The 144,179-nt window shown below is 44.3% G+C and overlaps 2 protein-coding genes across 2 annotated transcripts in view; one reads left to right on the forward strand and one right to left on the reverse strand.

The window, feature by feature from the left end:
- Positions 1–22,865: 22,865 nt before the first annotated feature.
- Positions 22,866–92,277, forward strand: capn7 (calpain 7). The gene is made up of 21 exons (XM_078415440.1): positions 22,866–22,993; positions 32,834–32,942; positions 34,641–34,804; positions 34,938–35,005; positions 46,089–46,292; positions 58,268–58,354; positions 60,896–61,022; positions 61,711–61,796; positions 63,556–63,649; positions 66,282–66,428; positions 68,196–68,302; positions 68,398–68,518; positions 69,082–69,226; positions 69,880–69,979; positions 72,292–72,427; positions 76,636–76,711; positions 79,612–79,757; positions 82,050–82,112; positions 86,629–86,759; positions 89,316–89,399; positions 91,348–92,277. The coding sequence occupies exons 1-21, from the start codon at positions 22,892–22,894 to the stop codon at positions 91,490–91,492; spliced, it is 2,442 nt and encodes an 813-aa protein (XP_078271566.1). The 5' UTR covers positions 22,866–22,891; the 3' UTR covers positions 91,493–92,277.
- A 1,794-nt stretch (positions 92,278–94,071) lies between these two features.
- sh3bp5b (SH3-domain binding protein 5b (BTK-associated)) overlaps positions 94,072–144,179 on the reverse strand; it is a 52,560-nt gene continuing 2,452 nt past the window's right edge. Inside the window, exons 2-9 of the mRNA XM_078415452.1 lie at positions 128,335–128,397; positions 121,795–121,923; positions 110,014–110,178; positions 106,604–106,734; positions 106,031–106,073; positions 104,388–104,607; positions 98,062–98,313; positions 94,072–97,170 (exon numbers count right to left, since the gene is read on the reverse strand). Of these exons, the coding sequence (XP_078271578.1) occupies positions 97,001–97,170; positions 98,062–98,313; positions 104,388–104,607; positions 106,031–106,073; positions 106,604–106,734; positions 110,014–110,178; positions 121,795–121,923; positions 128,335–128,397 (1,173 nt within the window). The 3' untranslated portion in view covers positions 94,072–97,000. The remainder of the gene's footprint in view (positions 97,171–98,061; positions 98,314–104,387; positions 104,608–106,030; positions 106,074–106,603; positions 106,735–110,013; positions 110,179–121,794; positions 121,924–128,334; positions 128,398–144,179) is intronic.

The raw sequence follows: 144,179 nt of genomic DNA on the forward strand, positions 1-144,179 counted from the left end.
CAGCTACGTATGCTAGCAGCGCCTCCTTCCAATTTTTCCCTTCAGCATGGGCGATTCGTATCCTCTTCTCAATGGACTGATTTATTCTCTCGACTTCTCCATTAGCTTGTGGCCATTTAGGAGTCACTCTATGATGATGAATACCGGTGGTTCTCATGTACTCAGCAAACGTCTCTGACACAAACTGTGGTCCATTGTCGGAGTACAATGTAACAGGCAACCCATGTCTGACAAAAATCTCTGCTAATGCCTGTACAGTCTTTTCTGCCGTAGTTGACTTCATCACCGCATATTCATAGTATCTGCTGTAGTAATCTACCACTACCATAATTGATTCACCTGTTGGAAGTGGTCCTAGAAAGTCAACAGCTACATCGACCCATGGTCCTGTTGGCAACTTCGTACTTCTAATTGGTTCTGGTGGGTTGCTCCTGCTTGTGATTTGGCATCCGTGGCAAGTCCTGACAAATTTTTCGGCATCTCTGTCACAACCTGGCGACCACACTTTGCTCCGCAAATTTTGTTTGGTACCAACGATGCCTAAATGTCCTTCATGAGCTAATGACACGATCCTTGCTCGTAGTGCCTGCGGGATCACTAATCTGTTACCTCTAAGCACACACTGACCAATCACACAAAATTCATCTTTTATGGGAACATATGCTTTGCAAGGGCATTGGTCCCATTGCCCACTATAAATATGCTTTCTGATATCTTTAAGTTCAGGGTCATGTTCTGATTCCCTTTCGACTTCCCTCGTTGTCACGGCTCTTGGCGTTGACTGAATTGCAACGAAGCGCACAAAGTTTTCTGCTTCCATCCCTAGAGTGGATGTTACTCTCAGCTGTTCATCCTTCAACAATCTCGACAGCGGGTCCGCAATATTTGCTTTTCCAGCAATGTGGACTACTTTGTACTTGTACTGTTGGAGTCTCAGCACCCAGCGTTCTATTCTGGCACAGGGCTTGGACCTTGTTGAATAGATCACTTCCAGCGGCTTGTGATCTGTAACAAGTTCAAATTCAATGCCGTACAAGTAAGCATGGAACCTTTCACAGGCCCACACAAGTCCCAGTGCTTCTTTCTCCGTTTGAGAATACCTTCTTTCCACGCTGGTTAAAGATCGACTGGCATATGCTATGATTCTGGGTCCATCAGCATGTGTCTGTACCAGCACAGCTCCCAAACCAACTGGACTAGCATCTGCTATGACTTTTATTGGTGCAGCTAGATCATAATATCCAAGGGTTTCTGCACTCATCAGGCACTGTTTCAAGGCATTGAAAGCCTGTCTCTGTTCATTTCCAAAATGGAACTGTATGTCTTTCCTGGTCAACTTTCTCAGCGGATCTGCCAGTGTAGCAAAATTTGGGATAAACTTTGCACAGTAATTGACCAGTCCTAGAAAGCTACTCATCTCGGTTGCATTCTGAGGTTCACGTGTATCTGCAACATCTATCACTTTAGCCTTTGCCGGGTTCAGCCCTTCACTTGTGAGTCTGTGTCCCATGAAATCCATCTCAGAGACACCAAACTTGCGCTTGTCCTCATTCACAGTGAGACCTGCTTTTTGAAGTCTAGTCAACACTAGCTTCAATCTCCTGTCATGCTCTTCACGAATTGATGCATGGACGATGATGTCATCTGATATGTTTGCTGCTCCAGGTACCCCTTGAATCACTCTGTGGATTTCATACTGATAGATCTCAGGGGCAGCATTGATTCCAAACATCAGTCTTTTGTACCGGTACAATCCGCAGTGAGTGACAAATGTTGTCACCTCTCTTGATTCTGGATGTAATTCCAATTGATGATATCCCCACTTGAGATCAATTTTGGAGAACATTTTACTAGTTGATACCTCTTGTAGAACTTCCTCGATCGTCGGAATTGGGTGTCTTTCTCTGATTATTGCTTCATTGGCTCTCCTCATGTCCTCGCACAGCCTGATATCATTATTGGGTTTTGGCACTATCACTACTGGACTCACCCATGGTGTTGAATGTTCAACTGGCTCAATAATGTCCTGATCAATCAACTCCTTGATTTTAGCTTCTACTTTTCCACAAAGTCCAAATGGCGTTCTCCGCACTGGTTGTGCTATTGGCTTAACAGTTCCATCAACAGCTAACTTCACTTGCCGGCCTTTCAATTTTCCAACTCCTTGGAATCCTGAATGAAATTCCTGCTTCATGTCCTCATATGACTGCACTGAATTGACATGCACTCCGATGTGAAGCACTCCCAGCTCTCGAGCTGTATTTCTGCTGAGCAGGGGTTCTCCTTTCTCCTCTATCACCACGAATTCTGCAACAGCTTTTCTATCTCCGACTTCTACGTCAGCCGTGAAACATCCAATGGTCTGCAACGGTTCAGTTGCGGTGTATGGATATAACTTCCTACTACACCTCCTTGACATGCACTTGATTTTCTGCTGTTTCAAGCATTCCCACAGTGATCTGTCAATTACGTTGCAGTCGCTACCAGAATCTACAATCACTGGCACTGTAATACCTCCAATGGTCACTGCCACTTTTTCCAGATGGCTATCATTCAATGCAAACTGATAATCCCTTTTAATAGCATGCTCACCGTCCTCATCACTTCCGAAATCATCTTCTACGTGACGGACGTGACTCTTCTTTTTCTGCCACAGTCTGTCTAATTTGTCACTGGACTTCGCTTTCTCCCTTGCCTTGGAAGATTCACTTTTGTAATCCCTTGTATTGTCCCTGGCCTTACTTTTACATTTCTTTGCAAAATGATCTTTGCCTCCACATTTCCTACACGTTCTACCTTTTGCTGGACAACATGCATCTTTCCCTACGTGACCCATGTTGCCACACCTGTAACACTCAATCTCACGTTCAGGCTTACTTCTTTGTCTCCCGTGGGACAACCAATTAACTTGCCCAGTCTTGGAATCTTTTAATTTCATGCTGTGAAATTGTCCCTCAACAGCTTCCAGTGCTGCCGCAATCGACAAAGCATCATTTAAGTTTAACTCACCACCTTTTTCTAGCAGCCTTCTCCTGAGCTTGTCTGACCTGCAATGCTGGACAACCTGATCCAATATCTAGTATTCCACATCAGCAGCCACATATTTGCATCCTACAGACACCTGTCTGAGTCTCGTGACAAATTGAGCAACAGTTTCGCCCTCTTCCTGGGTTGTTTTGCGGAATAAATGGCGTTGAAATGTAGCATTCGGTACCACCACATAATGACTGTTTAATGCATCAACGGCTTTCTTATAGTCATCCTTCATACCGGTGTCAGGGAGTGTTTTAAACATTTCTCGAACTGCAGGCCCCGCGGTGAAGAGAAGCAACGCTCTCCGCTGCACCTTCTGCGCCGGCGTACTCTCATCAAGAAAGAGCCCACGACTGTCGGCGTAGGCCTCGAATTCCTCCAGCCAAGCTTTCCATTTCAAGCTGACAGTACTCGCATCACCCGTCGGATCAAAGTGTGGAACTCCGCGAAGTGCTAAGAAATCAGCTCCAGCGACAGCCATAACAACCTTTATCTAACCTTTTTTTTCCAGCAGGTAGTCTCGGATTCAGAATCCAAAATATCCAGAATATCCAGAATATCCTCGTCGCCAATGTCACATCTGTGTCTCAGATGTGTAATAATGAAGCAGACACAATCCTTGGTGATTACATTACTTCGTTTGACTGTTTATTGTTTCCAGGCCTTGCAGCCTTCAGCACACACAGCAAGCACACTCTCCTGCTCTCCGGTCACCTGATACACACATCACCATATTTGCATATCATCATCATGATTGGCTGGGTAAATGTAAAAATTGTCCCTAGTGGGTGTAGGATAGTGTTAATGTATGGGGATCACTGGGCAGCACGGACTTGGTGGGCCGAAAAAGGCCTGTTTCCGGCTGTATATATATGATATGATATGATATGATATGACAGGCCGTATAACGGAAAACTGACTTAATTCCAATATTGATTGGTTGTGATTCTTTGTAAATAACTGTGAATTCTGCGGTTTTGGGGAATAAAGGGGGCTTAATTCTAGGGGCTGGTGAGACATGTTTCCACTGGCCCCGGAACTCTGTGTGTGTTTTTAGAAACCTGTCTACAAGATCTCTAATAAACTACGGATAAGTGAGGTCTGTACCGACTCTGATTATTATCAACCAACTGACCGGGAACGCGAACTCGACATTTTGGTGGCAGCGGTGGGATTCCACAACAAAGATCGATACATAGCGGCTGAGACTTGAGGGCACGAGGATCGAAGAACGGTGGAATTGGCCAGTAGAGTGAGTATCTTATTTGGCCACTATATTTTCCCCGTCTTTGGGACTCCTCTATGACCCGCCGATCACCGCTGATGTGTTAATCTGCGTGACAGAATCTCGGGGGTCGAATTAAAGATACAAGACACATGGCACCCTTTCCTCGTTGATACAGGAGCTGCGGTCTCCTCCGTCCAAAGCCACCTCAACTTACCCAAATCTACATACGTCCAGCGTCTCATCGGGTTTGAGGGACGACCTCAAGATTACCCAGTTTCTGAACCAGTACCTGTTACTCATCGTCAGCTTTCCATCTGCCATCGATTCGTTATTACTAACGGCATTGACTGTAACTTGATGGGCAGGGACTTAATGTGTGCCCTTGCACTAATGATCTCTTGTGAACCGGAGGGAATTGAGGTCTCCATACCAACCCGCCAACTGTATATTTCTACGGTGCCTCAGTGGTGGACTCTGGACTTGAATGACTCTCCAGGGCATCTTACTCTGGCCTATGATAGAAGCGGGTGCAACCAGGACTTGAAAGGTTTCTACGCCCCTCAAGATGGCACGCAGTGGACCATCCAATTAACGGCTCTCGTCACAGGTCCACCTTGGGAGGTCGAGTTTGCCACTGTGCCCCTCAGCTTATGGAAGCAGACGGCCTCCACCGCTCCCCATGTCACTCGAAAGGTGAACATGCCGTACCACGCCAAGGTTCTCGGACCTATGGTATGGGATGCGGTTCGTCAGGGCAATGTAAACTGCCTCACCGTTCAACATCTCCTCGGAGAACTCACTATACAAGAGACAACATTGCACCACCATCAGGGCTGGAGCATGCTTGAGTACGCACACCCACAAGTCTGGGCAGAAGAGGAATCTGCGTGACAGAATTTCGGGGGTCAGTTGGACGGACAGATGTGTAAGGGTTTTTAGGAAGGATCGTTGTCTAAATGGTAAACCAGGGTTAAAGGCCCTGAGGTTTCAATCCTCTAAAGATTTAAAAGGTCTAACGCGTTAGCAGCTAATAAGGTGAACCGTGTCTCACTAGGGGACATAGAACAAAGGTATAATAAGGCTCAACCAATAATGATCCTCGGGTAAATTATAGAGCATAAGTGTGTTGCATGTAAAGAGTTAAAGTTAAAGAGTTGTATATCGGACAAGGGAGTACTTCTCTGCCTAACACCCAGCCTTAGACCGGTTGTTAAGAGGGGAAATCCCCCACGCGAAGGTCAGGACCCTGAAGTGGGCTGCCAAGGCACGAGAGGAAACTCAGGGAATATACAACTTTTTTGTTGATAAGAAAAACACAAACATATTTTAAAATACAAATCGGGAACGTAATAGACACCACCTCGAATGACAGGTCCCCTCTTAACCTTTTATGTGATAAGCTCCCGGAATATGCTAAACAATTCCGACTATTATCGGGGGCCCTCAATAAGAAACTAGGACCTACTGTGTGGCCATTGGGGGGGGGGGGGGGGGGGGTCGTGTGACTTGGAGACTGTTAAGAAGGCACAGGAGCTTATCCGGACCCGAAACCGCAGGAAGGAAGCAAAACTTATGATCCAGATGTGGCGGGAGTTTTGCCAAGAAAAGAGGGATAAGGAGATTTTATCTAGTTGGCAAGACAACGCCGTAAAATTGGGCATCAAGTTGACAGATGGAGGAAGCCCTAAAACTGTTGACATTTTAAAAAAGGAGGTGGGAGAATAAAAACAGAAGCTGGCGACTGTAACTAAACAAACCAAAAATGTAAAATCAAAAGAATTGCGCAATTCAATGGTTGGCATAGGTTTGGGGGGATGACGACTCCATATGGGAAGAGGATCTGTTGTATCCCGCCCTTAATATCCAACCGCCTCACCCACCTAGTATCGGACCACCCGATCCCAACCCGAATAGCGGCTCCCAACCAGGGATTCAGGACCTGGCCCAGAGCCCCAGTGCACCCCCTGATCCCGCCATCAATTGCCCCCCTCCCCCTAAATACACAGACACAATGACATTTCACCGAGGACCATCTGAAAGAACAAAGAGTAAAACTCGTCTACAAAATGCCCTTGATTTGGCCACTGTACTCCCGCATGACCGTCGGGTTAAACATTCAGTATACCTCGGGTCAGGCAGCCACTCTAACATGGGGAAAACGGATATAGACTCGTCTGATGAAGAAAACCTTAATCGACAATTCCCTGTACGTCATGTGCCCAACCCAAGAGCCGGGGTAGTTCCGCCCGCTGACGGTCCGGCAGCACCCGATACCCTTGCGGTTTACATTCCTTGGAAACCGCATGAAATTGTTTCCCTCCTTAATGGTGCTCCGGACAGAAAAAAATCCCCCCAGGCATTGTGCGACTGGCTACGTACTACAATATCGGTGTATCAGGCTGATAGCAGAGATTTATGGTCCACTAGCACAAGTGTGCCCGTTGGGCCCGTCCTCGTAGGGTTTCCATTGTAACCGGGAGGGGAGTGGGGGGGAGGGAAGGAGGAGGGAGGGAGGAGGGGGAGGGAGTGGGGGAGGGGAGGGGAGGGGGGAGGGGAGGGGGAGGGAGGGGGGTAGGGGGGAGGGAGGGGGGTAGGGGGGAGGGGGAGGCAGGGGGAGGGAGGGGGAGGGGGGAGGGAGAGGGGAGGGAGGGAGAGGGGAGGGAGGGGGAGGGAGGGGGGAGGGGAAGGGGGAGGGAGGGGGACCTCCCCTTTTCCCAGTACCCCTCTTTCCCTGTTGGGCCCGTCCTCATAGGGTTTCCATTGTAACCGGGAGGAGGGGAGGGAGGGAAGGGGGAGGCAGGGAGGAGGGAGGTGTGGAGGGAGGAGGGGAGGGGGAGGGAGGGGGGGAAGGGGGGGAGGGGGGAGGGGGGGAGGGGGAGGGAGGAGGGGGGAGGGGGGGAGGGAGGAGGGGGGAGGGGGGAGGGGGAGGGGGGAAGGGGGGAGGGGGAAGGGGGGAGGGAGGGGGACCTCCCCTTTCCCCAGTACCCCTCTTTCCCCGTTGGGCCCGTCCTCGTAAGGTTTCCATTGTTACCGGGAGGAGGGGAGGGAGGGAAGGGAGAGGGAGGGAGGAGGGAGGTGTGGAGGGAGGAGGGGAGGGGGAGGGATGGGGGAGGGGAGGGGGGAAGGGGGGGAGGGGGAGGGAGAAGGGTAGGGGGGGAGGGGGAGGGAGGGGAGGGGAGAGGGATGGAAGGGTGGAGGGAGGAGGGAGGGAGTGGGGGAGGGAGGGATGGAGGGAAGGAGGGAGGGGGGAGTTAGGGGGGGAGGGGTGAGGGAGGTGGGAGGGAGTTGGGGAGGGAGGGGGAGGAGGGGGGCAGGGAGTGGGGATGGAGGTGAAAAGGAGGGGGGAGGAAGGGGTTGAGGGGGGAAGGGGGACCTCCCCTTTTCCCAGTACCGCTCTTTCCCCCACCACCAAGCCCCCTCCGCAACGACCCCTGTTGTCCCCCTCCCCAGTCCCCATTCTCAGACCCCCCCATTCTCTCTCTCCCCCAGACACACTCTAAGTGCTGTTTTCGCAACACTTGCCCCGGTGGCCCCATGCTGATCTGTGTATGTTAAGTGACTTGCAATAAAAAAGACTACTTTAAAACAATCAGTGCTTTTTTTTAAACATTCGTGGTTACTTAGTGCTTCTCACGGCGATCTGTAAGTGCTTTTCGAAACAATGTAGCACCCATCTCACACAAGCATTGTGACGTCACAAGCTGAAGACCTTGAAAAAAAAGGTTAGAAATAAAAAAATGTAAATTTAAAACCTCTGTAAAGAGTAGACACCCAATAGCAGCTGCTTGTCCATTGTGACGTCACAAGCTGAAGACTAAATCCGCACCGCAGCGCCCCCTATAGAACCTTCAATAAATCAGGGGGGGGGCAGCTCTTTAAAACCTCTGTAACTTAAAAAATATACGACCAAATTAAATAAAAATATCATTTTCCAGCAGCTGTCAGCGTGGTGATTAAGGCGGCGCAAGAATCGTGGCGCTACGGTTCACCGTTTTGCCGTAATCAGCGAAATCACAGATATATACATACATTTAACACAAGATCAGACTTTTAATAAGATAGACTAGGGCCCATTCCCACACCCCCCATTCTCTCCTCCCCCAACCCCAATCTTAATCTCCCCACACCCCCCCTTTCCCCACGACCTCCCCTTTTCCCAGTACCCCTATTTCCCCCACCACCAAGCCCCCTCCGGACGACCCCTGTTGTCCCCCTCCCCAGTCCCCATTCTCGTCCAGCCTTTGCATGCACTCGTCCCCAACCCGGCCCACATATTGGCCTCCGTTCCTCCCCTAGCAAAAGTCTTCGCCACTGTTCACAAAAGTCTTCGCCACATGCTTTGCCTGGTTGCACATATTTATTAGCATTTTTTTCAAATTATCTGGTGTTAAATTATGCTGTCTGTCAGACAGAATATGCTTCAGTTGTGAAAAACCTCTTTCTACTCCAGCTGAGGTCACTGGTGCATACCCGAAACAAGCTACAGACTCAATATTCATGTCGATATATTGTGCAGAACAACTACCTTTGAGAACTTTAGCTATGTTTTGTACTTCCTCAAGATCTGTTACCTAAAATCACTCTCTCACATTTTCCTTGACTGTCTTTACCTACATCGCCAGCAACTTTACGAATATCGTCAGTTACTTTGTTGAAAACCTGCAAGTTATTCACTAATATTTCACCACATTTCTCAAGGGAAGTGATAGCTTGTGGGAAGTTTGCAAAATTGGAAGCAATAAGCACAAGATCGCGGTGGAGGGACTTTTTCTGCATGATTTCACTGACGATCCTGACTGCAGCAGGTTCTTCTTCTTCAAAACAGTTGACAATTTATTTTATCTTTACAAAATCTGCACCATAGTAGAGTACAGCAGAGAGCCATGTACCCCACCTAGTCAAAACGGACTGAAGAGGTAGCAGAACCTCCGGTGCCATTTCCTTGAACAACTGCACACGTAACAGTGCTTTGAGGAAGATTTTCTTGACATTGGAAACTAGGCGATCGATATTTGGAAATAAACTACGTATGTGCTCGGCAATTCTATGGAGTCCGTGAGCTAAGCATGTCAAATGCAACATTTTGGGGAATAAAACTTTAAGAGCACAAGCAGCTTTTTTCATATACGTAGTGTGATGTCTTGAGAGGTCGGGAGCTTTTCTCTTGAAGGTTGGGAGGTGTGGGTGCCGGAAATGAAGACAGAAACGTTCTTGTTTTCAAACTTAAATTCTATATATTTAGTCTTTTCCAAAAACAGGTAAACTTAATTGTTTGCAGACAGGTACACAAAACCAAAACAGGTAGTTCAATCAAAACTGTGGCTTGCTGCCTTCTTACAAAATATAACTCAAACACTGCTTCTCTCCCTCTCTGTTCCGGTCGTTGTCTCTCTCCTTAAATATACTGCTTCCCTTCCCTTTTAGCTCTCTCACTGAGGCAATCAGCTCATCTGGTTCAGCTGGGCAGCAATCAGTGTCAGCAGCAATCAGCAGCAATCAGTGTCAGCAGCAATCAGTGTCAGCAGGGCAGGCAGCCTTGCTGACTATGGGTTTTGTAGTCTTTTGCTGGCAGCCATGATGGTTTGTAGTCCTTGTTGCATCCACCGGGAGGAAATGTATCTCCCCTCTATGACTCTACCTCTCATGATATCACAGTAGCTGCATCAGTCACAAACAGAAGAACATTCTTGTGTTTTATACCTTCTGACCAAAGTACAACAAGTGAAGATGTAAACAGCTGAGCAATAGTTGAGCTGTTTGATTTCTCCAATACGTCCGATGTCCACAAATACTCCTTTGATGGTTGACCTGCCTCCAGTGTACCGATGATCACATTGGCAACATATCTCCTCATGGCATTGGTTGTCTCGTCTATTGAGATCCATATTTTGTTGCATGCCACTTCATCTTTAATTTTCTGCACAACAATGTTGAAGTTGCTGTCAACATAATTTTTCCATAATGATGACTCGCTCGGTATATGTTCCTCTGTGTATTTCTCTAAAAAACCTCTGAGAGATTTGTTTTCCAATTTCCACAGTGGAATTCCAGCATCAATGAATGCCTTGCACAGATCACACAAAAACTCAGATTTGCAACTGGAGCCAGCAGTAAATGTAGTGAGGAGGCAAGCTTGCTTATTTCCCGCCTTCAGTTTCTCTGCTGCCGGCTTGTGTTTAGCTGTCTGTACATGCTGGGAGACGAAATATTTCTTCTCATGATTCACTGCTTTCTCACATGCTTTGCAAAACAGCACACAGTTGTCTGTATAGAATATATCACTCCCGTACTCCCACCAAATTGTTCAGTTTTTTACAAGGCATTGACTTTACTTTAGGCATTTTGACGCTTGCAGGGGTAGATCCTACAGGAGCGGGGATGCAGACCTCTACAGGCAGGCCAAGTACAAGCTGAGAACAGGAATCAGAGCTGCCAAGGAAAGGTACTCTAAGAAGTTGAGGAGCAAGTTCTCAGCTAATGACTCCTTAGGAAGGGCTTGCAAGAAATCACAAGCTACAAGAAGAAAACCCCGCTCCTTGGACAATCGTCAGCTGACCAATGACCTGAACGAGTTCTACAGCAGGTTCGATAAACAGAAACTTAACCCTGGTACCCCCTCCCCAACCAACACCACACCTACTCACAGCCTGACTCCAGTTTGAAAAAAACTGGACCCTTCCCCATCCACTCCTCTCCAATCACCACTTAACACCCACTTACAGCCTGACTGCAAAAGACCGGGGCCTCGTCCACTACTCACGAATGAACGGCCGACGGTGGCTCCCCCAGCTTCGCCCCGGTGGTGGAAATTTTCTTGTAAGTTACGTTAACACAGCAAAAAAAAACGCTGATTTAGGCACTTGATCATGAAAAGGGCTTTATATCATATCATATCATATCATATATCTACAGCCGGAAACAGGCCTTTTCGGCCCTCCAAGTCCGTGCCGCCCAGTGATCCCCGTACATTAACACTATCCTACACCCACTAGGGACAATTTTTACATTTACCCAGCCAATTAACCTACATACCTGTACGTCTTTGGAGTGTGGGAGGAAACCGAAGATCTCGGAGAAAACCCACGCAGGTCACGGGGAGAACGTACAAACTCCTTACAGTGCAGCACCCGTAGTCAGGATCGAACCTGTGTCTCCGGCGCTGCATTCGCTGTAAAGCAGCAACTCTACCGCTGCGCTACCGTGCCGCCCATATTGCTCCAAAAACAGAAGGAACAATATCTTCATTAAGAAAAGACCCACCAACCAAAGGCAGTAACTTTATGTCTATCATCTATCATCTATCATCTATATTGGGACTCATTTCAATGTTACTGTATTCATTACCTCTCAATTTTTTTGGTTATACAGTTGCAAAGTTTTTATTTGCCAACTATTATAAATATGCTTTTTATTAGTTTTCGGTTATGTCCCCTGGGTCTTTTCTAGTTTGCTTTGGAACAATACACAGTATTTCGTGACTGCTTCTCCTTATTCTTTGCACATGACATTCCTCGGTTAGAAATCCTGTAATTCCCTTAAAGTATGTAATTTCTCTGTTATATCTGTAACCACACCAACAAACTTCCTTGCATCTTTCCCACATGTGCCTATCACAGACATGAACCTGGTGAACATGTAACATTATTCATTATTCTAGCTCTTAATTATAAAGATTGTCCTTTCTCAATATCTTTAGAACAGGTTACTGATTGTGGATGATCAGCCATGATCACAATGAATGGCAGTGCTGGCTCAAAGGGCCGAATGGCCTCCTCCTGCACCTATTTTCTATGTTTCTATGTAACATAGAACAGTACAACACATGAACAGGAATTTTGGCCCACAATGTCTGCCGAACATGAAGCCAAAACCATCACATATTTACCTTCATGTAACCCACATCTCTCCATTCCCTGTATATCCATATACCTATCCTAAATCTTTTAAAAGCCACTAAGTATCTGCTTCAACCACCACTCCAGGCAGCCCATTCCAGGCACTCACCAAACTGTGTAAAAATCCTGCCCTGCACATCCTCTTTCACCTATGCCCCTCTCATCTTAAACCTATGCTCTTTCATATCTAATTTTTTATCCTGTGAAAAAGATTCTGACTGTCAACCCTACTGTCAGCTCTGATAATTTGATATACTTCTATCAGGTCACTCCACAACCTCTGGCATTCCAGAGGAAATAATCCAAGCCTGCCCAACCTTTCCCTATAGCTAATACCCCTAGTCCAGGCATCATTCCAGTAAACCTCCTCTCCTTCCTGGAACGGGGTGATCAGAACTACACACAAAATTCCAAATGCGGTCTAACCAGAGTCCTTTCAAGCTGCCTCATGACTTCCTGACTCTTATACTCAATGCCCCAACCAGGTATACAATATACCTTCTTTTACCACGCTATTTTCTTGTGCTGTAAATAGAGGGAGCTGTGGACAAGGACCCCAAGACCCCTCCAAACATCAATACTGTTAAGGGTCATGCCATTAATTGCACGTTTTCCCCCTTACATTTGAACTCCCAAAGTGCAACACGTCACACTTGCTCCTATTAAACTCCATCTGCCATTTCTCAAGCAGATCTATATTCCACTGTAGGCTTTGACAGCCTTCCTCACAGTCCGCAACTCGAGCAATCTTAGTGTCATCTGCAAACATACTGGCCACCAGCCTACATTTACGTCCAAGTCATTTGTACATAACACAAACAGCAGAAGCGCCAGAGCAGATCCCTGTGGAACTCCATTGGTCACAGACCTCCAGCCTGAACATTACCTCCCACCACAACCCTTTGTCTTCTATCAGTAAGCCAGTTCTGAATTTATACAACCAAGTCACTATTATTCTTGCGCATCTTAATCTTCTGGATCGGCCTACCATGAGGAAAGCTATCAAATCCCTTACTAAAAGTCATGTAGACAATATCCACTACCCAACCCTCATCAAACACCTTCATCATCTCCTCAAAACATCTGATCAAGTTAGTAACTTGCCCTGTACAATGTCATGCCGACTGTCCTTAATTTATCCATTCCCTTCCAAATGAAAATAAATCCTCCAGGCCCATGAAGCCATCAACACCATACTTTGGCCTCACCCTAGTTGCTGCAGGGAAGTTGCAGTGTTACTTGCAAGTGGGTTGTAGATTGCCTCCCAGAGACACGTACGGTGATCACAGTGGCAGCAGCTCACAGGTTTCTGAAATCCATCTGTTCTTTATTGTCACGTATGCACAGCACAGTGAAATTCTTTTGCACAACCACAAATGCACAGTTGCCACATTTATGGTGCCGTTTAAAGCAAAAACAAAAAGAAAATACCAACATTCCAAAACAAATCCACATGTTGAAAGTCCTGGATCCCCCCCCCCCCAATCTGAAATTGTTGACTTAAAGCTACCAACTAACCTAACACATGTATAATATGTGGTAACGATTCATTCAATTGAATCTGGACAATTGGTGTCTGAACAGCAACATATCTTTAATTTTGCAGTATTAACATAATGGTCTATTAGGCTTGTATTGTTGGGGATTGGGGACGATGTTTCCACTTATGGGAGAGCCTAGGACCAGAGGTCATTGCCTGAGAATAAAAGGATGTTCCTTCAGGAAGGAGATGAAGATGGAATTTCTTTCGTCAGAGGATGGTGAATCTGTGGAATTCATTGCCACAGAAGGCTGTGGAGGCCAAGTCAATGAACATTTTTAAGGCAGAGATAGATAGATTCTTGATTGGTATGGGTGTCAGGGGTTTTGGGGAAAAGGCACGAGAATGGGGTTGAGAGAGGAAGATAGATTAGCCATGATTGAATAGAAACATAGAAAATAGGTGCAGGAGTAGGCCATTCGGCCCTTCGAGCCTGCACCGCCATTCAATATGATCATGGCTGATCATCCAACTCAGTATCCTGTACCTGCCTTCTCTCCATACCCCTTGATCCCTTTAGCCACAAGGGCCACATCTAACTCCCTCTTAAATGTAGCCAATGAACTGGCCTCAACTACCCTCTGTGGCAGAGAATTCCGCAGATTCACCACTCTCTGTGTGAAAAAAACGTTCTCATCTCGGTCCTAAAAGACTTCCCCCTTATCCTTAAACTGTGACCCCCCTTGTTCTGGACTTCCCCAACATCAGGAACAATCTTCCTGCATCTAGCCTGTCCAACCCCTTAAGAATTTTGTAAGTTTCTATAAGATCCCCCCTCAATCTTCTAAATTCCAGCGAGTACAAGCCGAGTCTATCCAGTCTTTCTTCATATGAAAGTCCTGCCATCCCAGGAATCAATCTGGTGAACCTTCTCTATACTCCCTCTATGGCAAGAATGCCTTTCCTCAGATTAGGAGACCAAAACTGTACGCAATACTCCAGGTGTGGTCTCACCAATGCCCTGTACAACTGCAGCAGAACCTCCCTGCTCCTATACTCAAATCCCTTCATGGTGGAGTAGACTTTATAGGCCAAATGGCCTAATTCTGCACCTATCACTTATGAGCTTATGTTCTACTGCTGCACAAAAGTAGCACATTGAATGAGGTTTGGAATTGGAACATCGTTGTCTACCACCAGATATTCATGTTAAATTGTTAAAACTTGTAAGCTCCATTCAGTTTTATTCAGCACTACCTCTGGAAAAAGTATCTTTGCAATATATTGCTTTGTTTTTACTTAAACTGTGTGACTTGTTTAAAGTCCTCTTGACATTCACCACTCGTGAAAGCAGGTATTGAACCCATGGTATTGTTCTGTTTGACTTGTGATACTCATTTAGTACCTCACCTACATCCCCAGACTGCAATTACAAATTCCATCCTTTATCTTTGAGCAATCCCATCTTCCACCTGGTTATCCTTTATCCTGGTTATGCAGCACATAATTAATGACGCAGAGTGTCTGATAGTATTTTTGCCATGGTTGGCATTTGCAAGAATTCCACCTGTTGAGATGCAGGACAGACCGATGGACAGTTGGCTTTGAGCCTCTGGCTTCATAAAGATGCAGGACATCATCAATCATGCAGAAGAGGCAGCCAGGGCTCTCAGAAGAATTTGTAAAGCTCCAGGGCATCCCATCCATGAACATATTTCTGGATTTCCTATTGATGTGGGTGTGCACAGGATTCCCTGGAAGTCGCCAGGATACTAATGTTCTGGAGCAGTTCAAGCTTCTTGTCGTCTTTATGTTTGCATTGTTTGCAACACCTTGCCACAACCGTTCACTTGCTTGATGATGATTAGGAGGAACTGAATCGATAATGGCCAAATAAGAAATGTGCGGGTGGTGGTTACAACACAACTGGAACAAGAAAAGGCCATTCAGTCCCTCTAGACTAGGTTTAGGTTTATTATTGTCTCAGGTAGTGAGGTACAGTTAAAAGCTTTGTTTTGCATGCTATCGATTAGATCAATTCCTTACTATTCTGTATGAGAATGGCAGATCTGTCCAGGGCTTATTTTATCTTCAGCACCAGTTCTCCATCATCTTCAATTGCCAGAGTTTTCAATAAGGTTGTCTGCGTCCTCTTTACAGATCTCCAAAGATCTAGTCGCCACAATTTCCGAAGTAGATTATTCTAGAGATTCACCCATCTATTCTGGTAGGTAAAATAAAGAACTGTAGGAGTCTGGGCATTTGTACAGATGTGGAACCTTGCAAATAAAAGCTCAAATTAACATTGGGAGCTTTGACATACCCTTTGAAATGACCAAAGTCTAGCAATGAAGGAAGTCCTTATTAGAAAGTTGGAAATATTGTAATCAGTTTGTGCACAGCAAGCTCCCACAAATTTCAAAACGATAAATAAATAAATATTCTGTTTTTTTTATTTTTGCAATGATCCCAGGACACCGCTGATCTTTAGAAATGTGTTATTAAATCTTTCAAATTCAATTAAGGCAGGCAGAACTCGTTCTGACACCTGATACAAAATCCCAGATAGAGTGGTGCTCCCTCAGTACAGCTCTTCTGGATCTCTGTAAGGGGTTAAATGGTGGTCCATTGACATGCCATCATCGGTCCTTTGCGAAGACATCCCGGACCCCCATGTTACCCTTGCCTACGATGCCACTGGCATAGACGCTTCCGTTGCTGATTTCTACACGCCATTCTTAGGGGAAGAACACTGGGTAATTGTTTACGGACATGTTGAAGGACCCGCTGGAACGGCTCTTCTAGTAGAAATCCCCTGTATCCTATGGAAACAACCGCCCGGAATATCACCCCACATCACCCTCAGTGTTAATGAAGGATACACAGCAAAGGAGCTTGGTGGACAGGCATTTAAAGCGCAGGTACAAACGGATCAGGCGCTCTACGATGTCTACCAGGAGGTCCCGGACATAGCAGGGATAGTGATGTACTGGAGTCACACCTGCCTTCTCACTGGATGGGTAGCCCATCACCAGGCCCAGGACTGTGAAGTGCCAAAAGGTGATTTTTGGGCGCTCAATGATATTGAAGTTGGCAAGACTATCTGCGATCCTGTGCGGATCCAAATCCTACCAGATGTACGGCTACCCCAGCTACCACAATATCCACTTAAAAAGATAGCGGTGGATGGAATACGGACCCTGGTGACAGCTTTGCTTCAGCAAGGTGTCTTAGTGCCCTGCAGCTCACCATGTAATACCCCTATTTTTCCCGTCCCTAAACCGGGACGGAATACGTGGAGATTAGTTCAAGATCGACGGGCCATTAATGAAATTGTGGTCCCTATGACACCGATGGTATCTAACCCCGCTACTATACTGAGCCTAATTCCGGCCATCTTCACCATCGTGGATCTCCAGCACGCTTTCTTTGCCATACCATTACATTCGGAATCTCAGTACCTATTTGCTTTTACCTATGAGGGACAACAATACACCTGGACTCGATTGCCACAAGGATTTGTCCACTCACCCACCATTTTCTCTCAGGTCTTAGCAAAACAGCTAGCCACGTTACAGTTAACCCAGGGTTCTACTGTGGTACAGTATGTCGATGATTTACTTTTGGCAAGTCCATCCTTGACAGCAAATCAAAAGGACACTAACGCTTTGCTGCAGGCATTACATTCCTGGGGGTATGTAATTCCCAAACGGAAGGTGTCTGAGGGCTGTTAAGTTCCTAGGGATTATGCTTACTGCCCAGGAGCGTGCCCTCACCATAGATCGTACGGCGCCTATTCGTAGCTACGCGACGCCGACTACTCCTAAGCAGATGCGGGCTTTCCTCGGACTTATTAATTTCTGTCGACAATGGATCCCGGATGTCGCTGCCTACACTAAACTCCTGTCCCCACTTTCTTCTGTCAAGGCACCCCAACATTTTGCGCTCATTAAGGAGCAGCTGCAAGCCTTTACATCACTCCGTGAAGCCGTGATAAGTGCCCCAGCACTCGGGAGACCTCTCTACGACCGACCATTTCACCTGTATGTTACTATTATTGACGGGTGTGCCTCTGGGGTTCTCACCCAACACCACGGGACGAGCCATCGCCCCGTTGCCTATTTCTCCTCACCTTTGGACTCGGTGGCTCTCACCTTCCCGCCGTGTTTACAATTATTCCCCGCCATTCATGTCTTGCTGGGAGCATCAGCCAATTTGACATGACACCATCTGGTTGTGGTATAGACCACCCATTCCATTTTACAGCTGCTCAACCAACTGCCGCATAGTCATCTCTCCAGTGCTCGCCAGCAGAAGTATGAACTCGCTCTTCTAGGTAATCCAGCTCTAACTTTCCGCACCTGCACCACCATTAATCCTTCAGCCTTCATCCTTCCGGAGGAGGCACCTCCTCATGATTGTATTGCTCTTACAGATTTGGCCCTACGGCTGACGACCACCATATCGGACATGGCACTATTAAATGCCCGGAACATTTATGTGGATGGCTCCTCTCTGGTAACAGATTATGGACAACGACGTGCTGCTTATGCAGTTGTGGAAGATGGGGCAGCCCTTGAATGTGCTTCTTTTAGTACATCTCATTCTGCCCAGCAAGCCGAATTATTTGCTCTCACGCGGGCCTGCCACCTTTGCGCTGGCCAACGTGCCAATGTTTACACCGACTCACGATATGCTTTTGGGGTTACACATGATTTCGGTGCCCTGTGGCAGCACAGGGGCTTTTTAACTGCAGCAGGCACTCCTATTAAAAATGCCCTGTTTATCCAAAATCTATTAGCGGCTTTAACACTCCCGAAAACCTTGGCTGTCATTAAATGTAATTCGCATACATCTGCCAAGGATCCTATTTCTTTCGGGAATGCATTGGCTGACACATTGGCATGCACAGAGGCCCTGACCCCTACCATTTTAGTTCCTTTAGGTGAACAACAGCAGTTTTCTGCAACTATCGCTATGCCCAGTGTTTCGGAACTCTGCCAACTTCAGGGGGATGCCCCCGAGGCTGAGAGACACCAGTGGAGCCAGGATGGGTGTTTCCCTCACGAATCTGACTCGCTTTGGGTTACTGCATCTGGCAAAGTTTGTGTCCCTAACGCGCTTTTACCTGTTTTGTTGCATTATGTGCACTCTCTTACCCATGCTGGTAAGAGGGGAATGTTGGATGTAATAAATGCTACGTGGTATCACCCCAAAATAAATAAAGGGGTGACGAAAATTACTTCTGAATGTGTGATTTGTGCAAAGAACAACCCCAGCCGTACTGTGCCGACGGAGCCACGAACCACGCCACTATCCTGGCGACCGTTTGAATGTTTACAAATTGATTTTATTGAATTGCCACGTGTACATAGTTATAAGTATTGTTTAGTTATTGTTGATGTGTTTAGCCGATGGATTGAAGTGGTGCCAACGACTAATAATACAGCTACCACCACGGCAGCTGTTTTATTAAGGGAGATAGTACCACGGTTTGGATTACCATGTACATTAAGCTCGGACAATGGACCCCATTTCACAGCTAAAGTTAATGAGGAAATGTCCAAACAGTTGAATATTCGCCAGCAGTTCCACTGCGTATACCATCCACAGGCTGCAGGTATAGTGGAACGTGCAAATGGCACACTAAAAAATAAATTGGCCAAACTCCAAGAGGAGACTAAATTAAATTGGGTCCAAGTCCTGCCGATGGCATTATTCTCTATGCGTATAACCCCCCACTCTACTACAGGTTTAACCCCAGCTGAGGTATTATACGGGAAACCACTCCAAACCCCTTGGGGGGCAGAGGAAAAGGGGTGCATCAACCTCCATGAACTGCACGCCCTGGATGAGCGTTTAATTCAATACATGAAATTATTAACTCAATCTTTATCAACCTTGCATTCTCAGGTTCGAGACGCTCAGAAACCAGGGGACGATTGGCCACCGCATGATTTACAGCCTGGAGACTATGTATGGATCCGTAACTGGAATCGTGAGAAACTAGGAAAAAGGTGGAACGGACCAGTCCAGGTGTTACTAACTACCCCGACGGCTGTGAAGGTGGAAGGAAATCCTCGCTGGATACACTGCTCAGACTGCAAGAGAAATTTGTCCCAGGGAGGAAACCACAGAACAACATGAGGCTGACATGGGGATTGTGTATTATATTAACCCTTGGTAGTCGGGTAGAAGGTCGAACCTCGGGTCTCCGACGAACTAATCATTTTCTTTCTTTATGTCAGACATATGCTTCACAGGCGGAAAGGTCTGCCTGTTGGGTATGTGCTCAGGTTCCAACACATGGTAGAACCATGATGCCTCTTTACCCGGTTTTCTGGGTCGGGTCTCCGTTCCTGCTGCGGCCTACCATCGGCCCAACTAATGGAGCTGGCGGCCTCCAGGGCTCTGGTTCGCAGAGCCCGCCGATCGGACTCACCATCGGCGGAGCCAGCCGTCTTCGGAGGCTGCGGGAGCGGCTGCAACTCACCTTAGGCTCGGGCCGCGTGGATGCCGACATCGGGAGCTCCGGCAGCGGCAGCGTGTTCGCCCGCCCCGGATCGCGGGGCTTGGGTCGCGGACATATCACCGTCCGGCGCGGCCTAAGATAGGCCGCGGGATTTTTCTCTGCTGGGCGGGGGCTTCAATGTCGGGAGCCATGACCGCCCCGACGTGCAGCAACAGCGGCAGCGTGTTCGCCCGCCCCGGATCGGACTTATCATCAGCGGAGCCGGCCGTCTTCGGAGGCTGCGGGAGCGGCTGCGACTCGCCTTAGGCTTGGGCCGCTGCGGACCGTCCGGCGCGGCCTGCAACCACAACAACCTGACCGCGGGAGAGGACGGCAGGAGAAGGGAAAAGACATTGTGGCCTTCCATCACAGTGAGGAGAGGACTGGAGGAGACTCACTGTGATGGATGTTTCTTTGATGGATGTTTCTTTTTTTGTGTGTTTTTGGGGTTGTGTAATTTTAATGCCTATTTTAATGGTTTTGTTGTTGGACTGTGGATGACGGAATTTCGTCCAATTTGGATGACAAATAAAGCTATCTTGAATCTTGAATCTTGAATCTTAACCATCCTTTGATGGTTAAGGGGAACATTTGGCCATATGGACTGCTCTTTGGTCCTGGGAATACCGGGGACATGTAGGTCACACAGGACACGGAGGACATGGGGGTCCTAAAGGGGACATAAACATTTATAGGACATTGTAAAACTTGCCATATAAGGTAGCAACGGAAATGTACTGGCACATGTATTAAGGGTATAAAATGTGTGTAATTGTGAGCATTCGGGGAGAGAGACTACACTAGCTTCCTAAGCGTTTCTGAACGCTTCGGTTTCTAGACTCTCTCCCACCTGGGTGAGTAGAATAAAGAGGTTAAACGGTTTATTCACAAAATGCTGGAGTAACTCAGCAGGTCAGGCAGCATCTCGGGAGAGAAGGAATGGGTGACGTTTCGGGTCGAGACCCTTCTTCAGACTGAAGAAGTCTGAAGAAGGGTCTCGACCCGAAACGTCACCCATTCCTTCTCTCCCGAGATGCTGCCTGACCTGCTGAGTTACTCCAGCATTTTGTGAATAAATCGATTTGTACCAGCATCTGCAGTTATTTTCTTATAATAAAAGAGGTTAAACGGATTCGGTTGTCTGACTATTCTGTTCATAGGGCATGTATTACAACACTCACCGCCTAGATTTTCATTGTACCTGTACCTCATGTACTTGTGCACATGACAATAAACTTGACAACCTGATTTACTGCTCAGTTTTCTGCCATAAGACTTTAAAACCACAGCACGCCGAGCCCACTCGTCTGGCTTCCCGCTACTCTTTGCTATCTTATACATCTTTTCTTTTAGTTTTATTCCATCTTTAACTTCCCTTGTCAGCCACGGTTACCTCTTACTCCCCTTAGAATCTTTCTTCCTCTTTGGAATGAAATGATCCTGTATCTTCTGGATTATGCCCAGAAATTCCTGCTGTTCCACCGTCATTCCTGCTAGGATCCATTTCCAGTCAACCTTGGCCAGCTCCTCTCTCATGCATTCATAGTCCCATTAGTTCAACTGCAACACTGACATTCCTGGTTTAACCTGCTCCCTCTCAAATTGCGGATTAAAGCTAATCATATTATGGTCACTACTTCCAAGAGGTTCCTTTACCTTGAGTTCCCTCAGTGAGAGAGGATGTTGCTGAACTCTCGTCGGAGAGAGGAGAACTTCTTGAAAGTAGACATACCTTGAGGAGATTTTGCAGTGGAACGGACAAAATGTGCAGGAAAGAAGTGCAGATGCTGGTTTAAATCAAAGGCAGACAAAATGCTGGAGTAACTCAGCGGGACGTACGTGTTGCATGTGTGATAAGTGTATGCAGGAAGCTTGCTTGTCTTCCAGAACGCTTGAGTGACTCCGTGCCTTACGCCCTTTGACCTTATGACCTACCGTGCAAGGGCTCCATACAACATTTGGCAATGGTGGTTGTGCCATGCAATCAGTTTATGCACATTTACTGACATCCAAAGCATCTAACCAAGGATAGACACAAAATGCTGTAGTAACTCAGTGGGACAGGCAGCATCTTTTGGGGAAAAAAGGAAAGGGTGATGTTTAGATAGAGTTCTGGGGGCTAGCAGAATCAAGTTAGATAGAGCTCTAGGGGCTAGCGGAATTGTTAGATAGAGTGAGCTAGAGTTCTCGGGGCTAGCGGAATCAAGTTAGATAGAGCGAATTAGATAGAGTTCTCGGGGCTAACGGAATCTAGTTAGATAGAGCTCTGCGGGCTAGTGGAATCAAATTAGATAGTGAGTTAGATAGAGCTGACATGGGGCTAGCGGAATCAAGTTAGATAGAGTGAGTTAGATAGAGCTCTAGGGACTAGCGGAATCAAATTAGACAGAGTGAGTTAGATAGAGCTGACTAGGGGCTAGCGGAATCAAGTTAGATAGAGCTCTTGGAGCTAGCGGAATCAAGGGACATTGGGGAGAAGGCAGGCCCAGGTTACAATGTAGATGGTCAGCCATGATAACAATGAATGGGGGGTGTTGGCTGGAAGGGCCAATTGGCCTCCTCCTGCATCTGTTTTCTATGTTTCTAAATGAATGGCACATGTGCAAAGTTGTCCACTGGAGATTGGTCCCACCGGAAGCGGAATTGGATGGTGCAGGCCGGATGCGGAAGTGTTGCGGCTGTCAGTGGAGAGAGGGGGGGGGCGTCCACTGACGTCGCGTCGCGTCTCTGGGTTCCTCTGCACCATGGACGCAAGCGCCTTGGAGCAGGACGCCGTCAAGTTCGCCCAGATGGCGGTGAGGAACGACCAGAACGGCCGCTTCACCGAGGCCGTCTTCTACTACAAGGTGAAGCTGGGGTCCACCCACCCTGACCTCCTCTTGCTGTGGGTGTAGTGGGGGGTGGGGGCATTGGGCCCCTACACCACCAGCGCCGCACTCACTGTCAGGCACCGTGTCTTTTCCCACCTCGGCTCGGGGATGTCTCCGAGCAGTCTCTTGCCGCTGGCCGGTTTGCTGCTACCTGCTGCAGTGGCAGTGCACAGGCAGCAGCAACAGTGCTGCAGCTTGAATTGATGATGTATAATGTTAGTGCAGCACCGTCCTGACCAAAGCTCAACCATTTATTTCCCTCTGCACAAAAATCGCCTTCATCTCCACCTGGGCGTTCTCAGCCTTCATTATTTATTATTTAAGAGTAAATTGGATAGGTATATGGATGGGAGGGGATTGGAGGGTTATGGTCTGAGAGCAGGTAGATGAGACTAGGGCAGAGAAAGTGGTCGGCGTGGACTGGTAGGGCCGAACGGGCCTGTTTCCGTGCTGTAATTGTTATATGGTTTTATTTCGCATTTTCAGTTTCTGCATCCTTTGGTTTATTTCCTGGCCTTTACGGCTCCGTCAGGTTAAAGACAGGATTGACAGTCAGCCTTTGATCTGCGACGCAGTTCCGTCGAAGGAGGTGTGTGATGTAAATCTTCAGAATCGATAAATAACTATACGTCTATTTTGGACATGGTAAATGCCAACATACTTTACTGTTGGCTGAATTCCTCCATCTGCTGAAAGATCTGCTAGTGGGTTAGTTTTCAATTGATTATTAACATTCAAAGATCTTATTTGCCTCTGCCACACCTCACGTTTTTGAATATATGTAACAATAGAATTACTGATTGCACCTGTCAGCTTCTATCTTGAAAAAGAAATGAGCAGTGAAATGAGCACCACCAATGTAGATGATATCAATGATATTTCTATTCCCACATTTTGACTGAAGCAGCCTTTGATCCTCTGTTCAATGGTCCCTCTCAGAAAGATTGTTCAGTTCCATTTTTAAGCATTTTCAGTTCATAGAGGCATTGATGCCAATTGTCCTATGATGCTTTGCAGTAGTGTTATTGAATTGAATAAATTTTATTAGCCAAGTATGTATACATACAAGGAATTTGCCTTGGTGCTTTGCTTGCAAGGATAACAACATGATATACAGTAGACAATTCAAAACAAAACATAATTTAAACATGTGAAGAATAAAATAATATATCAGAGCAAAAGGTGGCTACAGACATTTGGCTGTTGAGTAGAGCTACTGCTCGTGGAAAAAATATTTTTTATGTCTGGCTGTGGCAGCTTTGACAGTGTGGTGTCGCCTCCCAGAGGGAAGTACTTCAAAGAGTTTGTGACCAGGGTGAGAGGGGTCAGAGATGATCTTCCCCGCTCGCTTCCTGCCCCTTGCAGTGTACATCTTGTCAATGGGGGGAAGGTTGCAGCCAACAACCTTCTTGGCTGATTGAACAATGCGCTGCAGCCTCCAGATGTCATGCTTCGTAGCTGAGCCAAACCAGACCATGATGGAGAAGGTGAGGACAGACGCCATGATGGCAGCATAAAACTGGACCATCATTGCCTGTGGCAGATTGTGTTTTCTCAGCTGCTGCAGGAAGTTCATCCTCTGTTAGGCCTTTTTGGCTGTGGAGTCGATGGTGGCCTCCCTTTTAAGGTCACTGCAGATGATGGTTCCAAGGAACTTAAATGACTTTACAGATTTGACTGTGATGTTGTTGATTGTGAGTGGGGGGGAGGGGAGGGCAAGTGCTCCTGAAGTCTACAATCAATTCCACTGTCTTAAGAGCATTGAGCTCCAGATTGTTGCGATGGCACCAGGACGCCAACTGTGTCACTTCCTGTCTGTAGGCAGATTCCTCCCCATCCTGGATCAGTCTAATCAGGGTTGTGTTATCTGCAAACTTTAGAAACCTGACAGAGGAGTCTGTGGAAGTGCAGTCGTCGGTGTAGAGAGAGTAAAGGAGAGGGGAGAGTACGCAGCCTTGCGGTGCTCCTATGCTGAGGGTCAGCGGGTCTGAGATGTGCTTTCCTAGCCTCACATGCTGCTTCCTGTCTGACAGGAAGTTGGTGATCCACTGACAGAGAGGTTCAGGCACAGTCAACTGGGAGAGTTTGGAGTGTAGTAGCTCTGGCACAATGGTGTTGAATGCAGAGCTAAAATCCGCAAACAAAATCCTTGCAAAGGTCCCCTGGCGGTCTCGGTGCTGGAGGATGAAGTGCAGGCCCATGTTGACTGCATCATCCACTGATCCCCAAATAAATATTTAACAATAACCTACTTTAAAATATTAGGGTGGATAGCAAAGAAGTTTTAGCAAAGATGGAATTTAAATGTTCTAAAGAATGTTAAGAATGAGAGAAGTTGAATTATGTATTCTAGAGCCTAAGGCAATGCAGATAAAAGTTCATCTGCCCCAATCAAATTAAAATTTTGATTCTCTGGTACTGTCTTTGAAGTTTGCATGCTCTCCCTGTGACCTGAAAGGGTTTCCTCCCATGTCCCAAAAAGTGTGAGGTGGTAAATTAACTGACCGCTGTAAATTGTCCACAGTGAACACATTTGTAGAAGAATTTTGAGGGGGGGGGGGGAGGGAAGAGAATTGCCGGGAATGTGGAAAGGGGAGGCACAGTGTTGCAGCGGTAGAGTTGCTGCTTTACAGCGCCAGAGACCCAGGTTTGATCCTGACTATGTGCTGTCTGTACGGAATTTGTACGTTCCCCCTGTGATCGCGTGGGTTTTCTCCGGGTGCTCTGGTTTTCTCCCACATTCCAAAGACGTGCAGGTTTGTAGGTTAGTTGGATTCTGTAAATTGTCCGTTATATGTAAGATAGAACTAGTGTATAGCTGATTCCTGGTTTGTGTGGACTCAGTGAGCCAAAGGGTCTGTTTCCACGCTGCATCTCTAAACTAAATGAAGTAAAATGGATAGATACTAGCAGCTGGAGTAACACAGCGGGTCAGGCTGAAGAAGTGTCCCGACCCGAAACGTCACCTATTCATGTTCTCCAGAGATGTTGCCTGACACACTGAGTTACTCCAGCATTCTGAGTCTATCTTTGGTATAAACCAGTATCTGCAGTTCTTTTTTATTGCATTAAAGAGTAAAATGGGTTAGTCTGGAACTAAGTTAAAATTTGTGCTGGATGGTTGGTACTGACTTAGGCCTGAAAAAGATCTTGTACCTATCTATGACCCAATGAGGTAGAAGTGAGAACGCCAAGAGATTTGAAACCTAGGTTTGCTCTTTTTTAATTAAATCTTGGAGTACAGAAAGGCAATGGTACACATCATGAAACTTTGGGATGATAGGCTTTGTAAATAGAGCCATAGATTAAAAAAGCAAAGAATTTATAAAACAGACACAAACAACTGCAGATGATGGAATCTTGCATTGAACACAAAGCACAAGAGTAACTCAGCGGAGCAGTTTGCATCTCTGGAGGACTTAGATAAGTGTTGTTTTGAGTTGGGACCCTTTAGACTTGTTCTACCATATTGGGTTTTGCTTTTTGTCACTCTTATTCATGAAGCATATAAAGCCTGGGTGCAGAAAATATTTACTAGTATGGTTGCCAGGATTACATAATATATGAAAGATTGGATAAGGTTTGGGATTGTTCAGTTTAAGACGAGAGCATTTGAAAATAAATGTTTCGGTGATAGAGTAATACAGCACAGAAATAGGCCTATTGGCTCTTCCATGTCAACCGTGTAAGCTTGTCTTCATTTGGCCCATACCCAACTAAATCTTTCCTGTCCGCGTACCTGTTCATGTGCCTTTTAAATGCTGATGTTTTACCTGCCACAACTACTTCACCTTTCCACTCTCGCCTTAAACCTAAGCCTTCTAGTTATTGATTCCTTTGCCCATGGTAAAAGACTGAATTCACCTTATCAATTCCCCTTGTGATTTTATATACCTCTGTAAGATCACCCGTCAGCCTAAAGAATAAAGTCCTAGCCTGTCCAATGTCTCTTTCTGGATCAGGCCCTTGGATCCTGACTACTCGTGCAGATGGATCTTGGGATCCAAGTCCATAACTCTCTGAAAGTGGCAACGCAAGTAGATGATGTTAATGAAGACGTATGGGATACTTGTCTTCATTGGGTGGGGCATTTAGGATAAGTGTCACAAAGTCCTGACACTTTATTGGACTTTGGTTAGACTGTATTTGGGCCATCGTGTGCAAATCAAATCACCCCATTACAGGAAGGAGACGGAGGCTTTGGAGAGGGCGTAGAAGAGATTTGCCAGGATGATGCTTGGATTGGGGGGGATTATCTATAAGGACGGACTTTGTATTGTTTTCTCTTGAACACCAGAGGTTAAGAGGAGACTTGGTAGAATTATATAAAATTATGAGTTCATAGATAGGGTAGAAAGGCAGAACCTTTTTCCCAGGGTGGAAATGGCAAAACCGGGGACATAGCTTTTAAGGTGATGGGGCCAAAGTTTAATGGAGATATGTGGGACATTTGTTTTTTCATACAGAAGGTGGTGTATGCCTGAAATGCACTGCCAGAAGTGGTAGTGGAGGCAGGTATGACAGTGGCATTTCAGAAGATTTTGGATGGGTACATGGACATGCAAGGAATAGAGGGATTAGGATCATCTGGAGGCAGATGAGATTAGTTTATCTTGGCATCATGTTTATGTTTATTATTGTCACGTGCACTGAGGTTCAGTGAGAAGTTTTGTTTTTCATGCTATCCAAACAGATCAAATTTACCACAAAATTACCACAATCAAGTCAAACTCAAGTCCAGTAGATAGACGAAGATACAGAGTGCATAATATAGTTCTCAGCATTGCAGTGCATTGTGGTGGGTCAGTTCCATAGACAAAGTCTAATGTCCACAGTGAGGAAGAGGTGAATCGGACAATACCCTAGCTTATGAAAGGTCCTTTCAGAAGCCAGATAGAGGCGAAGAAGCTGTCCCCGAGTCTGGTGGTGTGTGCTTTCAAGCTCCTGTATCTTTTGCAGATGGGAATGACGGGTGGAACAGGTCTTTGATTATGAGAATAGACACAAAATGCCGGAGTAACTCAGGGGGACAGGCAGCATCTCTGGATAGAAGGAATTTAGAAAGTCTTTGACTATGTTGGCTGCTTTTCTGAAGCAGCTTGCAGTGTGGATGAAGTCAATGGTGGGAAGTCTGGTCAGTATGATGGACTGGGCTACATCTACCACTGTGCAATGTCTTGCGGTCTTGGGCAGAGCTGTTCCCAAACCAAGCTAAGATGCAACCCAACAAACTGCTTTCTTTGGCACATCAGTAGAGGTTTGACAATAGACAATAGGTGCAGGAGGAGGCCATTTGGCCCTTCAGCACCACCATTCAATGTGATCATGGCTGATCATTCTCAATCAGTACCCCGTTCCTGCCTTCTCCCCATACCCCCTCACTCCGCTATCCTTAAGAGCTCTATCCAGCTCTCTCTTGAATACATTCAGCGAATTGGCCTTCTGAGGCAGAGAATTCCACAGATTCACAACTCTCTGACTGAAAAAGTTTTTCCTCATCTCAGTTCTAAATGGCCTACACCTTATTCTTAAACTGTGGCCCCTTGTTCTGGACTCCCCCAACATTGGGAACATGTTTCCTGCCTCTAATGTGTCCAACCCCTTAATAATCTTAAATGTTTCGATAAGATCTCCTCTCATCCTTCTAAATTCCAGTGTATACAAGCCTAGTCGCTCCAGTCTTTCTACATATGATAGTCCCGCCATTCCGGGAATTAACCTAGTAAACCTATGCTGCACGCCCTCAATAGCAAGAATATCCTTCCTCAAATTTGGAGACCAAAACTGCTCACAGTACTCCAGGTGCGGTCTCACTAGGGCCCTGTACAACTGCAGAAGGACCTCTTTGCTCCAATACTCAACTCCTCTTGTTATGAAGGCCAACATTCCATTGGCTTTCTTCACTGCCTGCTGTACCTGCATGCTTCCTTTCAGTGACTGATGCACTGGGACACCCAGATCTCGTTGTACGTCCCCTGTTCCTAACTTGACACCATTCAGATAATACTCTACCTTCCTATTCTTACCACCAAAGTGGATAACCTCACACTTATCCACATTAAACTGCATCTGCCATGCATCCGCCCTCTCACACAACCTGTCCAGCTCATCCTGCAACCTCATAGCATCTCCCTCACAGTTCACACTACCACCCAGCTTTGTATCATCTGCAAATTTGCTAATGGAACTTTTAATCCCTTCATCCAAGTCATTAATGTATATTGTAAATAGCTGCATTTGTATGAGACATTGGAGACATGTCAAATTTCCTCAGTCTCCTGAAGAAGTGGAGGTATGTGCCTTCTGGGATATTGCATCAATGAATATGTTCCATGACAGATCATCGGTAATATTAATGCAAAGGAATTTGAAGCTCTCAACCATTTTCACTCTATTCAATGTCAAAGGTGGGGGGGAGGGGTGCTAATTTCGAAATCCAGGAGTTTGGAGATGAGTTTGGATGGGATTATAGTATGGAAGGTGGAGCTATAGTTGATAAATAGGAGTCTAATATCGGAGTGCATGCTGTCTAGGTGTTCCAGAGATGAGTTTAGGACCAGGGAGATGATGTCTGATGAAAACTGCAGTGGTTCAAGACTGGCTGGGAGGCTGGAATTAATATGTGCCAACACCAGTCTCTCAAAACAGTTCATGATGTTGGGGGAGTGGGAAAGAACTGCAGATGCTGGTTTAAATCGAAGGTAGACACAAAATGCTGGAGTAACTCAGCGGGACAGGCAGCATCTCTAGAGAGATGGAATGGGTGACGTTTCGGGTCGAGGTAGGCACACTACCTTACTTTTCTTTGGCACCTGACAGCACGGACATTGTGGCTCAAAGGCTTGTTCCTGAGCTACACTGCTCTATATATATCGTCTCTGCATTTTTTGCAGCTTAATTGCATCTTTCCATTAGTAGAGTGACCGAAACTGAACACGATACTCCAAGTGTGGACTCTACAGCATCTTGTACAATTTTAACGTAGTATCCCAACTTCTAGATTCTGTTCCCTGACTGTTAAAGGCTAGTGTGCCAAAACCCGCCTTCACCACCCTATCTGCAATGCCATTTTCAGGGAACTATGTACTTGTACTCCTTGATCAAAAAAAGTGCAGGAGTAGGCCATTCGGCCCTTCGAGCCAGCACCGCCATTCAATATGATCATGGCTGATCATCCAGAATCAGTACCCTATTCCTGCTTTCTCTCCATATCCCTTGATTCCGTTAGCATCCAGTGAATTGGCCTCCACTGCTATCTGTGGCAGAGAATTTCGCAGATTCACAACTCTCTGGGTGACAGTTTTTCCTCATCTCTGTCCTAAATGGCCTACCCCTTATTCTTAACTGTGACCCCTGGTTCTGGACTCCCCCAACATGGGGAACATTTTTTCCTGCATCTAGCCTGTCCAATCCCATAAGAAATTTATATGCTTCTATAAAATCCCCTCTCATCCTTCTAAATTCCAGTGAATATAAATAAGCCCAGTTGATCCTTCTGCACTATAGACAATAGGTGCAGGAGGAGGCCATACGGCCCTTCGAGCCAGCACCGCCATTCAATGTGATCATGGCTGATCATTCTCAATCAGTACCCCGTTCCTGCCTTCTCCCCATACCCCCTGACTCCGCTATCCTACAAACTGTCCAAAGTTTTACCATCTACTGTGATGGTCCACTCCTGTTTTGACTTCCCAAAATGCACCACATCACGTTTCTCTGCATTAAACTCTATTTCTGAGCCCACTTGCACAGATGATCAAGATCACACTGTAATTCTTGATAATCATATTCAGTGTCTGCAATACCACTTAGTTTTGTGTTGTCTGTAATCTTGCTATTCATGCCTTGAACATTTTCATCCAAATGACAAACAGCAATGGGTGCAGCACCGATCCCTGAGGCACTCCACTAGTCCGAGAAACAATTGTCCACCACTGCCCTCTGCTTCATGTCATAAAGCCAATTCTGTATTTGTTAGCTAGCTCTCCTTGGATCACATGCGATCTAACCATCCAGAGCAGCCTGCCATGCAGATCATTATCAAAGGCTTTGCTGCGGTTCATATACACTACGACGAAGGCCCTGCCCTCATCAACAGTTTTGGTTACTTCTTCCAAAAACTCGTATCAAAGTCATGAGATGTGATCTCCTGCGCACCAAACCATGCTGATTATCCCTAATCAACCCTAGTCTTTCCAAATCAATGTCTGCCTGCATGCTCTGTATCCTCTCCGGTAACTTGCCTACCACAGATGTTGGGCTCATTGGTCTACAGTTCCCAGGTTTTCTTTCAGCCCTTCTTAAATAGAGGCACATATTAGTTACCCTCAGCCTTTCGGCACCTCGCCAAGTCTAATGATAATTTGTACATCTCAGCAATTATTTTTCTAACTTTCCACAGAAACCTTGGATACATCTGATCAGGCCGGGAGATGTATCTGACTTCTAATGTCTTAGGACCGGCACCCATTGATTGTAATACATGCCACCCTCTACACTCTCCCAAGTTCCCTTATCTTCATGTTTCTCCACAGTACAGACAGAAGAGAAATATTTATTCAGGACAGATGGTAGCGTATGACCATTGATAACCTCTACACATAGATTTCGTTTAGATTATTATTGCACATGTTCCGAGATACAGAGAAAAGCTTTTTTGTGCATGCTATCCAGTCAGCAAAAACACTATACATGGTTACAATCAGCCGTCCATAGTGTACAGATACAGGATGATGGGAATAACATTTCGTGCAAGATAAAGCCCATAGATGATATTCAGAATGATATGTTTTAGACAAATATTCTACTTGGTTTAGTTTATTGTCACGTGCACCGAGGTACAGTGAAAAGCTTTTGTTGCATGCTATCCAGTCAGCGGAAAGATAATACATGATTACAATTAAGCCATTTACAATGTATAAATACATGATGTACAGGTGTAGTTGTCAAGATTTAAAGGACAAAGATTTAAGGTGACTGGGGGGAAATAGCCAAAGATGATAGAATTGTAATAAAAATAAAATGTAATAAAAGGGAATTCCAAATGCTGTTTGAAACCAGAGAGAAGATGGGTCCTGACCCAAAATGTCACCTATCCATTTTCTCCAGAGAAGCTGTCTGACCCACTGAGCTATTCCAGCATTTCGTCTATGTTTGTGATAGAATTATATTTGTACACTGAATAATTAACATATGGGATGTGTGTTTGATGGGGTGTTGAAGGCACATTTTATTGTGATTATTAAAAGGGAATTGGATTAATACAGGAAAGCTAAGCCTGCCGACTGTCCGAGGCCCTCGCATCGGGATGATCGAAACTTCGGCGTCGAGGCGGATCGAAACTCTCCGCGGCATGGAGCTCCCGAGTCGACCTCTTCTTACCAGAGACCGCGGGTTTCATGACGTTAAAGTCCACAGGCCCTCACGGTTGGAGCTCTCAACAGTCGATCCTCGGCAAACGATCGCAACTCCACGATGTTAAAGTCGGCGCCGTGCCCGCGGCTTGAAGCGCCAGGCCGGGAAAGGCCGCCAACTCCTCGATGTTAGGCCGGCCTTGTAGAGAAGATTAGAACCCTTCACCTTGGGTCTAGCCCTCATCCGGCATCACTGAAAACAGACTATTTGGTTCCTACCTCATTGTTGATGATAGAGTGTTGCCATGCAGAATTTGTCTACTACATTTCTACGCATTTCAACCATTCTTCATTGCAAAGCATTTGAGGCAACCTGAGGTTGTGCAAGGCACTACAAACGTAACAGCCATTTCCGTCCCTTTGAAAATTTGTCCACCACTAAAACTGGTTATTTATTTTTTAGGAAGCTGCTCAAGCATTGATATGTGCTACAGTCGCAGGATCAAAGTTAGATGCTATACAGGAGAAAATAAGTGAATACCTGGACCGAGTACAGGCTCTTTACTCTGCAGGTTTGTGTGGTTTATGTTGGCAGTAGCTATAATTGTCAACCATCTGGTCAACCAATTGTTGACCAGATGTCAACTTATTTACATCGGCGAAACCAAGCGCAGGTTTGGCGATCGCTTCTCTCAACACCTGCGCTCGGTCTGCGTTGGCCAAACTGGTCTCCCGGTGGCCGAGCTCTTCAACTCCCCTTCCCATTCCCAGTCTGACCTTTCTGTCATGGGCCTCCTCCAGTGCCATAGTGAGGCCCACGGGAAATTGGAGGAACAGCACCTCATATTTCGCCTGGGCAGCTTGCAGCCCAGTGGTATGAACATCGACTTCTCCAACTTTAGATAGTTCCTCTGTCCCTCTCTTCCCCTCCCTCTTTCCCAGATCTCCCTCTATCTTCCTGTCTCCACCTATATCCTTCCTTTGTCCCGCCCCCCCCTGACATCAGTCTGAAGAAGGGTCTCGACCCGAAACGTCACCCATTCCTTCTCTCCTGAGATGCTGCCTGACCTGCTGAGTTACTCCAGCATTTTGTGAATAAATACCTTAGATTTGTACCAGCATCTGCAGTTATTGTCTTATAATTGTAGAGGTCACCAAAATAAATCATCTGAAGAAATGTAGAAACAAGGAACTGCAGATTCTGCCTTACCAAAGAAAATGACACAAAGTGCTGGAGTAACTTAATGTTTTTGGAAAGGATGGATAGGCAACGTTTCGGATCGGCACCCTTCTTCAGAATATAGGGTTTTGGGGGGTGGGAGAAAGCTGGAAAGCCACCTGTTGGAGTTGTTAGGGTTGCAGTAGACTTCAATCAATGGTCTGTCCCCTGTGATGGAGACAGAGAGATCAAGAAAGGGGAGAGGGGTCAGAGATAGTCCAAGTGAATTTGAGTGCAGGGTTGAAGTTAGTGGTAACGTTAATGTAATCAGCCTATGGAATTCCACGGTTATCTGGACTACACTTCCCCTCGCCCTGCCTCTTGCAAAGATGCACCTTCCCATCCTCACTATTTCCTGCCTTCTGCAGGGACCGCTCCCTTTTTCCAGGTGAGACTGGTTCACGAGCACCTTGTCTACCCTCGCCTATTGCATCCTGACGTGGTCTCCTGTACATTGGCGAGATCAAGCATAGACTTAGTGATTGTTTCACCGAACACTTGCACTTGCACCAAACACTTGCACGACCCAACGGCATGAATATTGAATTCTCCAATTTTAGTCAACTACAAAACCCTCCCCCTCTCTCTTCTTCCCTATATACCACCTTCTTCCCCTCCCTTTCCACTTACATTCTTTCCTCTAGCTTCATAATCAGCAGCTCTTCGATCCTTTTGCCTCATACCTTCTGTCTTTTCATTTCTGGAGATTGTCCAACCATCTGCCTGTCAAAAACCCTCCATTAACGTATCATCCTATTACTTGCCCGACTTTGTCCTGCCCCATACCCCTTCAGCTTCTTCTGCCTGCCTGGCCTTCCGCCCCCCACCTACAATCAGTCTGAGGAAGGGTTAAATGTCTGAGGACCTTAAATGTCTCCTGTCAATGTTCACCAGAGATACTGCCTGACATGCAGCGTTATTTGAGCACTTGTTTTTTAAAGTCAGGTGCATATTTCTAATCTACATTTATTTCTTATTTTTTTAATGTACAGATTTTAAAAGTTGGAAATAACTCAGTTCTAACAGGTAATTAATTGATGTGTATGTTCAGTTCAAACACAGAGCAGCAAAGGAGTCCCACTGAAGACAAAGCAGCAGATGGATCTGGAACGTGCTAACTTCCTGGTCACACAAGCGTTTGAAGAAGACGAGAAGGACAATGCTGATGAGGCTGTAGAACTGTACACTGAAGCTGTTGAATTATGTTTGCAAACGGTGAGTAAACCATCGAATCATAAAATAAATTAGTATGGAATGAATTCCAGCCTATAAACATGTTTGTGATTGACCAGATTAATGGATTCAATAAATGTGCAGAAACGAGATTAAGCACTATTTTTCACCCTAGGCAAATGAAACTTCTGATCAAACACTGCAGGCTAATTTAAAACAGTTAGCACGACAAGCACTTAACAGGTGAGTCACTTACTGCCACCTGGCACAGCCATATTTGAAATTTTGTTTGCAGAGGTTTTTTTACCCAGAGGGTGTTGAGTGCCTTGAACGTGCTGCTGGGGGTGGCAGTTGAAGCAGATACATTAGTGGCAATGAAAGAACTTGGATAGGCATATGGATATGGAGGGATATGGGTTATGTGTTGGTAGATAAGTGATGATCTTGGCATCATATTCAGCACAGACATTGTGGGCCAAAAGGCCTGTTCTTGTGTTGGGGAAAAAAAACTGCATGTGCTGGTTTAAATCGAAGGTAGACACAAAATGCTGGAGTAACTCAATGGGTCAGGCAGCATCTCGGGAGAGAAGGAATGGGTGACGTTTTGGGTCGAGACCCGAAAAGTCACCCATTCCAACCCTCCCAAGATGCTGCCTGACCCGCTGAGTTGGCCTGTTCTTGTGCTGTAGTGTTCTATGTTATGACATCTCTTTTCCTGAAAGAATGTGTGAGAAACTTTGCGAAAATTGCACAAAGTCTCGAGTGAGATATAGCTGAAGATCTGCTCCAATGCTGTCACATAGTTAAAGATAAACTACAGTTTCTATCCCAATTGCATCTGAGTGAGGTGTTATTTGATTCTGAATTGGCTGTATTCTGGAACAGAAAACAAGCTGCTGGAGAAACTCCGCCAATTCGAAAGCCTCTAGAGGAATTTGATTCCTACGCAGATGAGTCACCTGTGGCGGCGCCTAACGGCTGTGGCTCGCTGGCAGTCTGTTTGTCCTTTGTCCTTTTTTTGTTTGTGTGTTGGTGTTGGGGTGTTTTGTTCTTGGTTGTGTATGTGTGGGGGGGGGGGGGGTTGGGGAAATCTTTCTTTTTTTAGGTCTCTTCCTCGGGGCGAGGCTTGGCCGCGGGGCTTTCCATCGCCCGATGCGGCTCGGCCACGGGACTGAACAGTGCCCGGTGCGGCTCGGCCGCGGGACTGAACAGTGCCCGGTGCGGCGCGGCCGCAGGACTGAACAGTGCCTGGTGCGGCTCGGCCGCAGGGCCTTCCATCACCCGGTGCAGCGCGGCCGCGGGACTGAACAGTGCCCAGTGCGGTTCGGCCGCGGGGCCTTCCATCGCCCGGTGCGACGCGGCCACGGGACTGAACAGCGCCCGGTGCGGTTCGGCCGCGGGGCCTTCCATCGCTGAGGGCTGCAATTATGGAGTAAATTGGAGAATCAAATCAGGGATCAGGTTGTACAAAGTTGCCGATCAAATGACTTATGACGCAAGTTGTTGGAGAAAGGTGGCACGCTAGCATTTGGAGAAACACTGAAAATTGCCTGTTCATTTGAAGCTGTGGAAACCCAGTTTCAGACCAAAAGATTGGAGAGAGGAAGCCAAGTTATCAAGATGATATTTACTTGCACTCGTAAAGGACATAGACATGGTACGGGTCAGTCCAAAGCTGAAGATGACTGTGTTTTAGATGTGGGAATCTTGGGGCATCTTGCCAAGGATTCATGCTTCCCTGCCAGGGGTCAAATTTGCAGAATGTGTGGGGGAAAAAAGACCATTTTGCAAAGAAGATGTGGAAGTAGACATTATAGGAGACTCGGGAAGTGATAGCAATGTTATTGTTAGAGACTGTAGGGGATCAGACTCGAGACTATCAAATCGAGGAGCCAAGAATGCACGAGTCTGAGGAGGAGACTATGTGAAACCAGAATCAAGATGATGAACTGGTGGAACAGCACACGACACATCAGAAGCCAGTATCAGCACAGAAAGGCAGTGGTCAGACCAAAACGTCAGAGAAGACCACCCAAACGATATGAGGACTATGAGATGTATTGACATGTGAAAATGATGTGTTATCAATAAAACGAACGCTATTTCATAAATAGTGTTGGAATGTTCAGTTTACTGTATGATGATGTGGATATCCTATTGGTTTGATAAGGGAGGGATGTCATGGTAACTAACGCCATATTTAAATGTATCACGTGTTACTATGAGTCAGAAAGGTCAGAGGACATATGTTATTGAGGGCGTGCAGCGTAGGTTCACTAGGTTGATTCCCGGAATTGCGGGACTGTCGTATGTTGAAAGGCTGGAGCAATTAGGCTTGTATACACTGGAATTTAGAAGGATGAGGGGGGATCTTATTGAAACATATAAGATAATTAGGGGATTGGACACATTAGAGGCAGGAAACATGTTCCCAATGTTGGGGGAGTCCAGAACAAGGGGCCACTGTTTAAGAATAAGGGGTAGGCCATTTAGAACGGAGATGAGGAAGTACTTTTTCAGTTAGAGAGTGGTGAAGGTGTGGAATTCTCTGCCTCAGAAGGCAGTAGAGGCCAGTTCGTTGGATGCTTTCAAAAGAGAGCTGGATAGAGCTCTTAAGGATAGCGGAGTGAGGGGGTATGGGGAGAAGGCAGGAACGGGGTACTGATTGAGAGTGATCAGCCATGATCGCATTGAATGGCGGTGCTGGCTCGAAGGGCTGAATGGCCTACTCCTGCACCTATTGTCTATTATTTATTGTTACCAGGATGTAAAGGAATGGCGGACGAATAAACCAAAGCGTTTATGTTCAGTATCCTTGAAGTGTGTTTATTACATTTGGATCTTGGCGAGGATCTGACACTGACCAGGACTGGGATCGGATGCGAGGAGAGATGGCGGCGAGCGGCCCTGGTGAGCCTCCTGGCGAGCCACGGCTTGCTGTCGCGGCAATGAGAACAAGCAAGGAAAAGTTGCAGCCAAGCTCAGCCACAGCTTGCACTGGAGATGAGACCGAGGGCCGATCATCGGATCGGCGGCGTGAAGCAGGGCTGGGCCTTGATGGAGGACGGGGTCACTGGAGGCCCTGCAGCCTGGGACTCGGCCCGATGAGCCAAACACAGGCTCGGTGAGGGTAGGCCACCGAGCCCGGCCCCTGCTCACCCAGAATCAGAGATGGGTGGAAGGTGATGGTGGCAAACGCTGGCCAAAGGTCCCTGTGAGATGAACTCGGGGGTCTTGCCCTCCGCGCCCTCTAGGTCGGCTGAGGGAGGTGCCCTTCCTCCCCGGAGAACGAAGGTTAAAGAGGGCCAGGCATGAAGAGGGATGACGGTTCATGGGACAACCAAAATGGAAGAGGAGACAGCTACAACGGGCCATTGTGGCCAACTGCAGCTGGAACTGTCAGATGGCACCTCTTGCATATGGACCCGTTGGGCTGCTCTGTGCAATAGTCTACCAGCTGAAGCGATTATGCTTATGTACGGAGATAGTCTTGCGGATCTGTAAGAAAAAAATATATTTCACTGTATCTGGCATGTGCTGGTTTAAATCGAAGGTAGACACAAAATGCTGGAGTAACTCAATGGGTCAGGCAGCATCTCGGGAGAGAAGGAATGGGTGACGTTTCGGGTTGAGACCCATCAAAAGTCACCCATTCCTTCCCTCCCAAGATGCTGCCTGACCCGCTGAGTTGGCCTGTTCTTGTGCTGTAGTGTTCTATGTTATTTATGACAGCTCTTTTCCTGAAAGAATGTGTGAGAAACTTTGCGAAAATTGCACAAAGCGTCAAGTGAGATATAGCTGAAGATCTGCTCCAATGCTGTCACATAGTTAAAGATAAACTACAGTTTCTATCCCAATTGCATCTGAGTGAGGTGTTATTTGATTCTGAATCGGCTGTATTCTGGAAAAGAAAACAAGCTGCTGGAGAAACTCCGCCAATTCGAAAGCCTCTAGAGGAATTTGACTCCTACGCAGATGAGTCACGTGGCGACGCCTAACGGCTGTGGCTCGCTGGCAGTCTGTTTGTCCTTTGTTCTTTTTTTGTTTGTGTGTTGGTGTTGGGGTGTTTTGTTTTTGGTTGTGTATGTGTGGGGGGGGGGGTGTATGTGGGGGGGGGGGGTTGGGGAAATCTTTCTTTTTTTAGGTCTCTTCCTCGGGGCGAGGCTTGGCCGCGGGGCTTTCCATCGCCCGATGCGGCTCGGCCACGGGACTGAACAGTGCCCGGTGCGGCTCGGCCATGGGACTGAACAGTGCCCGGTGCGGTGCGGCCGCGGGACCGAACAGTGCCCGGTGCGGCTCAGCCGCAGGGCCTTCCATCGCCCAGTGCGGCGCGGCCGCGGGACTGAACAGTGCCAGGTGCGGCTCGGCCGCGGGGCCTTCCATCGCCCGGTGCGGCTCGGTCGCAGGGCCTTCCATCGCCCGGTGCAGCGCGGCCGCGGGACTGAACGGTGCCCGGTGCGGTTCGGCCGCGGGACCTTCCATCGCCCGGTGCGGCGCGGCCACGGGACTGAACAGCGCCCGGTGCGGCCGCAGGGCCTTCCATCGCCCGGTGCGGTACGGCCACGGGACTGAACAGCGCCCGGCGCGGCTCGGCTGATGGACTTTCCAGCGCGGCACGACCGCGGGACTTTCCATCGCCCGGTGCGGCTCGGCCACGTGCACTTTCCATCTCCTTGCGGGGGCTGTGCGGGTCGGTCGCCTCGGTAGGGGTCGAGTTGTCTGTACGTGGGAGGGGCATGGGGGAAGAGAGAAGGGAAGTTTTGTTGCCTCCATCACAGTGAGGGGGTGTTTGGAGTCACTGTGATGGATGTTTGTGTTGGGGTTGTGTCTTGTGTTTTTTGTACTGCTGGCTAAGTAATCTCGTTCGGAACGAATGACAAATAAAGCTATTTTGGATTTTGGAGATAGCTAGGTCTGCTTGTTGAAGGATAACGCAGTTCACATAACGAAGAGCATTTTTATTGTACAGTGCTGGAGTTTCCGTTTGGAAGACTTTCAAAACACTTCCAGAGGCGGGAGGAAAAGCAGATCATGCAATGGTCATTGCTGCTTTGAAGAAGCATTATATGGTGCAAATAAATGCTGCATTTCAACGACATGTATTCCAGCAATCGACACAGAGAGGGGCATTGCTCGGTTTGTCACAAGATTGCGTCAAATTTCTGAGGGCTGCAATTATGGAGTAAATTGGAGAATCAAATCAGGGATCAGGTTGTACAAAGTTGCCAATCAAATGACTTAAGATGCAAGTTGTTGGAGAAAGGTGGCACGCTAGCATTTGGAGAAACACTGAAAATTGCCTGTTAATTTGAAGCTGTGGAAACCCAGTTTCAGACCAAGAGATTGGAGAGAGGAAGCCAAGTTAACAAGATGATATTTACTTGCACCCGTAAAGGACATAGACATAGTACGGGTCAGTCCAAAGCTGAAGATGACTGAGTGTTTTAGATGTGGGAATTTGGGGCATCTTGCCAAGGATTCATGCTTCCCTGCCAGGGGTCAAATTTGCAGAATGTGTGGGGGAAAAAAGACCATTTTGCAAAGAAGATGTGGAAGTAGACATTATAGGAGACTCGGGAAGTGATAGCAATGTTATTGTTAGAGATTGTAGGGGATCAGACTCGAGACTATCAAATCGAGGAGCCAAGAATGCACGAGTCTGAGGAGGACACTATGTGAAACCAGAATCAAGATGATGAACTGGTGGAACAGGACACGACACATCAGAAGCCAGTATCAGCACAGACAGGCAGTGGTCAGACCAAAACGTCAGAGAAGACCACCCAAACGATATGAGGACTATGAGATGTATTGACATGTGAAAATGATGTATTATCAATAAAACGAACGCTATTTCATAAATAGTGTTGGAATGTTCAGTTTACAGTATGATGATGTGGATATCCTATTGGTTTGATAAGGGAGGGATGTCATTGGTAACTAACGCCATATTTAAATGTATCACGTGTTACTATGAGTCAGAAAGGTCAGAGGACATGTGTTACCAGGATGTAAAGGAATGGCGGACGAATAAACCAAAGCGTTTATGTTCAGTATCCTTGAAGTGTGTTTATTACATTTGGATCTTGGCGAGGATCTGACATTGACCAGGACTGGGATTGGATGCGAGGAGAGATGGCGGCGAGCGGCCCTGGTGAGCCTCCTGTCGAGCCACGGCTTGCAGCCGAGGCAATGAGAACAAGCAAGGAGAAATTGCAGCCAAGCTCAGCCACTGCTTGCACTGGAGATGAGGATGACAGACCGAGGGCCGATCATCGGATCGGCGGCGGGAAGCAGGGCTGGGCCTCGATGGAGGACAGGGTCACTGGAGGCCCTGCAGCCTGGGACTCGGCCCGATGAGCCAAACACAGGCTTGGTGAGGGTAGGCCACCGAGCCCGGCCCCTGCTCACCCAGAATCAGAGATGGGTGGAAGGTGATGGTGGCAAACGCTGGCCAAAGGTCCCTGTGAGATGAACTCGGGGGTCTTGCCCTCCGCGCTCTTTAGGTCGGCTGAGGGAGGTGCCCTTCCTCCCCGGAGAATGAAGGTTAAAGAGGGCCAGTCATGAAGAGGGATGACGGTTCATGGGACGACCAAAATGGAGGAGGAGACAGCTACAACGGGCCATTGTGGCCAACTGCAGCTGGAACTGTAAGATGGCACCTCTTGCATATGGACCCGTTGGGCTGCTCTGTGCAATACTCTACCAGCTGAAGCGATTATGCTTATGTACGGGGATAGTCTTGCAGATCTGTATCTGGTACACGTGACAATAAAGAAACCAGTATATAAAAGTGAGGTGGCAAATATAAAGGGGTGAGGGGGTGGAATGAGGCAATGATTGGTGGATCCATGCGAGGATGGGTCGATTTGCAGATGGAATCGGAGGGGGGAGGTGGAGATAGCAACAGAAGCCAAAACATAATCAGTGGAAACAAGGAAGGGTTACAGATGATGGAATCTGATAAAACAGGAAGGTGATAAGTAGAAACAGATAAGTGATGGATGCTGGGGATGTGACTGCAAGTGGATTATGTGTGTGTGATAGGCAGGTGGAAGCAGATTCGGGAGGGGAATAAACCTGGGTAATGGGACTGTGATGGGGTGGAAAGAAGGGGCTGTGCGGTAGGACCTTGATCAGAAGGAGAAAAAAAGGGACATGTAGATTGAAACGTCAGCCAAGAATGCAAACTCCCCCCCTCTACTTCCTCGGGAGAAATTTGGTATATCTCCCATTTTACAAACTTCTACAAACGTACTGACAGGTTGCTTAACAATTTGGTTTGGGAACATTTCCAAGATTGTAAGAAATTTACAGAGTTGTGGATGTAGTCCAGCACATTATACAGACCAGACTCCCCATCATTGACTCCATCTGCACCTGGCGCTGCCTCGGGAAAGTAGCCAACATTATCAGACCTTTCTCTCCACCCTCATTCCTCCTTCCTCTCGTTAATGAAGAATATAGGTCACCTATCTTTCCCTTTCTGAATGATCTGATGTCATTAATTGAGTGTGTCAGGGCTGTGAAGGGAATTGAGTGATATTAGATGATATGAAGCTGTGGATTTGCATATACCTAAAGAAGTGTGACCTAGACATATTGAATTTCTGAACAATCTGCGCAAAAGATGCAAACAAACCATTTATAAACATGTCTTTAAATGAACAGACCCCATGATTGAGCCAAGCACTGAATGAAGCATCTGTCGAAGGTGGCAGAAATGCGTGGTTCCTTACAATAGGAACGAGTATTGAGAATTTACAGATATCAAAGGATTGCATTGCTTCCATATTTTTAAAGAATTAATAACAACTGGGTTAGAAGTGAATTTGGTAATAGGCTCTGGATATGGCAGACCAGAACATAATAAGGCAAATAATGAGGTGTTCTTACAAGAGTCTCTCTCTCTCTCTCGAATTAGCCAGTCAGGTACAGTGGTTGATTGGATAGCACACAATTAAAAGCTTTTCACTGTACCTTGGTACCCGTAACAATAATAAACGTAAACCTAAGGGGTGCAAATTACTTGAAATTGAATGTTCATGCCATTGGGTTGTAGACTATCCAGGCAGAATATGAGATGCTGTTCCTTGTGTTTGTGTTTGGCCTCGCCTTCACAGTGGAAGAGGCTACGTAGGTTGGTCGTTGTGGTAATGGCAAGGGGAGTTAAAATGACTTGCAATCAGGATCTCAACATGGCCATTGCAGACTGAGCTCAGGTGCTCAACAAAGCTATTGCCCAATCTGTGCTAGGTCTCGCCAGTGGAGAGAAGGCCATATTGAGAACTCCAAGTAGAATAGACAAGGTTGGAGCTGGAGAATTAATCTCTGCCAACTAGAAGGGCTATTTCGGTCCCTGGCTGGCAGTGAGGGAGAAGATGCAGGGATTTTGTTTTAGGTAAAACTGCTAGTGTCAATAGTACTTAAAGGATATTGACCTGTAACAACAGCTCTATTATGTGATACCTGCCGTGTCCCTCCAGCATATTTTGTTTTTTATTAACAATGGTACCTTATTTTGCTTTCATATAGACAAAACGTGAAAGTTTGACCTCCTGAGCTCATTCATCATCTCCCTTTTTCCATCCCTCTTATTTCCTCACTCAGGAAAAGATCTTTAGTTCTTTATAGAACATGGAACAGAGAAAATATAGCCCAGGAAAAGGCCCTTAGGCCCAAAATGTCTGTACCAACGATCATGCCAAGCTATACAAATTTCATCTACCTGGAGCTGATCCACACCCCTCCATCCCCTATGTTTCCACAAGCCTATCTAGAAGTCTCGTAAATGCACTGTCATATGTGCCTCCACACCACCAGTGACATCATGTTCCAGGCACCCATCACCGTTATATATTAAAAGAAAATAACTTGCGAGCACATCTCTTTTAAACTTTGCCCCCTTTACCTTAAAGCCATGCCTTCCAGTCTTTGGCATTTCCACCCTGGGGAAAAAGGTTCCAACTCCCCTATCCACGCCTCGCATAAATTTATACACTTCTGTCAGGTCTCCTCAGCCTCTGTCGCTTGAGAGCAAACAATCCGAGTTTGTCCAACCACTCCTTGTAGCTAATACCCATTAATCGAGACAGCATTCAGCTAAACATCTTTTACAACTCTCCAAAATCTACACGTCTTTCTTGTAATGGGGAGACCAGAACTGTATCATTACACCAAATGCGGCCTAACCAAAGTCCTATAAAACTGCATCATGACATCCTGACTTTTATACTCAATGCCCTGACTAATAAAGGCAAGCATATCATACAATAGACAATAGGTGCAGGAGGAGGCCATTCAGCCCTTCGAGCCAGCACCACCATTCAATGTGATCATGGCAGATCATTCTCAATCAGTACTCCGTTCCGGCCTTCTCCCCATACCCCCTGACTCCGCTATCCTTAAGAGCTCTATCTAGCTCTCTCTTGAATGCATTCAGAGAATTGGCCTCCACTGCCTTCTGAGGCAGAGAATTCCACAGATTCACAACTCTCTAACCTAGTAAACCTACGCTGCACGCCCTCAATAGCAAGAATATCCTTCCTCAAATTTGGAGACCAAAACTGTACACCGAGCCTTGCAGTACCCCACTAGTCACGGCCTGCCGTTCTGAAAGGGACCCATTTATCCACACTCTTTGCTTTCTGTCTGTCAACCAATTTTCTATCCATGTCAGTACCCTACCCCCAATACCATGTGCTCTAATTTTGCCCACTAATCTCCTAGGTGGGACCTTGTCGAAGGCTTTCTGAAAGTCGAGGTACACCACATCCACCGGCTCTCCCCTGTCAATTTTCCTAATTACATCCTCAAAAAATTCCAGATGATTAGTCAAGCATGATTTCCCCTTCGTAAATCCATTCTGACTACAATTTCGTCTTTTATAATTGACTCCAGCATCTTCCAGACTTCCAGACAGATGTCAGACTAACTGGTCTATAATTTCCTGTTTTCTCTCTTCCCCCCTTTCTTAAAAAGTGGGATAACATTAGCTACCCTCCAATCCACATGAACTGATCCTTAATCTATAGAACATTGGAAAATGATCACCAATGCGTCCACGATTTCTAGAGCCACCTCCTTAAGTACCCTGGGATGCAGACCATCAGGCCCTGGGGATTTATCAGCCTTCAGTCCCATCAGTCTACCCAACACCATTTCCTGCCTAACGTGAATCTCCTTCAGTTCCTCGGTCACCCTAGGATCTCTGGCCACTAGATTACTACACTTACTACACCACACTTTCTTACCACTCTATCTACTTGTGTTCCCACTTTCAGGGAGCTATGATCTTGGATCCCAAGATCTCTGTATATTAATATTGTTTAGGGTTTCCCATTTACTGTATACTTTCCCCTTGCATTCAACCTCCCAAAGTGCAACACCTCACACTTGCTCGGAGTAAACTCCGTCTTCCATTTCTCCGCCTATTTCTCAGGCTGATCTATATCCCATTGTATGCTTTGTCAACCTTACAGGCCACAACTTCAGCAAACGTAATGCTGTCTGCAAACTTACTAAGCAACACATCTACATTTCTGTCCAAGTAATTTATATAAATGATAAACAGCAGAGGTTGCAGCACAGTTTCTTGTGGAATACCACTCCATCATAGGATCTGCCGAGGGCAGTGGAATTAGTGGGCACAAGTTTAAAGTGGGTTGAGAGAAATTTAAAAATCTGAGAGTTACGTTTATTTACGCAGAGTATGGTGACTGTATGGAATGAACTGCCAGTGGAGGTAATGGAGGCAGTTATCTGCAATTACCTGCCTTATCTAAAATGTTGAACGTTCAAAGGGCATTTGGATAGGTACTTGTATAGGAAAATTGTACAGGGAACAGTGCCTAATGTGAGCAAATAGGATCAATTTACATCAGCATCGCAGTCAGCGAAAGCTAATGGACTAAAGGATGATTGCTGTGTTGTACACTTCTTTGATTCCATGAAAATTTTAGGGATGAATACATATTGCATCTGATGGTTTTCACTAATAAAGCAGTGGGATGGTGTGACAAAATATTCATGCACATCACCTGAGGAAAGCTACATAGTTTGGACATGGTGACTTTTCACTCAACCAGTGTTGCCCTGCAGGGGAAATCTGTCACTGGCAAGTCAAGAATTTACTACCAGTCCTTAATTGCCCTTTAGCCAGCAGTTGACCTCATATTTTGAATTGCTGATACACATGAGTTCCAGATTTTGATTTGATGCCAAAGAACTAACACAACATATGTCTAAGATTGAACTTTCACACGCCCTTCCAGGGAATGAATGCCATGAGTATGAATAACTAACTCTGCTTTCTGTTCTCCATTAGAGCTGAAGCACTGAAGGATTCAATGTCCAAAATTTCTCAAGAGAAGAAGCACGTTGCTGGGAGACCAAATCAGCCCGTTCGAACCTTCCATCCTCTGGGGTCGGATTTTTCTCTGAATGATAAACCACAGTTGTCCAGAGTTCAAGGCACTGATTTGTCAAGCCAGGGCCAGTTTTATTCTGGCGAAGAAATTGAGGTTTTACGGTAAGAATGGCTCCAGTTCCAGACAATATTGAGAAATGCTTCACAAAGATTAAATAGAACAAAAGACCTTTCAGCTTTGGCAACATAAGAACATCCTAAAATGCATTTTCAGCGAAGATAAATGTTGTTAATGTTTAGGCTCTGATGTCTTGTTGGAAATATGACAAATACTATATTTGAGACTGAGGGCCCGACCCAAAACGTTACTGTTGTGTATTCATGCCAATACACAAGCGTTGCAACTCATCGTTTATTTGTACTCAAGCGGAGGTACCAATAGGTGCTATCGTCTTCACAGTCTGATCGCGGTCTGCCTGGAAGGCAGCGACCGGCTGCGTATATAGTCAAGGTGGGGGTGAAGATCCGGACTGGATCGTGTGTGGAATGTGCAGCATGCATAGTGAATGTGACGCTATATATATATTTATATATAGTGAAGGTGAACTAGCATGCACAATCTACATCCTTCCTCTCAAGGAAAGAATACATAATAAAATAAAGATACAGTAGTCGCCGTGGATCTTATAATATATATCACCGCTTATGTGCGACTAACATAAGTACAGGTAAACTGATATCGACAAAGGCAGTCCAAATGTAGCCTGTTGAATGTCACTCAAAGTTCAAGTGTTAGGCCTGGTACTTCACGGTGGGCCGGCAGGCACGACCTGCACGTGTACGGTACAGTCCCGCTGGAGACGAGACCGGTGGAACCGGCCCCAGAGAGTGCGGTGACATTGCTGGCGATGGGACGGGAGACAATGGCGGGAGGTGAGGTGGCGAGGCCACAGGCGAGGCCGGAGGGGCTGACAGACCGGGCAGCGGAGGCACAGACAGGCCGGTGTCTCCAGAGGGGTGCGGGTGGGTTAAACTTGAGTGGTCGGGCAGGAACAGAGGTGGTGCCGGTTCGCACACTGGCAGGATGTGCTGTCGGTTGCGCCTGTAAATTCCGCCGTCGGCTTCGACTAAATACGAGGCTCGGGCGCTGGCCGAGATATCACCCCCAGGCGGTCGTGACCCTTTTCGGTTCATAGGCGGACCATCTGACCGTTAGCCAGTGGTGGCAAAGGCCTGCTCGTCTTGTCGTACCAGCGTTTTTTGATGTCACATTTCCGTTGCAGCTGGGACTGAACATCAGATGGAAAGCGAACTCGTGGCTCCAGTGTATGTTTAGCAATGGGTAAAGTGGTTCTTGTCTGCCTGGACATTAGGCGTTGTGCGGGTGAACCAAGGATCGGATCGCGGGAGATGTTCCACAGGTTTAGTAAGTCGAGGAAAACGTCGGATCCCGCTCTGCGGGAACGTTCCATTACCTGCTTGGCACTCTGGACGGCACGCTCCACTAGCCCGTTCGACTGAGGGTACTCGGGGCTACTAGTGATGTGGCAAAAGTCCCAGCGTGCAGCAAATTCTTTGAGTTGGAGGCTGGAGAATTGGCTGCCGTTGTCGTAGAGTAGGCGATGAGGAGCCCCGTGGACGGAGAAATGGCGTGCAAGCTTCTGGATCACTGCCGCGGAGGTGAGGCTCGGGAGCAGATCGATCTCGAACCAGTACGAGTCGACTATGACTAAGTACCGCTTCCCGTTCCACTCAAAAATGTCAGTTGCCACGATGGACCACGGGAGGTCAGGAACCTGGTGTGCGAGGAGTGGCTGTTTCTGCTGGTGCGGCGCCAGGCTGTTGCACACCGCACAGGACTCTACTTTTTGACGAATATAGTCAGACATTCCAGGCCATAAGAACATGCTCTTAGCTCTCGAGATCGTCGCTTCTGTGCCTGGGTGTCCCCCATGGATGTTGTCGAAGTATTTGCCATGTAAGGAGGCAGGAATCACAGGTTTGTGGCCCTTTGCGACAATACCACCCTGCAGGACGAGCTCGTCGCGGACGGAGAAGAAGGGCCGTAAGGCAGCTGGCAGTCTGTTCTGCTTGATCGGCCACCCGTGTCTTATGACAGAGGATAGTGCTAGGAGGGTGTCGTCGGCGGCAGTCTGGGCTGCCAGGTCCTCCAGGCAGGACGAGGGGACGTAGGAGACCATCATGACGGCAAACCCGTCCTCTGTCGAAGGAGAGCCGCAGGTTGCCCGCGGAGCTCGAGAAAGGGTGTCCGCCAGGTGCATGTCCTTGCCCCGCTTGTAGACTAGAAAGATGTCGTGCCTCTGAAGCTGCAGCATCATCCGCTGGAGCCGCGCAGGGGCGTGTCCAATGTCTGGCTGAGTAGACATAACTTTTCAGCACTCCCGAGAACAAAGCCCTAAACTACCAAAAAAAGACGCACTAAAAGAATTCAAGTACTTTAATTTAAAGTTAAAAGTATAAAGAACGTACTGATGACCCCCAAGAAAGAAAGGAAGGGAGCACTGCTGCCACTGAAGCCAAGAAATCCACCGAGGGAATCAAGAAAGAAAATCGAAGGTAGGCCTACAGCCACGACGGAGCAGGGGCCTGGATTTGAGGAGCTCTCAGCAGGCGCAGAGGCATGGCCCTCTGGTGGCCGAGAGGCTCAAGTTTCGGAATCGAGTGAAGATGAGGGAACAAGCAGTGAAAGTGGAAACAAGCAAGAACGGGATCAAGAAGATTCAGAGATTAAAATTAAAGCGATGTTTGAAGAAATTATTAAAAGCCTCATGAAAATTGAAGGAGCTCACAAAGTGATGGAAAAGGAAGTGAAAGCATTGAGGATAGATAATAAGGAACTGCATAACGATAACAAGGAGCTTCATAAGGACAATATCGAAATATATAAGACTTTGAAAAAAATGGAGGGGGACTTTCAAACAGTGATAAACAGAGGGGATAATATAGAAATGGAGAACGAATTGTTAAAATCCAGAGTGGAAAGAAATGAAGATAGTATTACTGCTGCAACAATTGAAAGCAAAAAGATCGTGGAAAAGTTGGATGCCTTGGAAAACTACAGCAGGAGAAATAATGTTAAAATTGTTGGCTTGCCAGAGGGAGTTGAGGGGGAAGACCCAATCAATTTTTTTCAAGATTGGATAGTGACTAGTCTTGGAATAGATAAACAAGGACCGATGGAAATGTCTTGTTGAGCAGGAAAAAAGAATTTAATAAGGCAAAAAATATTTTATGGAAGAAAGGATATAAGTTCATTTTACTGCATCCTGCTACTTTGAAGATCATGATCAACATTGGAGAAAATAAATTTTTCAAAGACTTTGTCGGAGCACAAGAATTTGCTGAAGAATTGCCATCGAGAATTGGTGAAGAAGATCCGTGAATGAATGATTATTAACAAGATTTGTATACTATAGAGGGGATCAATTGTATTAAGGATAGTTAATTTTTAGAAGTACTTGAAATATCGGGGGGACTGGAGAATATGCATGCTCTACCATAATCATGGGCACAAGTGTGGTGTGGACCACACCTCGTATAATAGAGGGGGGTAATGTTGTTAATTTATTTATTAACAACATTAGAGGGAGGGTTTACTTTTCTTTCTCTTTTTTCTTTTCTGTTTTTGTACCTGGACGATGGAAGGGAGTACACTGAAATACGGCACAACGTAAATATTCGAAGAGGTAACAAGGTAAGGAGGAAGGGGAAAAAAAAAAGATTGAATGGAGAATAAATTAAATTTTTAAAGTTATAATGTGAATGGGTTAAATGGACCGATAAAAAGGAAGAGAATTTTAACACAGATGAAAAAATTGGAAGTGGATATAGCTTTCTTACAAGAAACACATCTAACGGAAAAAGAACATCAAAAGTTAAAGAGAGATTGGGTAGGAAGTTTGGTAGCATCTTCTTTTAATTCAAAAGCAAGAGGGGTTGCGATCCTATTTAAGAAAACGCTACCAATTAAGATACAAAATATTGTAAGTGACCCAGTAGGTAGATTTATAATCGTACATTGTCAAATTTTCTCAGAATTGTGGACTTTAATGAATATATATGCACCAAATACAGATGATGAGAAGTTTGTGCAGGATACTTTTCTAAATCTAGCGGAAGCACATGAAAATATATTGATAGGGGGAGATTTCAATTTTTGTTTAGATCCAGTAATGGATAGATCATCAAGGACAAGGACAAGAGCAGCGAAGACAACCTTGAATTTAATGGAAAGTTTAAATTTAATAGATGTTTGGAGGAAAAGCCATCCCAAGGAAAGAGATTACTCTTTTTATTCCAATAGACATGATACATATTCTAGAATAGATCTATTTTTGATTTCAGCTCAATTAAGCGGTAGAATAATACAAATAGATTACAAGGCTAGATTGTTATCGGATCACTCACCATTATTAATGAAAATTACGATGTCAGATAAAGAACAGGCAGTGTATAGATGGAGACTCAACTCTTTACTATTGAAAAGGCAAGACTTTTGTGATTTTATTCGAGGACAAATTGAATTATATTTGGAGACAAATTTAAATTCAGTGGATGATAAATTTATTGTATGGGATGCAATGAAGGCTTATTTGAGAGGCCAAATTATAAGCTACTCATCTAAGATAAAGAAAGACTATAGGAAGGAATCTGAAAGATTAGAAAAAGAAATCACTGTATTAGAAAAAGACTTACAGAAAACTTCTTCAGATACAAAAAAAACACAACTTGCAAATAAAAAATTTCAATACAATACATTACACACTCACAGAACTGAAAAACTAATATTATGAACTAACCAAAGATATTATGAATTAGGAGAAAGAGCCCACAAGGTATTGGCATGGCAACTGAAAGAAGAACAAATATCAAGAACAATAAATTCAATTAGAACAGATCAGAACATTATTACTTATAAACCTAGAGAAATCAATGAGGTATTTAAGCAATTCTACACTAATCTCTACCATTCTGAATCTGGAAAGGATGAAATTAAGATAAATAATTTTTTATCCAAGATACGATTACCAACAATCTCTAATGAGGAGCAGATGGGACTAAATGCCTCCTTTACTTTGAGAGAGGTGGAGGAAGTACTATATTCTTTACCAAGTAATAAATCTCCAGGGGAAGATGGTTTTCCGCCTGAGTTCTATAAAAAATTTAAAGAGTTGTTGTTACCACTATTTATGGAAGTGATACATCAAGCGGAGAAAACATCTACATTACCAGACTCCTTCTCATTGGCAATTATAACTGTAATTAAAAAAAAAGGGAAAGACCCTTTAAATGCATCTTCTTATAGACCAATATCATTGTTGAATGTAGATTATAAAATAGTTGCTAAACTTTTAGCAAGGAGATTGGCAGAATATTTACCGAAGCTGGTTAAAGAGGACCAAACTGGATTTGTCAAAAAAAGGAAAATATCTGATAATGTAGCAAGATTTATAAGTAATTTACATTTAGCACAGAAAAGAAAGGAATTGAGCGTAGCTGTTGCTTTAGATGCTGAAAAGGCGTTTGACAGGTTAGAATGGGATTTTTTATTTAAAGTATTAGAGAAGTACCGATTAGGAAACAGTTTTATTAACTGGGTAAAAGCTCTTTATAAACAACCTAAAGCCAAAGTGGTGACAAATGGCCAATCTTCTCAATCATTTAATTTGGAAAGATCTAGTAGACAGGGATTTCCCTTGTCACCGGCTTTATTTGTATTGGCCATTGAACCTCTGGCAGAGCTAATAAGATCAGATTTAGATATTAAAGGATTTAAAGTTAACCAGGAAGATTACAAGATTACTTTATTTGCAGATGATGTCTTAATTTGTCTTACTAGACCATTGGAATCCTTAAGAAAACTATATTCTAGACTGGAAGAATATGGGAAAGTATCAGGATATAAAATTAATAAAGATAAAACTGAAATAATGCCTCTTGTTGAAGGCAATTATGATCAATGTAAAAGAGAAAGTCAGTTTAAATGGCAAAAAGAAGGCATTAAGTTTTTAGGAGTTAAAGTAGATAATAAGTTAAATAATTTGTATAAATTAAATTATAAACCACTAATAAAAAAAATAGATGAGGACCTGAAGAAATGGATGAATCTTCCAATTACATTGATAGGGAGAGTTAACTGTATTAAGATGAATATTTTTCCGAGGATACAGTATTTATTTTCAACACTGCCTATACCTTTGCCAAATAAATTTTTCCAAGAATTGAACAAAACTGTGAGGAATTTTCTTTGGAAAGGTAAAATGCCAAGAGTGTCTCTGGAAAAATTAACATGGAAATTTGAATTAGGGGGATTGCAATTACCAAATTTTAAAAATTACTACCTGGCAGCGCAAATGAGTTTTATTTCATCCTTTTATCAAGAGGGTGGAAAAACAGCATGGGTTAAAATGGATAAAATAAAAGAGTCTTGTCCAGAAGAATTTATATATAAATGGGAAGCGAAGATATTAGTTAAGGATAAAGAGTCACCCTTGCTAAAACATTTAATTAATACATGGTTGAAAACAGTTAAAGTTAAGGATAAAAGATTTTTTTTAACAGCTAAAACTCCATTAGTAAAAAATGGATTATTGCCGTTTGCTTGGAATAATCAAATACTACAACTGGGAACAGAAGGGTATTAAAAATATAGGAGATTGCTATGAAGGAATATCTTTTTGACATTTTCTCAATTGAGAAATAAATATCAAATTCCAGGGAATAGTATTTTCTTCTATTATCAATTACAATCTTTTTTAAGGGAAAAGTTAGGAAATTCAATGTCTCTATTTCAGATTAAAGGAATCGAATCCTTGATTCAGGGTAAGGGAATTAAAAAAATTATATCATCAATGTATAAACTACTACAGATAGCTAGTCCAAAGATAGGAATTAATAAAGCAAGACAAAGATGGGAAACAGATCTTAATATTATTATTGATGAACCAAGTTGGGAAAGACTGTGTCTAGATATTATGAAAAATACTATTAATGTGAGGTATAACTTAGTGCAGTATAATTTTTTGCAGCAACTATATTTAACCCCGGAAAAATTAAATAAATTTAAACTAAATTCAACTGAAAGGTGTTTTAGATGCAACCAAGACGTGGGCACTTTTATGCACTCTACTTGGGCATGTCAGAAGGTAACTCCTTTTTGGCAAGACCTATAAAAGTTTTTAGAGCAATTGATGAATAAGATTATACCAATGGATCCAAGGTTGTTTTTGCTAGGAGATACAAAAGGAATAACACCAAAGCTAAGTCTCGATAAACATCAGGAAAGATTTCTCAAAATATCATTAGCAGTAGCCAAAAAATGTGTTGCGGTTACATGGAAAGAACAAAATGAAATAAGATTCGAAAGATGGCATGCAGAAATGCGGAGTTGTATCCCATTAGAAAAAGCAACGTATAATCTGAGAAATGGATACGACTTCTTTTTGAAGGTGTGGAACCCATTCATGGCAAAGTTAGGATTAAGAATAGGAAGTACTTAAATTCAGGATTGCCTTGTTACCTAGCAAGAATTTAAAAAGAAATTACTCGGAAGTGACCCCCTCGGGACTCCAGGTTTCTTTCTTTCTTTCTTTCTTTCTTTCTTTCTTCTTCTTTTTCTTTTTCTTTCTTTTCAACTGAGGGGTGGGGGGGCGGGGGGGTGGGGGGAGGGGAGAAAATACAGAACAATACGTGTATAATCGAAGTTATAGGTTAGTGACTATTGTTTACTATGAAATGTATAATGTATAACGTATGGATGTTGTCGAAGTATTTGCCATGTAAGGAGGCAGGAATCACAGGTTTGTGGCCCTTTGCGACAATACCACCCTGCAGGACGAGCTCGTCGCGGACGGAGAAGAAGGGCCGTAAGGCAGCTGGCAGTCTGTTCTGCTTGATCGGCCACCCGTGTCTTATGACAGAGGATAGTGCTAGGAGGGTGTCGTCGTCGGCAGTCTGGGCTGCCAGGTCCTCCAGGCAGGACGAGGGGACGTAGGAGACCATCATGATGGCAAACCCGTCCTCTGTCGAAGGAGAGCCGCAGGTTGCCCGCGGAGCTCGAGAAAGGGTGTCCGCCAGGTGCATGTCCTTGCCCCGCTTGTAGACTAGAAAGATGTCGTGCCTCTGAAGCTGCAGCATCATCCGCTGGAGCCGCGCAGGGGCGGCGTGTATTGGCTTGCTTACAATGCTAATGAGTGGCTGGTGGTCTGTTTCGATCGAGACCTTCTTGCCGAAGATGAAATCATTGAATTTTCTGCAAGCGAAGACGACCGCTAGCAGCTCTTTTTCGATTTGCGCATATCGTTGTTCGGTGTCTGTCATAGTACGAGAGGCGTAGGCAACCGGTCTGTGGCCGTCACCGCTGTTTTGAAGGCAGACGGCACCCAGTCCATACAGCGAGGCATCGCAGGACAGCGTGAAGGGCAGCTTGACATCGTAGTACGCGAGAGTGGGGGCACAAGACATCTGTTGTTTCAGAGTGTCGAACGCTCTCTGTTGCTGTTCATGCCAGCCCCAAACAGTGTCTTTGTGAGTTAGTAGGCGTAAAGGGGCAGATATTTCACTAAACTTCGGGATGAATTTTCCCAGGTAGTTGACCATTCCGAGAAAGCGTTGCAGACCGGTCACATCGGAGGGTGCTGGCAGTTCGTTGATCGCGATCATTTTAGATGGATCGGGTTTGAGACCGGCGCTCGTGAATATGTGGCCCACGTAGTTGACTTCGCTCACCCGGAATGTGCACTTAAGCGGGTTGAGCTTGAGATTGATCTCTTTGGCGCGGTCGAGGACTTTCTTCAGATTCGCGTCGTGGTCCTCGACATTCTGACTGGCGACGAGGATGTCGTCAACCACAATCGAGCAGGGGTATCCGGCAAATAGCTGTTCCACAGTGCGCTGAAACACCTCGCTAGCTGAGTTTATGCCGAAGGGCATACGTAAAAATTTGAAACGTCCAAACTGTGTACAAAAAGTGGTCAGGTTGGAGGAGTTGTGATCTAGCGGAATCTGCCAGAAGGAGCTTTTTACATCGAGGACGGAGAAAACTGTCGCCTTGCCCAGTTGCGCTGCGACATCTTCCACCGTGTGCATGGGATAGTGTGGCCGTTTAATGGCGGTGTTCAAATCCCTGGGATTAATGCAAATTCGTATCTCCTCCGTTTTTTTTTTTAAGAGGCAACCACCATGGTGAAGACCCAGTCTGACGGGTCCGTGACAGGGGCAATCACTAACAGATCCACCATCCTGTTGAGTTCACTCAGCACGCGGTCCCGCATAGTATGGGGAATCCGGTGGGCGGGACGGACTACCGGTAAGACCTCTGGGTCGGTCGTGATCTTGTACGTGACCGGAAGCTTGCCGAGCTTGTCGTTAAAGAGCTCACCGTACTGCGAGAGGAATCGCTGGGCGGGGGCATGTGCGGAAGCCAGTTGAAGGCAACCAAGCCTAAGTCGATGCAGGCAGCAATGCCTAGCAGGGAAGGAGCGTTTTCCCAGACAACCAAAAAAGACAGTTTGTGAACACGGGACGCTAGCTGGCACTGCAGCTCAACAGTTCCGACGGGCTTGATTGAGCCCCCTCCAAAGGGAAGCAGTGAGGCCATGGTTGGCTTGATGCCCTTGGCATTACGAATCCTGTGGAGCTCTGATAAGGTGATAACGTTGCAGCGAGCCCCTGTGTCGAGCTTTGCAGTAACAGGCACTCCGTTAATGAGGAGGGTGACCATGGGATCGAGATGTTTAGCAGATGGGTCTGATAAGGAATGTATATTGATATTCAGTCCGTTGATAGCAGCTAGGTCATGCTCGTTAAACACAGGAAGTGATGCAGGTGCTGCGTGAGACGGCTCTGGCTGTAGCAGATGTACCGACTGTTTTGTCCCGACTCTGTTCCCACGCGAACGACAGCAGCGGTCAAAATGGTTTCTACGTTTGCAGTAATTACAGACTTTCCCAAATGCAGGGCACTGCTCCCGAATCCCAGCGTGTGAGCCCCCACAGTTACTACAGTTGTTGATGTGACTGGCACAGGATCTGCCGGGCACTTCAGAAAGTGGGCGTTGAGCACGGTAAAATGTGCCGGCAACATTCACATCAAACGCAGAGTGGGGTCCCGGCCCCAAGGATTTAGTGTGTGAGGCAGTTAGCTCAGCAACTCGACAACGATACTCAGCCACCTCTAGGGTGAGGTCAGCATCACGTAGTAGTTCATCACGCACCTTGTCATCAAGGATGCCACAGACTAGTCTGTCCCGAACGAGACTTGTCACACAAATTGTCGAATGCGCACCGGCTGGCAATATATCTCAGGGAGCTAATGTAAGCTTCAACAGGCTCACCTTGCTTCTGGTTGCGAGTAAAAAATCTGTGGCGCTCCATAACGAGATTCGAGCGCAGCTCGCAAAGCTGTCGGAACTTTGTCAGGAGGCAGTCCGGGTCCTCCATAGATTCCGCCGGGACCTGAACGCCCGCGGGAGTTATCCGGGCCGGTGCGTAGTGGAACCGGTGAGCACGGCGAATGGCCTCACTGCCCGCCAGGTTGAGGAGAATTGCAGCACGAGTAGCTGGAGGTGTAGCATGATGTGCTGCCTGAATATAGATCCTGAAATCCTCCTCGAAGATGCGCCAGCGTTCAGCGAGGTCGCCATCAAATACGAGTGGGTCAGGCTTGCGAAACGCTCCAGCCATAGTGAGACAGTAAATCAAAACAAACTAAGCACAAAAAAAAACTGAAGCAGTGGTAGTGGGTCTAGAACTCCTGACACCATGTTGTGTATTCATGCCAATACACAAGAGTTGCAACTCATAGTTTATTTGTACTCAAGCGGAGGTAACAATACGTGCTATCATCTTCACAGTCTGGTCGCGGTCTGCCTGGAAGGCAGCGACCGGCAGCGTATATAGTCAAGGTGGGGGTGAAGATCCGGACTGGATCGTGTGTGAAATGTGCAGCATGCATAGTGAATGTGACGCTATATATATATATATATATATATGTAATGAAGGTGAACTAGCATGCACAATCTACAGTTACCAATCCATTAGAGACGCTGCCTGACCCACTGAGTTACTCCAGCATTTTGTATCCTTTTGTGTAAACCGACATCTGCATGCGATTCCTTGTTTATGCTGAATTTTAACTTGCATTTAAGCTGAAATAAAAATTGAAAATGCCAGAAATTCTCATTACATCAACATCCTAGCAGCAGGAAATAAAATCATTGGGCCCAATCATGCTGGTGATAGCTGGCAGTTCTAAAGAAAACCCTGCAACTGTTTTTGATTTCATTATTCTGTGCAATTTGCCCCTGTGATCTTGTATCATTTAGAGCTTGCTTTGGATCAGAGTCTCTAATTGTTTTAATGTGGATTCATGACGTGGCGATTGGGAAGAAGAGTTCCTCTTTGAGTTCCTCTTTGCTTATTTTTTTTAAAGTTTTTAGTCTTTTACTGTTTCTTTTAAATATTTTCAATTATGCACAATACTTTTAAAATAAACACATAGAAAATGCTGGGATTACTCAGCACTCAGGCTGCATCTGACAGCAGGGAGACAGAGCTAATGTTTCATGTCGAAGACTCTGATGAATGGCCCTGGTCCCTTTTATCCTGTCTGTTTAAAATCTATCGGGGCATTCAAGAGGCATGGCCAAATGTTTCAGCACTTGCTGCTCGAGCCTTTCCACACTTCACCGTCTTATTCTCAAAGCGGAGTGGCAGCTCATTGATCCTTTGATCTGGCCACTTTTAGTGGATCTGGAGGGCTCTTGGGCAACAGGCCGAACGTTGAACTGAATAAACCTTGGTTCAACTCTTTGCTTCAGATGAATGATCTTTCATCAAAACGGCCCTATATAATCTATTAGTATTAAAGACATCCTAGTTTGAATGGGCTACAGACACTCAAACTTAAAACCTAGATATGCACTATTCTGTATTGAATTCTCCTGCTTTTCATACCAAACAGCTTGAGCTCATTTACTGATGCAAAAGTATTTAATTTTGGAAGGTAAGAAGATTTTTTGGATATTGTTGCTCTCTATTTAGTTTTTGGTAATGTGAAATTGGAAAACTTTTAAACATTATCTTTTTATTTCATGACCTTTTCTGCGTTTTTTTCAGCAAAACTTCCAAGATAAATGGAATTGAATATGTACCTTTCATGAGTGTGGATCTCAAGGAACGGTTTGCGTTTCCAATATCATTCTCGTAAGTTGTTTGCGTAAGTGATCTCAAACCAGTGCTAGATACCTGAAATTGTTTAACAGACCAGTCTTTGAACTATTATAGTGTTTTCAATGTGCAAGAGGGCTTTGATGTTAACTGTGGCTGGAATTACGAATTAGCAGGTTAAAGGAAAAATTAGATTATCGAAATATAAGCCTTACATTTTTTGTGATAATTCGCATGCATGGTGCTATAACTACTGCTTGGTGGAGTTGAAATCATTGGCCCATTTACTTTCAAAATGGAGATTAAATATTGAATTTTTGGAATCGATCGCCTTGTGTGGAAGGAATTAAAATCAATTTCGGGAGCACAGTTGCACTGCAGGTAATGACGGTGCCTCACTGATCCAGTGATCTGAGTTTAATTTGACCTTTCTCTGTGTGGAGCTTACATGTTCTCCCGTGACCATGTTGGTTTCCGCCAGAGGCTCTGGTATATTCACAAAGACAATTTATCAATTAATTGGTTACTCCAAATCACCCCAGTTTGTGAGTGGTAGAAGAGTTGAGGTTGACTTAAAAGGCATGCGAGAGAGAAGGGTTATTGGGAAATTAAGTGGGGTAATAGGGTTGAGGCAATTATTCTGACACCAGCCGTAGATTTCAGTGGGCTAAATGGCCTATTTTATATTGGAATATATGTTCCTATATTACATATAGAAAGGTTTCCTAACCCTATATGGAATATAGGAGCATATATTCCAATATATCATGGGCTATTTAGCATATTGTGGTGTCAGAATAATTGCCTCAATCCTATTACCCCACTTATTACCCAATACTGCTTCTCTCTCACTGCCAGTGCAGTTCAATGGCAGTTTCTCGGAGCCCTTTGACATCCACTGTGGCGTCAAACAAGGCTGCGTCCTCGCTCCCACACTCTTTGGGATTTTCTTCGCTCTGCTCCTGAAACATGCCTTTGGCACCGCAACAGAGGGGATCTATCTGCGTATTAGATCAGACGGCAGGCTCTTCAACCTCATCCGCTTCAGAGCCAAGACAAAAATATGTAAAGCTCTCATCAGAGACATGTTGTTTGCTGATGACGTAGCAATTGTGTCCCACACCCAGCAGAACTACAGTCACTGATGGACAGCTTCTATCAGGCTTGCAAGGACTTCGGGCTGACCATCAGCCTGAAGAAGACGAACGTCCTGGGACAGGATACAGATGCACCGCCTGTCATCACAATCGACGACTACGAACTCGATGCCGTCCATCAGTTCACGTACCTCGGCTCCACCATCACCGACAACCTCTCCTTGGACACAGAGATTGGCAAGAGGATCGGGAAGGCAGCTACAACTCTCGCTCGCCTCACAACTCGAGTGTGGACCAATCCAAAGCTGACAGTGAAGACAAAGATAGCAGTCTACAACGCCTGTGTCAACAGCACGCTGCTGTACGGCAGTGAGACGTCGACTACATATGCCAGACTGGAGAGAAGACTCAACACCTTCCACCTGCGAAGCATCCGGCGTATCCTGGGTATATCCTGGCAAGACAGAGTGTCCAACGCCGAGATTCTGTCTCGCGCTGGCCTTCCCAGTATGTACACTCTACTCAGGCAGCGCAGGCTGCGGTGGCTGGGCCATGTCCACCGCATGGAGGATGGTCTGTATTCCAAAAGATATCCTCTATGGAGAGCTGACATCTGGGAGGGGAACCATCGGCCGCCCCCAGCTACGTTTCAAGGATGTCTGCAAGAGAGATTTGCAGGCGCTCGACATCGATGTGGAGTCCTGGGAGAGCCTTGCAGCTGACCGTACAAGGTGGAGAGGTACCCTGAACCAACATCTCAAAACGGGGGAAGAGAAACTGATGAACGCAGTAGCAGAAAAGCGGGCACGCAGAAAGGAGCGCAGCAACTTCAACAGACCAGTGACCACACACAAATGTGACCTTTGCGACAGAGACTGTCACTCCCGCATTGGTCTCTTCAGCCACAAGCGACGCTGCTCTAGCCGAGGTGTGGAGCAAGCAGCCAACTAGGAGGCACCACCCATGGTCAGCCATGACCGAGGGGGCCTAAGAATTTGTGGAAAAGGAAATTTGATTCAAATAGTCACATTTTATTTAAAGCAAGTCCTGTGCTTAATGTTACAGTCCATTCCCTCCAGAGCCCTTGAACATCACATGTTCCTTCTCCAGGGATACTTGTCAATGAGCACATCTGCACAAGATGGTCAGGACAAATGAATTCTTTAAACCCGATGCAACAATATGCGATAACGCTGTTGTAAGGTGGCAAGTGTTTAGTTTATCCTCACTTGAGTTTAGTTTATTGTCACGTGTACTGAGATACAGTGAAAAGCTTTTGTTGGGTGCTAAACAGTCAGTGGAAAGATGTATTTCACTGTATCTCGGCACATGTGACAATAAACTAAACTCAAGCCACCATCTCACAATAGCGTTGGTAAAATCTTGGCTTGATATCAATATGAACCTTTAGTCATGAACCTTTAATACAGTCCACTCAAGAAGATGTGCTGCTTTTAACAGTCCTCTTTTCTTTACCTAGGGACCGTGCTGGCAAATTGGTATTGTCACCAAAACAGGAAGCATTGTTTTCAAGGTGGGTCCGGCCAGATGACCTCTGCAACAACCCTACAATGATCTACACTGTATCTAGTTTAAGTATAAAACAGGTCAGTCTTTTAAGATCAGCTCTGTCTGCTTGTCGTTAAAGCACATCAACTATTAACATTAGGCGTATTTTTCACAGAGCGTATTTTTCAAATTCTCCTTCCAAGTCAATCGGACACCTGAAAGCAGTTTGATAAATTTTTGTTAGACCATGATGTTAAGTAATATGGAACAACAAGCAGATTGTTAATTTAAATATTAATTCAATGGCCAGGCGATGTTAAATGACCGATGGACTTCAGTACAGCAAGTCTGAGAGTTTACCAATATCAGTTTTCAGCTGGTTTTCATGTGCCTGTTGTGCACGGATGATTCCAGTGAAGGTTTATAGTTTTAACGCCAATTCTGGAAGAGCATTTCCCCAAATCCACAAATATAGCATTGACTGCTGCCCCCTACAGCACATGTTTGGGAAAGCATCTAAAAACTGTCTGTGGGAAGGAACTGAGATGCTGGTTTAAACCAAAGATGGACACAAAAAGCTGGAGTAACTCAGTGGGTCAGGTAGCATCTCTGGAGAAAAGGGATAGGTGACTTTTCCCCAGACCCATCTTCAGACCCGACCCGAAACGTCACCTATTCCTGTCTTGTCTGTCTTGATTAAAGTGTTTTGCGCTTCTGCTCGACCACAGCAGCATCTCTTTTATTATTGACCAGTCTAACAAATATTTTAAATGGTCTCTTTTCCAGACCGTGGTATCGGACTGTTCGTTCGTGGCCTCGCTTGCTATTGGTGCTGCATATGAAAGACGTTACAATAAAAAATTAATCACAAGGTTTGGTTAATTTACTTTAAACTTGTATAGATCTCTAGCAAGTGATAGAACAGTACAGCACAGGAGCGGGCCCTTCGGCCCACAATGTTTGTGCCGAACATAATGCCAAGTTAAACTGATCTCGTCTGCTGTAGATGATCCATATTCCTCTATACCCAGCACTTCCATGTGCCTTTCCAAAAGCCTCTTAAATGCCACGATCACATCTGCCTCCACCACTGCCCTGGCAGTGCGTTCCAGGCCCTACCATTCTATATGTGAAAAAAAACAAATGTACGCTGCACACCTCCATTAAGCTCCCTCTCATTAGAGAGCTCTGCTCTGCTCTTTTGTTGGGCATTTCCACCCTGGGGGGAAACAGATCCTGACTGTCTATCCTATCTATGCCTTTCATAATTTTATATATTTCTATCAATTCTTCCCTCAACCTCCGACATTCCAGAGAAAACCGTCCAAGTTTATCTAACCTCTCCCAGTATAGCGGCCAGCTTCTCGTCTATCAAATTAGCTCCCAAGCTGCCATTTGCATAGATCGGGTGAAACAATGCTTTATGACCCAAACAATAACAATAACAGAGACCTTCTCGACGTTTGAGTTAGTTAGACGTTTGTATTTGAAGTTGCAACAAACATATTGGCATATCTCTTGTCATCGACTGGTTATTGATTTGCTAGGTAAAATTCCATATCTTACCACAGTCGATACGATCGATACGAACTGCCAGGTTTAACTTTGCCGGAAATCCGTATTAATCTTCTTGTCAATAAGATCTACAACCGATTACATCTTGGCTAATAAATCTTTTGGCGGAACCTTTGGCTGAACCTCTGTCAGCACCTTCTCGGCTCACACTGCCAGAACGTACCAAACCGCCTTAACTCTAGCTCCGCCCAGCCCATATGTAAGCATCGCATTAACTCTATAGTGTCCAAACTACAGCAGGATATAAGGTAGTAATAATAATAATATGCAAAAATAACTAATAAACGCAAAAATGGCTCCTACACCCGGTAGCTGAAACCCTCTAATCCATGCAGAGTTTTGATAAGCCTCCCCTGCACCCTCTCCAAAGCCTCGACATCTTTCCTGTAATGGGGTGACCAGAACTGCATGCAACACTCCAAATGAGACCTAACCAAAATCTTTTAGAGCTGCACCATGACTTTCAGATGTGTCCCAACATCTACTCTGGCAGCTCGGTGTCATTTTGTATGTTACGGTTACTTTTGAGCATCTTAAGTTTTGTAATGGCTTAAGATCTTTGTATATTTTGTATCATAAATTTTATGTTCATACATTATAGAATGCATATTCCTGAGCACAAAGACGTGATGTCCTTTTTAAGAATTGCCCTTGTGCACAGCAGAGAAAGTTAGAAGGCGTAGAAGTAGCTCTTTTTAATGAACCATTTTTAATGAAGTTTGGTGGCATGATAATATAGTCAATGGTGCTTGACAGACCTATAGTGTACCCTTATACCTGCTGTCCTGCCTTTAGCTGTGGGATTTAATGGATATCAGAAACAGATGTCTTTTAGAGAGACAAATTAACAAGAATTACTCCTGTCGGCTCCCAAATCCCTGATAATTTTAGAGTTGTATTTGCAGAGGTGTTAGTAACAATTAGCCGTGCTCCCCTCGGCTGGGATTTTAAATGGAAAGGAAAAGTGAAAGGAAAAAGGGAAGATTGGGGAGTTGAACATTTGCAAATGTTACATTCCACATTCAGTACATTTTATCTTTATGATTTGATTTGCAGCATTATTTATCCTCAGAATAGAAGAGGAGAACCAGAGTATAATCCTTGTGGGAAATATATGGTAAAACTTCACATCAATGGTGTTCCTAGAAAGGTAAGCCTGTAGCCACATTCTTCATCATTGAAGACATATAGCTTATTCAATAGTCGTTTATTTGTCACATACACATGAATGTGTAGTGAAATGAAACATTACCCAACAATAAGACCAATAAGTTCAACAATAAGACCAATAAGAATAATCAATAAAAATGCAATAACACATACAATCATAAACTAACACCAAATAAAAAGAAACATCCATCACAGTGAGTCTCCTCCAGTCCCTCCTCACTGTGATGGAAGGCCAGAATGTCTTTTTCTCTTCCCTGCCGTCTTCTCCCACGGTCAGGCTGTCGAAGTTGCCACGTCGGGGTGGTCATGGCTCCTGACATTGAAGCCCCCACCGGGTGGTGAAAGGTCCGCGGCCTATTTCAGGCCGCGCCGGACGGTGAAAGGTCCGCGATTCGCGGCGAGCGAAGACGCTGTCGCTGCCGCTGCCTGAGCTTCCGATGTCGGCCCCCACCCAGGGGCCTGCGGGCTTCCGACGTCCAGGCGGCCCGCGCCGAAGCCTCCGGAGACGAGTCGCAGCCGCTCCCGCAGCATCCGAAGGCAGCCACGCCGCAGGTGGTGAGTCCGGGCCGCGGGCTCTTGCAGGCACAACACAGAAACAAAGGTCTCGTCTCCGTTCGGGAGAGAGAATGTTACAGTTCCCGTTCCTCCCACCCCCCCCCCACCCTACACATAACATACAAACACTACACCATATTAAAACTACAATTCATACAAAAACAACAAAAAACACAAAAGACAGACGGACTGTACGGAAGCCGCAGCTGCGAGGGCAGCGCTGGCTCCTAAAACAGAGATGTTTTATCTCTTACGTCTGTCAGTTTTCTTCCACCCCATCCATATTAGTTTAACTTGCCATCATATTTGACATGGTCATTGTGGGTCAAAAAGCCTGTTCCTATGCTGTATTGTTCCATGTCCTTTTCATATTTAGAAGGCCCCACTTGGTGTGCTTAGCATTTTGTCCAATTAGCTGTGTTTTTTTTTACTCAAAGGTAGACTCTGGGTCAAATAACGTACAACACAGGATTTTGGGGTAATGATACAAAATAAGTATAGCTATTCCTACCCCACCCATTCCCAAAACATTCTAAGACATTGATTAAAATCAGCAAACTCGGCCCAGATCGGGTTTATCACCAGTGATGAAAATCAAAATGAATTCTGGAAATCCACATCAGCAGGTTTGGCAGCAAATGTGATTGTATCTCCATCAACTGTCTCCAGTTCGTAACCCCAGTCACTAGGGAGAGGGCGTTCTTCTTATATAGTTGCACATAATGTATCTGTAACAAACACAAGATATATTCTAAATAAAGTTTATAGTTGAGTTTAATTTACAGTTCACGAGAGATTTAAAGCTGTTTATTTTGTGATCAAATTGAACAAATATCAGTTACTCGTAAAGTTAAATAATATTTACATTTGTCTGTTTACGGATTCTTGTGGGAAATACATTTGTTTATAGTTCTGAGTTTAATTTACAGTTCACTAGAGATTTAAAGCCAATTTTATTTTGTGATCAAATTTAACAAATGGCAGTTACACGGAAAATTCAATTATATCTGCATTTGACGAGTTAAGGGTTCTTCTTGAGTTAGAACATGGAAAATAGAACAGCACAGCGCAGGAACAGGCCTTTGGTCAATGATGTCTGTGCTGATCGTGATGCCCATTTAAACTGCACATCTGTCTGCATATGGTCTATATCCTACATTTCCCTACTTGATCATGTGCCTATCTAAATACCTCTTAAAAGTGGCTACCATACTTTTAAGTGGCTACCAAGAGGGGGCTTATCAAAATGCTTTTGCAAATGTCTTGTGTACAACATCCACTGCCTATTTACATCAATCATCTTTGTCACCTTTTCAAAAGAAAACAACCCAATTTGTGAAACATGACATGTACCCAAAACCATGCTGACTCTCCCAAACAAGTGTTTGCTTTTCCAGATGTGAGTAGATCCTATCCCTAAGGATCTTCGATAATTTCCCTACCACTGATGTACCAGCCCACTAATCTTTTATGTCTCGGTTTGTTTATGATTATGTATCAGGAATCGTGTATCTGAATCAATTGTTTGATAATTAAATAACCCAGTTGTAGGCACTTCTATTTAATCATCTAAGTTCAGTGATGAGGGTTATAGTTAGTGCCGAAGATGATGAGTTTAGCTCCTATAGATAATTGTTAACTGGGTGAGACTGTCTGCCATGCATCCACACAAGCAACTGATTTGCATCTCTTCTGTACCTGCTTTCCTTATCAACAGGGCTGTTTTTTATTTATTATTGTTCAGTAGGGGTAGATGAGATGTTATCTTGTGCGCTACTTCCACCTGTGTGTGACCATTGCATGATTTGGTGATTATACTCGCTAGTTTATAACCTTAACACAACAATGTGAATCCAGTCACCTGTTTACAATCGTGGCACATCTTTGTAGTGGTATTGTCCTGTTTACAGTCATTGGGTGACTGCTGTTCATGCTCATCTGTCTGCAACCTTTGCGTCACCTAGTGACGGTTAATGTACGTTTTGAATCCTGGAGCTGCCACAAAGTAGATACTGAAAACCGGTTGTTTCATTATCCCAAATGTGTTTCCACAACAGGTAATCATTGATGACTATTTGCCAGTGGATCATAATGGTGAGCTGCTTTGTTCCTATTCCAACAACAGAAATGAACTTTGGGTCTCTTTGATAGAAAAAGCTTACATGAAAGTTATGGGAGGATACGACTTTCCCGGTTCCAACTCTGTAAGTATTAATCATGACTAATGTCTCATAAGATCATAAGAGATAGGAATAGAATTAGGCCATTTGGACAATCAAGTCTATTCCTCCATTCAATCATGGCTGATCTCCCTCCTAACCCCATTCTCCTGCCTTCTCCCCATAACCTCTGACACCAGTACTAATCAAGAATCTTTCTCTGCCTTAAATATATCCACTGACTGCCTCCACATTCTTCTGTGGCAAAAGTTCCTCCGCGTCACCTTCCTAAAAGAACATTCTTTAATTCTTAGGCTATGACCTCTAGTCCTGGACTCTCCCACTAGTGGAAACATCGTCTTCACATCCACTCCATTTTTATTTCATTCTTCCCAACTACATCTATGGTCCCTGATGATAAACAAAGTTGCTTATTCTTGAACTGATGCAAAATTCCTTGCATACTAATGGAAAATAATTGCATGGTAAATTTTGTACGGTTAGCTTTCTCAACCTTGAGCTGTTTCCTACTGCACACATTTTTTTTCATTTATGTGAAGCACTATTGTTCTGCTTTTTCAGATAAGAGTTTTCATGGCCTTGAGTTATAATTGAGCAGTGTACTAGTTTTGGAGTACAAGTACTATTGTAACGTTGGAAACATGACTTCCTAATTGTGGTGTAAGTTAACAACTGTTTTTAGTTATTTCCATCAGAGATATTTGGATTGAAACTTAATTTTGAAATATTGCCTGTAAATAGTCATGATTGGATTTCTTTTCCGGTTATGGGAGAGTATTTTCATAGTTATCATTACTGCTTTTTATTCCAGAGGCATTTAATTCCTTGGATTTAAATTTAAGACATCCTTTATGTTTCTAGCCATAAAGAAATACTGTAGTTTCGAGTGACCTTAATTTAATCTTAAAGTGAAATAATTCCAGTCATAAATGTGCTTAAACCACATGACTAATCAATCATAATCATAATCATACTTTATTAGCCAAGTATGTTTTGCACCATTCGAGGAATTTAATTTGCCATACAGTCATACCAATAAAATGCAACAGAACCCACAAAATACATTTTAACATGAACATTCACCACAGTGACTCCTCCGCATTCCTCACTGTGATAGAAAGCGGGGAAAAAAGTTCAATCTCTCCCTTCTTTGTCCTCAAACGGTCGGGGGCCTCTAACGGGACGGGACGATCTTGACTCCCGTAGCCGGCGGCAGGCTTTCCACATCGGGGCGATCAAGCTCCTGCATCAGGGGGTAATCTCTGCTCCACCGCGCCGGGCGATCTACCCCGAATCAGGGCTATCAAACCTCGTGCGGCTTTGGAGCTTCCCGACATCGGTCTCAACCGGAGACTGCGAACTTCTTGATGTTAAAGTCTGCAGGCCGGGGTTGGAGCATCGATCCCAGGCAAGGAATCGGCTCCGATGGCAAGTCCATGCCCCGGCGGTGGGGCTCGAAGTCATTCCCGAGCAAGGCCTCCAGCTCCACGTTCTTAGGCTGCAGAGCGACCAGAGATAAGATCCGGAAAACAATCGCATCTCCGGCAAGGTAAGAGATTGAAAAAAAGGTTTCCTCCACCCCCGCCCACCCCCCCACATAAAACAAACACATACCTTCTAAACACACCAAAAATAAGCTTAAACAAACGACGAAAAGGACAGACAGACTGTAGGCGAGGCTGCCATCGCGGTGCCACCTGGTGGAACAAGCTTGAAAGCTTTGAAGGTCACAGGTTGTGTTACCATTGACCACGTGACCTAGTATACAAAATTGTGTTTTTGACACTACAGAACATTGATCTTCATGCCTTGACTGGCTGGATACCAGAGAGAATAGCGATGCACTCAGACAATCAGAAGTTTGATTACGAGGGCACTTTCAAAATGCTTTGTCAAAGGTAAAGAAAACTACTCTTGTCGCACAGTAAACTTCTTTAAATGGTTTAATTCAGCAATTTATACATTGCTTTTGTTCAATATCCGAATCTAATAGGTTTCACAAGGGAGATGTTCTAATTACCACAGCTACTGGTATAATGAGTGAGGAAGAAGGAGAACATTGGGGGCTCGTACCAACACATGCTTATGCTGTTCTAGACATCCGGGACTACAAGGTAACAGCCTATTTTCAGGAGAAGGGTTGTACTATTAGATCCCCAGTGGAAGTTCTAATTGTCTGCCAGTATCAACTGCTCATGTCAATGACTCTTTTTAATGAGACAGATTAACATTTTTAACTAGAACATATCATGGTTCCAGGGATGATTCCACGAGGTTACCCGATGGTTTCAACTATCCATAGGTTTAAGGTGAGAGGGGAAAGATTTAATAAGAACATGAGGGGCAACTTTTTCACACAGTGGGTGGTGAGTATATGGAACGAGTTGCACTAAAACATCATTTAAAAGACATTTGGGTAGGTATATGATTAGGAAAGCCTTGGAGGAATATGAGCCAAACGCGAGCAGATGGAACGCGTGTAGATGGGGCATCTTGGTCAGCATGGACAAGTTGAGCCAGAGGGCCTTTTTTAATGCTGTGATTCGATCTCTCTCTCTGTTTATAATATAAAATGCTGTGAAATGATCATGTATTTCCAAATTAACCGTCCCAACACTACAGGAGGTATTGAACTCGTACTAAATATTGCATGGTGCTCTTTCGTACTCTCTTGTAGGGTCTTAAGTTCCTTCAGCTTAAAAATCCATGGAGCCATTTGCGATGGAAAGGACGGTACAGTGATAAAGATGAGAAGAGCTGGACTCCAGCTCTTCAGAAGTACTTGAGTTTCAATCCCAAAACAGCACAGAAAATTGATAATGGTAAGTTTCATTGATAGACGGAGATGGATACCCTTCATAGATTAGGTTACCCTTCTACTTTCAGACATAGGCTTTATCACGAGAGCTCATCATGTCTTAAAAATATGTTGACTTCTTCTTGCAGTTTCTGACAGTTAAATGTTTCCAAGATGGGGAACGAAAGGGAAGATTGAGAATGGTGGGGGCTGGGAATGCATATTCTAAAGATGCAAATCAAATTTGTTGCCAATTAGCTTCAATAGATTTGAAATCAAAGTAGTGTAGGAAAATAACTGCAGATGCGGGTACAAATCGAAGGTATCACAAAATGCTGGAGTAACTCAGCAGGTCAGGCAGCATCTAGGAGAGAGAGAATGGGTGACGTTTCGGGTCGAGACCCTTCTTCAGTCTGAAGAAGTAGTATTAGTTACAGGCACCCAATCCTTTTCACTCTGTTTTACCAGGTCAGCCTTTCTATCCTTGCACTGGGTCGACATTTTTACCTGTTGACTTTTCTATGTTAAAGGAAGTGAAGCACTGCAAGGTTTCAATAATGCAGTCAAAGTTGATGTTGATTAATGTGTACATTTAAATTGGGGACATTAAAAGTAATGACCAATTGCTGGGCATTCTTTGTTACTCATGCTGGTATTGTGAACTTTTCCTTACTGCAGGAGTTTTCTGGATTAACTGGGAAGACCTATGTCGGCATTATGATGTGATTTATTTGAGCTGGAACCCTAGTCTATTCAAAGAGTCGACTTACATTCACAGGTTAGTCACACGCTTCAGTGCTTGAAATTTTTTGTTTCCTAGAATAATGTGGCGCTTTCAAAGGGTGATGCATTTCCAGAAGATTCAAGAGTATATGAATTATGAGTAGCATTAGGCCACTCGGTCCTTCAAATCAGTTCTGCCACTCAATAAGATCATAGCTGATCTGTTTGTAACCTTGACTTCACATTCCTGTCTATTCATAACCTTTCAACCTCGTGCTTGTCAAGAATCTATCTACCTCTGCCATAAAAATACCCTTTATGGGTATTTTGCTGCCCCTTGATGAAGAGAGTTTCAAATACTAATGACCCACTCTGTAAGAAAGTATTTAAGCTCAGAATATTAGGATGGGATTATGACTCATGGTGGCTTGTTCATTTAGATTCAGAACTGGCTTGCTCATTGAAGACAGGTTGTTTTGGAAGGGTGTTGTATCTGGAGGTCTATGACCAGTGGAGTTTAACACGGCTCTGTGCGGGAAATTCTGTTGTTTGTCATTTATATAAATAACTTTGACATAAATGTAGATGGGTTGGCCTGTTCCCACGTTACACTTTTCTCTGGATGATATCTTATTTTTAGACAGAGTTATACATTGTTCCTCAGGAGGAAACGGCTCTTTTGCATGAATATTTCCATCGTGACCTCTTGATCTTCAAACCTCCAGGAAATACTGTGCCAAAAGGAAAATACATCTGTTTCTTGCATCTCCAGTGGACATTGGAGATCCTATGGCTCTTTCTAAATCAGAGCTAGTTTTCTTCCAGCAACCTAGCCTACATTTATTTCCACTCCACCAAATGGTCATTTATCTGCAGTTGCTGTGCGTGGGAGTTTTTGCCCATTTTTATGGACACTTCTTCAAAATTAATTTAAATGCTTTGAGATATCATATCATATATACACAGCCGGAAACAGGCCTTTTCGGCCCACCAAGTCCGCGCCGCCCAGCGATCCCCGTACATTAACACTATCCTACACCCACTAGGGACAATTTTTACATTTACCCAGCCAATTAACCTACATACCTGTACGTCTTTGGAGTGTGGGAGGAAACCGAAGATCTCGGAGAAAACCCACGCAGGTCACGGGGAGAACGTACAAACTCCTTACAGTGCAGCACCCTTAGTCAGGATCGAACCTGAGTCTCCGGCGCTGCATTCGCTGTAAAGCAGCAACTCTACCGCCGCGCTACCGTGCCGCCCATATATCTTCAGTCTGAAGAAGGGTCTCGACCCGAAACGTCACCCATTCCTTCTCTCCAGAGATGCTGCCTGACCCGCTGAGTTACACCAGCATTTTGTGATACCTCGAGATATGTCTTGATATTTTAATCACTAGAGTCAAATATAGGACAGAACTGAACTTTAAACTCTTAGTTGCACTGGGAACTTTGTGCTTTTATTTTGCTTTGCACTAATATTGGGTTTTTCTTTATTGAACTTTTTTTGTTTTGTTTATCATGTCACTTATTGAGTACTGCTTACAGACCTGTTACACTGCTGCAAATAAGAATCTGATTGTTCCAATTTGGTACACATGATGATTAAACTCTCTTGACCCTTAATGCGTGGAGGTGATGGTTATTGTCTACTACATTATGTAAATATTACAGCAGTAATTCTACTGAGACTCTAACAAGCAATCTTTTTTAGCCAGATCCTTTTTTTGGTATATTTGTCAAGATGTTGCGTTTTCGCTAATTTCGCTATTGAATTGATTTGTTTCCTTTGTTTTAATTTTGTTTTATTGCATCATGAGATTTGGACATTCCTGGCAATTCTGACATCCACTGTCTGTCCCTAATTTGAGTAGTTTGTCGGTCTCTCAGGTTTGGCAGGTTTCTTACACTAAAGAACATTAGAGAATAAGGTGAATGCTTAAAAATATTTTCATGGTTACCATTGCTGCTACACACCAATCGATCGTGGAACAATTATTTCTTGCTGATTTTTAAAATGATATTGACTATTTTTTAGTTTGTCTTGAGCTAGTGTTCTTTGTCTCCCCTCAATTGGAACTTGGCGTCCAAACTCAATATATTTCATCCTCCACCACCAATTCCCTTTCGCTGTACATCTCACTACTATCCCCAACACAGGAAGCCACAATCGCCTGTTGAAACCAGTCAACAGCTGAGCCTCAAGCAACCAAGTTCCCACTGCATTCTGCTCTCACACAAGAGATCCATTACAAAGAAACTTGTACAGGATGTAGTAGTTGTTCAGATTGATTTAAATGTTTTAATTTGTAAGTTTTTCTTTGCGTTGCTAATAGGCTTAAATATAAATGTTTCTTCTTGGTTCCAGTACCTGGGATGCAAAGCAAGGCCCTGTGAAAGATGCATACAGCCTGGCTAACAACCCTCAGTACAAGCTGGATGTACAGTGCCCACAAGGTGGCGCAGTTGTCTGGGTTCTATTGACCAGGCACATTACTGACAAGGTAAGCTATTAGTAAAAACCTCAAGGCATTGGGTTATTTGTCCTGAGGTAGAATTATTGTTGCCACCTTAATTCAAGTGTTATTTTGAATCCTCCCCCCCCCCTCCAAATATACTTTTGTGGGGTCAATCTGACCATAAAAGCAGTTCCATACACATTTCAATCTGTTTTCTTTATAACTGTAATGTGATGACTGATGTGACAACATTTAAAAGATATTTGGACAGGTGGCGCTGCAACCTTTTCCAATTCTAAATTGAGTGTAACAAACTTCTGCAATAATGTGTGTAAATTGCTTTCAAACTACTTATCCGATGCACAAGAGTGGATAGGGTAGATTTGAGCTTATTTCCTCTCATTGAGGAGATGGAAAAGCTATTCAGGAGACAGAAAAGCCGGAAATCTCCAGGACCGGACAATGTTTCCCCCTCTGCCCTCAAGCTCTGTGCCGAGCAACTGGCACCAGTTTGTGGATTTAAGCTCTGCATTCAACATCATTGTGCCAGAGCTACTACACTCCAAACTCTACCAGTTGACTGTGCCTGAACCCCTCTGTCAGTGCATCACCAACTTCCTGACAGACAGGAAGCAGCATGTGAAGCTGGGAAAGCACATCTCAGACCTGCTGACCCTCAGCAAAGGAGCACTGCAAGGCTGCGTACTCTCCCCTCTCCTTTACTCTCCCTACACCGACGACTGTACTTCCACAGACTCCTCCGTCAAGCTTCTCAAGATTGCGGATGACACAACCCTGATTGGCAGTGGCATAGCCAGGTTCTAAAGTTATGGGGAGCGAGCACATAAAAAAGGCGCCATGACACATACCAAACAATTTTAAACTCATAATATGGCACGTAATGCCACTTTTCAGTGGTCTTCAACAGCAAATCACAACAGTCCATGTCGCCCCCCACTTTCCTCCCCCCCCCACTCCTGACTCCCCCCTATTCGCCTCCACCCTTTCCCCCGAGTCCCGCCCTCCTCCCGACTGCCGCCCCCCCATTCCCGCCTACCCCCTACTTCCCTCTCCCCTTTCATAGAAACATAGAAAATAGGTGCAGGAGTAGGCCATTCAGCCCTTCGAGCCTGCACCGCCATTCAATATGATCATGGCTGATCATCCAACTCAGTATCCCGTACCTGCCTTCTCTCCATACCCCCTGATCCCTTTAGCCACAAGGGCCACATCTATCTCCCTCTTAAATATAGCCAATGAATTGGCCTCAACGGCCTTCTGTGGCAGAGAATTCCACAGATTCACCACTCTCTGTGTGAAAAAAAACTTTCTCATCTCGGTCCTAAAAGACTTCCCCCTTATCCTTAAACTGTGACCCCCTTGTTCTGGACTTCCCCAATATCGGGAACAATCTTCCTACATCTAGCCTGTCCAACCCCTTAAGAATTTTGTAAGTTTCTATAAGATCCCCCCTCAATCTAAATTCCAACGAGTACAAGCCGAGTCTATCCAATCTTTCTTCATATGAAAGTCCTGCCATCCCAGGAATCAATCTGGTGAACGTTCTCTGTACTCCCTCTATGGCAAGAATGTATTTCCTCAGATTAGGAGACCAAAACTGTACGCAATACTCCAGGTGTGGTCTCACCAATGCCCTGTACAACTGCAGCAGAACCTCCCTGCTCCTATACTCAAATCCCCTCGCTATGAATGCCAACATACCATTCACTTTCTTCACTGCCTGCTGCACCTCCATGCCTACTTTCAATGACTGGTGCACCACGACACCCAGGTCTCGTTGCATCTCCCCTTCTCCTAATCGGCCACCATTGAGGTAATAGTCTGCTTTCCTGTTCTTGCCACCAAAGTGGATAACCTCACATTTATCCACATTATACTGCATCTGCCATGCATTTGCCCACTCACCTAACCTATCCAAGTCACGTTGCAGCCTCCTAGCCTCCTCCTCACAGCTAACACTGCCCCCCAGCTTCGTGTCATCCGCAAACTTGGAGATGTTGCGTTCAATTCCCTTGTCCAAATCATTAATATATATTGTAAATAGCTGGGGTCCCAGCACTGAGCCTTGCGGTACCCCACTAGTCACTGCCTGCCATTCTGAAAAGGACCGGTTTATTCCTACTCTTTGCTTCCTGTCTACCAGCCAGTTCTCTATCCACATTAATACTGAACCCACAATACCATGTGCTCTACGTTTGCATACTAATCTCTTATGTGGGACCTTGTCGAAAGCCTTCTGGAAGTCCAGATATAACACATCCACTGGTTCTCCCTTATCCACTCTACTAGTTACATCCTCGAAATTTTTTATAAGATTCATCAGACATGATTTACCTTTCATAAATCCATGCTGACTTTGTCCAATGATTTCACCACTTTCCAAATGTGCTGCTATCCCATCTTTAATAACTGACTCTAGCATTTTCCCCACTACCGATGTTAGACTAACTGGTCTGTAATTCCCCATTTTCTCTCTCCCTCCCTTTTTGAAAAGTGGGGTTACATTAACTACCCTCCAATCCTCAGGAACTACTCCAGAATCTAAAGAGTTTTGAAAAATTATCACTAATGCATCCACTATTTCTGGGGCTACCTCCTTAAGCACTCTGGGATGCAGCCTATCTGGCCCTGGGGATTTATCAGCCTTTAATCCATTCAATTTATCTAACACCACTTCCCGACTAACCTGGATTTCACTCAGTTCCTCCATCTCATTTGACCCCCGGTCTCCTGCTATTTCCGGCAGATTATTTATGTCTTCCTTAGTGAAGACAGAACCAAAGTAGTTATTCAAAAAAAAATTCCCCCCCATTCCCGCCCTCCCCTCCTCACCTTTCCCCCCCACCTCCACTCCCCCTCCCCTCCCCTCCCCTCCTTCCCCTCCCATCCCATTTATTGTCCTGTAGTTGAGTATAATGTAGAAGGTGTTAAACATTTCAAAAGATTTCTGAGATGCCTGTGCACTTTCTTCCCCAGTCAATTTACATTGTTGTGTTTCCGTAGGGAACAGGCTAGATATATTGTGGATTAAATATTGTGAATTGGTTATTTGGGAATGCTGCATCTCAAAAAGATCTATACAGACTTGTTTTGTGACTGAAGAAACATTGATATCAGGATCTATTTATATTGAAGGGTAATCTGGCGAAGGTGAAAGATCCTTTCAATTGGCCATCGATCTAACGCAATCTGATCCATGTTCAGCCTGGGTTGGCAACCAGTGAACAAGATGTGATCATTTTCTCAAATCTTTGCCATTACACTCTCTCAATGGCTGTGATGTTGCTTTATTAGCAGCAATTAAAATGCTAAACAGGAAGTGCAAATTGATAGTAGGATTAGGCAATTCAGTTTCAAAGGGGAGCCCCGTGTTCTTGACACTCTAAGGTACTGTGACGTAAGATGCTAAAAACTGCCTGTGAAATTCTGCTTTCAACAGTAATGTTTGCTGAGGACCTGTGAGTAACAGCGAGAGGCAATAAGGCCGAATCCACCCTTGCCACTCTTGCGTATCTGATAAGTGTTTTGTAGCAATTTATACACATTATTGTAAGTTCTGTTGCACTCAATTTAGAATTGGTGTTAAGGCCATTGGAAAAAGCTGCAGAGCTCTGATAGGGTTATTCAAAATGGAGGGAGCATTTGGTAAACTTAATGGGAGAAAATGTTACTACTTGTCCACAGCTCAATAAGTGGATATTTGGCTTTAAGATCATCAAAAGAATGATGATCATCAAAAGAACCGTTCTGTTGTGAGGGTTTGGAAACCAGTCATAATCATATAGCATGAAAACAGGCAGTTCGGCCCAACTCACCTAGACCAGCCTACATGTCCCACCTACACTAGTCCCACCTGCCGGTGTTTGGCGCATATCCCTCTCCATGTACCTGTCTAAATGCTTCTTAAACGTTGCGATAGTGCCTGCCACAACTACCTCCTCAGGCAGCTCGATCCATACACTCACCACCCTTTGTGTGAAAAAGTTACCCCTCGGGTTCCAATTGAATCTTTTTCCCCCCACCTCACCTTAAACCTATGTCCTCTGGTTCTCGATTTCCCCTACTCTGGACACCTGATTTATTCCTCTGATGGTAATGGAAGCTTTATTCTTCAAAGCTTGGAAAGGGAAATTAAACTAGACTAGACCTCGTCTAGTTCCAGTAGATCTACCATGATTCCACATTGTGCTTTGCACCCTAACCCAAATGTTAAATTTGCATTCTAATTACAGGATGATTTTGCCCACAATCGTGAATTTATTACATTGGTAGTTTACCAGACTGGAGGAAAGAAGGTTTACTACCCGAGTAAGTATGTTGCTTAGAAATTAACATGGAGCTGGAAGAATTTGGAAGTTGAGTTATTGGTTTTTAAATGTCTATGTTTTGCAGGAGACAACGCAATATGTTTATCAATGCAGTGGTTTAAAAAAAAAGAGAAGGGCCCAAGTGGGACCAAAGGACGGCACAGTGGCGCAGCTGGTAGATCTGCTGCACACAGGCCAGAGACCCGGGTTCAATCCTCACCTTGGGTAGTATCTATGTGAAGTTTGTAGTATCTCCCTTCTGACGGCATAGGTTTTCTCTGGGCGCTCCGGTTTCCTCCCATATCCCAAAGACGTGTGGGTTTGTAGGTTAAATGGCCTCTGCAAATTGCCCATAATATGTCGGGAGTGGATGTGAAAGGGGATAACATGGAACTAGCATGAACAGATGATTGATGGTCAGCATGGACTCAGTTAGCTGAAGGGCCTGTATCCATGCTGTATTTTTCAATCACTCAAGGACTCACAATCACAATCATACTTTATTAGCCAAGTATGTTTTTCAACATACGAGGAATTTCATTTGTCATACAGTCATAACAATAAAAAGCAACAAGACACACAAAATACATTTTAACATGAACATCCACCTCAGTGACTCCTCTGCATTCCTCACTGTGGTGAAAGGCGAAAAAGAGTTCAAAGTTAACGGGACGATCTTGACTCCCGTAGTCGTCGGGGCGATCAAGCTCCTGCATCGGGGAGGGGGGGATCTCAGCTCCCCCATGCCGGGCAATCCACCCCGGGTAGGGGCTAGTCAAACCTCGTGCAGCTTCGAGCTCCCGACTTCAGTCTCAACCCGAGACTGCAAGCTCCTTGATGTTAAAATCTGCAGGCTGCGGTTGGAGCTTTGATCCAGGCAAGGAATCGCATGCTCAGATGGTAAATCCATGCCTCGCGGGGGCTCAATGTCTGTCCCAGGCAAGGCCTCCAGCTCCACAATGTTAGGCCGCCGAGCGACCGGAGATACGATCCGGAAACAATCGCATCTCGGCAAGGTAAGAGATTGATAAAAAGTTTCCCCTGACCCCCCACCCCCCACATAAAACAAACCAGAGAACATTAACACATACTTTAAAGCTCACCAAAAATAACTTGAAAAGGGCAGACAGACTGTAGGCGAGGCTGACATTGCGGCGCCACCCGGTGGAGTACTGTTCCATGTATTCACAAAGAGCCAGTTGTAGCTTGGCCCATGCAAGTTCCCATTGCCGGCATCTTTTATTTAGAAAAAGTGAGTGGAGTTGAAGGCAAGGTAGTTTGATGTGAGAATAAGTTCAGCCAGATGAGCAAAGGGTCTTGGTAGAGGGCCATTGTACAGGTGTATGTTCATTAAAGTAGTGAAGTACCCTCAGTTTATCCTACGGTGGGATGGAAGTATGGGAGGATTGGAGCTCATTAGTAAAAAAAAATAACAGTCCAAGGTTCAGTGAGATCCCAGAATGTTTTTATTTGGTAATTTCTTGCCACACGGCACCTGAAGAGCAAAGACCAAGTTTAATCTTCAGGTCAAGTGGGATTTAAAATGATAACGAAAATATCATTGGGCTTGTTTAACTTGAACAGTGAATGTGGAATTAAAGGACATGAATACTAAATTTTAAAAAGCCACAAGCAATGAGATCAAAAATAAATGTAATGAAGTGTGTAATATATTTGCAAAATAGACATTCTGGTAAACCCAGTTTAATGATAAATCACCCACGTATTGAACCATTATTTTTTTCTTCTGTAGAAACAGCCGTGTTGTATTAGGATTTTGCTGCATGATAAGAGTAGGAATGTTGGAGCCGATTATAGTTTTGCAGGAAAATGCAGTAAGCATTTCCCACGCAGTAAGGTAACCCAAAGAGCAATGAGATGATCCATAGTAAATGGTGCTTACAATGTGCTTGGATTCATAAAATGTCCCTCAATTTTGCTGCCAAACAAAAATACTAGGACAAATTTTGCAGAGCTTGCTTGAAGATGCAAGTTTTAATTGAATATCATAAAGGAGGAGAGAGACATGGAAATATTTAAGGAAACAATTTCAAGAATTCAGAGCCGACTTGGCTGAAGATATGTGACTACCAATGGAGCAGGGAAGAAATCTGAGAATGATCAAGGCCAGAATTCAATGAGCACAGAAATGTTGGCGAGTAGAAGGTGAGAAAAGATTAGGGTTGGGATGTGCTTGTTTAAAGGCAGATTCAAATGATGCAGGTTAAAATAGGTACTTAATTCTAAGGGAAGTGCATTTCAAGCCTGCATTGGTGGCTAGTGAAGAGGATGAAGTCAGTGACAGAATGCTTAGGCCTCTACCTCAAACATTATCTCTTGAACCAACGATGGTCAGATGTTTGTGATATCATTTAGTTCATTGCAATTTCCTGAGTGCAATATGTTTTTGCTACTGGTCAGTTTAGTTTATTGTCACATGTACCGAGGTTGTTGCGTGCTATCCAGACAGCAGAAAGACAACACATGATTACAATTGAGCCATTTACAGTGTATAGGTACATGATGAGGGAATAACGTTCAGAGTTCCAAGTTTGGCAATTTCAGATTTTTTTATGGTATTAAAATTTAAGTGTTACATTTTCTGGGCTCACTAAGTAAACTAATAAATTTAGAATTGGGGTTACCTCTTTCCCATTGGTTTTTTCTGATGTTCATTTATCCTTGTTTTCAGGATGACTACCAGAGGCATGTAGGCTTGCATGAGTATTGATGTAATATTAGGGGCAGAGTTTCATTAATGTATGCTTGGCACATATAGCGTGCTATTGATTGAAGATTAAATCTATAAATGCAGTGAGCTACCAGATAGTATAATTCTTAGCTTGCAGTGTGCTGCACTCCAAAGCTAGTCTGATAAATCTATTATAAAATCTCTTGTAGATGAACCGCCTCCATTCATCGATGGTATTCGAATAAACAGCCCTCATTATCTGACCAAGATTAAGCTGAATACTCCGGGGCCAAAGACGTTTACTTTAGTGGTGTCTCAGTACGAGAAGCAGAACACCATCCATTACACACTCAGGGTATGCATATTATGGCTTTGGTACTGTTTACTCTCTGTTATTAGCTGAAATGTAAAAAATTGATTTCTGTAAATTTGAGACTGTTTGATATGTTTAAACATGTTTCTGTGATCTTCACAGCATAACACTTGAAAGACAACACCCTTAACACTGCAGTACCTCTTCAGTGTTGTGGTGTCCGAATTGGCATTTAGATAGTGGCAGTAGTGGCATTTAAAAGTTTTTTTTAGTTAATGCAGCGAATGGAGGAAAATGGATCGCATGCAGGGAGAGATTAGTTTAACGGTATCATTTTCGGCACGAATATTGAGAGGCAAAGGGACTGTTCTTGTGCCATAGTCTTCTATGCTCTATGTTCAGTATAACTTTCATACTCGAGTCACAGGAAAAGGGGACGTACAACGTGATCTGGGTGTCTTAGTGCATCAGCCACTGAAAGGAAGCATGCAGGTACAGCAGGCAGTGAAGAAAGCCAATGGAATGTTGGCATTCATAACAAGAGGAGTTGAGTATAGGAGCAAAGTCCTTCTGCAGTTGTACAGGGCCCTAGTGAGACCGCACCTGGAGTATTGTGTGCAGTTTTGGTCTCCAAATTTGAGGAAGGATATTCTTGCTATTGAGGACGTGCAGCGTAGGTTTACTAGGTTAATTCCCGGAATGGCGGGACTGTCATATGTTGAAAGACTGGAGCGACTAGGTTTGTAGGTCTGCCTCAGAAGGCAGTGGAGGCCAGTTCGTTGGATGCTTTCAAGAGAGAGCTGGATAGAGCTCTTAAGGATAGCGGAGTGAGGGGGTATGGGGAGAAGGCAGGAACGGGGTACTGATTGAGAGTGATCAGCCATGATCGCATTGAATGGCGGTGCTGGCTCGAAGGGCTGAATGGCCTACTCCTGCACCTATTGTCTATTGTATACACTGGAATTTAGAAGGATGAGAGGGGATCTTATCGAAACGTATAAGATTATTAAGGGGTTGGACATGTTAGAGGCAGGAAACATGTTCCCAATGTTGGGGGAGTCCAGAACCAGGGGCACAGTTTAAGAATAAGGGGTAGGCCATTTAGAACAGAGATGAGGAAAAACTTTTTTAGTCAGAGAGTTGCGAATCTGTGGAATTCTCTGCCTCAGAGGGCAGTGGAGGCCAATTCTCTGAATACATTCAAGAGAGAGCTAGATAGAGCTCTTAAGGATAGCGGAGTCAGGGGGTATGGGGAGAAGGCAGGAACGGGGTACTGATTGAGAATGATCAGCCATGATCACATTGAATGGCGGTGCTGGCTCGAAGGGCCGAATGGCCTACTCCTGCACCTATTGTCTATTGTCTATTGTCTAAATACAATAGGTTGAAATAAAATAATCCATCTCAAACACATGAAGCTCTTTGACGTGGGCATGTTACCAGTGAACTACATATGGGAATACCAAGTGGTGCAGCGGTAGAGAGGCTGCCTCACAGTGCCAATCTCCCGGTTCCCTCTCACATTCCACAGACATGCAGGTTTGTAGGTTAATTGGTTTCTGTAAATTGCCCTTCATGTGTAGCATGCAAAACTGGAATAACGTGGAACTAGTGTACCGGTCATCAATGATCAGTGTGGATTCACTGGGCCAGAAGGACCCGTTTCCACGGTGTATCTCTACGCTGAGCTGAGGCAGTACCGAACAAATTAATTGTGATCAGGAATGACACCCATTGGATTCTCATAATTTTGCATGTGTAGTTTTTGAGAAAGTTATACAGGGCTAAAATGGCTACTTACAAAAGACCTGATTGCCAAACATTGATGGAGATCTACTCTTGAGTACCAGGTGACTAAACCTGAAAAAGGTTGATACTTTCAGGAGAGAAACTCATTGAGGAATAAGATGGCAATTTGGGGGGGAGGAAATTAACAAAACTTAACTAAATGGGGAGGGAGGAAAACAAACTACTGGTGGAATTCAGTGGGTCAGGTGGTATCAGTGGAGGCAAAGGACTCTGTCTCATTCCTGATGCAGAGTCTCGACCAGAAACATTGACTGCCCCTCTGCTTCCTCAAATGTCGCCTGACCTGCTGTTCGACCGACAGTTTGTTTTTTGCTCCAGATTACAACATCTGCAGTCTGTTGTCTCCTTAACAAAAAGAAGCTGAATAAATTCCTAACAAATTGTGTTTTATGTTCTTTAGAATACAAAGTATCTCATATTTTACTTCACTTTGGCAACACAAAACTAGTTGCTCAACATGCTGGGTTTTATGTCAATGGCAAAAATTACACTGACCAGTTACAAGAATTTTATTCCTACCTACAGGTATATTCCATGTGCAAGTTTGCGTTTTCTAAGATCCTATTCCCCTACACGCACTATAAGCGGGTGAGTGCTACTGGTGCCAAGCCACAGTAACTTTAAAATTATTTGAAACCCCATAGAAATCATCAGGTATGTTTAAGTATTTTCTCATTTGGCTGGAAATGGTGCACATTGACTTCCAATAAATCTGTTCTTCACTGAAGAATGTCTGCCTATCACTCAAATAAAAAGTTTGAGGTGAGTTTTCAAATTTAAAACATCCAATTAGTGGCGAAAATCTCCAATTCCATTAGATGATTGCGGTCAAAGTTGATGAATGACTTCCAATTAAATTAAACCAGTCACACGGTTCCTGGCCATCTAAAAGGAGCGGCACTGTAAAGAATCAGCACTGAATCTGACCTTTGTGCCAGTGTAGCTCCTTCCAATGAGCTATCTGATTCATCTCATTCCTTCCTGGAATTTTAATTGTTTGCCTCCATCTAAAACAAATGGAAAGGATTGTTTTCTCTCTGCAATTTTTTTGTGTTAGAATTTCCAATTGGCAGTAACCATAAAAAATGTTTTTATTCTGGGTGAATAGTTAGTTTTGTAACACGAGCTTCTTAATCTCCAAAGGTGACTGGATGAATAAACGGAAGATGTGGCTATCATGGGTGACTTTAATCTACATATAGATAGGGCCACTAGAATTGGTAACAACACTGAGGAGGAGGATTTCCTGGAGTATATACGGGATGCGTTTTTAAAGCCAATATGTAGAGGAACCGACCAGAGGGCAGGCCATCCTAGACTGGGTATTGTGTAATGAGGAAGGATTAATTAGCGATCTTATTGTGCGAGGCCCCTTGGGCAACAGTGACCATAATAAGGTGAAATAAGATGGAGAGTGACATGTTTAATTCAGGGATTAGGGTCCTGAACTTGAATAAACTTGAGGAAGGATATTCTTGCTATTGAGGGCGTGCAGCGTAGGTTCACTAGGTTAATTCCCGGAATGGCGGGACTGTCGTATGTTGAAAGGCTGGAGCAATTAGGCTTGTATACACTGGAATTTAGAAGGATGAGGGGGGATCTTATTGAAACATATAAGATAATTAGGGGATTAGACACTTTAGAGGCAGGAAACATGTTCCCAATGTTGGGGGAGTCCAGAACAAGGGGCCACAGTTTAAGAATAAGGGGTAGGCCATTTAGAACGGAGATGAGGAAGAACTTTAAGGTGTGGAATTCTCTGCCTCAGAAGGCAGTGGAGGCCAGTTCGTTGGATGCTTTCAAGAGAGAGCTGGATAGAGCTCTTAAGGATGGCGGAGTGAGGGGGTATGGGGAGAAGGCAGGAACGGAGTACTGATTGAGAGTGATCAGCCATGATCGCATTGAATGGCGGTGCTGGCTCGAAGGGCTGAATGGCCTACTCCTGCACCTATTGTCTATTGTCTAAAGGAGACATTGAAGGTATGAGATGGGAATTGGTTAGGATCAACTGACAAATTATATGTAAAGGGTTGACAGTGGAGATGCAATGGCAAAGATTTAAAGACCGCATGGATGAACTCCAGAAATTTTTCATTCCTGTCTGGCGAAAAAATAAAACTGGGAAGGCGGCTCAAACGTGGCTGACGAGGGAAGTCAGGGATCGTGTTAGATCCAAGGAAGAGGCAGAAGAAGCGGCAAACCAGAGGACTGGGAGAAATTTAGAACTCAACAGAGGAGGTCAAAGGGGTTATGGGCCTGTCCCACTTAGGCGGTTTTAAGGCGACTGCCGGTGACTAGGCTGTCGCTGACGGTTCGCCGGGGTGTCGCGGGCATGATTGTGAGGAGTCTTCCAAGAATCAGAGTGGATCTCAGCGCATCGCTGAGAAATCAACCGGAGTGAAATTTCTCGGCGACAGCTGGCTTGTAGCCAGGTATCGTTGCTTATTGCGGGCGCTGTCGCATGCTGTCCCCAGGTTTTCTAGGTTCTCTTAGATGCATTTAGAAGCACATAATATTAAAATAAGTAAAGTCATTTCAAGATACCATAAAATAGTTGTGTATACCAATTTATTTACCGTCAGGACATTTGACAGGTAGATTGGAGGCGACAGTTTGACGGTCAGGTAAGCGTGGGAATTTTCGCGATGTTTATGGCCATCAGCGATTACATTTAAAGTAGGCTCCCACCCCAGATATGCAACCCAGAAACCAGATATGCATCTCCCCTACATTTTCAAAGAATGCCCGCAATCCGCACAAAAATCCATTTAACCACTTTTAAAATTAAATTTCTTAATACTGCTATTAGTAAACTGGAAGTAAATCCAGTTTATGCCTTGTTACCGTGAAGCTTGGCTTCCAAGTAACCCGGGCAAGATGTTATATTTCTAAACTCTCAAGTACTTACCGACTTGTCAGTGATTTCAGCGAAAATTAGGACGCCAGAGAAGCATTGACAGCCTGGGAATTTTTGCGATGTTTCTGAAGACGGGGTAATCTCGACCTGACTCGGCATTGTCGTGGTCATTGTCGTCGGGTAAAAGAACATTTCGGCGATCTGCTACGACTTTGACAGTCGCCGGCAGTTGCCTAAAAAATCACCTAAGTGGGACATGCCCTTTAATTAAGGAGGGAGGAAAAGAGCATGAAAGAAATCATGCTTGAGTAATCTTTTGAAATTTTTTGAGGATGTAACAAGTAGAATGGATAAGGTTGAACCAGTGGATGTAGTGTATCTGGACTTTCAAAAAACCTCTGACAAGGTCCCACACAAATTAGAGCACATATTGGGGATAGGGTATTGACATGGATAGCGAACTGGTTGGCAGACAGGAAGCAAAGACTAGGAATTAACGGGTCCTTTTCAGAATGGCAGGCAGTGACTAGTGGGGTGCCGCAAGGATCGGTGCTGGGACCCCAGTTGTTTACAATATATATTAAAGATTTAGACGAGGGAATTAAATGTAACATCTCTAAGTTTGTGGATGCCAAAAAGCTTGGTGGCAGTGTGAGCTGCGATGAGGATGCTATGAAGCTGCAGGGTGACTTGGATAGGTTCGGTGAGTGGGCAGAAGCTTGGCAGATGCAGTATTATGAGGATAAATATGAGGTTATCCACTTTGATGGCAAGAATAGGAAGGCAGATTATTATTTGAATGGTGTCAGATTAGGAGAAGGGGAGGTGCAACGAGACCTGGGCGTGCTTGTACATCAATGACTGAAAGTAAGCATGCAGGTACAGCAGGAAATGAAGAAAGCTAATAGCTTGTTGGCCTTCATTGCGAGAGGATTTGAGTTTTGGAGCAAGGAGGTCCTGCTGCAGTTGTACAGGGGCCTGGTGAGACCGCACGTAGAGTATTGTGTGCAATTGTGGTCTCCTAATTTGAGGATGGACATTATTGCTATTGAGGGAATGCAGCGTAGGTTCACCAGATTAATACCCGGGATGGCAGGACTAACATATGATGAAAGATTGGGTCGACTGCTTGTATTCTCTGGAATTTAGAAGGATGAGAGGGGATCTTATAGAAACATAAAACTCTTAGAGAATTGGACAGGGTAGATGCAGGAAAAATGTTCCCGATGTTGGGGGAGTCCAGAGGTCAGGGGTCACAGTTCAAGAATAGGGGGTAGGCAATTTAGGACTGAGATGAGGAAAAACTTTTTCACCCAGAGAGTTGTGAATCTGTGGAATTCTCTTCCACAGAAGGCAGTGGAAGCCAATTCTCTGGATGGTTTCAAGAGAGAGTTAGATTTAGCGCTAAGGGAATCAAGGGATATGGGGGGAAAGCCAGAACGGGGTACAGATTTTGGATGATCAGCCATAATGGTGGTGCTGGCACAAAGGGCCGAATGGCCTGCTCCTGCACCTATTTTCTATGTTTCTAAAATGAAGTGAAAGAAGAATGTAGAATCATTTTGACATTGATTCTGGGAGGACAAAAAGGATGCAGAACTAATTTTCTGCATGAGTTGCGTGAGGGTGAGCTTACACCAGCGTTCATGATTAGATGGTTTAAACATATGTCTGGCATTTTCTGATTTTGTTTTTGGATTTCTAGCATTTGCAAATTTTTTTTTGCTTTTGTGAATTCTGCCAATGTGTGGTTGGGCGAACAATCCATTCCCTTTTGTAGCTTCAATGTCTTCAATATTGAAGCAAATTTGTGAGAATGCCCTTGTCAATTTGGGCTCATGTTAAAATCTGTTTATTCAAAATTTTCTCTGCTCTTATAAATAATTGTCAAAGGTGCTTCTGTCTCTAATGAGTCCTGGCGTTAAAAAAATGATCTTGATATGGCAGAGCAACTGAGATGAAAGCCTTTAATTGAATTGGTTATCGTGATCTGTCAATTAATGTAAAATCTGATAAATCAGAATTGTGTTAACCAAATAACTTAAGGATAACGCTACAAGGAATATCAATACAGTCAAAGATCTTTATAAACGATAGAACAAGCTTGAGCAAATAAATGTCACGTTCCTGATATATGCCTGTCATTGTAACAAATATTATGGTGTCTTGTCTTGAAATTCTGTGACCCGAAGTATTCTGTGACCCGATTATTGTTTTTTTTTACGGTGTGTTTGTGATTTATGGTAGGTTAATGGTCAGTGGAAAGGTCAGTCTGCAGGAGGATGTGGAAACTACAGAGACAGCTACAAAATGAATCCAATTTACCAGATCACTGCAGAAAAAACTGGGCCTTTGCTGATCGAACTACGGGGTCCCAGGTCAGTAAAGAAGAAAAATAACCTTCAGTTCATGATTAACTGTGTTTGGTTTCTTTGTTTGGTTTTCATGACAGAAGGTGGCACTCCCTAGAGTTAAAAGATTAGTACACTCTGGTTTTATTTTCAAGGTTGAAAATTACATCAGATAACAAGCTGGATCTCGCTGGCTATTGCCAGTGGTTCCGAATGGAATCGGCAACCTCTTGCTATGTAAACAGCATTAAGACCCAGACATCTGTAACAACAAAGTCCAACAGCAGATCACAGTCCTACTGAGATTCTCCAGCATTCTGCTCGGAAGGTCTCCTGACTTTAATGGGGGTTGCATGATTGTGAAGTAGCAGCAAAGACATAAATTACATTTATTTCTCATTGGTTATAATTGATTATTTATAGTCTTAGAGTCATACAGCGTGGAGACGGGCCCTTCGGCACAACTTGCTCACCACGACCAACATGTCCCATTTACACTAGTCTCACCTGCTTGCATTTGGCCCATACCACTCTAAACCTGTCCTATCCATGCACCTGTCTAAATGTTATTGATTAATGATAACGGCTATTTAATGTTATTGATTATTTGTAAAATATAACCTTAAAAATAATTTTAAAGCATTTACTTCCAATTTTAAAAGTCTTTAAAAACCTTTAACAAAGACATTTTAAACTTCTGAGTAATTTTAAAGATATTGCATTTAGTTCTCTGCTCCTGTTCTCCTAAAGAACTACATTTTTCAGTCTTTGATAGAGTTTCAAACATATAATAATAAAGAATAACTTTCCTCGGCTCCAAATTTCAGTGGGAATATCCTCTGAGGAGAAAGCACGCTCTCATCACACAATTTTTCCTGCTTATACTTTAATATTTTACTACTTGGGAATGTGAAAAGCTACAAATTGTGTAGAAGTCTGCTTTCCACAGAGCACTAATAAAAACAACTTTTATTTTTGAAGATTAGGCATTGATATATAAATAAAGAAAGCAGAAGAGCATATCCTGTCAGGTTCAAGTTTCCTAAAGATAGACACAAAAAGCAGGAGTAACTCAGCGGGTCAGACAGCATCTCTGGAGATAAGGAATAGGTGCATTTCGGATCGAGACTCTATTTCAGACTGAGTCAGGGGAAAGGTGAAACGAGAGATGTAGATGGTGGTGTAGAGAGATATAGAACAAATTAATGAAAAATATGCCAAAAAGTTCTTAAACCTGTTTCCTAACAAAAGGGTTCTGACCCAAAATGTCGCCTATCCATGTCCTTGAGAGATGCTGACTGACCCTCTGAGTTCCTCCAGCACTTTATGTTTTGGACAAAATTCCAGCATCTGCAGTTCCTTGTCTCCTCTCTACTGGTTGACTTTTTCAACTTTTTTCGCCCACAGCTCTACTTTTACATGACCCTGTCCTGATCAAGTAGTACAAGTAGATAGGGGAACTTATTAGGTTAGAAAGCTGTGCCGAAGTAACTAGTAAATATAATGTACACTTAATGATAAAATGTACCGTGGTACTTCATTGGTGTGGTTTCAGATAAACAATTACATCAAGCATAAAATTGGAGATAAAAATTTGACAGCTGAATATAACCTGATTGAAGGCAAGTTTTAAAGGAGAAGAATGAAGCGGAAAGATAGGATTAGGAAGGGAATCTGAGAGCTTTGGTGCAGACAGCTACTTCCTTAGAAGGTTTAGGAAGTTTGGCATGTCCCCAACAAGTCTCACCAACCTACAGATGCACCGTAGAAAGCATTGTCAATACTATTGGGATTCGGAAGTTTGGCACGTCCCCTACAACTCTCCCCAACTTCTACAGATGCACCATAGAAAGCATTTTGTCAGGATGTATCACAGCTTGGTTTGTGAGCAGCTCCATCCAAGACTGCAAGAAATTGCAAAAAAATTGTGGATGCAGCCCAGACCATCACACAAACCAACCTCCCTTCCATTGACTCCATTTACACTTCACATCACATCGCCTCGGCAAGGCCACCACCCTCTTCTCCCTTTTTGCATCAGGCAAGAGATATGGAAGTGTGAAAGCGCAAACCTCATTGGAGACCCTCAGACTATCTTTAACGATTTGACTACTTTATCCTGCACTAAACACTACTCCCTTTATTATGTATCTGTACACTGTGGTTTGCTTGATTGTAATCATGCACTGTCTTTCCACTGACTGGTTAGCACACGACAAAAAACTTTTCACTGCACCTTGGTACACGTGACAATAAACTAAACTTCAACTTTTAGGACAATTGATAGGTGCACGAAATGCCAGAATGTAAAAGAATGCAGAGATGTTGGAGAACTGTAGGGCCAGAATAGTTTAAAGTTAGGAAAGGGATTGATAATGAAAGGATATGAATACAAATGATGAGAATTTTTAAACTAAACCAGTGATGAATTGAGACCCCATGTAGTTCAACAAGTACAAATGATAACAGGATAAATCGGACAATTCAAGTTAATATGACCTGAACTGAGAGAAGGAACAAACTAAGATTGCAATTATACATTGTATTTTTCTCTCTGTTCATTTTAACTTTCCTTTTTTATAGGCAGTACAGTGTTGCTTTTGAAATGGTACCCGTCTCAACAACAGGAGATAATGAATTCCAAAAAAAGACCAGTGGAGATTATAGGTATGGACGTGTGTGTTTTTTTATACAATGATTGTAGTCATTTCTGTGGTAACTTTAAGCATGTTTATAACTTTCAGTTCCTGAAAAATATTTGAGGTTAAAACATGAATTGATTATTCTTGTGGAGGTTGCTTCACGAGTTACACAAGCTTCCATGTTGTTCCAGCCCTTCCCATACTGGTTGCAGCCATTGGCTTCACTTACTTCAAGGAATTAATTCTTCTGGTCAGTCTTATCTGGCCTTGCCTGATCCCCTCGTAAATGACCCATCTGGCTCTTCTGGTACCAGCTGTTCCCTGGCGTCAACAGTAGCCAGTGTACTCAACCCCAAACTCCGCCACATCAATTCCTCCTGCTTCATATCTCCATTACTCCACTAAAGAGAGAAGTCCCTGTCATGTGAGGATTAGTACAAAAATGCTGCAGTTATCCTTGTGCAGTCCAGCAGCCTTTTCTAATGTGTTACGTCAGTCATTTAGAGCAAATAATGTTGAAAGAGGAATAGGAAAAAAAAATCCAAGACACAGTGCTGGAGGAACTCAGTGGGTCAGGCAGCATCCCTAGAGAACATGGATAGGTGATATTTTGGGTCGGGACCCTTCTTCAGACTGATTGTAGGGGAGAATAAAAGCTGGAAGAAAGGAGGTGCAGGATAAAGTGTGGCAGATAAGAAGTGAACACAGGCAAGGGTGGGGGTTGATAGGCAGATGGATGGCCAAAGGCCACGTGTGAAAAAACAAAGCGTGTGAGATAAACATAGAAAATAGGTGTAGGAGTAGGCCCTTCGAGCCAGCACCGCCATTCAATATGATCATGGCTGATCAACCAAAATCAGTACCCTGTTCCTGCTTTCTCCCCATATCCCTTGATTCTGTTAGCCCTCAGAGCAAAATCGAGAGTTATATAAGGATTGAATTGCAAATTGTGAAGCCAGAGGAAGGAATGTAGAGGGAGGGTAGAAATAGGTGCGAGTCCAGATGTGGGACACGGGGAGTGGGGGGTGTTAGAGGTTATTTTAAATTGTAGAATTCAATATTCATACCGTTGTGTTGTAAGTTACGCTAGCAGAATATGAGGTGTTCTTCCTCCAGTTTGTGTGTGTGGCCTCACTTTGGCAATGGTGGAAGCCCAGGCCAGAAAGGTCAGAATAGGAATGGGAATTAAAATGGTTAGCAATTGTGTTCATTTTTCACAATACCTCGGTACACATGACAATAAACTAAACTAAACTGGGAGATCCAGTAGGCCTTGACGGACTGAGTACGTGTATTTGGCAAAAAAAATCCGACGTACTTTATAATGCCAAGGAAGAACACATCGTGAATGTGACAATGTCTGGAACTGTTTGGGTTTTGCTCATTGAAATGTCTTGAAGAAATTTTGTATTAAGGAGGTGCATTAATGGGGAAGATTCTGTACCTTCTGGTGCACCTACATTAGAATTACCACACTGAGTATACGGCATGGTCAGGAGTCATTAGTACACAAGCCCCTACATTGAATTCAGTGCTGGGCTGCCCACATGTCATGTCTTTAGGATAAGGCAATAAACCAACGCATATCAGATTTCTTAGGATTGTAAGTCATCCAATGACAGTGTGAAAGAGGATGGCAAATACTTATCCCTCAACCAACATCAGTGAAGCAGATAGACACAAAATGCTGGAGTAACTCAGCGGGTCGGGCAGCATCTCAGGAGAGAAGGAATGGGGGACGTTTCGGGTCGAGACCCTTCTTCAGACTCAATGAAGCAGATTATCTAAAGACATTTACATTGCTACTTGAAGAATTTCTATGTCGTAAATTGGCTACTGCCTTTTCTAAACTACAACTTTGGCTGTAAAGCTCATTGGTGCTGAGGCAGAAAATAAATTCATGTCTTGTTTTTGTTGGTTGTCAGTTTGTACAGTCCATGGGAGAGTTAACATGTGCATTTCTTCTGTTGCAGGTGTGGGTTTTCCTATTCAGAAATAGAGCGTGTTCCTGGCGGAGTTTACAACATCATCCCGACCACCTTCCTCCCTGGTCAGGAAGGTCCTTTCTTCTTGGACTTTCACAGTATTGTCCCACTCAAGGTTGCTCACTTACAGTGAGTCCAGAGCCCCTTTGATAACTCTTAAGGAATTGTTGAATTGGGTACATGCCTTAGATTTGTTTCTTAAACAGGAGTCGTTTTCTAGAGGCAACAATTGGAATTTATTAATTTTGCAGAATCTTTCAGAGACACTGCACAATATTTCACTTCTGAAAGTCAAGCAAAGTTAGTGCGGTGGCAAGAAGGATAACAGGTGTTTGGATTTCTTGTATGCTCTTTAAATGAAGGAGATGTGTAAATGTATTATATATCTTTAAATCAAAAATCATTTGATGTACATATTTCTGCTGTGGAGTATAACTGGGATTAATTTATGGCTGGTATTGCATTTGATTAGCTGGGGATAAGATGGTATTGGGTTTTATTCTACAAAATATTTGGTTACAAATTGGGTTGGTTCTACACTGGTGACATGAATGAATTGTTTGAGAGCCTTTAAACTATGTGGAAAAACAGCCATCAATGTTTACTAAAAATTACTTTGCATCCAAGGGGACTGTGCAATGTTTAATAAACCAAAGACCAGTTTATATTCATAATATGTCAATTCTTGTCATTTTAAAAAGGGTGAATACTGACTGGTCTGGCAATTGTGTTTATTTGTATTTCTATTATAGATATATATTTTTATCCATTTAGTTCAGTAGCCAGCTGAATAAGTACTGAAAAGTTAAGTATATTTCCAGATATTGGGTTGAGAAAGCAGAATTTTAAGATTAATTTTTATTTCAAAGCAAAACTGCACAACTGCTTGGATTATGTAGAATAAAATCAATATTTTACCATGAATGATCCGTTGTGTGAAACTTGTTTGAGCCTACTTCGGATTGGTCTGCAGTTAGGGTTGTTGGCCATTGTGGCATAAACATTGCCAGAGGATTGTAGTGGGTACCAATGTGACTTGGCAGAATGGGCGTCCAACCAGATGCTGCCAGCTGTTTTCAAATGATGCATATTGTGTGTTACCACATTGTCAAACATCAATCCATACTCCTCACAGCTAACCAACCTGAGTGCTGTTGCCGTGCAGAGTTACAATCTGTCTCATCCAGAAAGGCATGTGTAGGAAGGAACTGCAGATGCTGGTTTACACTGAAGATAGACGCAAAGTGCTGGAGTACCTCAGCGGGACAGGCAACATCTCTGGACAGGAATAGTTGACATTTCGGGTTGAGACCCTTCTTCAGACTGAGAGTCAGGGAGATGGAAACGAGAGATTTTGAGGGGTGACGTGCAAAAACGAGAGATCAAAGAGGATGAAATCAAGGAAAATGTAGAATGTATCATTGTTAGCTACGGGAAGATGACAACGAAGCATACAAAGTAAAATGTAATCAGGAGGACAGTCAAAATAGTCAGAGAGGGGGGGGGAATGAGAGGGAAAGCCTGGGTTACTTGAAGTCAGAGAAGTCAATATACTTCTCTATAAGCTGCCCAAGTAAAATATGAGCCGTGATTTCTCCAAATTGCATTGGGCCTCACTCTAACAGTGGAGGAGGTCCAGGACAGAAAGGTCCGTATGGGAATTAAAGTGCTTGGCAACCGGGTGATCATGTAGGCCTAGGCGGACTGAGTGAAGGTGTTCAGCAAAATGATCGCTGAGCCTGCGCTTGGTCTCGTCGATATATAGGAGTCCACACTTGGAACAGCGGATACAGTAGACAAGGTTGGAGGAGGTGCAAGTGAACCTCTGCCTCACCTGAAAAGACTATCAGGGTCCTTGGATGGAGTCGAGGGGAGGGGTATAGGGACAGATGTTGCATCTCCTACATTAGCAGGGGAAAGTACCTGGGGAGGGTGTTTAGTTTATTGTCACATGTACCGAGGTAGTGAAAAGCTTTTGTTGGGAAGGGATAAGTTAACCAGGGAGCTGCAGAGGGAACCGTCTCTGCGGAAAGGCATCCACAGTCCTGATTTTGGACCGCAAAAGAGAACTGGATTTATATAGCACTTTTCATGCCTGTGAATTGTCCTTGAATTCTTACTGTCAACTGAACTGTAACATACAATTTACTCATTGCAAAATTCCACAAAGTAACGTCGTAAATGGGTAGATGAGCAGTTGCAGTGGTTGTGATTAAAGAAAAAAAACAAAAGCAGAGAAAACACCCCTGCTCTTTAATTATAAGACCGTCAGCCTTGTACATCCACCCAAGAGGGCAGCCAATGACTAGTTTTAGTGTTCTTTAAAATAGATGTATCAAAAACCACAGCACTCCCTCCATAATGCAAAAGATCCCCAGTCTAGATTATGTTCTGCCAGCATCAGATACAGGCTCAAGTCCAAACTCTTCACTTGGGTGAACATACAACCCTTGACCCAACTATTTTTAAAACCACAGATCCATTAAATGGTCCTTCCTCCTGAACTCTGGGGTTTTTCTGACAGTGATTTTTTCTTTAAATACTTACTCCAGGATACTATTGCACATTCGGAAATAGAAATAAATGTTTCCATTATTAAGAATGAGATTGCACAATTTAAAATTGCACAATTTAAAATTGCACAATTTAAAGAATTATTGTGCTTCCATTATTAAGAATGAGATTGCACAATTTAAAAACAAATCAGCCAAATAAAAATCACAAAATAATGTAATTTGGTAAATGCAGATAAAACTTTTAAAATCTAAAGCCACAGGACTCGAGTCCTGCTGAAAATGGAACAAGGTAATTGTTTAGAAATGAACTGCAGATGCTGGTTTAAATCGAAGCTAGACACAAAATGGTGGAGTAACTCAGCGGGACAGGCAGCATCCCTGGAGCAAAGGAATGGGTGATGTTCCGGGTCAAGACCCTTCTTCAGACTATCCTGCTGACTTAATCCTGCATATTGCATTTACAAAGTAGTTGTTGGTAGATTTGTTCTTCCTTTTTTTACAAACCTAGCCTAGTAACCAGATCCAGTAGGCCTTGGTGGACCTAGTGTAAGTGTTCATCAAAACGGTCACCGCGTCTACGCTTGTTCTCGCCGATGTGGGCTCCTGTACATTGGGAACACCGGATGGAGTTGATGAAGTTAGAGAAGGATCATATGAACCTCTCTCACCTGGAAGGACTTTCTGGGTTCCTGGATGGAGGTGAGGGAGGATATATAAGGGCAGGTGTTGCATCTCCTGCAGTTGCAGGGGAAAATACCTGGAGAGGCAGTGGTTTGGGTGGGATGGGATGAGTGAACCAAGGTGTTAAGGAGGGAGTGGTCTCTGCGGGAAGCAGAAAGGGATGGAGATGGGAAGATGTGACTAGTTGTGAGATCATATCATATATCATATATCATATATATACAGCCGGAAACAGGCCTTTTCGGCCCTCCAAGTCCGTGCCGCCCAGCGATCCCCATACATTAACACTATCCTACACCCACTAGGGACAATTTTTACATTTACCCAGCCAATTAACCTACATACCTGTACGTCTTTGGAGTGTGGGAGGAAACCAAAGATCTCGGAGAAAACCCACGCAGGTCACGGGGAGAACGTACAAACTCCTTACAGTGCAGCACACGTAGTCAGGATCGAACCTGAGTCTCCGGCGCTGCATTCGCTGTAAAGCAGCAACTCTACCGCTGCGCTACCGTGCTGTGTTGATCATGTTGGATGTGAAGGAAATGTTCATCATGTTGGATGTGAAGGAAATGTCGAGAGTGATGTGTTTGATGCGGAGGCTAGTGGGGTGAAAGGTGAGGACCAGGAAAACTCTGTCCTTGTGTGGTGGGGAGCGAGAGCAGGACACAGGAGACATTTGTGAAGGACCCATCTCTGACAAAAGGGTGGATCCCACCTCCCCTAAAGAATGAGGACAACTTTGATGTCCGAGTACATCTTGAGAACAGATGCGGCAGAGATGGAGGAATTGAGAGTAGGGGATAGCATCTCAGTAAGAAGCAGGGTGGGAATAAGTGTGGTCCAGATAACTGGAAGTCAGTAGGTTTGTCGTAGTCATCAGTCGATAGTCTGTCTCTGTGGACAAAGAAATCAAAAAAGAGTAAGAGGTGTCAGAGATAGATTGTCAGAATGTCTTCAGACTAACTGGTCTTTGCCTCTGAAGAGCATAATTCTTCTCCAAATCCATACAGGTACGTGATAGATTAACACAAATCCAGAGATGAGTTGTATATGTGTATTCAGAACGATAAGACATCGTTAAATGACAGAACCTATATTAAACGTTGAAGGGTTATTATACATGACTTAATTTTACAATACTGAAATGTATAAAAAATTAATACTCAAAATAGTATTTAATGATTATTGATCTACCATGTTATGTTTTAAATATAAAGCATGCAAGCTTTCCCGTTGGTTACAAGTGAAAAAGCAAAAGCTTCTCGTCAAAACAGTTTTTTCCCTTGCCACAAGACTCGGGAGCTGTTTTTTAAAACCACAAAGTACTGGAGGAACTCAGGTGGTCAGGCAGCATCTGTGGAGGAAAATGGTCAGATGATGTTTCAGGTGCAGATCCTTTTTCAGACTATCCATGTGATCTGTCCACTTCACTCCTCAGATGCTGCCTGACCCACTGAGTTCCTCCAGCAGCTTGTTTTTTGCTCACGATTCCACCATCTGCAGTCTCTTGTGTCTCCTAGTTTTTACAGTCTTGATTCCCAACACACATCCAAGTCCGTGGCATTTTCCTTTCAACTGTACAGGCAGTCAATTCCCAGCAGCAAAACCTTGTTGATGCCTGTAGTACACTTAGTTTAATGCAAATTGCTGGCCAACAAAGGAACTAAAGTTATCAGTGAAAATGCAGCAATTTCTCAGCCAAACGCCTTTTTCTATCGCAATGGTCAGTTTTCTCCACAATTCTCAATGTCCTCCACTTGGTGGAGGAGATGAAGGAACGATTGACGAAATTCAGTGACTCCAGTCTGCCGTTCCAGATGTTTAACATGTCGGACTGCTCCTGTTAACATACTATCCACAGGAAGTGAAATACCCTTAGCACGTCTCTGCTTTTTTTTTGTTGCAAGTCCTTCTCTCAACAACAGGAAACATGAGAGGTTCCTTCAGGTCTGGTCTTCAACAGTGCGAAACTAAGGCTACTGTAAAGGTGGATTACAGACTCTCAATGTAATAGCACACTCCAACACAAGAATGTAACGGGGCCTGGTGTGAAAAGGGACATAATTAAGTGGCGCATGTGAATATTGCACACAATACAAGTGGAGCAAAGCATGTCGTCTGTTGATTCATGTTCCTTCTCTGTCATATATAAGTAAGTTGTCAACTGGACCATCAAATCAGAGGATCTCCAAATCCGAGTCTCCAGCACAAGTTGGTTGCTACTATTTTGCCTCCAGTCTGAAATCAAATTGCTATCTACATATTTTGCTGGTGTCCATTTGGATTCCTTTTCATCCCAATTACAAATACCAACTATGCTTCAAAGAAACCTTTCAGTCTGCAGTTAGACTGCAATTACAAAGGCCTGAACCATATACGCGAGCGGGGAAGCTGTTGGTTATGTCTTCTGGCATGTTTAAGATGTTGATTCACGTCAATATTTACGAAGCTGAGCCAGCTAAACTGCAGATTTCGATTCCTGAAATTTGCTTCTCCTGTGGCTGGGTGCACTTGACTGAAATTTGAGTTACTCTAATCTTCAGAGCCATCTCATCAATGGTTTGTTGGTTCATCAGTTTGTCTGTACTTTCAACACCTTCAGCCCTGTACCCTGTTCAAATGATAGATAACATTAATTGAAGATTAGTATGTTATATTGTATTTTATCCAATGCCAATGAAACAGATCACTGAACTAACTAGCTTATTTATTTTGGGGTGTAAAAAAAATGACATTGTTCAGTTTTAAAATAAACCTAATGACATTTATTGCAGACACTTTTCAATTAGCAGCACAAATATCAGAGAGTAATCTGTTTCTGCGAAGCAGGAGCAGGAAGGGAGAGAGCGAAGGGGCAGCTAACCAAGCAATGTGGAACTGTAATTGGCCGCAGGGACAGCGGAAGTGGAGCGCGAAATGCGAAGCATTTGTTGCAAAGCTGGAGGTGGTGTAGGGAAGCGAGAGAACCACGTAGGACTCGGGGGTATCAGGCGGTGAGGAGAAGCAACGAGGATCTGGAATGAGTAGGTCTGTCAAGCTGGGAGCGGATGCTTCAGGATGAAGCAGGGTGGAAGCCAAGCGGATCTGAAAAGCTGGTCCAGCGGATCGTGTAGAATGAACCGTGAGCGAAGGGGGACACTAACCAAGGAATGCACGACAGTAATCGGGCCGCATGGTGAGGAGGCGAAGCGAGAGCAATTGGTGCGGGGCACTGCAGTGGAGGCGATGAGGACAAACGCAGAAGCAGCTGGATGATGGGCTCTGGTAATTTGGAGGCAGAGTGAGGTTATAGAGGGCCAAAAATGGACGCGGATGGGTGGAGCCCAAGCGTAAGATGAAGCAGGAGCGAGGGAGTCACTAACCATGGAAAGAGTAATGGTAATCGGCAGTAGGATGATTGGAAATGTGAAGACGTGCAGGGGAACGAGCATAATTACAGAAGATAGACCCAAAATGCTGGAGGCCTATTTTTCTTCCAAGGTAATCCCAAAGCATCACTGACCTCGTTCAGCATCACACTCGGGAGAGGAAGCTCCGCTGCATTCACTGCGAGGCCCCAGAACAGGAGAGCCTGTCGCACAATCAGACAGTGGGCTCAACAGCTCCATGCTGGGGGTGTGAGTTACCAGGGGAAATGGGTTTGGCAGGTCCAAGGGGCTGGTCGGGCAGGAGCCTAAACTGGACTCGCACTGACTCTCCGAATCTTCAGAGACATGGTCGCTGCAATTGTCATCATCAAATATCTCGGATGTCACTGCAAAAGAGAGGGAGTTACGGGATATCAACTGGAATTCATTAAAAATTCAACATCGTGCAACACCAAGCTTCATTGGATTGTCCAACTTAGAACTATCACTTCTGATGAATAAATTAAAAGAGCAGATGAAATGCTAGAGGAGGCCATTCGGCCCTTCGAGCCAGCACCGCCATTCAATGTGATCATGGCTGATCATTCTCAGACCACTGAAGGTCAGGGGATTAGTGGTATCTTCCTCGCCATTTCTGGTTTCAATGTACAAACTTTTTAATTGCAACCTCAAATATCAGATGAACTATTTTATGTGCAAAACAGTTCCTGTGTGGGATTGAATTTGTGGAGAAAATGGAAGTGCAGAACAATACAGTACAGGAACAGGTTCTTCAGCCCACAATGGCCTCACTGAACATGATGATAAATTAAACTAATTCCATCTGCCTTTAATATAGCCCACAATTTCTCAGATCCCTGCCTATTCATTTGCCTAATTGCCTCTTAAAACCACCACCATCACCACTCCTGACAGCACATTCCAGGCACCCACCACTCTTGAGTTTAAAAATAACTTGCCCCACACATCTCCTTTAATCAATCCCTCTCTCAATATAAATCTATTCCCTCTCGTTATTTTTCCATCCTGGGAAAAAGGTTCTGACGGTCTACCCAACCAATGCTGCTCATAATTGTATATACTCGTATCAGGTCTCCTCTCAGCCTCCAAAGCTCCGGAGAAAATAATCCAAGTTTATCCAACCTTCTTGTAGTTAATATACCAAGCCACACTCTTTAGAGCTGTGACGTTTCCCTTTATGTAATATAAAGGAAAGGCATTGAACTGCATCAGGCAGGATCTGGCCTACTGCCATGAATTACATCCGTGGTCCTCACCTGCCTGAACCTTTTCTGGGTTCAAAGAGCCGAATGAGTTAACTCTTTGTGTTCAGGAGGGCCATGAGGCAGAGCAGACAGTTACAGTGCCCTCCATAATGTTTGGGACAAAGACCCATCATTTATTTATTTGCCTCAATTTAAGATTTGTAATAGAAAAAACAACATGCGGTTAAAGTGCACATTGTCAGATTTTAATAAAGGCCATTTTTATACATTTTGGTTTCACCATGTGGAAATTACAGCTGTGTTTATACATAGTCCCCCCCCCCCCCCCCCACCCCCCCCATTTCAGGGCATCATAATGTTTGGGACACATGGCTTCACAGATGTTTGTAATTGCTCAGATGGGTTTAATTGCCTCCTTAATGCAGATATAAGAGAGCTCTCAGCACCAATTCTTTCCTCCAGTCTTTCCTCCAGTCTTTCCATCACCTTTGGAAACTTTTATTGCTGTTTATTAACATGAGGACCAAAGTTGTGTCAATGAAAGTCAAAGCCATTAAGAGACTGGGAAACAAGAATAAAACTATTAGAGGCATCAGCCAAACCTTAGGCTTACCAAAATCAACTGTTTGGAACATCATTAAGAAGAAAGGGAGCACTGGTGAGCTGACTAATCACAATAGGACTGGCAGGCCAAGGAAGACCTCCACAGCTGATGACAGAAGAATTCTCTCTATAATAAAGAAAAATCCCTAAACACGTGTCCGACAGATCAGAAACATTCTTCAGGAGTCAGGTGTGGATTTGTCAATGACCACTGTCTGCAGAAGACTTCATGAACAGAAATACAGAGGTTACACTGCAAGATGCAAACCACTGGATCGTGGTGAATCTGAAATCCTTTGCCATAGAAGGCTGTAGAGGCAGTGGATATTTTAAAGGCAGAGATAGATATATTTTTGATTAGTACAGGTATCAGAGGTTCTGGGGAGAAGGCAGGAGAATGGGGTTAGGATGGAGAGATAGATCAACCATGATTGAATGGCATAGACCTGATGGGCCGACTGGCCTAATTCTACTATCACTTATGACCTTATGAAGAGACGTTGAACATAGAACATAAAACAATACAGTGTTGGAAGGAACTGCAGATGCTGATTTACACCATAGACACAAAATGCTGGAGTAACTCAGCGGGACAGGCAACACCACTGGAGGGAAGGAATGGGTGATGTTTCAGTCTTTCCCTCTCAACCCCATTCACCTGCCTTCTCCCCATAACCTTTGACATCCTTACTAAATCAAGAAACTGCCAAACTCCGCTTTAAAAAACCTTAAAAGATGTGGCCTCCACATGTGGTAATGAATGCCTCCCCGAAAGATGCCTCTTCTGTCAGAGGCTGATGCTGCACTGAACAAGGCAGCTGAGATAACATGTCAGCGGTGGGATGGGAAAGCACAAACTTTTGATTCAGAATGCATGATGACAAAGCACTGCTCCAGATCTGAGACAAAGATCTTCAGAATGACTCCCTTCATTGTTTCCCTGGGGGAAGATTCACACAATATAGCACATTGTTATTAAAAGACCCTCGCTAAGGTCCAAAAATGGGCACAGCAGCTCACAAGAGAATGACGATTGGTGGTATTTAGGCAAATGTGAAGTAAAAGAATGAACAATGACGATTTGTGTGCGTTGTGTTCGCAAGGCTGGATGACAGAAAGTAATTCAAAGTACCACACAATGTGATGCATTTATCAAATGTCACATGAATGAAGCCACAAATGGTCCATCCGATCCAAACATTAAGATTAATGGTACATTATTATTCCTTCAAATTTAATCTGCTTATTGTATCATTTTAGTCACCCCCTACTGATCTCGCCCATTCTCCAAATCCCGTTGGAATGCTTTTCTCCATTAAGACCACGTGTGTAAAAATGAGTCGTTGCATTTGTAACGTGAAGATCAGAAGCACACTCATCGTCCCATGAAACACTGACTCAGAATTGTTTGCAGATCTGCCCTGTGTATTATCTCCAACTCTTTGTTCCCCCTCCATTGTTACAGCGATTGTGTGGCTACAATTAAACAATCAAGCCTTGTGGTCAGATCTGTTCTTTCTATTTCAAAGAGGCATCAAATAGTTAATTGAATCTGAGAGCGACTTGTGAGAAAGTGAGCTCTATGAATTGTGCGAGTGAAAATACGTGGTCTGGTCAGTCAGAGAGTTGTGAATCTGTGGAATTCTCTGCCTCAGAAGGCAGTGGAGGCCAATTCTCTGAATGCATTCAAGAGAGAGCTGGATAGAGCTCTTAAGGATAGCGGAGTCAGGGGGTATGGGGAGATGGCAGGAACAGGGTACTGATTGAGAATGATCAGCCATGATCACATTGAATGGCGGTGCTGGCTAGAAGGGCCGAATGGCCTCCTCCTGCACCTATTGTTTATTGTCTGTTGGGTATCTTTATTTTCCAGTCCACTTGTATTTTAGCCATATTTAACATTTGCTCTGCTTTTTGGACTCCAAATTTATTTTCAAGAATTTTCTCTCTGCACACAAGAGGCCCAGTAGTAGAGTTGCTGTCTTACAGCGCCAGAGACCCGGGTTCGATCCTGACTACGAGTGCTGTCTCTACGGAATTTGTACGTTTTCTCCGTGACTGCGTGGGTTTTCTCCCAGATCTCCGGTTTCCTCTCCAGTACTCCAAAGAAGTAGAGGTTTATTGGTTAATTGGCTTGGTATAATTGTAAATTGTCACTGGTTTGTGTAGGATAGTGCTAAGTGTGCAGGAATCGTTGGTCGGTGCTGACTCGGTGGGCCAAAGGGCCTGTGTCCGACCTCTATCTCAACTAAACTAAATTAAAATGCTAACTTCCCTTGCCTAGAGTCATACAGTATGGAAACAGACCCATTGTCCCAACCTGTCCATGCTGACCACGATGTCCCATCTAAGCTGATCCCATTTGTCTGCATTTGGCCCATATCCCTCCAACCCATTGTCCTGTTAAAATGTCTTTTAAATGTTGTTATAATATCTGCCTCAGCTACTTCCTTTGGCAGCTCATTCCATGTACCCACACCTGTTGCCCCTCAGGTTCCGATTAAATCTTTCCCCTCTCACCTTGCACCTCCCCTCCCCAAAAAGGCAGATTTTTAAATACTGACCATACCCTCGCAGGCGGCACGGCGAGACCCAGATTCGATCCTGACTACGGGTGCTTGTCTGGACAGAGTTTGTACGTCCTCCCCATGACTTGCGTGGGTTTTCTCCGGGATTTACAATTTTCTCCTGACACTCCAAAGACGTACAGATTTGTAGTCTAATTAGCTTCGGTGACATTGTAAATCGTCCCTAGTGGATAACGTTAGTGTGCAGGGATCGCTGGTCGGCGCAGACTCAATGGGCCATAGGGCCTGTTTCCACGCTGTGTTTCTAAAATAAACTACAATCAATTTTAGAATCTTTACTTCCAAGTATTATTGCTTATTTTTATTGCTCTTATTGTTGGACTGTGGGTAACGGAATTTCGTCCAAAAGACTTGTTTTTTTGGATGACATTAAAGGTTATTCTGATTCTGATTATTGGTATTATGTAACCCCACTTTTTAAAAAGGGAGGGAGAGAGAAAACGGGGAATTATAGACCAGTTAGCCTAACATCGGTAGTGGGGAAAATGCTAGAGTCAGTTATTAAAGATGCGATAGCATTACATTTGGAAAGTGGTGAAATCATCGGACAAAGTCAGCATGGATTTACCAAAGGCAAATCATGTCTGACGAATCTTATAGAATTTTTCGAGGATGTAACTAGTAGAGTGGATAAGGGAGAACCAGTCGATGTGTTATATCTGGACTTTCAGAAGGCCTTCGACAAGGTCCCACATAGGAGATTGGTGTACAAACTTAAAGCACACAGTATTGAGGGTTCAGTGTTGAGGTGGATAGAAAATTGGTTGGCGGACAGGAAGCAAAGAGTAGGAATAAACGGGTCCTTTTCGGAATGGCAGGCAGTGACTAGTGGGGTACCGCAAGGCTCAGTGCTGGGACCCCAGTTATTTACAGTGTATATTAATGATTTGGACGAGGGAATTGAATGCAACATCTCTAAGTTTGCGGATGACACGAAGCTGGGTGGCAGTGTTAGCTGCGAGGAGGATGCTAGGAGGCTGCGGAGTGACTTGGATAGATTAGGCGAGTGGGCAAATGCATGGCAGATGCAATATAATGTGGATAAATGTGAGGTTATCCACTTTGGCGGCAAGAACAGGAAAGCAGAGTATTACCTGAATGGTGACCGATTGGGAGAAGGGGAGATGCAACGTGACCTGGGTGTCATGGTGCACCAGTCATTGAAAGCAAGCATGCAGGTGCAGCAGGCAGTGAAGAAAGCGAATGGTATGTTGGCATTCATAGCAAGAGGATTTGAGTTTAGGAGCAGGGAGGTTCTGCTGCAGTTGTACAGGGCCTTGGTGAGACCGCACCTGGAGTACTGTGTGCAGTTTTGGTCTCCTAACCTGAGGAAAGACGTTCTTGCCTTAGAGGGAGTACAGAGAAGGTTCACCAGATTGATCCCTGGGATGGCGGGACTTACATATGAGGAAAGACTAGATAGACTGGGCTTGTACTCGCTGGAATTTAGAAGACTGAGGGGGGATCTTATAGAAACATATAAAATTCTTAAGGGGTTGGAGAGGCTAGATGCGGGAAGCTTGTTCCCGATGTTGGGGAAGTCCAGAACCAGGGGTCACAGCTTAAGGATAAGGGGGAAGTCTTTTAGGACCGAGATGAGAAAACATTTCTTCACACAGAGAGTGGTGAGTCTGTGGAATTCTCTGCCACAGAAGGTAGTTGAGGCCAGTTCATTGGCTATATTTAAGAGGGAGTTAGATGTGGCCCTTTTTGCTAAAGGGATCAGGGGGTATGGAGAGAAGGCAGGTACAGGCTACTGAGCTGAATGATCAGTCATGATCATATTGAATGGCGGTGCAGGCTCGAAGGGCCGAATGGCCTACTCCTGCACCTATTTTCTATGTTTCTATGTTTCTATTTCCAAGTATTTGAGCAAGGAAAGTGTGAAGATTGAAATGGATAGCGCACTATATGCAAAGGTGGTTTCTGCAGCTGGAAGTGCAACCAAAATGGGAAGTGGGTTAGAATTCTACATCCTAGCAACACGAATGTTACTCATAACATAGAGACACATCAATGATTCAGGGGTGTAACCAGACTCACCGGATAACTCATCGGGGTCTGTCTTCAGGCTGGATAGGTCTTCGAGAGAGTTTCCATTTCCCTCAGCACCTACTCCTCGCCCTCTGGGTCCAATAACGTTGGAGCGCCTCCTCTCATGAATCTCATCAGAGATCATCTCCAGGTTCTTCAAGGCAGCTCTATACTCCCCTTTGGCTGAAGACAGCTTGGTCTGCAGTTCATCCACATTCTTCTTCAGTTGCTGTCAAGAGGATTTAAACCGGCAATCAGTTTACACTCAGCGAGAACTTCGGGTAGCCCCGGCATTCCCTCCCTCTCTCTCTATCCCTCCCCCATCCAAGTCGCACTAGCTGCTTGTTTTCACCTAACAGCTAACAATGGCCTGTTTCCTTTACCATCATTACGTTTTTGCATATCTTTCATTCATTGTTCTTTATCTCTCTACATCATCGCCTATATCTCTCTTTTCCCTTATCCCAAACCAGTCTGAAGAAGGGTCTCGACCCGAAACATCACCCATTCCTTCTCTCCAGAGATGCTGCTTGTCCCGTTGATGTACTCCAACTTTTTGTGCCTATCTTCGAGATAAATGGCCTGCTGTACTGTGCTCACTTTCTTAAGATTTTTGGATCTTAAACTCAATCAAATTAAAGGAACTTTTGTTCAAGTTTAGTTGTTTTCACATATACAAGATTGCAAAGAATCTGCAGCAGATTCTCAAAATATTCGGCCCAATATAACTGCAAGCATTCATACTCCCCTCTTGCACTACTGGACTGGAGGTAGGAAATGGCCAGAACAAATCAGGGCCAGCAGCAAATGCCCAAGGGTGGAGCCCGTAATGGCCCATTGTTGGCTGGCAAAGGTGTGATAATGAGGTGCTGGGAAAGAGGTGATAACCAGGGGCTCACCGGCTCTACAGTGGTTCCTACTGCTCCATGGCAATTCCAACTGCTCTCTGTCTCTTCAATCTCTTCTGGTGCATCAGTGTCATCAACTCGGTGAAAGACGCTCTTTGGTCTGCCCGAGCTTTGTTGACCTCCCAGCGGAGCGAGCTGTCCGTCGGGGAATGTTGCTGACTGGCCCGCTGCAGACTGCAGGAGTACGTGCTGAGGGACGCACTGAAGCTCGGTGCAGCCAACGCCAAGGCTCTGTGGGGGAGGACCACAGTCTAGGGTCCTTCCGCTGCTGGACATGGGGGGCAGGGTGTGGTGGAGAGAGACACCCCTCCAAATAAGGGATTCTGTGTAAATTTGGAAATGAATATCTGCATTGAATGTGTAACCTCCGGAAATGTCAGATCGAGTTGTTGAAAAGAAGATGTTTTGTAAATATTTATTACTTGAATAAAGTATTTTTTGATATATTTTAAAAATCAGTGTTATCTGCTTCAATGCATTCCATAAACACATCTACACTGCATCATCGAGGAATTCTCAGTTCCACCTTCTCACTATTATTCCTACTGTTACTGACAATGCGATCTCAATGCATGTAGTCCCACAGACTATACTTGCAAACATATTGTGCACATTTATGATTTAAACATAAAAAATAAATGCATTTCACCCCTTCGCTGTCCCAAGGTCTGTGTGTCTTATATCACCAGATCTACTGCCCCTGAATTCTGGTTAAGTTGCAGAGAGCTTCATGTCAATGCTCACCTCCATCTGCAGGTAGTACTTCGCTTTCAGTTCAAAGTAAGGCCTACACAAGAGACAGAAAATACACATGAGCACCAGTGAAATCATTCTGACCTGGCTTCTGGACTCCTTGAAGTACATGTGGATGTGTTAGGCAGAAAGCAGAGTACTGGGGAGTGGTGAAAGCATTTTGGATTCACAAGGATCGGAGTGGATAGTGGAAGGCTCGGATAGAGTGGATACGGAAAGGATGTGTCCACTAGTGGGAGAGTCTAGGACCAGAGGCCATAGCCTCAGAATTAAAGGACTTTCCTTTAGGAAGGAGATGAGGAGAAATTTCTTTAGTCAGAGGGTGGTGAATCTGTGGAATTCTTGGCCACGGAAGGCCAAGTTAATGGATATTTTTAAGGCAGAGATAGATAGATTCTTGATTAGTACGGGTGTCAGGGGTTATGGGGAGAAGGCAGGAGAATGGGGTTCGGAGGGAGAGATAGATCAGCCATGATTGAATGACAGAGTGAACATGATGGGCCGAATGGCCTAATTCTGCTCCTATGACATGATCTGAAGGTGAGAGAGTAATGCAGAACTCACTTGGATTTATTAATGCTTCGCTTCAGTTTCTTCTCAAGTTGCTTCATCCTGCTCATTGCTGCATTATACTTCATGGCTGTGTCCTTGTGCAGCAGCTCACTCCTCGTCTTGGTCTGTTCTGCTTCCATAACCTACGTGGTGTAGGAAATTAATTGGATGAGTAAACTCCAATTTGCACGATAAAATTAGCCTATTGCAAATAGTTTGCACAAAAAGCCCGTTGTCCCACTTTCGCCCATCGAGTCTGCACTGGCTGTCAACCACCCATTTAAATTAAACCTACATTTATCCCATTCTGTTCTCCCCACATTCTCATCAATTAGGGTGGCACAGCTGGAGGAGGTGATGCCTCACAGCGCCAGAATCCCCGGTTCGATCCCAACCTCGGGCGCCATCTCTGTGGAGTTTGCACGTTCTCCCTGTGACTGCGTGGATTTTCTTTGATGTCCCGGTTTCCTCATACATCCCAAATACGTGTGGGTTTGTAGGTTAATTGGCCGCTGTAAAATTGGCGCAAGTGTGTAGGGAGTGGATGAGAAAGTCAGATAACGAAGAGCTAGTATCAATGGGTGTTTCATGATCGCATGGACTCGGTGGGCTGAAGGGCCTGTTTCCATCCTGTATCTTTAAAATAAACTCTCTCAAGATTCCACCACTCAATTGGCACAATTGTCAGTCGTCAATTAACCATTAACACAGGGAGCAGGAGATGACATGATCAGTTCAGGTCAGAGAAAGATAATCAGGTGTCCTTTCCATGATCCACAGAAGCTACAGTACGTGCTGCCATATCAGAGCTTCGCCTGTTTAAATGTTGTTCTCAGAAGAAACTGCAAGAATCGCACTGCTTTTGATTTCCCTCTGCACTGTGATCTTCCCATCCAACCGCACACAACTTATTGAAAGATACAGCATGGAAACAGGCCCTTCAGCCCACTGAGTCCACGCCGACCATTGATCACCTATTCACACTGGATCGAAGTTATCCTACTGTGCACCCCCTACACACTAGAGGCCATTTACAGAAGCCAACCTATAAATCTACAAACCCACACATATTTGGAATGTGAGAGGAAACCAATGCACCCGCAGGAAGCCCACGCAGTCACAGGGAGAACGTGCAAACTCCACACAGACAACATTTGAGGTCTTGTTCAAACCAGGGTCTCTGGAGCTGTGAGGCAGCAGCTCCACCAGCTGCACCACTCTGCTGCCCTGTATATTTATTTATACATTGAAATTAAAATGTCAGAGCCATTCAGTCACATTCACTTTTCTTTGGTTTTAATGACCTCACAAATGATTAGGAGAATGGGGTTAGGAGGGTGAGATAGATCAGCCTCCTAATGGCGGAGTAGACTTAATGAGTCGAATGGCCTAATTCTGCTCCTATCACTTATGAAAAGTAGATGAAGAAATTCCTCCCAATGACTCAGTAAAAAATGAGGATTTCCTCTTTCTTAGTCACTGGTCCGATAAAGCAAGAAAATGTTATGTTACGTCACTGACATAAATTAAAGAGCTTTACAAAATGTTTAATTACATAGAACTAAATGCCACAGACAAGCAACTAGTATTGACATTGTTCATAAAATTCTTTTTATGCTTTCAATGGCCATATATTTGGATGCCAGTCTCAACTATAAACGGGATGGTTCATTGGAAATTCTAGATATTACTCAGAAGGCAAAGCTTGTACCGAGAAACCCATCAGATTAATTTCCTCCCCAGATTATAGAAGCAGAACACAAGTCATAGAGGGTTAAAAAAGACACGTTTTTGAAGTGCAACTCGGAATAGAACAATACCCACTCCCAGACACAACTGTTGGGAGAAGGAACCCAGCAAATGTGTGCAATGTGATGCACAATATCCTCAGCAAAGACATGGAAATAGTAGAAGAGTGAGGATTGTTCTCCGAGAAGCAGAGAAAGTTCCAAGAAATTCAATAATAGTCACAATTACTTTGATAAGTTAATGCAACCAGGAAGTGATTCATTAACCAAGGACAAAACACAGACGCCGTTTCAGTTCGGACTGAAGAAGGGTCCAACCCCTCTCCCAGATGCTGCCTAACCCACTGAGTTCCTCCAGCACTGTGTTTTTCTTAGGTTTCCAGCACCTGCAGTCACTTGTGTCTCAATTAACCAATTTAAGCAAGTTGAGAAAATAGATTATCCCTGCCTCTCTGCTGACTATGTTATTGCAGTGAGTTGGAACAAATGCATTGCCCAAAAGAGACCTGAAAGCGCAGGAGGGCCAGATCCTGAGGAAGAGCTGCCATGGACTGAATGGCCACCTTCCTTCCACACAAGGAGATTATACGATAAATATTTTTCAACCCTGGGACAAACACCAGATGGTCTGGATCTTGCTGTGCCAGCACGATATTAACGGTGATCTTTCCCTTGAAGTCACTTTTACTCTGATAACAACATTTCTGGAGGAGGTGAGGTCACAAGGACCAGTATCCAATCTTATCCAAAATGCATTCCACTCTACAAATGGAGTAAGAAGGGTCCCATTCTTACTCCACCTGATCTGATTGTAACTGGAATGGTGTGGGATGAGGTGGGACTACCAACACAGTATTTCAAAACTGGGCAATAAAGATTTAAAAGCATTAATTTCCTCTGCCCCCACTTATTATATCCACTGGAGGTAATATCGATAATTTTTTAAAAATCATTATACCACAGGTGACACAGTGGTAGAGTTACCACCAGGGCCGTCTTAACGCATGGGCCTGATGGGCACTTGCCCGGGGGTCCCATGCTGATCTGTGTATGTTAAGTGACTTGCAATAAATAAATACTACTTTAAAAATGTAGGTTCAATAAGTGCTTTTTTCGCAACATTTTCGGTCTCTAAGTGCTTCTCACAGGATCTGTAAGTGCTTTTCGCAACAATGTAGCACCCTAAGTCCATCGCTAAGTGCTTTTCGGTAAGTGCTTTTCGCCGGCACGACAGAGGGGGGCTGGTAGGGAAAGGGGGGTGGGGGAGAGTAACGGTAGGGGCCCCAGTACACTGCTTTGCCCGGGGGCCCATAATGCTGTAAAAACGGCCCTGGTTACCACCTTACAGCGCCAGAGACCTGGGTTTGATCCTAACGATAGGATGTATGTCTGTGTGGAGTTTGTACGTTCTCCCTGTGACTGCATGGGTATCCTCCAGTTTCCTCCCACATTCCAAAGATATGCAGGTTTTCTAAGTTAATTGGCTTCTGTAAATTGTCCGCTGGAATGGGAAGTTGGGCTGAAGGTGCTTGGTTCCGTGCTGTGTAACTCAATGACTCTGTATCAGGCCTTAGATCTGGGCATGGAGGCAGAGTGCGTGCCAGTATGTCCTAGTATGTACTAGCATGTGCATGGAGGCAGGGTATTTACAGGCCACATTAGGGTTTAACTTACCCGCTGTGTTGCGTGGTTAAGCATCTCCTGCCATGCTGAATCAAACTGCCGCTCTTCGTCTTCCAGCAGCCTCTGTTCGGCCAGAGCAATCGTTTCCTTGGCCGCCCGCAGTACCTCTGTGGCTCGTTGAAAATCCTGGGTGGCTTTCTGGGCCTCCAACTGGGCCTGTGGGGGAATTAAAGTCACGGCAAAATCATTCACGTGTGAGATCATGTCAGATCAGGAGTCTTTGGTTCGCAGTTTTATTCAGATACAACTCGAGGATTAGCCATTCCTGTTAACTAGTAAAATATGGATACCATCTGCAGCATAGACTACAGCCCTTCTTAGGCCCCCTCGGTCACGGCCTACCATGGGTGACTACAGCAACTCCTCAGGACCAACGCCGACACATCCTACAAGCGCTTTCCGACCGTGCATCTATAGGCGTTTGTTAGGAGGATTTGGAGACGTTCTGAATCTCTTTAAACTTTTAAGAAAGACTTTGTCCCACCTTTTTTTATGATTATATCTCTGTGCTAGGCTCAGGATAGTTCATCCACGATCTTAATGACCACTAATTTGAAGCTACTAACTTTCTACACTGCCAACCCACCGGAGAAAACTGGCATGTGGTTTAGTTTAGTTTAGAGATACAGTGCGGAAACAGGCCCTTCGGCCCACCGAGTCCGCGCCGACCAGCGATCCCCGCACACTAACACTATCCTACACACACACACTAGGGACAATTTACACATACACCAAGCCAATTAACCTACATACCTGTACGTCTTTAGAGTGTGGGAGGTAACCGATGATCTCAGAGAAAACCCACGAGGTTACGGGGAGAACGTACAAACTCCATACCGACAGCACCCGTAATCGGGATCGAACCCGGGTCTCCAGCACTGCAAGCACTATAAGGCAGCAACTCTACCGCTGCGCCACCATGCCCGCCCTTTCCCTTTCTGAAGTCAACGGTTAGTTGCGTGGTCTGCTCGGTGATGAATGACACATTGTTGTTGCGGAGCCACTCGTCCATGTGTTCCACCTCCTGAACGCTGACGCATCACCACCCATTTAGAAGAATGAGGGGGGACCTCATTGAAACATACAGAATAGTGAAAGGCTTGGAAAGAGTGGATGTGGAGAGGATGTTTCCACTAGTGGGAGAGTTTAGGACCAGAGGTCCTGGCCTCAGAATTAAAGGGCATTCTTTTAGGAATGAGATGAGGAGGAATTTCTTTAGTCAGAGGGTGGTGAATCTGGAATTCCTGAATGCTTTGGAGACCATCAGTGGATATTTTTATGGCAGAGATTGATAGATTCTTGATTAATGCGAGTATCAAGGGTTATGGGGAAAAGGTAGGAGAATGGGGTTAGGAGGGAGAGATAGATCAGCCATGATTGAATGGCGGAGTAGACTTGATGGGCCGAATGGCCTAATTCTGCTCCCATCATGTATGACCATTTGACCTTAGGACATAGGTTTAAGGTGTGGGGGGGAAAGATTTAATAGGAACCAGAGGGGTAAATTTTTAACAAAGGTTGGTGGGGGTATGGAACAAGCTGCTGGAGGAGGTAGTCGAGGTGGGTACTATCGCAACATTTAAGAAACATTTAGACAGGTACATGGATACGACAGGTTTAGAGAGATAAGGAGCTAAGGCAGGCAGGTGGGACTAGTGTAGTGGGACGTGTTGGTCGGCGTGGGCAAGTTGGAAGAAAGGGCCTGCCTGTTTCCATGCTGTTTGACTCTATGACTGTTTCTCTCCACATCTGCCTTAAAAATATATTTTTAAATATTTGCCTCATCTCCATCTTAAATATGCAACGACAGGGAGAAAAACCTCTTATTTTTATACTTATGCTTAGGTCTGGACTATCCCACAAGAAACATCCTTTCCTTATCCAACCGCTCACAACCCCCCCCCCCCACTCAAAACCAAGTATGCTTCAATTAAGTTGGCTCTCTTCAAAATACAACTTGTTCAAACTTTTCTTTCTAACATGTCACCCATTTCAAAACTTCTTTTAACTGTTTCCAATCCAGCAATGTTCTTTCTTAAGTAACGATACCAGAATTATCCACAGTACTCAAGATACATTCTCACCTTTGCCCTATATAACTGAAACAATAGACTCCTTACTTTTCTATTGAATTCCTCCGGCAATTAACAATAACGTTCTTTTAGCTTTCCTAATTATGTGCTCTTCCTGCACGTTAGCCTTTTGAGAATCTTGAGCTTGGATCCAGATCCCACTGTATCCTAGAGCACTGCAACCCCTCGTTATTTAGATAATCTGCTTCTTTATTTTTGCTGCCAGAAACACAAATTCCATCCTTTTACAATGTTGTACTCCATTTGTCAAATCTTTACAAGCTCACTGGACCTATTTATAACCCCATGTGCAAGAAGGAACTGCAGATGCTGGTTTACATCGAACATACACAAAATGCTGGAGTAACTCAGCGGGGCAGGCAGCATCTCTGGAGAGACGAATGGGTGACATTTTGGGTTGAGACCCTTCTTCAGACTTTAGTATCTGACCCGAAACATCACCCATTCCTTCTCTCCAGAGATGTTGCCTGCCCTGCTGAGTTACTCCAGCATTTTGGGTCTATAACCCCATGCAGCCTCCTAACATCCTCTTCACAGCTTATTTTCCGATCGCAAATTTACATCCAAGTCACATATAAACTAGGCAAAGTTGAGGCCCAAGCCTGATCCCTGTGACACATCCCGTGTTACAACTTGCCAAACACAAAAAACAACTTTTTATGCCCACGTTTTGTTTCCTGCTCACCAGACAATCTTTTAGCAACACCAACGTGTTCCCTCCTGCACTGTGAGCTTTTATTTTCTGCAATAGCCTTTACATAGAAACATAGAAAATAGGTGCAGGAGTAGGCCATTCGGCCCTTCGAGCCTGCACCGCCATTCAATATGATCATGGCTGATCATCCAGCTCAGTATCCTGTACCTGCCTTCTCTCCATACCCCCTGATCCCTTTAGCCACAAGGGCCACATCTAACTCCCTCTTAAATATAGCCAATGAACTGGCCTCAACTACCTTCTGTGGCAGAGAATTCCACAGACTCACCACTCTCTGTGTGAAGAAATGTTTTCTCATCTCGGTCCTAAAAGACTTCCCCCTTATCCTTAATATACCAAATGGTATATAAAATTGTGATTGCTATAGATAGAGTAGACAGTCAGAATCTTTTGTTCCTGGGTGGAAATGTACAACACTAGAGGGCATAGCTATAACGTGAGAGGGGGGAGGTTTAAAGAAGATGTTCAGGGCAAGTTTTATTTTACACAGAGAGTAATGGGGGCTTCAAACGCATTGCCACGGGTGGTGGTGGAGACAGATACAATAGCAGCATTTAAGGGGCTTTTAGATAGTCACATGGAAGTGCAGAGAATAGAGGGATATGGATCATGTGTACAGGCAGATGAGATCAGTTAAACTTGCCATCATGTTCGGGCCAAACATTGTGGGTGTAAGGGCCAGTTCCTGTGCTGTACTTATAAGAAAATAACTGCAGATGCTGGTACAAATCGATTTATTCACAAAAAGCTGGAGTAACTCAGCAGGTCAGGTACTGTGCTGTACTTTCTATGTTCTATGTTCTAAATGCTCTCTGAAAATTGAAATATAAACACATCTACTAGTTCCCCCTTCCCCACAGCACTTTACTTCTTCCCAAATTTCTGACAAATTGCTCAATCATAATTTTCTTTTCACAAAATCACATTGACTTTGCCCGATTACCTTATTTTTTTCTAAATAGTTTCCGATAACATATTTCACCATAACCCTTTCAGCGTATTCTCCATGACAGATATTACACTACGTTTCCTGCCGTTTACTGCCTTCCTCTCTGTTTGAATGGAAGAGTTATATTTATTATTTTTCAATTTAATGAGAACTCCCCCCCCAAACTAGCAAATTAAAAAAAGAATCAGAAACCAATGCATCAGTCATCTCACTTGCCAGTCTGTAAGATAAAATGTGTCTTTTATGGAAGCAGGGAACTGCAGATAAGTTCATAAGTCACAGGTGTAGAAGTAGGTCGTTCATCTCATCGAGTCTGCTGCTGATTAATCCACAAAGTCAAAAAGGTTTAGAAGGATATGGGCCAAACTTAGAAGGGACATGTTGGTCGGCGTGGGCAAGTTGGGCATGAGCCTGTTTTCATACTGTATGACTCTATGACTCTAAAAGGACACAAAATGCTGGAGTAACTCAGCAGGTCAGGCAGCATCTCTGGAGAACATGGAGAGGTATCGTTTTGTGTTGAGACCCATCTTCAGGCTGATTGTAGGGGGGGGGGGGCGGAGACAAAAGATAGAAGGAGAGAAGCAAGACAAATAATGGCAGGTAGTTGCAGACAAGAGTGGGGTGGGGTGTTTAAAGCAGAATTTGCACACTACTCAATACAGGTGCTCACAGACAGTAATGTCTTATGGTAACCAAGGGATCTAGATCTGGTGCTTATTTATTAGAAATGGTGTGAGATTTCACAATAAAGTTGCTTCAAACCTCCCAATAGATAGATGTTTCGTGGTGCAAACAAACCTGGACATTGTTATAAAGACATAATTTGCAGAATCCGGGCCTGTGGGATGCTTACATTGTGCAGGGCAACCTCAACCAAAAGATTCTGCAGCACACTGAGAATCTGCTCTGACCCTCTCCCTAAATGGTCCTCAACCTGTAGATTGACACAAAATGCTGGAGTAACTCAGCGGGTCAGGCAGCATCTCTGGAGAGAAGGAATGGGTGACGTTTCGGGTCAAGACCCTTCTTCAGACTCAGGGGAAAGGCAAACGAGAGATATAGACGATGATATAGAGAGATATAGAACTAATGAATGAAAGATATGCACTAAAGTAACGTTGATCAAGGAAAGGTGGAGCCAACAATGGTGCATTGTTGGCTGTGGGCTAGGTGGTAATGAGTTATACAGACAATGAAACTCAACAGGATGACAGTGAAACTAGTATGAAAACTAGGCTGGGGAAGGAACAGAGAGAGAGGGGATTTAAGGGTTACTTGAAGTTAGAGAAATCAATATTCATACCACTGGGTTGTAAGTTGCCCATGCAAAATAGGAGGTGCTGTTCCTCCAATTTGCTAGATCTCAAGTTCTTCAAAGTGTTCCCAAAGATCTTCTGGTGGAGCATTCATGTTAAATGATTCATGAGGTTAAATCAAGCGAGGCATGGCGCTTGGAACTGCTGGCCATAATCCTCTCACTTCCCTGGGGCCAGACGCTGTCTGACTCTCTCGGACTGAGTTGATCGCGGGCCATGAACGTGGATGGCCACTTAACATGGTGCAAAGGACCCGTCCCTGGCCGAAGGCTGAACTGCGGTGGACAAGTTGGGCATAAGAGCCTGTTTTCATACTGTATGACTCTATGACTCTAAAAGGATACAAAATGCTGGAGTAACTCAGCAGGTCAGGCAACAGCTCTGGAGAACATGGAGAGGTGACGTTTTGTGTTGAGACCCATCTTCAGGCTGATTGTAGGGGGGGGGAGCGGAGAGGAAAGATAGGGGAGAAGCATTGCCAGCGGTGAAAAGTGTCCTTCATTGGAACAGTTTTAACCTGTTCAGTGCCACCCCCGAGTATACTCTGGCCACGGCCAACAGTGGGGGGGAAAAAAAACTTGGCAGTGAACAGGTTAAATATCTGTGACATTAAAAAAATCTGTTAACATTTAAGTAAAACACTGACAACTTTTGGCTGGAGTGCAAGTCTGCATAAGCCTATTGGACTGAGAACCTGTATCTGCTATGTTTTAATAATTCTTGAATTGCTGACATATTAAGGCACAACCAAGGAAAATATATGAAACACAGAGTGTATTTGATGAGGATTTGAGAACAGCTGTGAAATAATGATTCATTATTATGATAAACTACTCATAAATAATTATTGGGATTGGTTTATTATTGTCACATGTATCGTGGGACAGGTGAAAAAAAGCTTTTAAAAGGCAAGTTAAAGACAAACAACTTGTGTATAAAATCATGAGAGGAATAGGACAGGTGGACTCACATAATCTCTTGCCCAGAGTAGGGGAATCGAGAACCAGATGGCATAGGCTTAAGGTGAAGGGGGAAAGATTTTATAGGAATCTGAAGGGTAACTTTTTCACACAAAGGATGGCGGGTGTATGGAACGGGTGCCAGAGGAGGTAGTTGAGGCAGACAACATTGCAAAGTTTAAGAAGATATTAGACCGGTACGTGGATAGGACAGGTTTAGAGGAATATGGGCCACGCGCAGGCAAGTGGGACTAATGTAGATGGGACCTAGTGGTGGGCATGTTGGGCTGGAGGGCCTGTTTCCACACTGCATGTCTCCATGACTTATTTTGCTCTTAGTCTCCTCATAAGCAGACCAACAATCTGCTGGTTAAAAATCAGTGGGAAGCCTCAATAAGACTGGGCCCCAGCATTGAACTCCACAGGGGATTCAACAACGATGACTCATGACAACTCCAGCCTCTGATTTGCCACAGCCAGCACAATTCGACATATTAACACAGCTGTTGCTGAAGGACTGCTTCCTTTCCTCACACCATAGGAATGTATCTGAATAAGAAGATTTGGAACAACAGCAACAAGCAGCTTGTGTAGGAAGGAACCGCAGATGCTGGTTTAAACCGAAGATAGACACAAAACGCTGCAGTAACTCAGCGGCCTTCAGACAGGAGACGGGTCTCGACTGGAAACGTCACCCATTCCTTCTCTCCAGAGATGCTGCCTGACCCGCTGAGTTACTCCAGCATCTTGTGCCCATCTTCAGCAACAAGTAGCTTGCCTGCTCCTTGATCCACACACACACACACACACACACACACACACACTCGCTCACAGGCAGACTGAATGAATGGCTTGAAAAGCTAAAGTCGGCATTTCACCCACGTTATGTCATAATCCTCTGATTGAACCCACAAGCCGTGTGTTGTTGGTGGGTTTAGCAAACTCTGCTCACAATGAGAACAAAGGTGTGTGGAAGGGAGGCCATACATAGCTGGATTCCAGTTACAAATAATAACAGACAGTACACAGCACACCAAACCAGTACGTAAAAAGGAATAATGACCCGTGTTCAAGACTTTGCCCAGACCTATTGTTTCACAGCTAATCTCAAATTCTCATCAAATACACTCTGCATTTCATACATCCCACCAGGATAGAGTGAATGTGGAAAGGATGTTTCCACTAGTGGAAGAGTCTCGGACCAGAGGCCATAGCCTCAGAATAAAAGGATGTACCTTTAGAATGGAGATGAGGAGGAATTTCTTTAGTCAGAGGGTGGTGAACCTGTGGAATTCATTGCCACAGACAACTGTGGAGGGGCCAAGTCAATGGATATTTTTAAGGCAGAGATTGATAAGTTCTTGATTAGAAAGGGTGTCAGGGGGTTATGGGTCAAAGGAAGGAGAATGGGGTTGAGAGGAAGAGATAGATCAGCCAGGATTGAATGGCAGAGTAGACTTGATGGGCTGAATGGCCTAATTCTGCTCCTCGAACATTTTCCTTAGATGTGCCTTCATACGATAGCAGTTCAAGAATTATTATAACATGGAAGATACAGATTTCTCAGTCCAACAGGCTTGTGCAAACTTGCTCTCCAGACAAGCCAGCCCTTGGCTATGCAAGACAAAAGCACACACACAACTCCCACATGTGGGCACGACACACAGAAACAAGACAGACAGAGAATTTTTTTTTTGATGAACTGCCCATGGCTTGCGGCACCCCAAGGTCTGAACTCCTGCCAGTAGGAAGGAGATGTGGTTATATTAGGGAATTTCACACCTTCTTTCACACTTGATAAAGAAACTCTTTCCAAGATTCACAAATGTCGAAGAAGGGACAAATCAATTTGAGTCTAAAATAGGAAACTAACCTAGCAATCCCTTCCTTTCTGAAACTGGGGCTCTCAAACTTAAAACCACCAGCTGTTAAAAATATGGTTCAAGAGTCATACAGCATGGAAACAGGCCTTTCGGCCCAGATTACCCATGCTGACCAAGATGCCCCATCTGCACTACTCCCACCTGCTCACGTTTGGCCCATATCCCTTCAACTTTTCGAATCCATGTATCTATCCAAATGTCTTTTAATGTTGTTAAAGTATCTGCCTCAACTACCTCCTGTGACAGCTTATTTCATATACCCACCACAATCTATGTGAAAAAGTTGCCCCTTAGGTTCTTATTATATTTTTCCTCTCTCACCTTAAACCTATGTCCTCTGGTTCTTGATTCTCCCTTCTCTAGGTAAATGTGTCTGTGCATTCACCCTATCTAGTCCATACAATACGTCATAACAATGTTAATTTAATTTTGGATAAATATCTAAATACAATAGATGTAAATACAAGAGATGTAGAATATTTTACAAGGCAGGGGGGTGGATAAACTATTTCCATAGATTAGTAACTGGAAGCTCTATACATTAAATAGTCCCAAAGATCATAATCCAGCACGTCCCATCGACACTGTAAGCCAAGAGATGATGGGCACCACTTAAGCTGATCCAGGTTTTACTTAGTCTAATTGTTTTGTACTCCATCTTTTTTGCTCATTTTTTTCCTATTACTGTTAGATTAGTTGCATGTGTGAAATTTGCTCACTTTCCTTTATCTTTGTATTTCAATTTATTCAAATTAATTCTTCCTCCCTTATTTCGTTTTTTTTTTTAACTCACATGTTTATCCCACATAAATATCATCCTTAACAAGCTCTTCATTCCATTGACCCACTGACCTAACCCAATTACCATTATTTAACAGGCTTCCCAACATCAAAATACTAAATGGCCAAGTAACGGGCAGGATAGTAAGGAAAGTAATGATAGCGGAGTCAAGGGATATGGGGAGAAGGCAGGAACGGGGTACTGATTGTGGGTGATCAGGGTGAATGGCGGTGCTGGCTCGAAGGGCCGAATGGCCTACTCCTGCACCTATTGTCTATTGACAAGTAGGCAGAGGTCATTTTAATGACAATTGTTTGGAGTGGAGTGATATCAAAACTTTCAAAATATAGTTTTGGAGCAATCTGCCCACATCTAGTTTTAACAGTTCATTCCCAGGCATTCAAACAATTAGCTCCTTCTTTATGTTTTTGATATTATCAGATCATGGAATTAGCGCTGACCTCAAGTAAATGCCAAATATAGTTATTCCCAAGAGAAATTAGAATTGGTAGAAGACTCTTGCTTAAAATAAAGCTTCTGCTATTTAACGAGAGGTTTTGAATATTTGTAAATTCACAAGCAGATTTAATTTGTAACAAGTTCACGGCAAATAGAACTGTAATATGAATCATTACTTGCCCAGATTTCAAATGAAGATACTGCCCAGAATCACAGAGTCAAGTCAAGTCAAGTCAATTTTATTTGTATAGCACATTTAAAAACACCCACGTTGACTAAAGTGCTGTACATCAGTTCAGGTACTAAGAAAAAAACGAACATACAATGGCACACAAACATAACAGCACATACATAAACAGTTCACAGTGCCCCCTCAGAGGGCCTCAAACGCTAGGGAGTAGAAATAGGTTTTGAGCCTGGACTTAAAGGAGTCGCTGGAGGGGCAGTTCTGACGGGGAGAGGGATGCTGTTCCACAGTCGAGGAGCTGCAACCGCAAAAGCGCGGTCACCCCTGAGCTTAAGCCTAGACCGCGGGATAGTGAGTAGCCCCAAGTCGGCCGACCTGAGGGACCTGGAGATAGAGTGGTGGGTTAGAAGATTTTTGATATGGGGGGGGCAAGCCCATTTAGGGCTTTGTATGTGAATAGGAGGAGCTTGAAGTTGATTCTGTACCGTACTGGGAGCCAGTGGAGAGAGGCCAGAATCGGGGTGATGTGGTCCCTTTTATGGGTACCCGTCAGGAGTCTCGCTGCGGCGTTTTGGACCAGAGGGACAAAGCAATGTGTCAAATAGATAACAATATGAACACCTTCTCATCCTGATTCTCAAATTATGAGAACTAATGGAGAATGGGCAAAAAAGTGCAGAAGACTGAAGGAACTGCAGATGCTGGAGGCTTGCTTAGAACACAAAATGCTGGAGGAACTCAGCGGTTTATAGAAACATAGAAAATAGGTGCAGGAGGAGGCCATTTGGCCCTTCGAGCCAGCACCGCCATTCATTGTGATCATGGCTGATCGTCCACAATCAGTAACCTGTGCCTGCCTTCTCCCCATATCCCTTGATTCCACTCGCCCTGAGAGCTCTATTTAACTCTCTTTTAAATTCATCCAGTGAATTGGCCTCCAATGCCTTCTGTGGCAGAGAATTCCACAAATTCACAACTCTCTGGGTGAAAACTTTCTTTCTCACCTCAGTTTTAAATGGCCTCCCCTTAATTCTTAGACTGTGGCCCCTGGTTCTGGGCTCACCCAACATTGGGAACATATGCAGCATCTTTGGACGTAATGGACAGGTAATAGCTGGGCGTTGGAGCAGCAGTAAAATTCTGTCTTAACCCGCAAGAGACCCGTGTTCGATTCTGACTCTGGGTGCTGTTTAGATGGAGTTTATACGTTCTCCCAGTGTGAGTTTTCTCCAGGTGCTCCAGTTTTCTCCCATACTCCAACGACGTACAGGTTTGTTGGCTAATTAGCTTGGTGAAATTGTGAATTGTGAATTGTCTCTTGTGAGTGCAGGATAATGTTAATGTGCCAGGATCGTTGGTCGGCGCGGATTCGGTGGGTTAAAGCGCCCGTTTCCGCGCTGTATCTCTAAACTAAACTAAATAATGTTTCGGATTGGATCCCTTCTTCAGACCGAGACAGACAATGTGCCGGGACGGGACACTTCTTCAGACTGATCATCCACAATCAAGGGTCTCGACCCGAAACATCACCCATTCCTTCTCTCCACAGATGCTGCCTGTCCCGCTGAGTTACTCCAGCCTTCTGTGTCTATCTTTGGTTTAAACCAGCATCTGCAGTGCCTTCTTACACATTGATGAAACTAATGTGGGCACAATCACAAAAAAAGCTTAAAGGCTTCATGGGGTGGCATCAGAAGCCAACAACGATTCGCACCTTGTCATTCATTAAAGTGGCAAGTTGAAAGAACACACTCACAATCTTAAGAAATCTGAGGCTGCAATTCCTAGAACACTAACTTTTGTGTCAAGGATTTGCACAGTGCGCTCACAATCTCAGGCTACTGCAAGTGATTTACAGACAACTAACCTTATCATATATAAACTTATTATCATAGAGAGGCAAGCAATTTCCCCAACCCATCATTGAGATGAAGTTGTAAGAAAATAACTGCAAATGGAGGTACAAATCAAAGGTATTTATTCACAAAATGCTGGAGTAACTCAGCAGGTCAGGCAGCATCTTGGAGAGAAGGAATGGGTGACGTTTCGGGTCGAGACCTTTCTTCAGCACTTAAATTAGATAATATGAAGGTTAAATATCGGCCGGGTTACCCCCGTGAACCCTCTAGTTCCTCCGTAAGATGACCATGGATTTAGGCCTTATGTTACCTGGCTCAAAATGAATTCTTCACTTGAACATGGTCAAATTGATAGATCAAGTTTGAAGAGCTATGGACCAAACGCAGGCAGGTGGGACTAGTGTAGCTGGGACATGTTCCACAGTGTGGGCAAGTTGCACCGAAGGGCTAGTTTCCACACTGTATCACGCTATGACTCTAAATTATTGTTCCTTTCCATAGTGTGAGAAAGCAAATGAAGAAACATACATCCCAACTTGGAAACAGAATGCAAAGTTCATTCCTTTACCTGCCGTGTCACTCTCCGGGCCTCCCAGTATGGCTTGGAATCATCCACCGCTTTTCCGACCTTCTTCCCTACTTCATCGAGCTTAACGGTGGCTTCAACTAAAACCGTTCGAAATTTCTGCCGGCCCTCCTGCAAAACAACAGAGGGACGTGAACAGGGCTCAGAGCGTGTCAGCAGAAAATTATTTCAATGTTTCCAAAGGGAGTCCGACCATAAACAATGAAAGTCAATACACGTCTTGTGAAAAGCAGTCTCAATCTCGTTTCCCCTCTTCTGTCAGAGAGTCCAGATGATTTCCTCAAAGGACAGTAACACCAAACGGATATACCTTTAAATCCTGCAATCGCCACTTCGAGTGATAGAGTGATACGGTGTGGAAACAGGCCCTTCGGCCCAACTTGCCCACACCGGCCAACATGTCCCAGCTACATTTGAACCACTGTCTAGTTTCACTGTCAACAGTTACATTCAAAATCTCATCCTTTAAGCCACCTAGATGTGAAGAATGGTTGGGTGAGGGGGGAGATTAGGTAGCCGTTTAGGAAAAGGGGAGATGCAACGAGACCTGGGTGTCGTGGTACACCAGTCATTGAAAGTCGGCATGCAGGTGCAGCAGGCAGTAAAGAAAGCGAATGGTATGTTGGCATTCATAGCGAGGGGATTTGAGTATAGGAGCAGGGAGGTTCTGCTGCAGTTGTACAGGGCATTGGTGAGACCACACCTGGAGTATTGCGTACAGTTTTGGTCTCCTAATCTGAGGAAAGACATTCTTCCCATAGAGGGAGTACAGAGAAGGTTCACCAGATTGATTCCTGGGATGGCAGGACTTTCATATGAAGAAAGACTGGATAGACTCGGCTTGTACTCGCTGGAATTTAGAAGATTGAGGGGGGATCTTATAGAAACTTACAAAATTCTTAAGGGGTTGGACAGGCTAGATGCAGGAAGATTGTTCCCGATGTTGGGGAAGTCCAGAACAAGGGGTCACAGTTTAAGAATAAGGGGGAAGTCTTTTAGGACCGAGATGAGGAAGTTTTTCTTCACACAGAGTGGTGAATCTGTGGAATTCTCTGCTACAGAAGGTAGTTGAGGCCAGTTCATTGGCTATATTTAAGAGGGAGTTAGATGTGGCCCTTGTGGCTAAAGGGATCAGGGGGTATGGAGAGAATGCAGGTACAGGATACTGAGTTAGATGATCAGCCATGATCATATTGAATGGCGGTGCAGGCTCGAAGGGCCGAACGGCCTACTCCTGCACCTATTTTCTATGTCTATGTTTCTAAGAAATGAAATTGCACTCCTGGAAGTAGGACTGACCCGATGGACCTTATCGTCTCCTTCTGCGTCATTACAATTTAAAAATCAGATAGATGGATTGAGTTTCCCCGAAATCAATGTGGCATGTACTCTGTGAGAACCTATGGAATCATTCAAAACAATTAACATGTTCAATGGGCAGTGATGGAGGCAAGTACGATATGGGCTTTTAAGAGGCTTTTAGATAGGCATGTGGATATGTCGGGGAATGGATCACTTGCAGACACAGAAGACTAGTTTAACCTGGTATCATGTTCAGCACAGACATTATGGGCTGAAGGGCCTGTTCCTGTGCTTCGATGTCCTATGTTATAATGGGCTCTAAGCAGCTCTTTTGTAATTGAATCATACAGTAATAAGGGCAGCACGGTGGCTCAGCGGTAGAGCTGCTGCCTTACAACGCTTACACCGCCAGAGACCCAGGTTCAATCCCGACTACAGGTGCTGTTTGTACCGAGTTTGTACGTTCTCCCCGTGACCACACGGGTTTTCTCCGAGATCTTCGGTTTCCTCCCACACTCCAAAGGCGTACAGGTTTGGAGGTTAATTGGCTTGGTATAAATGTAAATTGTCCCTAGCGTGTGTTGAATGGTGTTAATGTGCGGGGATCGCTGGTCGGTGCAGACTCGGTGGGCCGAAGGGCCTGTCACCATGCAGTATTACAAAAAAGTTATAGCAAATTGTTATTGATTTAGAGAACAGCTTGTAATTCGTGACACATTGTTTGTGTTGGGAATAGTACTTCATCCTGACATCTCACCACAAATTATAAAAGTGTACTCAGTAAAGGAACTGCCTTGTGTAAAACAAAGGAATTTGTCCACCTCTTGCAATAAATTCCCAATGTTAAGCTGCAGAAAGTGCTGACAAGTGTTCATCACCAAAATCCCAGCTAATTCCCAGCTCCCTGAATGGTATTTCTCATTGGAATTGACAGATGGAATTCCCTTGGACAAAGTTCTCACTGTCGAAAAAACGTGCTTGTAAAAAGTATGAAGATGGAGAACAAGGAAACATGTCCCATGGAAACATGGCTGATCATCTGAAATCAGTTCCCCCGATCCTGCTTTCTCCCCATGTCCCCTGATTCCTTTAGCCCCAAGAGCTAAATCTAACTCTCTCTTTGGAAAACATCCAGTGAATTGGCCTCCACTGCCGTCTGTGGCAGAGAATTCCACAGATTCACAACTCCCTGGGTGAAGAAATGTTTCCTCATCTCAGTCCTAAATGGCCTACGCCTTAATCTTAAACTGTGACTTCTATTTCTGGACTCCCCCACAATCGGGAACATTTTTCCTGCATCTAGCCTGTCCAATCCTATAAGAATTTTATATGTTTCTATAAGATCCCCTCTCATCCTTCTAAATTCCAGTGAATACAAGCCCAGTTGAACCATTCTTTCATCATCTGTCAGTCCCGCCATCCCGGGAATTAACCTGGTGAACCTACGCTGCCCTCCCTCAATAGCAATAATGTCCTTCCTTAAATTAGGAGACCAAAATTGCACACAATACTCCAGGTGCGCTCTCACCAGGGCCCTGTGCAACTGCAGTAGGACCTCCTTGCTCCTAAACTCAAATCGTCTCGCAATGATGCCATTAGCTTTCTTCACTGCCTGCTGTACCTGCATGCTTATTTTCAGTGACTGATGTACAAGCACACCCAGGTCTCGTTGCACTTCCCCTTTTCCTAATCTGACACCATTCAAATAATAATCTGCCTTCCTGTTCTTGCCACCAAAGTGGATAACCTCACATTTATCCACATTATACTGCATCTGCCATGCATCTGCCCACTCACCCAACCTATCCAAGTCACCCTGCATCCTCATAGCATCCTCATCGCAGCTCACACTGCCACCCAGCTTGGCGTCATCCGCAAACTTGGAGATGTCACATTTAATTCCCTTGTCTAAATCGTTAATATATATTGTAAATAACTGGGGTCCCAGCACCGAGCCTTGCAGCATCCCACTAGTCACTGCCTGCCATTCTGAAAAGGACCTGTTAATTCCTACTCATTGTTTCCTGTCTGCCAACCCGCTTTCTATCCGTGTCAATACCCAACCCCCATTACCATGTGCTCTAATTTTGCACACTATTCTCTTGTGTGCGACCTTATCACAGGCTTTTTGTAAGTCCAGATATACCACTTCCACTGGCTCTTCCATATCCATTCTACTTGTTACATCCTCATAAAATTCCAGATTAGTCAAGCATGATTTACCCTTCATAAATCCATGCTGCCTTTGAAGTGAATGGCACTTCATGACTTTCGAACCACGGAAATGCTTTGAAGTGTGATCATTGCTGTCATTCCACAAATGGAAATAATGGCCAATTAAATTATGTTGCTGTAAAGGCGATAATAAAGGGGAGTCTTTAGTTTAGAGAAACAGCGTGGAAACAGGCCCTTCGGCCCATCGAGTCCGCGCTAACCAGCGATCACCCCGTACACGAGCACTATCGTACACACTTAGGGACAATTTATAATTTGCAGAAGCCGGAGCTCCCGGAGAAAACCCACATGGTCACGGGGAGAACATACAAACTCCGTACAGACAGCACCCGTAGTCAGGATCGAGCCCAGGTCTCTGGTGCTGTGAGGCAGCAACTCGACCACTGCGCCACCCTGACACCCTTACTGCTTTTCTCAGAAGTGATAGACGATGGGAGAAGGGGATGGGTTCTTGATTTAACATCAGTGCACGAAATCAGGTCTTCCCTCCTTGATCTGCAGAGGTTTCAGCAGATTTATGACAGCCAGCCAGGGACTCCTCTGAATAAATCATGTGAAAGGTTTTTCTATGTAAACAAATAAGTTAGACAGGTACATGGATAGGATAGGTTTGGAGGTTTATGGCCCAAATGCAAGCAGGTGGGACTAGTGTAGATGGGACATTTTGGCCAGTGTGGGCAAATTGGGCTGAAGTGCCTGTTTCCACGATGTGTTGAATCAAGCATTCAAGAGAGAGCTTGATAGAGCTCTTAAGGATAGCGGAGTCAGGGGGTATGGGGAGAAGGCAGGAACGGGGTACTGATTGAGAATGATTAGCCATGATCACATTGAATGGTGGTGCTGGCTCAAAGGGCCGAATGGCCTACTCCTGCACCTATTGTCTATCAGTAAACAATACAGAAGGGTGAAGAGAGATTTGTATGGAGAGCAACTCCACAGATGTTGACAAGGAGCTGGAAGAACTCTGCTCCACATTTATTTTTTCCTGAGAGTTCAGAATGGGGTCAGTTTCATAGTTGAGAGACAGCACCTTGTTTAATGCAAGTTTCTCTTGGTACTATATGACCTAAAAATCCTGGAAAGAGACTTGAACCAATAATGAGTTTCGTGAATGAGATATTTAATCTTGTTTCATACACATCTTCCTACACACACAGGGAGCGATCAATCTTATAGATTTCTAAAATGAAAGTCATGCAATTTACTATAATCCTGATTCCCATCTGTGTTGCCAGCTTTAGTTTGCTAGTAATCCTGACCACAATGTTAACAATTTTTAATGTCCTTGTTAAACATTGGACACTTGTAACCATCTGTGTTTCCCGAAGTATGTTTCATCAGTAACTTTTGTAATTAACCTTCAAAATGTTGTCCTAATTAGGTTATCGGTTCCCATGAAATTGCCTCACTTAAAGGCCTTCCCAAAATAACTCTTGCAAATTGAGAACTGTTCTTTTTTTAAAATATATTCAGTTACAAAGATACAAGAGGACATCCTTGGTTAATTAGCACAACTGCTGCTTTTAGGTTAAAAGTTCAAATGATGAAGTCCTACTCCAGAAGCTGGAGCACAGAATTCAGTCCAACATACTTCGGGACATTCACCGCAATGTCCTGTCAGACATGGGGCCTCCTTGCAATCAGGGTTGCCAACTGTCCCGTATTTTGGGCTAAATTGGTTTGTCACGTAGGGGAATGCCCTTGCCCCATATTAGGCCCTGGGGGCGCTGTAGGCCCAGACACTGTGGGCCCCGACACTCTAGGCCCCGACAGTTTAGCTCCCAACAGTTTAAGTCCCGACAGTTTAGGTCCCGACACTCTAGGTTTCCGACATTTTAGTTCCGGAGAGTCAAGTTCCGGAGGCCCGGGCGCCGCCTAACGGAGGTTGCGTAGCAACCCACCTCCCGGCCCAGGCGGCCGCCATTGGTGGGGCAGGAGCACGTGGCCTCTGGCTGGGTGAGATCACGTGGGGCGCGGGGCGGTGACGTCACCTTGTCCCATATTTGGGAGTGAGATAGTTGGCACCCCTACTTGCAATCCAGGATAAACATCCTATCTAAATATCTGAGAAAGAAAAGGACTTTGCAATAATTGATCCGGTTTGATAAAGTTTGAAGTCATTTCTGTACGTACAACATCAATATTTAGTGATAGTCATCTACAGGGTCAAGTGACCAAGAATCTGTGTTAAACTCGTAGATGATTCAGGGTGGTGAATCTGTGGAATTCTTTGCCGACAGAAGGCTGTAGAGACCGTCAGTGGATATTTTTAAGGCAGAGATAGATTCTTGATTAGTACAGGTGTCAGAGGTTATGGGGAGAAGTCAGGAGAATGGGGTTAGGAGGGAGAGATAGATCAGCCATGATTGAATGGCAGAGTAGACTTAATGGGCCAAATGGCTTAATTCTACTCCTATCACTTATGGCATGAAAATTGGCAGCTCCGGCTGCTCCGGTTTCCTTCCGCTTTCCAAAGACGGGTGGGTTAGAAGCTTAATTGGCCATTGTTAAAAAATAAAACAAGAGCCTCTAATGTAGAGAGTGGATGAGAAATTGGGTTAACATAGAACTGGTGTGAACAGGTGATCGATGGTCAGCGTGGAATCGGTGGGCCGAATGGCTTGCTACCATGCTGTCTCGCTAAAGTAAATACTGGTTCCCTTCCAATGGCACAGTCAGTTCTGCTGCTTCACAGCGTCATGGACCCTTGTTCAATCCTGACCTTGTGTTCTCTCAGGTGAGGGATTTCCCCCAGGCCTTCCCATATCCCCGTAACATGCTGGTTAGTTAACCAGCAACTGTAAAACATCTTTTATGTAGGTTAACGGCAAACAAAAAGTCAAAAGGAGTTGATGGGCATGTGCGGGAGAGAATGAATTTGAGGCCTACAGGGAAATGGGAGAGGTAGGATTGCTCCCCTGGAAAGCAGTATGGGCTTGATGGGCTGCATGGCCTCATTCCATAATATTTTCATGTAAACTTTACCTCTAGTTCAGTTTCCTGACGATTAATAGCCTCTGTCGACTGGTTCAGCTTCTCAAGTTCCCCCTAGAACACAATAAGGAAAATAGTTTAAGACTCAAACTAGGCAAAGTTAAAGACTAAACATTTAGCACAAGGTGCATCTTTAAACTTCTCAAAATCTCCAAGCCGATTGTTGTTACCCCTCTCGTTGACAGAGTCCTAAATGCAAAAAGTACAAAGCCAAAAGGAAGTGTTTGCCCCTGGGAAGTGCTTAAATTTAGCAATACTGTACATAAACATCATTCATATCCTGTTGAACTTAGATAGCTCAAGATGGACAGGCCTTTTTCAAGTCTATCATGCAAGCAAGTATGATGTGCCGAAATGGATCGACTTTATGCAACTCAATTAGCATTTTGAATTAAATTTCCAGCAGCCTCTTGGACAATTTGGAAGAACTGTGGTATTAACTTTCGACAAAAATAGTTACACTCTACCTGGCAGTACTGATGTCATGATCACAAATTCTCTAATATTAGAAATATTGCAAAGCAAGGAGAGAAGAAATGCAAACGGCTTGAAGCTGATCTTTCCAGGTGGTGTAAAAGTGCTTCACAATAAATCATCAACCATTTCACACCATCTTCACATGACAAGGCCCTGGCCCAGCTTCCAACTTTAGCTGGGCAGGAGGTGGAGTAAATAAAACAGTCAGTGTGGTTCGCCCGCACCTAAACAAACATACCTTTGTAACCCCACCTTTGCATCTACCCAGAGCTAATTAAGTTTCATCCGCTTGTGAATGGCAAAATGGTAACATCAAGATGCAACCGATTACACATTGTATTCCATTTTCTTCTCTATTAACTTCAGCTAAAAGAAAATAGCTTTTCTATTTTCAAGCCAACCCCCGTCCATAACAACACTTTGAATCTTACCAGGAAGCAAGGTTGCTATGGTCCACTGGTCTAATATTAGTCAGTGCACAAGTCATAACACCACACGGAACAAAGTCAGCAGAAGCCATCACTGCATCGAAGCGGCAGATGTATCATTCTGCAAACCTCACTCGTAATTGGAAAGTCCATACCCAAACTGTTACTCCTATCAAGATTCGATCAGCAAGAAAGGCCATGAAAAACTTGTAAACTTGTAGAACTGTGTGGACTCTAAATAGACACAAAATGCTGGAGAAACTCAGCCGGGCAGGCAGCATCTCTGGAGAGAAGGAATGGGTGACGTTTCGGGTCAAGACCCTTCTCTATTTAGAATTCAATAGCTCCATTCAGCTCAAACTATTTTCACTTGTGAAGTCAGTACTTCAAAAGGATGAAATTAATTAAGAAAATGAATTGGCAGGTAACTTGTAACATTTGAATTAATGTGAACCTAATTAACAAAAGTTTGTAACAACATGCAGTGAATGATGGGATCCTGAATCCTGTGGGAGTTACATAACTGGCTGATCAGAAGAGATGGCATAAAAAGTAGGCAAGAAGGAAGGCCCTGCTCTTAATTGGAAAAAAAAACTAGAGGTAGTTTTAGTAACAGCAAAGGGATAAAAACAGCAAGTCATATGTGGAATACTGTTAGCAGTACAGTCCGAATGCATTCTAATCTTCCAGCAAATTATTCCACTGAACTGTCAGGCATTCATTTGAGTGGACTGGATTTCACACAGACTGTTGTGTAGTTTTCAAACAACAAATATGTTTTTCATCAACAAGGAAAATAAATAAATGTGTTTACGTGATATCTCAAGTCTTGAAACATTTTGCATCCAATGAAATACTTTTGAAGGACAATTAGTGTTACCACAGAAGGAACAGCCTGTGTGTATATTATGAGATCCCATAACCCTCAAGGAACCTATGACCAAATAATTTGATTTTGTGTGTTGGCAGTGGATAAATATTAGCCAAGACGCTGGGAAAATTCTCCATTTTCAAATAGTTGCCAATGGAATCAGATAGAAATCATATTAATGTCTCATCCAAAAGACAACAAACAGTGCAAGCTTTTGGCACAATACTGAAACATGAGATTAGATTGTGTGCACAGATTTTTGGAATGGTAATTGAACCCAGCCATTTTGCAATGGCATTAACCCTCATGGTGCCAAATACATGGTTCACTCTCAATTATGGTGCTGGTTGTGTGGTGTTTACCTTGTCTTTCTGCTCCATACCACATATTTTCTACCAACCAATATATATTGTCACCATATGACATGAGGAGCACTGGCTCCTGGAGCTCTTGAGTCCATGGTTCAAAATAAAAGGGAATGAAGTGCTGGAGTAACTCAGTGGGTCAGGCAGCATCTCTGGAGAACATGGATAACTAACGTTTCAGGTCGAGGCCCTTCTTCAGACTTTAAAACAACATCTGCAATTCCTTGTTTTCCTGACCCCCATGGTGCTCTGTTACCAATTGACAAGCAAGGTTATGCCGCACTGCAACTAGTTTTGCTCTGTTGACAGAGTGGCACGGTGGCGCAGTGTTACAGTTGCTGCCTTAGAGTGCCAGAGACCCGGGTTCGATCCTGATTACAGGATTGTCTGTACGGAGTTTGCACATTGTGGGTTTTCTCTGGGATCTCCGGTTTCCTCCCACACTCCAACGACTTACAGATTTGTAAGTGAATTGGCTTCGGTAAAGATAGTAAATTGTCCCCAGTGCGTGTATGATAGTGCAAGTGTACGGGGGGAACGCTGGTCGGCGCAGACTCAGAGGGCCGAAGGGCCTGTTTCTATGCTGTATCTCGAAAATAAAATAAACTAACATAGTGGTTTCTTGTTGGACTCCAGCAGAGGGAAGCAAATGTCACCCCACATTTTCCAAACGTTCTGGCTGACTGCCAGGTGTTAAGGAATGATAATGATAATGAACTGCTGTCTTCAGGTTTGGCAAGAATTCCATATTCTTGACATTTCCCCATTTCCTTGCCAGAATTTATTTTTTATTTTTAATGCTTTACATAAGCAGTGAAGCCCATGTGTTAGCCATGGCATATCCACAATTTAGTGGATCATGGAATGGATTCAAACTCAGTCACAGTCTGTGGTGTTGATCAGCCTTAATTATTAATTCAGCATTCTTTTTCTCTATCAAAATGGGGCATGACATTTTACAGTGCCCATAAAATGAAGTTAAAGTATGTCTGCATAGAGACATGGGTCTGAGCCAATAACATTGTATAGAACAGGAGAGTGAAGAGTCAAGAATGTTCAATTGTTATACGTACTGACAACAGCACAATGAAATTCTAAAGACATCATGAAAAGAGGTGGAAAGAGCTACAGGGAGGGTCAGGCGAGAGTCATGCAAGGAGTGGAGAGATGTCAGTGCACAGAACAAAATCATGTACAAAATCGCACATAAAATCACGAGAGGAATAGATGCACACAGTCTCTAGCCCAGAGTAGGGGAATCGAGGACCAGAGGACATAGTTTCAAGGTGAAGGGGAAAAGATTTAATAGGAGTCTGAGGGGTAACTTTTTCACACAAAGGGTGGTGGGTGTATGGAACAAGCTGCTAGAGGAGGTAGTTGAGGCTGGGACTATCCCAACGTTTAAGAAACAGTTGAACAGGTACATGGATAGGACAGGTTTGGAGGGATATGGACCAAGCGCACGCAGGTGGGACTAGTGTAGCTGGTACATTGCTGGCCGGTGTGGGCAAGTTGGGCCGTTTCCACACTGTATCACTCCATGACTAACATAGTACAGTACAGCACAGGAATAGGCCCTTCGGCCCACAATGTCTGTGCCGAACATGATGCCAGGGCCAGCTCATTGCTTGCACATAATCCATATCCGTCCATTCCCTGCATATCCATGCGTCTATCCAAAAGTCTCTTGTGCCACTATCTTATCTGCCGCCACCACCACCACCCCAGGCAGTCTGTTCCAGGCACCCACCACCCTCTCGGAGTTCAGCAGTTTAGAGAGTTGGGATGATTGGTAGAAGAAAAAGTCTGGCAATTTCAAGCTGGTGGTGGGCCGAAAACGGTGTCAAGAAATATTATAGGTGGCATGGGCATTGATTGTAGGTAGGATCCTGAACCAAATGGTATGATCAGAGGCAGGATTTGAAATCAGGAGTCGGGGTAAAGGGGGCAGCTGGATAGGTATCATCAGTAGATTGGAAGGGAGTGGAAGCTAACATTAAATAAATTACTTAATGGACCACCTACTCAAAATGCAGCAGATGCCTCAAGCTCCTTGATGCCCAACCTGATAAACGCAAACCCTGTAATCAATGGTGAAGGGGTCTCAACCTTTCAGAGAATCCCTTCAGGGGGCTGTGAGAGACGTATGTAATTCATAAGCTTCACATGCACGCAGGATGTGAAAGTAGGGTGGCATGCCATGCGAGCTCGGTACCCAAACTCAGTAGCTTCTCTCTCTCTCTCGAGGACATGGACCAAATCTCTGGAAGCGCAGTGCCCATGCACAACGTACACAAGTTTTTGGGAGGCGTTTTTGATTTTTTTAAATTCAGTCATGTTTCAAATAAATCAATAAATGTTGAACTGTGTTGCCGGAATTCTCAACCTGAAAGTTTCAAACTTGCGAAAAGAAATTGTCAAGGAGATTACAGAACCACTAGCTCCTCATTTTCACCCTCCAAGCAGCTTACAATGCCGTTTCCTTTATCATCATTGGCTTTTTGCATATCTTTCACTCACCGTCTATATCTGAAAGCATGAAAGCATACTGTTGTGTTGCATTGCAGCCTGATATTGGAAGACCGTAAGAAATTGCAGTGAGTTGTAGATGTAGCCCAGCCCACCACACGGGCCAGACGTCCCACTATTGTCTCCATCTACACTTCACGCTGTCTCGGAAAAGCTGCCAACTTAGTTGAAGACTTGTCCCATCCTGGTCATTACTCCTTCTCCCTGCTCCCATCCAGCAGAAGATACAGAAGATTTAAAGTGTGCATCACCAGGGTCACGAACAGCTTCTTCCCATCTGTTATCAGGCTACTGAATGGTCCTTCCACAAGCTAGGTTATTGTCCATATACCTCCCCCCCTCGACTCCATCCAAAGACCCCGACAGTCTTTTCAGGTTGGGCAGATTCACTTGTACCTCAGCGAAACGATCGCCCAGTCTACGTTTGGTCTCGCCGATGTATAAGAGTCCACATCTTGAACAACGGATACAGTAGATAAGGTTGGAGGAGGTGCAAGTGAACCTCTGCCTAACCTGAAAGCATTGTTGGGGTCCCTGGACAGAGTCGAGGGAGGAGGTAAAGGGACAGGTGTCGCATCTTCTGCGGTTGCAGGGGAAGGTACCTGGGGAGGGGGTGGTTGAGGTGGGAAGGGATGAGTTACCCAGGGAGTCGCGGAGGGAACGGTCTCTGCGGAAGGCAGAAAGGGGAGGAGATGGGAAGATGTGACCAGTGTTGGGATCCCGTTGGAGGTGGTGAACATTTCAGAGGATAATGTGTTGTAAGCGACGGCTGATGGGTTGAAAGGTGAGGACGAGGGTGACTCTGTCTCTGTTGTGACTCGGGGGAGGGGGAGCAAGGGCGGAGCTGCAGGGTACCGAGGAGACATGAGTGAGGGCCTCAAGATTGAGACTAAAAGAAAACAAATTCTGGAATGTTCATTATTTTGGATGTGCATTTGGTCGCACAATGCACTGGTTCATTTAATAGACATTACACAACTTCCTAATGCTTCCAAATATAAGTAACCAGAGAAACAAGAAACAACACAATGTGGGTTGTCTCCATTCTGGATGTTCTCTCCTCATTTTCACTGGAGGGAATTGTATTCCTCCCCTTAAAAACAATATAATATAGTTGGTTATAAACAACATATTTCTGTTTAGTTTAGACCCATTTAATTATGCTGCCAGTCAATATCTCTATTTTAACAAATGTTCCAGCCTAGATAATTAAATAATAAACTGATAAAACATTGAATGAAAATGATATCAATTTCTCAACTATAAAAAGGGATGGGTGAATAACTAAACCATTTAATATTCCTTTGAAATCAATGCTTTTTTTTTTAAGATAGCGTAAAGATAGTGGGACAAATCTACATTTCTCAACGGTTAAAACACGATGGTCACTGATGCTTTCCAATGAAGGTGGCGCAAATGGTGCAAAATGGGGTTAGGAGGGAGCGATAGATCAGCCATAATTGAATGGTGGAGTAGACTTGATGGGCTGAATGGCCTCATTCTACTCCTATCCCTTATGACCTTATGACCTAAAATGTTTTAGTTCCATAAATACAAAGGTGGATTATGTTTTGTTGTAGACCATAATAAGTCAAGAAAACTTTGCAATAAAAGCCTACAAGCCTGACTTCCAGGCACCACGCAGTAATCTAACAATGGCACTGTGTTAGTGGGACACAGTGAGCAGCAGCCAAAAACTTAAACAGTGGCTTAAACACATGAGAGGAATAGATCGGGTACACACACACACACACAGAGTCTCTTGCCCAAAGTAGGTGAATCAAGATCCGGAGGACATAGGTTTAAGGTGAGGGGGGGGGAAGATTTAAGGGGTAACTTTTTCACACTGAGGGTGGTGGGTGTATGGAACGAGCTGCTGGAGGAGATAGTTGAGGCAGGTCGTATCGCAACGTTTAAGAAACATTTAGACAGGTACGTGGATAGGATAGGTTTAGACGGATATAGGTCAAACGCATTCAGGTGTAGATGGGACGTGTTGGTTGGTGTGGGCCTGTTTCCACTTTATGTGACAGCAGCTTTGAGATGATAAACCAAAGGGAATATTTTTTTAATATTCAAAAATGAGGATTAACATTGAAATTAAAATTTAAAGTGGTAAAAATATGACTCAATACATGCTAGTTAGTCATGTTTCTTCCACAGATATCTTAAGTTTGGAATTACATTCTGTAATTTCCCCCAAAATTTAGGCCATCAGACATTTGAAGACTGCCAGGCACTAGCTCACTACTACTTTCTTTCACTTGAACCCAGATGGGTCATTTTGGCATGCCTCAGTTAAATATATATATTTTTTTTAAAACATGTGATAATTAATTATTGGCCACAGCATCTGTGCCCACTGCTTTTTCAGTCAGCTCCAAATGTTTTACCATAAATGACAACCGGTTTAAAACTAATCTTGGCCCCAACAGCTTGGAATTTAGTTTTTTGAACATGCTTCCATTTACTTAGTGTCTTTCGCTGTCTTAGAACATCCCAACTATTTCACAAATGCATAAATACTTTAAGGGCGGCCACTGTTGTACTGCAGGGAAAGACAGCTGACAATTTGGCCAATTTCCACAAAACAGCGAAGAGATAGTTGGCCAGAAAATGTGGTTTAGCGAAGCTGGTTGCGGAATAAGTATTGGTCAGGACAGTGGTTAGATCCCTTCCCCCTCTCCCACGGAATGTTTTACAGTCAGCTCGGAAGGCAGATGTGTTTTGATTTACAATCATATCCAAAATAATGGCAGCATCCATCGGTGCTGGCAGTCTAAATTGTGCTTTCAAGCGTCTGTCGTGGACTGTGATGATTAAAAATAAGAACTGATGGAACGTAAAAGGTCCAACATACAGCTTTAATTACTTTGCAACACTAACTCAGATTAACAAAACTGCAAGAATACGAAAAGCAACATGTGTATGAAGAATTACTGAGCACAAGAGGGAAGAAGAAACTAAAAGAAACAGGATCCTTTAGGAGACTACAAAGTATTATTTAAAATACACAGGAACTCATCTCAGTGACGATAACCACATACAACTGAATTGTTATATCAGTATGTTATATAATTTTTATGCTAGGTTGGGGTATTTATTTTTTAAGAACACTCCCCCTAAACTACGTATTGTTCTGAGCTTCCCCAGTATCTTGCCAACCGATGGAATAAATCAAATGCACAAGCATCTGATTTAATGTAACCATTAAATTGAGATATCACCTCAAACGTCTCCAAATTCATTGGGAGAAGAAGCACTGGTACCTTCTCTCAAGCCAACATCCCCAATGCTGAGGCCTGAATGCAATCTGCTTGTTTCATTTAGAAATCACGTCATTGGCATGCCCGACACCAGACTCGAGAAGGAAGGAACAGCAAATGCTGGTTTACACCTAAGATAGACACAAAACGCTGAGTAATTCAGCCGGACAGGCAGCATCTCTGGAGAGAAGGAATGGGTGACATTTCGGGATGAGAAACTTCTTCAGACTGAGAGTCAGGGGAGAGGGAAACTAAAGATTTAGATTTTTTTGATTTAGAGATACAGCGCAGAACCAGGCCCTTCGGCCCACCGGGTCCGTGCCGCCCAGCGATCCCCGCACACTAACACTATCCTACACCCCACTAGGGACAATTTTAACATTTGCCCAGCCAATTAACCTGCATACCTGTACATCTTTGGAGTGTGGGAGGAAACCGAAGATCTCGGGGAAAACCCACGCAGGTCACGGGGAGAACGTACAAACTCCGTACAGACGGCGCCCATAGTCAGGATCGAACCTGAGTCTCCGGCGCTGCATTCGCTGTAAGGCAGCAACTCTACCGCTGCGCCACCGTGCCGCCCTTAAGGTAAGGTGTGAAAATGACAGATCAAAGCACAGGATGATAAAGGAAATGTAGAATGGTTCATTGTTGGCTGAGGCGAAGGTAACAACAAGGCATAGAAAGAGGACGGTGAAACCAGTCTTATGTACTCTCAGTCACGGGAAGAGATTACCAGGAGGAGAGAAGAAAATATTCAAGTATGTACTCAAGGCCTGTTGCACAAGCAGCAAAAAGCAAGAAAAACAACCAATCATCTGTACATGTGCCCGAGGCCCATTGCTGTAATATATTACATTTCTGATCTTAAGTGCAAGATCATTAGAACATACCTATCATAGCAACTTCCAAAAGAGAACCTTTGGAAGGGATATTAAGCTGTCCAGCTTGGAGTTAGGAAGGTGCTTCTCACACCCATAGAACACAGTAGTTAATGCAGAAAGATTACAAATATCTGTGGGCCAAAGGACCTGTTTACAGATTATATTTCTCAGCGACTCTCTGATTTTTGAACTTTGTGATGTGAATAGAATCAGAAGAGAAACTAAATACCGTGGCGGGACATTTCCCACAAACCCATCGAGTGATAAAATAAAAACACCAGAATGGTAACTAAAAAGGCAATACGGGGAGAAAAGATGAAATACGAAAGTAAGCTAGCCAATAATATAAAAGCGGATAAGCAAAGTTTCTTTAGATATGTAAAGAGTAAGAAAGAGCAAAACAGCATAAATAATGGATGACCATCGCAAACTGCGTTGCAGTCTTTTTTACGAGAGCACTATTTTTAAAGTAGGAACATGCAGTCTGAATTCAGAAAACAATCAAAGGCTGCCCCACCCATCCACCTATCATAGAGAATCTCGTGCAAATAAATGGCTCTACTTCACCCAAGCGAAGTCAGAAGTAACATTTTATCCAGCTATATCAATAATCTCTGCAGCAGTCTTCTTCTCGTACAAGTCATAGCAGAGTAGCTTGCAGAAAACGTCCACTTAAAAAGAAATGCAACTTAATCAGAGATAGCAAATTGCCCTCCGCAAGCACAATGGGCAAGGCCTCCGAGAATGACGGGCGCAAGGATCCGCAGATGCTGCTTTACCAAAAAGACACAAAGTGCTGAGTAACTCATCGGGTCGGGCAGTATCTCTGGAGAACATGGATAGGCAACATTTTGGGTCGCGACCGGTCATCAGACTAATTGTAGTCATGGGGTGAAAGCTCATAAAGAGGTGGGGGCACGACAAAGCCATGTACAGCACCCTCCATAATACTTGGGACAAAGACCATCATTTATTTATTTGCCTCTGTACTTCACAATTTGAGATTTGTAACAGGAAAAATCACATGTGGTTAAAGTGCACATTGTCAGATTTTAATAAAGGCCATTTTTATACATTTTGGTTTCACCATGTAGAAATTACAGCTATATTTATACATAGTTCCCCCCATTTCAGGGCACCATAATGTTTGGGACAAATTGCTTCACAGGTGTTTGTAATTGCTCCGGTGTGTTTAATTGCCTCCTTAATGCAGGTATGAGAGAGCTCTCAGCACCTCGTCTTTCCACCACCATTGGAAACTTTTTTTTTGCTGTTTATCAACATGAGGGCCAAAGTTGTGCCAATGAAAGTCAAAGAAGCCATTATGAGACTGAGAAACAAGAATAAAACTGTTAGAGACATCAGCCAAACAAATCTTAGGCTTACCAAAATCAACTGTCTGGAACATCATTAAGAAGAAAGAGAGCACTGGTGAGCTTACTAATCACAAATGGACTGGCAGGCCAAGGAAGACCTCCACAGCTGATGACAGAAGAATTCTCTCTATCAAAAAAGAAAAATCCCCAAACAGGTGTCCGACAGATCAGAAACACTCTTCAGGAGTCAGGTGTGGATTTGTCAATGACCACTGTCCGCAGAAGACTTCATTAACAGAAATACAGAGGCTACACTGCAAGATGCAAACCACTGGTTAGCCGCAAAAATAGGATGGCCAGGTTACAGTTTGCCAAGAGGTACTTAAAAGAGCAACCACAGTTTTGGAAAAAGGTCTTGTGGACAGATGAGATGAAGATTAACTTATATCAGAGTGATGGCAAGAGCAAAGTATGGAGGAGAGAAGGAACTGCCCAAGATCAAAAGCATTACACCTCATCTGTGAAACACGGTGGTTGGCGTGTTATGGCCTGGGCATGTATGGCTGCTGAAGGTACTGGCTCACTTATCTACATTGATGATACAACTGCTGATGGTAGTAGCATAATGAGTTCGGAAGTGTATGGACACATCATATCTGCTCGAGTTCAAACAAATGCCTCAAAACTCATTGGCTGGCGGTTTATTCTACAGCAAGACAATGATCGCAAACATACTGCTAAAGCAACAAAGGAGTTTTTCAAAGCTAAAAAATGATCAATTCTTGAGTGACCAAGTCAGTCACCCGATCTGAACCCAATTGAGCATGTCTTTTATATGCTGAAGAGTAAACTGAAGGGGACTAGCCCCAAAACAAGCTTAAGCTAAAGATGGCTGCAATATAGGCCTGGCAGAGCACCACCAGAGAACACACCCAGCAACTGGTGATGTGCATGAATCACAGACTTCAAGCAGTCATTGCATGCAAAGGATATGCACCAAAATACTAAACATGACTACTTTCATTTACATGACATTACTGTGTCCCAAACATTATGGTGCCCTGAAATGGGGTGAATATGTATAAAGCCCCAATGGCAGGCAGTGACTAGTGGGGTACCGCAAGGCTCGGTGTTGGGACCGCAGCTATTTACAATATACATCAATTACTTGGATGAAGGGATTAAAAGTACCATTAGCAAATTTGCAGATGATACAAAGCTGGGTGGCAGTGTGAACTGTGAGGAAGATGCTATGAGGTTGCAGGGTGACTCGGACAGGTTGTGTGAGTGGGCGGATGCTTGGCAGATGCAGTTTAATGTGGATAAGTGTGAGGTTATCCACTTTGGTGGTAAGAATAGGAAGGCAGATTATTATCTGAATGGTGTCAAGTTAGGAAAAGGGGACGTACAACGTGATCTGGGTGTCCTAGTGCATCAGTCACTGAAAGGAAGCATGCAGGTACAGCAGGCAGTGAAGAAAGCCAATGGAATGTTGGCCTTCATAACAAGAGGAGTTGAGTATAGGAGCAAAGAGGTCCTTCTGCAATTGTACAGGGCCATAGTGAGACCGCACCTGGAGTACTGTGTGCAGTTTTGGTCTCCAAATTTGAGGAAGGATATTCTTGCTATTGAGGGCGTGCAGCGTAGGTTTACTAGGTTAATTCCCGGAATGGCGGGACTGTCATATGGTGAAAGACTGGAGCGACTAGGCTTGTATACACTGGAATTTAGACGGATGAGAGGGGATCTTATCGAAACGTATAAGATTATTAAGGGGTTGGACACGTTAGAGGCAGGAAACATGTTCCCAATGTTGGGGGAGTCCAGAACCAGGGGCCACAGTTTAAGAATAAGGGGTAGGCCATTTAGAACAGAGATGAGGAAAAACTTTTTCGGTCAGAGAGTTGTGAATCTGTGGAATTCTCTGCCTCAGAGGGCAGTGGAGGCCAATTCTCTGAATACATTCAAGAGAGAGCTAGATAGAGCTCTTAAGGATAGGGGGTATGGGGAGAAAGCAGGAACGGGGTACTGATTGAGAATGATCAGCCATGATCACATTGAATGGCGGTGCTGGCTCGAAGGGCCGAATGGCCTACTCCTGCACCTATTGTTAATTGTCTATTGTCTAACACTGCTAAGATTTCTACATGGTGAAACCAAAATGTATAAAAATGGCCTTTATTAAAATCTGACAATGTCCACTTTAACCACATGTGATTTTTTTTTTCTATTACAAATCTCAAATTGTGGAGTACAGAGGCAAATAAAGAAATGATGGGTCTTTATCCCAAACATTATGGAGGGCATGTATTTGATAGATGGATGCAGGTGAGAGGGGTTCTTGAATGGCAGATGGGTGGACAAAGGCAAGAGAGGGGAAGAAGGCAAAAGGCTGTGAGATCAGGGGCATCTCATCGGGAGCACCAAATGCAGTAGATGAAGGGCTGCTGGGGTCCTTGGATGGATGTGAGAGAGGAGGTACAGGGACTGGTGTTACATCTCCTGCTGGTACATGGATAAATGTCTGGGGATGGGATGTTTTGAGGTAGGAATGGATGAATGAATCAAGGAATTGCGGGGGGGGGGGGGGGGGTCGGGGGGGAGCAGTCTCTGCGGAAAGAAGAAAAGGTTGGTAGGGGAAAAAAACTGCAGATGCTAGTTTAACAATCGAAGGTAGAAACAAAATGCTGGAGTAACTCAGCGGGTCAGGCAGCATCTCGGGAGAGAAGGAATGGGTGACGTTTCGAGTCGAGACCCTTCTTCAGACCGAGTAGGGAAAAAAAACTGCAGATGCTAGTTTAACAATCGACGGTAGAAACAAAATGCTAGAGTACCTCAGCGGGTCAGGCAGCATCTAGGGAGAGAAGGAATGGGTGATGTTTCGGGTCGAGACCCTTCTTCAGACTAATAGATAGATAGAAAAGGTTGGGATCTTCAGATAGAAGAATAGGTTGGGATGGGAAGGTGCGACTGATGGAGGGATCATGTTGAAGGTGGGGGAAATGTCAGTGAACGATGTGCTGAATGCAGTGTCTGGAGGGGTGAAGGCAAGGACCAGGTTTACTCTATGTGTAGGAAGGAACTGCAGATGCTGGTTTAAACCGAAGATAGACACAAAGAGCTGGAGTAACTCAGTGGGTCAGACAGTATCCTTGTCTTGTCTGGGGGCAGGGGAGGCGAGAGAAGAACTACGGGTTGCAGAGGAGATGCGGGTGTGGGAAAGACACAGGAGGGAAACATCCTGGATGTCCTAGAGTAGAAAGCCTTATCTTAAGTGCAGATAGACAATAGACAATAGACAATAGGTGCAGGAGTAGGCCATTCGGCCCTTCGAGCCGGCACCGCCATTCAATGTGATCATGGCTGATCATTCTCAATCAGTACCCCGTTCCTGCTTTCTCCCCATACCCCCTGACTCCACTATCCTTAAGAGCTCTATCTAGCTCTCTCTTGAATGTATTCAGAGAATTGGCCTCCACTGCCCTCTGAGGCAGAGAATTCCACAGATTCACAACTCTCTGACTAAAAAAGTTTTTCCTCATCTCTTTTCTAAATGGCCTACCCCTTATTCTTAAACTGTGGCCCCTGGTTCTGGACTCCCCCAACATTGGGAACATGTTTCCTGCCTCTAACGTGTCCAACCCCTTAATAATCTTATACGTTTCGATAAGATCCCCTCTCATCCTTCTAAATTCCAGTGTATACAAACCTAGTCGCTCCAGTCTTTCAACATATGACAGTCCCGCCATTCCGGGAATTAACCTAGTAAACCTACGCTGCACGCCCTCAATAGCAGATGCTACGGGGACGGTGAAATTGAGTGTAAGGGATGGCAAGAAATGAGGTGGGAGGGGTTGTAGTCCAGCTAACTCTGGGAGACAGTGGGTTTATTGTAGACATCAGTCAATAATCTGTTCCGTGTGATGGAATAGAATGGAGAGAAAGGTGTCAGAGTTCAAGTGAATTTGAGGGCAAAGTAGTAGTTAGTGCTCAGGTTAAAGAAATCAATAAGTGCTGCATGGTGCAGGAGGCAATCCCAATGCAGTCATTGACGTAGCAAGTAAAGAAACTATGCAAATATTGTTATCAAACTCACCGATAAGGGAGGTATTGTGTGGCCTGGTGGCTGACCTCTAGTTTTTAGTTTATTTTCACCTGTACCGAGGTACAGTGAAAAACTTTTGTTGTGTGCTAACCAGTCACCGGAAAGACAATAATGATTACAATTGAGGCATCCATTGTGTACAGATACATGATAAAGGGAATAACATGAATAACATTTAGTGCAAGATAAAGCTAGTAGACTCCGATCAAAGATAGTCCGAGGGTCCTCTATGAGGTAGATGGTAGTTCAGGACTGCTCTCTAGTTATTGGTAAGATGGTTCAGTTGCCTGATAAGAGCTGGGAAGAAAATGTCCCTGAATCTACCATGCCAAGGCCAGACAGTCCCCTGACTCTCAGTCTGAAGAAAGGTCTCGACCCGAAACGTCACCTATTGCTTTTCACCAGTGATGCTATCTGGCCCGCTGAGTTACTCCAGCTTTTTGTGTCTACCAACTCTAGGACACCCCCTCATACCTTCCCCTTAACCATGATGCCACAGATAAACACCAGTCCACCACCTCCCAGACTGTTACTGATCTCATCACCTCTGGCGATCTCCTCTCCACAACCTCTTACCTTACACTTCCCCAGCCCCCTACTGCCCGTTTCTATTTCCTTCCAAAAATCCACAAACAGGCAGGACAATATTGTTTCTGCCTTCTCCTGCTTCTCAGAACTCATCTCCAAATACCTTGATTCTAGAAACATAGAAAATAGGTGCAGGAGGAGGCCATTCGGCCCTTCAAGCCAGCACCGCCATTCATTGTGATTCTAGTTTGTCGCACCTTGTCCAGTTCCTTCCAACCTACCTCCGTGACACCTCACGTGCTCTTCGACACTTCAATGACTTTTAATTCTTAGGCCCCCATTGCCACGTATTTGCCACGGACATCCAGTTCCTTTACCCTCTATCCCCCACCAGGGGCCTCTGGCTCTTCCTCGAACAGAGACCCAATCAGCTTCCCTCTACCAACACACTTCTCTGCCTGGCAGAACATGTCCTCATCCTCAACAACTTCTCCTTTGACTCACCCCACTTTCCTCAAGTTAAAGGTATAGCCATAGGCACTCACGTGGGCCCCAGCTATGCCTGCCTTTCTCTTGGTTATGTCAAACAGTCCTTGCTCCAAAGGTACGCTGGCACCATCTTCCAATCCTTTTTCCTCTACATCAACAACTGCGTTGGGGCTGCCTCCTGCTCCCATGGTGAACTTGTAGATTTCATTAAATCATACTGTAACAAGTGACCTGATTATAGACGATAAGAGGGCTTCTATGCAGTAGAGGATTATAATACAGGAGATTTAAAAAAAATACAATTATAGAGGTCATACTTTGAATTATATCACTGGCAAACAATAGATTATAGTGCAAGGTTTATAACAGATAACTTGAAAAACTAATAGCATTGAAATGGAATAACATGATGTTTATTGTAGATTATAACAGGCTTTTGCTGGACAGTAAAAATTAGGTCTTTCTATAAATTATGTAGGAGGACTTTGGATTAGATTAAGATGGTTGTACTAGAGATCATAATACACATGTTATTACTGCAAATTATAGTGTAATGTAATGGCTTTAATGTACATCAT

Source organism: Rhinoraja longicauda, chromosome 2 (assembly GCF_053455715.1).
Source record: "Rhinoraja longicauda isolate Sanriku21f chromosome 2, sRhiLon1.1, whole genome shotgun sequence".
Lineage (NCBI taxonomy): Eukaryota > Metazoa > Chordata > Chondrichthyes > Rajiformes > Arhynchobatidae > Rhinoraja > Rhinoraja longicauda.

Excerpts from the sequence above, each read along its gene's own strand:
- capn7 (XM_078415440.1), top strand. The coding sequence starts at position 22,892 with ATGGACGCAAGCGCCTTGGAGCAGGACGCCGTCAAGTTCGCCCAGATG. Across the intron at positions 68,519-69,081 it reads TAGACATCCGGGACTACAAG|GGTCTTAAGTTCCTTCAGCT; the intron begins GTAACAGCCTAT and ends ACTCTCTTGTAG. Across the intron at positions 76,712-79,611 it reads AAAGAAGGTTTACTACCCGA|ATGAACCGCCTCCATTCATC; the intron begins GTAAGTATGTTG and ends AATCTCTTGTAG.